At 40.8% G+C, this 143,598-nt stretch overlaps 17 protein-coding genes and 2 pseudogenes across 17 annotated transcripts; 14 read left to right on the top strand and 5 right to left on the bottom strand.

The window, feature by feature from the left end:
• Positions 1-4,963: 4,963 nt before the first annotated feature.
• On the bottom strand, positions 4,964-5,890 carry LOC125899295 (olfactory receptor-like protein OLF4). The gene has a single exon (XM_049593482.1). The coding sequence runs from the start codon at positions 5,888-5,890 to the stop codon at positions 4,964-4,966; it is 927 nt and encodes a 308-aa protein (XP_049449439.1).
• A 3,847-nt stretch (positions 5,891-9,737) lies between these two features.
• Positions 9,738-10,664, bottom strand: LOC125899296 (olfactory receptor-like protein OLF4). Its single transcript, XM_049593483.1, has one exon. The coding sequence runs from the start codon at positions 10,662-10,664 to the stop codon at positions 9,738-9,740; it is 927 nt and encodes a 308-aa protein (XP_049449440.1).
• A 6,489-nt stretch (positions 10,665-17,153) lies between these two features.
• LOC125899297 (olfactory receptor 11A1-like) lies at positions 17,154-18,080 on the bottom strand. The gene has a single exon (XM_049593484.1). It carries the CDS (start codon positions 18,078-18,080, stop codon positions 17,154-17,156), a length of 927 nt encoding a protein of 308 aa, XP_049449441.1.
• Positions 18,081-22,597: 4,517 nt separating this feature from the next.
• Positions 22,598-23,509, top strand: LOC125899301 (olfactory receptor 6N2-like). The gene has a single exon (XM_049593487.1). The coding sequence runs from the start codon at positions 22,598-22,600 to the stop codon at positions 23,507-23,509; it is 912 nt and encodes a 303-aa protein (XP_049449444.1).
• A 2,621-nt stretch (positions 23,510-26,130) lies between these two features.
• Positions 26,131-27,056, top strand: LOC125899509 (olfactory receptor 6N2-like; annotated as a pseudogene).
• A 3,932-nt stretch (positions 27,057-30,988) lies between these two features.
• LOC125899298 (olfactory receptor 6N2-like) lies at positions 30,989-31,909 on the top strand. The gene has a single exon (XM_049593485.1). It carries the CDS (start codon positions 30,989-30,991, stop codon positions 31,907-31,909), a length of 921 nt encoding a protein of 306 aa, XP_049449442.1.
• Positions 31,910-36,611: 4,702 nt separating this feature from the next.
• LOC125899299 (olfactory receptor 6N2-like) lies at positions 36,612-37,532 on the top strand. Its single transcript, XM_049593486.1, has one exon. The coding sequence runs from the start codon at positions 36,612-36,614 to the stop codon at positions 37,530-37,532; it is 921 nt and encodes a 306-aa protein (XP_049449443.1).
• Positions 37,533-44,276: 6,744 nt separating this feature from the next.
• Positions 44,277-45,197, top strand: LOC125899746 (olfactory receptor 6N2-like). Its single transcript, XM_049594250.1, has one exon. It carries the CDS (start codon positions 44,277-44,279, stop codon positions 45,195-45,197), a length of 921 nt encoding a protein of 306 aa, XP_049450207.1.
• A 4,294-nt stretch (positions 45,198-49,491) lies between these two features.
• Positions 49,492-50,411, top strand: LOC125899745 (olfactory receptor 6N2-like; annotated as a pseudogene).
• Positions 50,412-55,037: 4,626 nt separating this feature from the next.
• On the top strand, positions 55,038-55,958 carry LOC125899744 (olfactory receptor 6N2-like). Its single transcript, XM_049594249.1, has one exon. It carries the CDS (start codon positions 55,038-55,040, stop codon positions 55,956-55,958), a length of 921 nt encoding a protein of 306 aa, XP_049450206.1.
• A 4,252-nt stretch (positions 55,959-60,210) lies between these two features.
• Positions 60,211-61,131, top strand: LOC125899747 (olfactory receptor 6N2-like). Its single transcript, XM_049594251.1, has one exon. It carries the CDS (start codon positions 60,211-60,213, stop codon positions 61,129-61,131), a length of 921 nt encoding a protein of 306 aa, XP_049450208.1.
• Positions 61,132-76,091: 14,960 nt separating this feature from the next.
• LOC125899742 (olfactory receptor 11A1-like) lies at positions 76,092-77,009 on the bottom strand. Its single transcript, XM_049594246.1, has one exon. It carries the CDS (start codon positions 77,007-77,009, stop codon positions 76,092-76,094), a length of 918 nt encoding a protein of 305 aa, XP_049450203.1.
• A 6,781-nt stretch (positions 77,010-83,790) lies between these two features.
• LOC125899804 (olfactory receptor 11A1-like) lies at positions 83,791-84,717 on the top strand. The gene has a single exon (XM_049594366.1). The coding sequence runs from the start codon at positions 83,791-83,793 to the stop codon at positions 84,715-84,717; it is 927 nt and encodes a 308-aa protein (XP_049450323.1).
• A 7,808-nt stretch (positions 84,718-92,525) lies between these two features.
• Positions 92,526-93,452, top strand: LOC125899805 (olfactory receptor 11A1-like). The gene has a single exon (XM_049594367.1). It carries the CDS (start codon positions 92,526-92,528, stop codon positions 93,450-93,452), a length of 927 nt encoding a protein of 308 aa, XP_049450324.1.
• A 10,897-nt stretch (positions 93,453-104,349) lies between these two features.
• Positions 104,350-105,438, bottom strand: LOC125899809 (uncharacterized). The gene is made up of 2 exons (XM_049594372.1): positions 105,000-105,438; positions 104,350-104,698 (listed from the first exon to the last, which is right to left on the bottom strand). The coding sequence occupies exons 1-2, from the start codon at positions 105,425-105,427 to the stop codon at positions 104,473-104,475; spliced, it is 654 nt and encodes a 217-aa protein (XP_049450329.1). The 5' UTR covers positions 105,428-105,438; the 3' UTR covers positions 104,350-104,472.
• A 3,261-nt stretch (positions 105,439-108,699) lies between these two features.
• On the top strand, positions 108,700-109,626 carry LOC125899803 (olfactory receptor 6N2-like). The gene has a single exon (XM_049594365.1). It carries the CDS (start codon positions 108,700-108,702, stop codon positions 109,624-109,626), a length of 927 nt encoding a protein of 308 aa, XP_049450322.1.
• A 12,649-nt stretch (positions 109,627-122,275) lies between these two features.
• Positions 122,276-123,202, top strand: LOC125899806 (olfactory receptor 6N2-like). The gene has a single exon (XM_049594368.1). The coding sequence runs from the start codon at positions 122,276-122,278 to the stop codon at positions 123,200-123,202; it is 927 nt and encodes a 308-aa protein (XP_049450325.1).
• A 5,740-nt stretch (positions 123,203-128,942) lies between these two features.
• On the top strand, positions 128,943-129,869 carry LOC125899807 (olfactory receptor 6N2-like). Its single transcript, XM_049594370.1, has one exon. The coding sequence runs from the start codon at positions 128,943-128,945 to the stop codon at positions 129,867-129,869; it is 927 nt and encodes a 308-aa protein (XP_049450327.1).
• A 7,892-nt stretch (positions 129,870-137,761) lies between these two features.
• On the top strand, positions 137,762-138,706 carry LOC125899508 (olfactory receptor 1M1-like). The gene has a single exon (XM_049593902.1). The coding sequence runs from the start codon at positions 137,762-137,764 to the stop codon at positions 138,704-138,706; it is 945 nt and encodes a 314-aa protein (XP_049449859.1).
• Positions 138,707-143,598: the final 4,892 nt, after the last annotated feature.

Genomic DNA, 143,598 nt, shown 5'->3' with positions numbered 1-143,598 from the left:
AACTGAGGAGGGATCCCTCTTCCAGGACGGACAGACGTGCAATAGATGTTGTACAGAACAGATCAGCATAACAAATTAACAGTAATCCACATGACACAATGAGACAGAAAGAGAGAGAGAGAGAGAGAGAGAGACAGAGACAGAGAGAGATGCAGGACAGATGGTAATGAGCCAGCCCTAACTATAAACTTTATCAAAGAGGAAAGTCTTAAGTCTAGTCTTAAATGTGGAGACGGTGTCTGCCTCCCGGACCGTAACAGGAAGATGATTCCACAGGAGAGGAGCCTGATAGCTGAAGGCTCTGGCTCCTGATCTACTTTTGGAGACTTTAGGGACCACGAGTAACCCTGCGTTCTCAGAGCACAGTGTTCTGGTGGGATAATAAGGCACTATGAGCTCTCTAAGATATGATGGAGCTTGACCATTTAGAGCTTTATAAGTTAACAGTAGGATTTTAAATTCAGTTCTGGATTTTACAGGGAGCCAGTGCAGAGAAGCTAAAACAGGAGAATTATGATCACGTTTCTTAGTTCCTGTTAGTACACGTGCTGCTGCATTCTGAATTAGCTGGAGAGTTTTTAAGGACTTACTAGAGCTACCTGATAATAGAGAGTTACAATAATCCAGCCTTGAGGTAACAAAAGCGTGGACCAATTTTTCTGCATCTTTTCGGGTCAGGATAGGCCTAATTTTCACAATATTACGCAGATGAAAAAATGCAGTCCGTGAGGTTTGTTTTAAATGAGAATTAAAAGACAAATCTTGATCAAATGTTACTCCGAGGTTTCTTACGGTAGGGCTAGAGGCCAGAGCAATGCCATCAAGAGAAACTATATCATCAGATAAAGAGTCTCTGAGTTGTTTGGGGCCAAGAACAATAACTTCAGTTTTGTCTGAATTTAACATCAGGAAATTGGTGCTCATCCAGGTTTTTATGTCTTTAAGGCAGTTATGGAGTTTAGTTAATTGATTACTTTCTTCTGGCTTCATCGATAAATACAACTGTGTATCATCCGCATACCAATGGAAATTTATAGAGTGATTTCTAATGATGTTACCTAAAGGAAGCATATATAGAGTAAATAGGATTGGTCTGAGCACAGAACCTTGCGGAACTCCAAAACAAACTTTAGTACGTAAGGATGACTCATTATGAACCTCAACAAACTGAAAACGATCAGATAAATAAGATTTAAACCAGCTTAGCGCAGAACCTTTTAGGCCAAGTAAGTGTTCCAGTCTCTGTAGCAGAATTTGATGGTCGGGGCGTCGGTGGCTTAGTGGTAGAGCAGGCGCCCCATGTACAAGGCTGTTGCCACAGTGGCCCGGGTTCGACTCCAGCCTGTGGCCCTTTGCTGCATATCACTCCCTCTCTCTCTCTCCCCCTTTCACACTTGTCTGTCCTATCCATTAAAGGCTAAAAATGCCCCAAAAAATATCTTTAAAAAAAAAAAAAGAATTTGATGGTCAACTATGTCAAACGCCACACTGAGATCTAATAAAACAAGTACAGAGACGAGTCCTTTGACTGAAGCAATCAGAAGGTCATTTGTAATTTTAACTAGAGCTGTCTCAGTGCTATGATGCACTCTAAATCCTGACTGAAATTCCTCAAATAGATTATTATCATGGAGAAAATCACACAGCTGGTCTGCGACTACTTTCTCAAGGATCTTTGACATAAAGGGAAGATTAGATATTGGTCTATAGTTGGCTAACACCTCTGGATCCAGGGTGGGCTTTTTTTAGGAGAGGTTTAATTACAGCTACCTTAAAAGACTGTGGTACATAGCCTGTTAATAAGGATATATTGATCATATCTAATATATGAGTGTTAACTAAAGGAAAGACCTCCTTAAGTAGCCTAGTTGGGATGGGGTCTGAGAGACACGTTGATGATTTAGATGAAGAAATCAATGCGGTCAATTCTTGAAGAGAAATTGGAGAGAAGCAATCTAAATATATATTAGGTTTTACAGCTGTGTTTGGGGTTAGATAGGTACTATCTGAGGGCAGGAGGTCATGAATTTTGCCTCTAATAGTTAGAATTTTGTCATTAAAAAAGCTCATAAAATTATTACTGCTAAGGGCTAAAGGAATACAAGGCTCAATAGAGCCTTGACTCTCAGTCAGCCTGGCTACAGTGCTGAAAAGAAACCTAGGGTTATTTTTGTTTTCTTCTATTAATGCTGAGTAATAGTTTGCTCTGGCATTGCAGAGGCCCCTCTTACGTTTTGAGACTGTCTGCTCAGATTAAATGAGATTCTTCCAGTTTGGTTAATCGCCAATTCCTTTCGCGATATTTGTTTTAACTTACGGGTTTGACAGTTATACCAAGGAGCGAACTTTCTTTGCTTTGTTAACTTCTTTTTAAGAGGAGCTACAGAGTCGGGTGTTGTTCGCAGCGAGCCTGTGGCGCTATCGACAAGATGATCAATTCAGGAGAGGTTAAAGTCGGCACGGGAAATCTCTGTTACTGAAGGACTTGGTATTGAATTTAACGACGGAGTAATCATTTCCTTAAATTTTGCGACAGCACTATCTGATAAACATCTAGTATAGTAACTGTTGCTGAGTGGCGTGTAATCGAGTAAAAAGAAATCAAAAGTAATCAAATAATGATCCAATAGCGAGGGATTCTGTGGAAAGACTGTTGGGTTATCAGTTTCAATTCCATACGTTTCATTGTAGATTGAGGCCATGGGCAAACCCACCACTGGCTTTTGTTTTGGCTTGCTATATCTGATGTATTTTTCACAGTTTTTTGTGCTTGCCCTTGAAAATGGTGGTGCATTCATCATCGTTATTACCTGAACAGGCCAGTAATTTTTTCAGTCTGTCGACTGAAGCATGTCCAAACTGCTTGTGTAGTTTCAACAGAACTTTCTGTTTTTCCTTTGTTGTCATGTTTTCTGTCATGGTGAGAATGTCATCCTAATTTTGGATCTTGCTTTTATCTGGTTCACTTTTATCTCTCATGTCAACACGATAATGTCCTGAGGTTCAAGTTTCACTGGTTGCTTAAACAATGTGGCTTTGTCAGCTCACCTCTCATCATATTCCAAACAGGCCATGGTTTACCATCACAACCATTCACATAAAATAGAGAGGCCGATTTTTCAAAGCAGCCACAGTTAGCCCAACAACCAGCGATTTGTTTTATTTATTTACACTAGGTCACATTATTCAGAAACATAATATATCTTTTCACTATTATGCAGATGACACACAAATCTACCTCCCCTTAGAGCCAAACAACATCAGCAAACAAACTGACCTTAATAAGTGTCTTTACGACATCAAATCCTGGATGGTTGCAAACTTTCTCCAGCTCAATGACAGTAAAACTGAAGTTATTTTAATTGGACCACAGCACTTAACCAGCCTTATTTCTCCTCATCTTGGCCCTTGGGCCTTCTCTCTTAAATCTTACGTTAAAAATGCTGAAGTCATATTTATTCAGAATTAAAGTTTGACAAACAAATCAATCAATCAAGTAGTAAAATTAAGTTTCATGCAGTTGCACACAATCTCCAAACTCAGATCAATTCTCTGTAGTTCTGACCTGGAGAAAGTCATCCACACCTTCATTTCCTCCTGCCTCTACTATTGCATTTGGTTATATTTTGGTATTACTCAGTCTTGTTTATGTCGTCCAATCTAGTCCATCTAGTCCAAAATTCAGCAGTAAGAGTTTTAACAAGGTCAAAAAAGAAGGAGCACATTACTCTCATTCTTGCCTCCCAAAACTGGCTGCCTGTTAGCTACAGAATACATTTTAAGATTCTGATCTGATCAAAGACTTCTGTTTGTCCCCAGATGCAGGACGAAGGGTTATGGGCACAGGGCTTTCTCAGTCACTGCCCCTGGAATTCTCTGCTCCCACCATCTGATTCTCCCCCACCACTGAGATTTTCAAGAATCATCTTAAAATACACTTTTACTCTATAGCCTTTAATTGTGAATGATGTGACTGTCATTGTTAGTGTTACTGTCACACTGTATAAAAAAATATTGTACTGTCGGTGCCATAATAACAAAAATTATATATCATCATTACCGTTCTTACTATCTTATAATTATTATTTCATTGCTATTGCTATTAGCCAACTTTTTGTGTTCTGAACCAAATTGTTTTTGTTTCAAAATTAGGCGTGGGAACCAGAACAAAAATAGCTCCATAGTGGTGGAAAAGGGGTTCATGTGTGTTGCAGACAAGCTCATGATAACTGACCCTGCATGCATTGTAAGGAAATAACAGCCACATTATCTTTTATTTTAAGGTTGTTTTTTTTATGTTTCTCATCGTATGTTTACAAAATGTTTTGCTGCACACACACAATGTTGATTTCCCCATTGTTCAGGCACATATGGTCAAAAGTCACAGCTTGAAGTGAAAAATAATTATTTTCCTCTGAGTCAGCATGTGCAGAAATAAAAAACAAAAACAGCAAATATAAACTTGAACTTATGAAGCAAATTTCAATCTGTGATATGCAATAAAACAAGAGAACCATTTCTGAAACACATGCATGTACACACTCTCAGTGTTGTGTTAACACATTAGCTGTCTGCATTTATACAATATATATATTATATGCTGAATTTCAATATTTAACTTGACCAATACACCCTGATCCAATGATACAAATATGAATGTTATTACGTGTAAACAGGGTTCAGGTTTGCTTCTTAAATTCATGTACAGTAAAATAAAATACAGAGAACAGTCTAAATGCAAGTTGTGATGATTTGATAATGTAGAATTTTTTTTTAAATTAACCACAGAAATTTGGAGTTGGATTGTTCAAGCTGAGGTCATTGTTTGCCATTTTCATAAAAGGGACTCTTTACTGTTTGTGATGGAAATAAGTGTGTATATAGAAATACCTTTCAAAAACTCACATCTCTGCATCATTATTTCAGAAGAAATGACTGTACGTCAATAATCAGTGATAATACATCAAAACTTTTTGGCTGGACAGAACAACCTTTTGAGGTGTTTAGAAATTTCCTTCATTTTGAGCCCGTATATGAGTGGATTAAGCAAAGGATGATACAAAACTATTTGTAACATCATTATGAAGCGTGCAGTTTTTGGAAAATTAGATTCCAGTCGAGCTATACTGATGTCATACGCACTCAAACAGGAGAAACTGATTAAAACCAGCAGATGAGGTAAACAGGTATCTGCGGCTTTTTTTCTGACTTCTTTACAACTTCGATAGGCTATAACAAATATCTTTGTGTATGTAAAAACTATGAAAAGCAAGGGCAGAATTGCGAGATCAATCAAAGCAATAACACCATATATAGAAATGACTTTTGACTGTACACACTGAAGTCTGTAAATTGCATTGTTACAAAATATTCCTGGTAAAGTAAAGTGACACAGTTTTGCTTGAGCACTCAGTATTGTTGGGAGTGCGATATGACTGGCAGGTATAAGCCAAGCAAAAAACAGGATAATACTCACTGCGGTTTTTGTCATGGTAGTTGGATATTGCAGAGGTTTACATATAGAGACATACCTGTCATAGGCCATGCCTGACAACAGTAAGTACTCTGAACTGCCTAGAGAGTAAAATGCATGAAACTGAAGGAGGCAGGCTGAATAAGATATGATCTGTTTTTCAGATAAAAGGTCAATCAACAGCTTTGGATAGACAACAGTGGTGAAGATGACAGAGTTCAGTAACAACGCAGCAATGAAAACATACATAGGCTCATGTAGGTTTTTTTTTGTCCATATGAGATACACAATAGAAGAATTACAGCATAATACCAGCATATATATTGTGAACATAATCAGAAAATAAAGATATCTGTATTTCTGCACTTCCACATGTCCGTCAAGAGTTATATATGTTACATTTAACTCATCCTCCATTAATGTTATCTAAAACTAAATGCTGAGTAATAAAACAGGCAGATTTTATAACAAGCAAACATGAATTACATTTTTTAAACTTTCACTTACATGAAAATACTAACCCGCTCAGAACAGTCCTGAGTGTCTTACCAATTCACAGATAGCTGACCCTGACATGCACCTGGTGTGTGTTCATCTACAAAATTCAGAAGTGAACTGTTTGAGTCTGTGGAAAGTTTTTATTAAATTGCTTCATCCTCCAAGGATCTCATTAAATTTTCCACCAAAGTAGATACTAAAAAACTCAGTACAGTACAAATCAGTACAGCTTTGTATCTCAATATTTCTGTGTGGTTATATTGTATCGTCACACAGTGCCAAGTATTGTTTTTTTTATTATATTCAAATATTTTCAAGGCAATACTTTTAATATTTTCAAAACATTATCAATTGCTTTTTCAGTCCACTGGATACATTTTGCTGCTTCGAAAAAATGTCTGCAAGATTTCATTGATTGCTTAGTTGCAGAAAAAAAGAAAAACAAAACAAAACAACAACAAACAAACAAATGTGAAAATCTATTAGGACCCTTATTTCCAGGGCTGGTACCTGCGGTTAATCCACAGACTAGTTAATAACATGTCGGGCAGGAAATCCAAAGTGTGGGATCATTTTGAGAAGGTGAAGGACGAACCCAAGGTGATATGTAAACTCATCTTCATTGGTCGACTACAAACATGACGTATCATCTGAAACATGGAAGTAGCTACATGCCCATTAGCCCACAGCGTCATTAACAGGCGGCTCGCTCAGTGTGTGACGTGCACTTGTAAATAAAATATAGGCCTATATTAATGAAGGTTCATTGGCTCATCTGTTTTACTAATGCGGCACCTTCATACAATGTAGATCACATACACATACTACTATAATTTGGCTTTCAACATAACTACACTCAGAGAGGGACCTCATAGTTCCTGCTTCACAAGTTTCTGTTGTTATTCTAACCAACTACATGTGCTCAGAGGACTTCCCTTTGAGGCCATCTTTGATTTGGCTTTCTTCTTTGCAGTCATCTCTGTTGTCAGCCATTATGTTTTGTGTGTTCTTACACACAAAGACAAAAGCCCAGTTCGGACCAAAGATTTGCGATAATAATAATAATAATAATAATAATAATAATAAGTTTATTTGTATAGCACCTTTCAAAACCAAAGTTACAAAGTGATTTACAATAAAAACAAAAACAATTAAACAAATAAAAACAAATAAAAGATCCCCAACATCAAGACATATATTAAAATAGTTTAAAATAACAATACCAAGGAGTTAAGAAAAAGCCATATGATAAAAGTGAGTATTAAGAAGTGATTTAAAAGAGGACAGTGAATAGGGCCCCTATGCTGTGGAACTCCCTGCCTGGAGATCTCAGGCAGGGAGTTCCACAGGGTGGAACAGGGAGGTTCAAACCTCGGTCAACTTTAGTGACAAGTTGAGACTTTGGAACCATGAGTAGGGCCCTGCCAGAGGATCTCAAGCAGCGATCAGGCTCATAAGGAGTTAGCAGGTCACATATATAGGCAGGAGCCTGACCATTCAAGGCTTTAAAAACAAGCATAAAATCTTAAAATCAATTCTAAAACCCACGGGTAACCAGTGAAGGGCAGCAAGGACGGGTGTGATGTAATCACTTCTCTTACTACGAGTTAAAAGCCTGGCAGCAGCGTTCTGTATCAGTTGTAGTCTTTGAATGTTGCGCTTGCTAATTCTGGAATAAAGTGCATTGCAGTAATCAAGTCTGGACATGATAAAAGCATGGCTCACCTTTTCTTAGTCGGTGGGAGAAAGGAATGACCTGATTTTTGTAAGATGTCTCAGTTGTGCAAAGCAGGACTGCATCACTTTAGTCACCTGAGCATCAAAAGATAGTTCAATGTCAAAAATAACTCCTAGGTTGCGGGCCTCATTGAAAACATGATTAGATAGGGCACCCAGACTAGAGAAGAGCTTATGTACACCAGCAGTGCTAGGATCAACAGGAGTAATTATGATCACTTCTGATTTAGAGTCATTCAGCTGTAGAAAAGTTTTGGACATCCAATTTTTGATTTCAGTCAGGCAGGCTAAAATGTGTGAAACATCCGTGGTACCAGGTATCAGAGGGACATACAGTTGGGTGTCATCCACGTAGCAGTGGAAATCAATGTCAAATCTGCAAAGGATTTGCCCCAGGGGTAGCAAAAAGTAAACAAGAGGGGACCCAAGATAGACCTCTGGGGCACACCACAAAAGAGAGGAGCACAGGAGGAGGAAGCATCTCCCAGTATTACTGAAAATGACCTGTTAGACAGATATGAAATAAACCAGTCAAGCGCCACATCACTGATGCACACACTGTTTCTCAGACAGCTGATCAAAACATTGTGATCCACAGTATCAAAGGCTGAGCTAAGGTCAAGAAGAATTAAAATGGAGTACAGTCCAGAGTCTGCTGCAAACAACAAATCATTTGAAATTTTTCAAAAATCTGATTGTCATTCATAAAAGAAATCAGCTGAGTGGAAACAATTTTTTCTAAAACCTTAGATAAAAATGGTATCTTGGAAATAGGCCTAAAATTGCTTAAAACAGAGGGATCAAGAGAGGGCTTCTTCAAAAGAGGGTAAACAATGGCATGTTTGAAATAGGAGGGAAAAGTCCCAGAAGACAGAGAGCAGTTGATAATTGCTAAAATATCTGGAGCAACCTTCGGAAACACAGCTTTTAAAAACCAAGTGGGGATGCAATCTGAAAGGCAGATGGATGATTTAGAAAGTTCAACTGTGCGTTCCAGGGTAGACAGAGAGACTTCGTTAAAATGGTTTAGCATTGACGGGGGGCAGGAATCAACATCAGGCTCTCTGAGTTCAGTGGTAAAATGTTGACAGATCTCCTTAATTTTATTGGTGAAATGATTTAGAAATTGTTCGCATAACTCAGGGGAGGGTTCAACAGGCTGGCAAGGCAGGGGACCAATTGCCGATTTTATTGTTTTAAAAGAGGATTCTGGGATTATAACCTTGATTTGCAATGATTTCAGAAAAATAAGTGTTTCTTGCTTCTTTGACTTGATGCTGATAAAAGAACATTAAATGCTTGAGAGAAGCAAGGAAAGCACTGAGCCACATTATCTTTTATTTTAAGGTTTATTTTTTTATGTTTGTCATCGTATGTTTAGAAAATGTCATGCTGCACACACAATCTTGATTTCTCCATTTATTCAGGCACATATGGTTGAAAGTCACAGCTTGAAGTAAACAATGATTATTTTCCTCTGAGTCAGCATGTGTAGAAATGGAAGACAAAAGAACAGCAAATATAAACGTGAACTTATTAAGCAAATTTCAATTTGTGATGTGCAATAAAACAAGAGAACCATTTCTGAAACACATGCATGTACACACTCTCAGTGTTGTGTTAACACATTAGCTGTCTGCATTTATACAATATATATATTATATGCTGAATTTCAATATTTAACTTGACCAATACACCCTGATCCAATGATACAAATATGAATGTTATTACGTGTAAACAGGGTTCAGGTTTGCTTCTTAAATTCATGTACAGTAAAATAAAATACAGAGAACAGTCTAAATGCAAGTTGTGATGATCTGATAATGTAGAATTTTTTTTTTAAATTAACCACAGAAATTTGGAGTTGGATTGTTCAAGCTGAGGTCATTGTTTGCCATTTTCATAAAAGGGACTCTTTACTGTTTGTGATGGAAATAAGTGTGTATATAGAAATACCTTTCAAAAACTCACATCTCTGCATCATTATTTCAGAAGAAATGACTGTACGTCAATAATCAGTGATAATACATCAAAACTTTTTGGCTGGACAGAACAACCTTTTGAGGTGTTTAGAAATTTCCTTCATTTTGAGCCCGTATATGAGTGGATTAAGCAAAGGATGATACAAAACTATTTGTAACATCATTATGAAGCGTGCAGTTTTTGGAAAATTAGATTCCAGTCGAGCTATACTGATGTCATACGCACTCAAACAGGAGAAACTAATTAAGACCAGCAGATGAGGTAAACAGGTATCTGCAGCTTTTTTTCTGACTTCTTTACAACTTCGATAGGCTATAACAAATATCTTTGTGTATGTAAAAACTATGAAAAGCAAGGGCAGAATTGCGAGATCAATCAAAGCAATAACACCATATATAGAAATTACTTTTGACTGTGCACACTGAAGTCTGTAAATTGCATTGTTACAAAATATTCCTGGTAAAGTAAAGTGACACAGTTTTGCTTGAGCACTCAGTATTGTTGGGAGTGCAATATGACTGGCAGGTATAAGCCAAGCAAAAAACAGGATAATACTCACTGTGGTTTTTGTCATGATAGTTGGATATTGCAGAGGTTTACATATAGAGACATACCTGTCATAGGCCATGCCTGACAACAGTAAGAACTCTGAACTGCCTGGAGAGTAAAATGCATGAAACTGAAGGAGGCAGGCTGAATAAGATATAATCTGTTTTTCAGATAAAAGGTCAACCAACAGCTTTGGATAGACAACAGTGGTGAAAATGACACAGTTTAGTAACAAAGCAGCAATGAAAACGTACATAGGCTCATGCAGGGTTTTTTTTGTCCATATGAGATACACGATAGAAGAATTACAGCATAATATCAGCATATATACCGTGAACATAATCAGAAAATAAAGATATCTGTATTTCTGTAAATCCACATACCCATCAAGAGTTATATATGTTACATTTAACTCATCCTCCATTAATGTTATCTAAAACTAAATGCTGAGTAATAAAACAGGCAGATTTTATAACAAGCAAACATGAATTACATTTTTTAAACTTTCACTTACATGAAAATACTAACCCGCTCAGAACAGTACTGAGTGTCTTACCAATTCACAGATAGCTGACCCTGACATGCACCTGGTGTGTGTTCATCTACAAAATTCAGAAGTGAACTGTTTGAATCTGTGGAAAGTTTTTATTAAATTGCTTCATCCTCCAAGGATCTCATTAAATTTTCCACCAAAGTAGATACTAAAAAACTTCATGAAATTCTGGAGGCCTGAAGCTACAGCATAGTTTGACCTTGTTTTTGAGCCCCATTTCAGTTTTTCATCCTCAAAATATTGGCAGTAATAAATCGGTACAGCTTTGTATCTCAATATTTCTGTGTGGTTATATTGTATCGTCACAGTGCCAAGTATTGTTTTTTTATTATATTCAAATATTTTCAAGGCAATACTTTTAATATTTTCAAAACATTATCGATTGCTTTTTCAGTCCACTGAATACATTTTGCTGCTTCGAAAAAATGTCTGCAAGATTTCATTGATTGCTTAGTTGCAAAAAAAAACAAGAAAAAAAGAAAAACAAAACAAAACAACAACAAACAAACAAATGTGAAATTCTATTAGGACCCTTATTTCCAGGGCTGGTAACTGCGGTTAATCCACAGACTAGTTAATAACATGTCGGGCAGGAAATCCAAAGTGTGGGATCATTTGAGAAGGTGAAGGACGAACCCAAGGTGATATGTAAACTCATCTTCATTGATCAGCTACAAACATGACATATCATCTGAAACATGGAAGTAGCTACATGCCCATTAGCCCACAGCGTCATTAACAGGCGGCTCGCTCAGTGTGTGACGTGCACTTGTAAATAAAATATAGGCCTATATTAATGAAGGTTCATTGGCTCATCTGTTTTACTAATGCAGCACCTTCATATAACGTAGATCACATACACATACTACTATAATTTGGCTTTCAACATAACTACACTCAGAGAGGGACCTCATAGTTCCTGCTTCACAAGTTTCTGTTGTTATTCTAACCAACTACATGTGCTCAGAGGACTTCCCTTCGAGGCCATCTTTGATTTGGCTTTCTTCTTTGCAGTTATCTCTGTTGTCAGCCATTATGTTTTGTGTGTTCTTACACACAAAGACAAAAGCCCAGTTCAGGCTTTGCGATAATAATAATAATAATAATAATAATAATAATAATAATAATGATAATAATAATAAGTTTATTTGTATAGCACCTTTCAAAACCAAAGTTACAAAGTCATTTACAATAAAAACAAAAACAATTAAACAAATAAAAGTGAGTATTAAGAAGTGATTTAAAAGAGGACAGTGAATAGGGCTCCTATGCTGTGGAACTCCCTGCCTGGAGATCTCAGGCAGGGAGTTCCACAGCATAGGGGCCCAAGTGGCAAAACCTCAGTCACCTTTAGTGACAAGTTAAGACTTTGGAACCATGAGTAGGGCCCTGCCGGAGGATCTCAGGCAGCGATCAGGCTCGTAAGGAGTTAGCAGGTCACATATATAGGCAGGAGCCTGACCATTCAAGGCTTTAAAAACAAGCATAAAATCTTAAAATCAATTCTAAAACCCACGGGTAACCAGTGAAGGGCAGCAAGGACGGGTGTGATGTAATCACTTCTCTTACTACGAGTTAAAAGCCTGGCTGCAGCGTTCTGTATCAGTTGTAGTCTTTGAATGTTGCGCTTGCTAATTCCGGAATAAAGTGCATTGCAATAATCAAGTCTGGACATGATAAAAGCATGGCTCACCTTTTCTTAGTCGTGGGAGAAAGGAATGACCTGATTTTTGTAAGATGTCTCAGTTGTGCAAAGCAGGACTGCATCACTTTAGTCACCTGAGCATCGAAAGATAGTTATACCTCCTAGGTTACACCAGCAGTGCTAGGATCAGCAGGAGTAATTATGATCACTTCTGATTTGGAGTCATTCAGCTGTAGAAAAGTTTTGAACATCCAATTTTTGATTTCAGTCAGGCAGGATAAAATGCGTGAAACATCCGTGGTACCAGGTGTCAGAGGGACATACAGTTGGGTGTCATCCACGTAGCAGTGGAAATCAATGTCAAATCTGCAAAGGATTTGCCCCAGGGGTAGCATGTATATAGTAAACAAGAGGGGACCCAAGATAGACCTCTGGGGCACACCACAAAAGAGAGGAGCACAGGAGGAGGAAGCATCTCCCAGTATTACTGAAAATGACCTGTTAGACAGATATGAAATAAACCAGTCAAGCGCCACATCACTGATGCACACACTGTTTCTCAGTCAGCTGATCAAAACATTGTGATCCACAGTATCAAAGGCTGAGCTAAGGTCAAGAAGAATTAAAATGGAGCACAGTCCAGAGTCTGCTGCAAGCAACAAATCATTTGAAACCCTGACCAGAGCCGTCTCATTGCTGCGAAGAGCGCGGAAACCAGATTGGAATTTTTCAAAAATCTGATTGTCATTCATAAAAGAAATCAGCTTTATCTAAAACCTTAGATAAAAATGGTATCTTGGAAATAGGCCGAAAATTGCTTAAAACAGAGGGATCAAGAGAGGGCTTCTTCAAAAGAGGGTAAACAATGGCATGTTTAAAATAGGAGGGAAAAGTCCCAGAAGACAGAGAGCAGTTGATAATTGCTGAAATATCTGGAGCAACCTTCTGAAACACAGCTTTTAAAAACCAAGTGGGGATGCAATCTGAAAGGCAGGTGGATGATTTAGAAAGTTCAACTGTGCGTTCCAGGGTAGACAGAGAGACTTCATTAAAATGGTTTAGCATTGACGGGGGGCAGGAATCAACATCAGGCTCTCTGAGTTCAGTGGTAAAATGTTGACAGATCTCCTTAATTTTATTGGTGAAATGATTTATTTATTGTTCGCATAACTCAGGGGAGGGTTCAACAGGCTGGCAAGGCAGGGGACCAATTGCCGATTTTATTGTTTTAAAAGAGGATTCTGGGATTATATTGATTTGCAATGATTTCAGAAAAATAAGTGTTTCTTGCTTCTTTGATGTTGTGCTGATAAAAGAACATTAAATCCTTGAGAGAAACAAGGGAAGCACTGAGTTTCTCTTCCCCACTTCGTCTCTGCCTTCCTGCATTGCCTCTTGCAGCAAAGGGCCACAGGCTGGATTCGAACCCGGGCCGCTGTGGCAACAGCCTTGTACATGGGGTGCCTGCTCTACCACTAAGCCACCAACGCCCCATGCATTGCCTCTTTTAAATCCTTATATCCTCATTTAGCCAAGGCAGAGAGGAAGGTTTCATCTTCTTGTATCTGACCAGAGCTATGGAGTCCAAGATATTAGTGCAGCAGCTGTTAAAAGCACTGAACAGCATGTCTACCGTGAGGTTATGTCCACTACTGTTGAAAAGTGTGTTTGTGGTAGTGAAGGCTTGACAGAAGGATGAAACAGAAAGTGAGTATAGGGGACGGGAGCGAATAAGAGTGGTCGGTTTGGAGTCGGGACAGAAGAGAGGAATCCCGAAAAGCACAGCACAATGGTCAGAAGCAGCAAAATCAATCAAGTTCACATCATCCACACAGAAACAATGGTAGATCACAAGATCCAGTGTATGCCCTTTGACATGGCTGGGATGCTTTACATGCTGGGTCATTTTAAAAGAATCTAAAAGTTCAGAAGCAAACGAAGAGGAAGAACGGCAACAAACATGGATATTAAAATCACAGAGGAAGAGGACTCTGTCATATTTTATCATAATGACTGATAAAAGATCTGAAAATTCCTGTATAAAACCAGAAGTAAATTTTAACGGTCTATAGATTAAAAAACATAAAAAGGGTAAGATATTCGTCACGAGAAAACTAAGACTTTCACATGTAGAAAAACGGCCAAGCGATACTGGAGAACAGCTAAAATCATTTCTGTTTATAAACCAGGATTCTGTGATGATAAAACAAGTCAATATTATTGGTCATGATAAAATCCTGGCAGATAAAAGACTTATTTGTGAGGGATCTTACAATAAGTAAACAGAATTTAGCTGATTCAACAGTAGGGCTTGAAGACGTGGTTTTAACTGTAAGGAGGTTATTTCTGTGTGGAGTGTGAGAAGCTTTTGGAATTACACACTGCCTTTCAGTGATCCTGACACATACGGATAAATAAGTGAAAGAAACATGACTAGCAACAGCAGGACCCGCGTTGTCAGTGACAGGGCTGTGACATACAGAGTCAGGGAACTGGGCAGGGTCTTGCTGTTGAAAATATCAGTCAAGGCTAAGAGCAATAAAATTAATAAAACTGATGAGGCGTTGAGACTTGCAATTACTTGAAACGTGGTGGTCGGCAATGTTCAGAAAACCTGCCAATTCACACCAGTCTGACTAGACTAGATGAAATATGAATACAAGACGAATCCTCGCTGTATTTCCGTTCTGATTTTCAGCTTTTCAGGCCTTAGCTAAGTGAGACCACCCTGATGACATGAGCTCAATGTTCTGTTTCTGTTTCGTTTCAACTTTCTGAAATGGTTTCATCTCAACACGTGTGAATTAATTACCAACCCCTGTTATATCAAAAACTCCAAAATCCTTTAATCTTTACAATTAATATGGTAATTTTGGTTATAATTCAGATTTATTGGCTATCATATTTTCTTTTTCGGAAATCGTGCTTCACAAGGTGATTTACTGTAAATTAAATCAGATTATTTCATATAATTAACAATTATTCAATTGATAGGCAGAATGAGTTGAGAAGTTATTCTTTTTCTAATATCAAAAGTAAAACACTTGATAGAGCGATATAGGTGGCTGAGACATCCATAGGTTCTCTTAACAACAGAGTCAATATGAAGTTTGAAAGAGAGTTCCGGGTCAAGCCAAAGTCCAAGATATTTGAAGGAGCTGACAGTCAAGAGGTGAACCATCATCAAAATTAATTTGCAAACTGTGGGAATGTGAGTAATTGTAACGTGTGTGAAATAACATGCTGCAAGACTTCTTCATGTTTAGTACAAGTTTGTTGTTGAAAAACCATTTTTGGACCAGGCTGAAATCTGACTGTAGAGTATTCTGGATTTGAGATGTATTAGTGTGAGATGTATAAATGACAGTATCATCAGCATGATGAACAGAACATTGAGAATATATACTTGGTAAATCATTAATAAAAATGGAAAAAAGAAGTGGACCTAAGGTAGAACCTTGCGGAACACCCTTTTCAACAATTAAATAATCAGACTGAGAACCCTGAATAGCAACACATTGACGTCTGTTATGAAGATATGAATTAAACCAAAAGAGAGCGTGTTGTGAAAAACCAATAGAATATAGCTTGTCAAGGAGGAGGTAGTGGTCGACCATATCAAAAGCTTTGGAGAGATCAATAAATATTGCACCGGTGAGTTGGCCTTTATCAAAGGAGGAGAACACATCTCTGGTGAATTTTAAGAGAGCTGTAGTGGTGGAATGCTTGGATCTGAAACCTGATTGGAATGGAGAAAGAATATTAAATAAATGTATGTACTGTGATAGTTGAATGAAGATGAGTTTCTCAAAAATTTGAGCAACAGAACAAATAATAGAAATTGGGCGGTAGTTATTCATGTCAGTTGGATCTCCAACTTTGAAAAGGGGAGTAACTCTGGCACATTTCCATATGGAAGGAATTGAGCAGATAGACAATGAAAGATTAAATAGATCTGCAAGGGGATACATTAATACATCTGCAGCTATTTTAAGAAATTTGCCATCTAAACCATCAGGGCCAGCACTGGAGCAGTGTTTGAGCTCATGTATGGCATGAAAGACATCAATGGGAAGAATTTTGATAAAAGATATATACATATATATATATATATATATATATATATATATATATATATATACACACACACACACACACATACATACATATATATAGAAAAATATAAAAAGCATAATTAGAAGGCTACCAAAACCAAACAAATTTTATTTTATAGCGATTATACACTTATATAAACATTTTAATGGATAGAATATTCAGATTCAGATTCAGATTGACAATAAACCATGCCAAATATTACACACTGGCCCTTTAACACATTAGCTGTCTGCATTTATACAATATATATAATATGCTGAATTTCAATATTTAACTTGACCAATACACCCCTGATCCAATGATACAAATATGAATGTTATTACGTGTAAACAGGGTTCAGGTTTGCTTCTTAAATTCATGTACAGTAAAATAAAATACAGAGAACAGTCTAAATGCAAGTTGTGATGATTTGATAATGTAGAATTTTTTTTTTAATTAACCACAGAAATTTGGAGTTGCATTGTTCAAGCTGAGGTCATTGTTTGCCATTTTCATAAAAGGGACTCTTTACTGTTTGTGATGGAAATAAGTGTGTATATAGAAATATCTTTCAAAAACTCAAAAGAAATGACTGTACGTCAATAATCAGTGATAATACATCAAAACTTTTTGGCTGGACAGAACAACCGTTTGAGGTGTTTAGAAATTTCCTTCATTTTGAGCCCGTATATGAGTGGATTAAACAAAGGATGATACAAAACTATTTGTAACATCATTATGAAGCGTGCAGTTTTTGGAAAATTAGATTCCAGTCGAGCTATACTGATGTCATACACAATCAAACAGGAGAAACTGATTAAAACCAGCAGATGAGGTAAACAGGTATCTGCGGCTTTTTTTCTGACTTCTTTACAACTTCGATAGGCTATAACAAATATCTTTGTGTATGTAAAAACTATGAAAAGGAAAGGCAGAATTGCGAGATCAATCAAAGCAATAACACCATATATAGAAATTACTTTTGACTGTGCACACTGAAGTCTGTAAATTGCATTGTTACAAAATATTCCTGGTAAAGTAAAGTGACACAGTTTTGCTTGAGCACTCAGTATTGTTGGGAGTGCAATATGACTGGCAGGTATAAGCCAAGCAAAAAACAGGATAATACTCACAGCGGTTTTTGTCATGATAGTTGGATATTGCAGAGGTTTACATATAGAGACATACCTGTCATAGGCCATGCCTGACAACAGTAAGTACTCTGAACCGCTTAAAGAGTAAAATGCATGAAACTGAAGGAGGCAGGCTGAATAAGATATGATCTGTTTTTCAGATAGAAGGTCAATCAAAAGCTTTGGATAGACAATAGTGGTGAAAATGACACAGTTTAGTAACAAAGCAGCAATGAAAACGTACATAGGCTCATGGAGGGTTTTTTTTGTCCATATGAGATACACGATAGAAGAATTACAGCATAATATCAGCATATATACCGTGAACATAATCAGAAAATAAAGATATCTGTATTTCTGTAAATCCACATACCCATCAAGAGTTATATATGTTACATTTAACTCATCCTCCATTAATGTTATCTAAAACTAAATGCTGAGTAATAAAACAGGCAGATTTTATAACAAGCAAACATGAATTACATTTTTTAAACTTTCACTTACATGAAAATACTAACCCGCTCAGAACAGTCCTGAGTGTCTTACCAATTCGCAGATAGCTGACCCTGACATGCACCTGGTGTGTGTTCATCTACAAAATTCAGAAGTGAACTGTTTGAGTCTGTGGAACGTTTTTATTAAATTGCTTCATCCTCCAAGGATCTCATTAAATTTTCCACCAAAGTAGATACTAAAAAACTTCATGAAACTCTGGAGGCCTGAAGCTACAGCATAGTTTGACCTTGTTTTTGAGCCCCATTTCAGTTTTTCATCCTCAAAATATTGGCAGTAATAAATCGGTACAGCTTTGTATCCCAATATTTCTGTGTGGTTATATTGTATCGTCACAGTGCCAAGTATTGTTTTTTATTATATTCAAATATTTTCAAGGCAATACTTTTAATATTTTCAAAACATTATCGATTGCTTTTTCAGTCCACTGGATACATTTTGCTGCTTCGAAAATGTCTGCAAGATTTCATTGATTGCTTCGTTGCAGAAAAAAAACAAAACAAAACAAAACAAAACAAAAACAACAACAAATGTGAAACTCTATTAGCACCCTTTTTTCCAGGGCTGGTACCTGCAGTTAATCCACAGGCTAGTTAATAACATGTCGGGCAGGAAATCCAAAGTGTGGGATCATTTTGAGAAGTTGAAGGACAAACCCAAGGTGATATGTAAACTCATCTTCATTGGTCGACTACAAACATGACGTATCATGTGAAACATGGAAGTAGCTACATGCCCATTAGCCCACAGCGTCATTAACAGGCGGCTCGCTCTGTGTGTGACGTGCACTTGTGGATAAAAAGTAGATCAGGAGCCAGAGCCTTCAGCTATCAGGCACCTCTCCTGTGGAATCATCTTCCTGTTGCGGTCCGGGAGGCAGACACCATCTCCACATTTAAGACTAGACTTCAGACTTTCCTCTTTGATAAAGCTTATGTAGCGGGTATAGAGTGAACCCAACTGCAGCACAAATGAACCAGGTTTCTTGTATTAACAGTCTTTATTCAGCAAGTTAAAGCAGGAACACAGCTAACCAGAAGATGCAGCAGAGCAGAGCAGATGAGTATGGCAGGATTCGAACCCAGGTCTCCCGTGTGCCAGGCAAGCAAGTTATGACAGGATCAACGGGGCAGGCAGGGAGTGCGTGGGACTCGTGAGCAGGTAATCCAAAAGTTCTCAACAGGCTCAATGAGTGTGGTGGAGGGGAAATAGCACAAACTCACTGCTGATGGAAGTCTTCTGGGAAAGTGGTTCAGATGAGGGCTGGGTGTGGATCCAGACCTTGAGACAGAGTCGGCGGGGCTGACGGCTCGAGAGGAGGTGAGCTGGTGAGGTGAAGCTGACAAGGTGGGCCTTTTGGCTGAGCAGGAACAGGCTGAGTGCTAACCAGCCACAGGCAGATGAGGAACAGAAAACAGGCAGGCAATACTCGTAGCTGGGGACAGAAGGCTGGTGGATTTACCGGGGCTGAGACGTGAAGCAAAGGTCGGAGGCAAGTCGGGTCGATACCAGGTAAGCAGTCCGGGAACAAGTGCTGGAGAGTCAGGCATGAGAGCGAAGACAATCTGGCAAAGAGTGAGTGGAGTGAAGCTGCATATATACTGGCTTGATTGGAGATGGTGAGCAGGTGACAGCAGTAAAGCTGATGAGGGGTGTGGCTGACCAGCAGAGCAGGAGGGGTGCAGAGCAGACTGTGACAGCTTATAGTTAGGGCTGGCTCAGGCTTGTCCTGTACCAGCCCCTAGTTAGGCTGACTTAGGCCTAGTCTGCTGGGGGACCCCCTGTAATACACCAGGCACCTTCTCTCCCTATCTCTCTCTCTCTCTCTCTCTCTCTCTCTCCCTCTCATGTCCTGTTACTGCATCTTGCTAACTCGGCCATACTGCATGTCACTAACTCGGCTTCTTCTCCGGAGCCTTTGTGCTCCAGTGTCTCTCAGATTAACTCATATCGCAGCGGTGCCTGGACAGCGTGACGTGTGTGGTTGTGCTGCTGCCGTGGTCCTGCCAGATGCCTCCTGCTGCTGCTGCTGCCATCATTAGTCATTAGTCATACTTCTACTGTTATTATACACATATGATTATTGTCACACATGTATACTGCCAGATATTAATACATACTTTCAACATATTGTACCACAGTAGCCAAAACTATAACGATAATATTATTACTTTCAATAATGTTGTTGTAAGCTGTCATTACCTGCATCTCTCTCTCTCTCTCTCTCTCTCTCTCTGTGTCTCATTGTGTCATGCGGATTACTGTTAATTTATTATGTTGATCTGTTCTGTACGACATCTATTGCACGTCTGTCCGTCCTGAAGAGGGATCCCTCTTCAGTTGCTCTTCCTGAGGTTTCTACCGTTTTTTTTCCCCATTAAAGGGTTTTTTTGGGGAGTTTTTCCTTATCCGCTGCGAGGGTCATAAGGACAGAGGGATGTCGTATGCTGTAAAGCCCTGTGAGGCGAATTGTGATTTGTGATATTGGGCTTTATAAATAAAATTGATTGATTGATTGATTGATTGATTGATTGATTGATTATTCCTCAGGAGAAAACAAAGACTTTCAAATGTAGAAAAACGGCCAAGCGATACTGGAGAACAGATAAAATCATTTCTGTTTATAAACCAGGATTCTGTGATGATAAAAAAGTCAATATTATTGGTCATGATAAAATCCTGGCAGATAAAAGACTTATTTGTGAGGCATCTTACAATAAGTAAACAGAATTTAGCTGATTCAACAGTAGGGCTTGGAGAGGTGGTTTTAACTGTAAGGAGGTTATTTCTGTGTGGAGTGTAAGAAACTTTTGGAATTACACACTGCCTTTCAGTGATCCTAACAGGAATGGATAAATAAGTGAAAGAAACATGACTAGCAACAGCAGGACCTGCGTTGTCAGTGACAGGGCTGTGACATACAGAGTCAGGGAACTGGCTGACTGAGTCTTGCTGTTGAAAATATCAGTCAAGGCTAAAAGCAATAAAATTAATAAAATTGATGAGGAGTTGAAACTTGCAGTTACTTGAAATGTGGCGGTCGGCATATTCTGAAAACCTGCCAGTTCATACCCATCTGACTAGACGAGATGAAATATGAATACAAGACGAATCCTCGCTGTATCGTTCTGATTTTCAGCTTTTCAGGCCTTAGCTAAGTGAGACCACCCTGATGACATGAGCTCAATGTTCTGTTTTTTTTTTTTTTTTTTTGGTTTCACACCCTTGCAACTTTTCTCTGCAACTTTCTGAAATGGGTTCATCTTAGCACGTGTGAATTAATTACCAACCCCTGTTATATCAAAAATAACAAAATCCTTGAATCTTTACAATTAATATGGTAATTTTGGTTATAGTTCAAATTTATTGGCTATCATATTTTCTTTTTCGGAAATCGTGCTTCACAAGGTGATTTACTGTAAATTAAATCAGATTATTTCATATAATTAACAATTCAATATTTCTGATCACCATTTTTAACCACGGGATCCTAACACCTATAAAGTGGTCAAAAACTGCTCCAACAATTTATAACAGTGGCTCCCAACTGGTCCAGCCACAGGTTTCAGATTTCTCCTTGTTATTAGTTCAAGGTCCACACAGTTAATATACTCAGCGTCATACTTGTGTTTGGCATGTCATTGAGCTAGTTTGCCATCTCGTTAAGTAGCTGCCTTTTATTTAATCACTCTACAGCAGGAAACAACACTTAAAAATAAAAGCTTTGTGCCTTAATTTTACTGTACTTCAAAATAAAGTGTGTTTTTTACAAACCTGACACATTTGCAGGCCACTTGAGGCCCATTTAGAATGGATTTGCGGCCCACTTTTGGACCATGACCCTCCAGTTGGGAACCACTGGTTTCTAAGACATAGTTGAGCATCATATACTTACATCACAACGTTCAAAGCAACGATGTCGAACCAAAACGCAATCGTTTTGATATATGTATGACTAGAAAAACTTGAAACACAGTGCTGAGCTGCATCTCAAATTAATCTTCAGGTTTCCTGCTTTTGGATTATATAAACCTCCACTATGTGGCACATACTGTTGACCTGCTGTCACCCTCTCAAGATTCCCCCTCCCCCAAAACAAGACAAGGATGGGTCTTTGGTGGGTCATTAAAGGTTAAAGAGGCACCAAACAAAAAACTGTTGAGAGAACAACCACTCATGTTAACAAACTTTAACACCTGTGGGTTTAGGCCTCCAGAGTTTGATGAAGTTCATATGATAACAGCTCTTGGTGGAAGAGTTAATGAGATCCATGGAGGTTGATTATAACATCACAGGTCAGGTATCATAAATGAATGAGACAATCAAAGACATGCTCTATGTCACTCTTCATAGGGGGACTTCTTTTCTCAGTTGATTCATTTATGCTGTGATACAATCTGCCTGTTGTGACATTCTTCATGGATGACGAATTAAATGTAACATATATAACTCTTTATGGGTATGTGGAGATGGGCAAATACAGGTATTTAGTTTTTGTTATTATGTTTACTGCATATATTCTAGCAATCTGCTTTAATATCACCATTGTGACTCTTATTTGGAAACACAAGAACCTCCATGAGCCTATGTACATTTTCATTGCAGCATTATTACTAAACTCTGTTTTTTTCAGCACTGCTTTGTACCCCAAGTTTTTCATTGACATTTTATCTGAAAAACAGGTCATATCATATTCAGCTTGTCTCGTGCAATTCCTTCTGTATTACTCCTTAAGTGCTTCTGAGTTCTTACTGCTGTCAGCCATGGCCTATGACAGGTTTGCATCTATATGTAAACCTCTGCAATATACAACTATCATGAGAAAAGACACAGTCAGTATTTTACTGGTTTTAGCGTGGCTTGTGCCTGCTTGTCTGACTGCAGTTCCAGTAATACTGAGTGCTGACATGAAACTCTGTAACTTCACTTTACAAGGAGTTTTTTGTAACAATGCAGTTTACAATCTCGCTTGTGCAAGTTCAACAGTACGGTCTATATATGGAGTAGTGGCTCTGTTATGCAATGCACTTTTGCCATTGCTTTTTATACTTTTCACGTACACCAGGATACTTATAATATCATATAAAAGTAGTAGAGAAGTCAGGACAAAAGCTGCACAGACATGTTTACCTCATCTGTTGGTTTTAATCAGCTTTTCCTGTTTCTGTGCCTATGATGTCATTATAGTTCGACTGGGGTCTGATTTTCCAAGCAATGTACGTTTAATAATGAGTTTACAAGCTGTTTTGTATCATCCTCTCTTCAATCCAATAATATATGGACTGAAAATGAAAGAAATCTCTAAACAGCTGAAGAGGTTGTTCTGTTAAGGCAAAGTGATTTGATTCGTTAAAGGTGATGTGACAGTAATATTGATGTGAGTGCTGCTGTTGTGCAGTAATTTAATCTTCTGTAACAATAATGCAGAGATGTGAATGTTATAATCTTTGGAAGGTATTTGATATCAGGCTTTTCTTTCACGCTGTAAAATATCCTCTTGAGTATTTGTCATGGAAACAGTATCAGTAAAGAGTATCTTCAGTTTGAACAAGGTAACGACTACTTAATATGCTGCAACAGTGCAGTACGCTTTTTGTTTTTGTCTATTTCATTTTGAATGGCCTCTTCTAAAGTTTCTGCACTTTGTGTTTATTAAGTAAAAGATAACAGAGATATACACAGTTGCACTGACTACAGAGGCCTGAGGTCAATATGGACAATTCACACTGCAAAGAAAAACCAAGAACCAAAAACTAGAAGTACCATCTCATCGTGGTATGCCTCTGTCGTTGAGGTCACAGTTTACATCATTGTCTGTCCACAGTCATATTTAGCCATGATAGTTGACGATGCTTTAACACTGTCCCTGCCAATGTGTTATTTTTAAGTTGCCAGCCACCACCGGCATTTTTGAACGTATTCACCAATGTTTCAAGACCCAGAGAATAATTTGTTCTATGAATATGTAAACAGTATATAAAACTAAAGACACACAGACAAACACAAACACATTTTATTCTGTCCTATCCCATTTCTTTGTTATCAACACTTGACTTTGTCATTTTTGTCAGTCATTTTAATGTATAAAATCAATTTCACATTTACTTTTTCTGTTTTTTTCTCGTGTCCTAATGTCAGTTTGAATTGTATTAATGAAAACTCTAATAATAATAGTGAAAATAATATTCTGTTTGAGGTACAGTGGAACACGTTGCCATGTTCAGTGATCGTTCAGTGTTCTGTTGTCTCTGTCTCCTTTATGGTCGTCTTGTCTGTGTGTCACTGTCACCATCATGGAGATTCAGTTAAGTCCCACCGAACTCGTTTGCTTCTTTGTCCAAGTCAAAGAAGCAAACGAATCCTCGCTGTATTTCCGTTCTGATTTTCAGCTTTTCAGGCCTTAGCTAAGTGAGACCACCCTGATGACATGAGCTCAATGTTCTGTTTTTTTTTTTTTCGTTTCACACCACTGCAACTTTTCTCTGCAACTTTCTGAAATGGGTTCATCTTAGCACGTGTGAATTAATTACCAACCCCTGCTATATCAAAAACTCCAAAATCCTTTAATCTTTACAATTAATATGGTAATTTTTTGGCTATAGTTCAAATTTATTGGCTATCATATTTTCTTTTTCGGAAATCGTGCTTCACAAGGTGATTTACTGTAAATTAAATCAGATTATTTCATATAATTAACAATTCAATATTTCTGATCACCATTTTTAACCACGGGATCCTAACACCTATAAAGTGGCAAAAACTGAGACATTTTGCACCAAATCTGTTTAACAAATGGTATCAAACCAAAAACTGCTCCAACAATTTATAACAGTGGCTCCCAACTGGTCCAGCCACAGGTTTCAGATTTCTCCTTGTTATTAGTTCAAGGTCCACACAGTTTAATATACTCAGCGTCATACTTGTGTTTGGCATGTCACTGAGCTAGTTTGCCGTCTCGTTAAGTAGCTGCCTTTTATTTAATCACTCTACAGCAGGAAACAGCACTTAAAAATAAAAGCTTTGTGCCTTAATTTTACTGTACTTCAAAATAAAGTGTGTTTTTTACAAACCTGACACATTTGCGAGTCCATTGCGGTCCTTTTTGAATGGATTTGCGGCCCACTTTTGGACCATGACCCACCAGTTGGGAACCACTGGTTTCTAAGACATAGTTGAGCATCATATACTTACATCACAACGTTCAAAGCAACAATTTACTCTAAACTTTCAAAATTTGAAGAGATGTCGAACCAAAACGCAATCGTTTTGATATATGTACGACTAGAAAAACTTGAAACACAGTGCTGAGCTGCATCTCAAATTAATCTTCAGGTGGGGCGTCGGTAGCTTAGTGGTAGAGCAGGCGCCCCATATACAAGGCTGTTGCCACAGCGGCCCGGGCTCGAGTCCAGCCTGTGGCCCTTTGCTGCATGTCATCCCCCTCTCTCTCTCTCCCCCTTTCACACTTGGCTGTCCTATACATTAAAGGCAAAAATGCCCAAAAACATATCTTTAAAAAAAAAAAAAATTAATCTTCAGGTTTCCTGCTTTTGGATTATGTAAACCTCCACTATGTGGCACATACTGTTGACCTGCTGTCACCCTCTCAAGATTCCCCCTCCCCCAAAACAAGACAAGGATGGGTCTTTGGTGGGTCATTAAGGGTTAAAGAGGCACCAAACAAAAAACTGTTGAGAGAACAACCACTCATGTTAACAAACTTTAACACCTGTGGGTTTAGGCCTCCAGAGTTTGATGAAGTTCATATGATAACAGCTCTTGGTGGAAGAGTTAATGAGATCCATGGAGGTTGATTATAACATCACAGGTCAGGTATCATAAATGAATGAGACAATCAAAGACATGCTCTATGTCACTCTTCATAGGAGGACTTCTTTTCTCAGTTAATTCATTTATGCTGTGATACAATCTGCCTGTTGTGACATTCTTCATGGATGACGAATTAAATGTAACATATATAACTCTTTATGGGTATGTGGAGATGGGCAAATACAGGTATTTAGTTTTTGTTATTATGTTTACTGCATATATTCTAGCAATCTGCTTTAATATCACCATTGTGACTCTTATTTGGAAACACAAGAACCTCCATGAGCCTATGTACATTTTCATTGCAGCATTATTACTAAACTCTGTTTTTTTCAGCACTGCTTGTACCCCAAGTTTTTCATTGACATTTTATCTGAAAAACAGGTCATATCATATTCAGCTTGTCTCGTGCAATTCCTTCTGTATTACTCCTTAAGTGCTTCTGAGTTCTTACTGCTGTCAGCCATGGCCTATGACAGGTTTGCGTCTATATGTAAACCTCTGCAATATACAACTATCATGAGAAAAGACACAGTCAGTATTTTACTGGTTTTAGCGTGGCTTGTGCCTGCTTGTCTGATTGCAGTTCCAGTAATACTGAGTGCTGACATGAAACTCTGTAACTTCACTTTACAAGGAGTTTTTTGTAACAATGCAGTTTACAATCTCGCTTGTGCAAGTTCAACAGCACGGTCTATATATGGCGTAGTGGCTCTGTTATGCAATGCACTTTTGCCATTGCTTTTTATACTTTTCACGTACACCAGGATACTTATAATATCATATGAAAGTAGTAGAGAAGTCAGGACAAAAGCTGCACAGACATGTTTACCTCATCTGTTGGTTTTAATCAGCTTTTCCTGTTTCTGTGCCTATGATGTCATTATAGTTCGACTGGGGTCTGATTTTCCAAGCAATGTACGTTTAACAATGACTTTACAAGCTGTTTTGTATCATCCTCTCTTCAATCCAATAATATACGGACTGAAAATGAAAGAAATCTCTAAACAGCTGAAGAGGTTGTTCTGTCAAGGCAAAGTGATTTGATTCGTTAAAGGTGATGTGACAGTAATATTGATGTGAGTGCTGCTGTTGTGCAGTAATTTAATCTTCTGTAACAATAATGCAGAGATGTGAATGTTATAATCTTTGGAAGGTATTTGATATCAGGCTTTTCTTTCACGCTGTAAAATATCCTCTTGAGTATTTGTCATGGAAACAGTATCAGTAAAGAGTATCTTCAGTTTGAACAAGGTAGCGACTACTTAATATGCTGCAACAGTGCAGTACGCTTTTTTTTTGTCTATTTCATTTTGAATGGCCTCTTCTAAAGTTTCTGCACTTTGTGTTTATTAAGTAAAAGATAACAGAGATATACACAGTTGCACTGACTACAGAGGCCTGAGGTCAATATGGACAATTCACACTGCAAAGAAAAACCAAGAACCAAAAACTAGAAGTACCATCTCATCGTGGTATGCCTCTGTCGTTGAGGTCACAGTTTACATCATTGTCTGTCCACAGTCATATTTAGCCATGATAGTTGACGATGCTTTAACACTGTCCCTGCCAATGTGTTATTTTTAAGTTGCCAGCCACCACCGGCATTTTTGAACGTATTCACCAATGTTTCAAGACCCAGAGAATAATTTGTTCTATGAATATGTAAACAGTATATAAAACTAAAAGACACACAGACAAACACAAACACATTTTATTCTGTCCTATCCCATTTCTTTGTTATCAACACTTGACATTGTCAGTCATTTTAATGTATAAAATCAATTTCACATTTACTTTTTCTGTTTTTTTTCTCGTGTCCTAATGTCAGTTTGAATTGTATAAATGAAAACTCTAATAATAATAATTATTAAATTGAAAATAATATTCTGTTTGAGGTACAGTGGAACACATTGCCATGTTCAGTGACCGTTCAGTGTTCTGTTGTCTCCGCGTCCTTTATGGTCGTCTTGTCTGTGTGTCACTGTCACCATCATAGAGAGTCAGTTAAGTCCCACCGAACTCGTTTGCTTCTTTGTCCAAATTGGATTCAGAATGTTGATCAAAAACAGGAATTGTCGGAGTCTGTGTCCATCAACATCTCCATAGCTCGCACAACAATAAACCGCTCTATTGGCACCGGCATTTTCGTGCAGTTTACAAGCTGCAACATCTCCTCTGTAAACAACATCTTCTTCCAGTTTACAGTGGATCTTCTTCTTTGTTTTTGTACATGGCAGTGCTGTTCTATTTTCACAAGATGTGTGACAGCACCCCCTATCGTTTAACTGTGAAAACACAGATTGCTGGAATATCTTGTCAATGGTGGGGATTGTTTTAAATATGGATATTGCTGCAAAGAAACTACATATTCTAAAACATGGATGCTTTCTACACATCTCCTCCCCGGCTACACAGAAGATTTATACAATCGGCACAGTTTCAAGGTGGACACCAAAAACAGTGTCACCAATTCTAAATGTTTTCACTTCTGTTCTTGAGATAGGGCGTTGAATAATGGCCAAAAAAAAGTGTTTTTGCAGAAAGTTATGATGTCACAGTGCAGTTGACTTTTTAACTTTTTCTCAAGTTATGGCCAAAAAAGATGTTTTTAAGGTAAAAATGACCTTGACCTTTGACCACCAAAATCTAATCATATAATAAATAAATTAAATAAATTCCCTCAAGCTCTTCTTGAGATATCATGTTCATGAGAATAAGACGGATGCAAGGCCACAGTTACCTATACCTTTGACGACCAAAATCTTTCTAATCAGTTCATCATTGAGTCCAAGTAGAAATTTATGCCCAATCTAAAGAAACACATTTAAGGCGTTCTTAATATATCATGATCAACAAAATGAGACAGATGAAGTCATGGTGAACTTGACCTTTGACCAACAAAATTTAATCAGTTCACCCTTGAGTGCAAGTGGACGTTTGTACTAAATTTGACAAGTTTCCCTCAAGGGCTTCTTGAGACATGGCATTCATGAGAATAAGACAGATGTGAGGCCACAGTCACCTTGACTTTGACGATCAAAATCTAGTCAGTTTATTGTTGTGTCCAAGTGGATACTTGTGCTAAATTTGAAGAAATACCTTCAAGGTGTTCTTGAGATATCACGTTCAAGAGAATAAGACAGACAAACTTATGGTGACCTTGACCTTTGACCACCAAAATGTAATCTGTTCATTGCTGAGTCCAAGTGGACATTTGTGCCAAATTTGAAGAAATTCCCTCAAGGCATTCTCAAGACACTGTGGTCATGAATAGAACAGGAATAGGACGTACGTATATATACGAACAAACAACTGACATAATTACCGATGGATGGGCGACCTGAAAACATAATACCCCCGGCTACAGCTGTCACACAGCATGAAGGTATGGTAACACAACAGGTCAAGGATAAACACGATCCCAAAAGGTGGAGTCTGTGACTCTATAGAAAGGTTAGGCCCAAACTCAGCTCTTCTTTTTCTCCCTACCACTTGATTTCGAGTGCCACCTTGCCCCTCAGAACAGAGTTAAAAAGGGTTGTGGTTTAAAATCTTCCCCTATGAAACCGGACAACCCTTAAGACCCTGATACATCACTGATAGTTGTTGATAATGGCGATTACATAAACAAACGCAACAAGTGTTGGTGGATATTGCAAATACGTCATCTTCTACCTGTGGGTTCAGGCCTTCACAGTTTGATAATGTTGTTCACGTATTTGTAGTTGTAGCTGTTGGAGCAGTCTTATAGTGCCCACACAATATGTTCAGTTAACATTTCTTTCAGTGTGTTCTTTAATATTGTCCGTAGGACATCAGACTGAATGTTTACGAATTTACCCAGTGATGACAGTGTCAACAGCCAAAATCTGGCCAGCTGATTTGGCAAAATTCTGGAGTGTCATTCATACCGAGTCCCAGCTGCGTCGGACAACCGGACCCAGCCTGACTAATTTCACCTAGGATGCTGAGTTCAGGCCGAATCTGCGTCAGGTCATTTTGGCTACCTGGGCAGCCACTGTAACCTCAGTAGGGCTGGACGATATGGAGGAAACCAAATATCACAATATTTTTGACCAAATCCCTTGACATGGATATTGGACGATATTGCTTTCACATAAAAATCTACACAAGATTTTTGAGAAATAATCATCAATAACTTGAAGGCAATTAGAAAACAGCTGGGACAATCTGGCAAATTCAGAAAATGGCATCGTTTACTGTAATCTAGCCTTCAAACCCAGGAAAAAACTTACAATATTACGAAAACCAAAATATATGATGATATCTAGTCTCATATCATGATATCAACATAATATTGATACATATTGTCCACTCCTAACCTAACCTGAACCTAATCTAAAGTATCTGTGTGTGTTGTACTGTGGTTGGTGCACATGCAAGTCAATAGTTGTTTCCCCCCAATGTTTGCATCAAATCAATCCATCTTTGAGTCTGAGTTGACATTTTTGCCAAACTTAAATGAATTCTCTTAATGCATTCTTGAGATATCACATTCACAAGACTTGGAGGAATGCACTGCAAGATGAACAACCCCAAAACATAACATCTCCGTTGGCCATGGCTGTCGCCGGCGCAGAGGCATTAAAAGTTTAAAAACACAAACACACACACACACACACACACATATATCCATGTAAACAAAGTTTAACACCTGTGGGTTCAGGCCTCCAGAGTTTGATAAAGTTGTTGACATGACACCAGCTCTTGGTGGAAGAGTTAATGAGATCCATGGAGGGTGAAGAAATGTAAGAAAATATTTGATCTGATTTAAACACTTCAGTTTCTGATCTGTGAAGATGAACACAAATCAAGTGCAGCTGAAGGTCAGGTATCTGTAAATGAATGAAACCATCAAATACATGATCTATGTTGACCTTCACAGACTTTTCTCGGTTGATTCATTTATGCTGTGATACGATCTGCCTGTGTGGGTTTAAGTTGTGACATTCTTCATGGATGGTGAATTAAATCTAACGTATATAACTCTTTATGGGTTTGTTGAAATGGGCAACTACAGGTATTTAATTTTTCTAAATATGTTTATTGTATATGTTCTATCAGTCTCTTTTAACATCATCATTGTGTACCTTATTTGGATACATCAGAATCTCCATGAGCCTATGTACATTTTCATTGCAGCATTGTTACTGAACTCTGTTGTTACCAGCACTACTGTGTACCCAAAGTTATTGGTTGATATTTTATCTGAAAAACAGGTCATAACATTTTCAGCCTGTCTCTTACAATGTTTTATATATTATTCTGTTAGTGCTTCAGATTTCTTACTGTTGGCGGCCATGGCCTATGACAGGTATGTGTCTATATGTAAACCTCTGCAATACACAACTATCATGACAAAAAACGTGGTGAGTATTATCCTGGGTGTAGCTTGGGTTCTGCCTGCTTGTCAGATTGCAGTCTCAACAATAATGAGTGCTTATATGAAACTCTGTAATTTCACTTTAAAAGCAATTTTTTGTAACAATTCATATTACAATCTCTTCTGTGTGGCATCAGTAGGACGATCTATAAATGATATGGTTACTACGTTTAATCTGGCAGTTTTACCTGTACTCTTCATACTTTTTACATACACCAGAATACTGATAATATCCTATCGAAGAGGTAGAAATGTCAGGAAAAAAGCTGCACAGACTTGTTCACCCCACCTGATAATTCTAATCAGCTTTTCTTCTTTGTGTCTATATGATATCCTTATAATTCGACTGGATGCAGGATCTGATTTACATTTCATAATGACTTTACAAGCGTTTTTGTATTATCCTCTCTTCAATCCAGTTGTATATGGACTCAAAGTGAAAGAAATATTTAAACATCTGAAGAAGTTGATCTGTCCGGCCAAAATGATTTGATGTATTAATGCTGGTTACTTCTCCATTATCACGTCAACACACCTGGAATTTAGCCTCTGTGAGTAACTTTACTGTCATGACTTTAGTTAGCAAACTTGAACCCTGTTCAAGTAATGACATTCATATTCCCATCATAGGCTCAGGGTGTATTGATCACATTTAATATTCAAATTCATCAATATATACTGTATTAATGCAGATGGCTTATGTGTTTACACAACACTGAAAGTATGTACATGCATGGTTCCAGAAATGTTTCTCATTTAATTGCACTTTACAGACTTGTGTGTGTGTGTGTGTGTGTATGTGTGTGTGTGTCTTCCATTTCGGCACATGCCGACTGAGTAGAAAATGTTTTTTTTTTCACATTACCATGTGACTTGTGACCATGTGTGCTTGAACAAACAGGGGAAGAAAAAATGTGTATATATGTGTGTGTGGTGAGGATATACATGTGCATTGTGGTCGTTGCTCTGGAGGCTTCCTTTGTTTCATATCAGAAGCCTTTTGACAAGGCTGAAATGGCAGGTCTGTTTGCAACAAAACATTTTTAAATGTATGATGACAAATAAAAAACAGAATAAAACTAAAGTAAATGATAATGTTGCTATTATTTCCCTGTTATGCACGGGGCTCCCATTGGAGTGACTCTCACAAGGTTTCTCCCACTGGTGTGGCCATTTTGCTTATGAAGATGAATGTCATGGATAGACAGAAAGGTGTATTAACTACAGAGGCCAATGTGGGCAATCCACACTGCAAGCAGGTTCGAATCAAATCAAATAATCAGCAATGATAAGAAATAAGAGCACAGGTATGAATAAACACAATTCCATTCATAGAGAATGAATAATACTAGAAGGAACGTAATGAGCAGCATATTTCTTCACTACCAGAGAGTTCACAACTCTAGTTGGCGAGTCAGATTCATTAAACCTCAGAGCATCATGAGTCAAAACTAGAAATACTGCCTTGCAGTTGTTTGTTTCTGCAAAAGTGAAGTCACAGTTTACATCCATGTCTGTCCAGGTTCATACAAAGCCTTTATTTCATATATATATATATATATATATATATATATATATATATATATATATATATATATATATATATATATATATATATATATATATATATATATATATATATATTTATTTATTTTAACATGTAAATAAAAAAATAATAAAATAAAAATAAGCAATTGATTAAAACAATTAGAAAGAGAAGAAAACAATATATTCACATCTCATTTACATGTTCAAAAGGAGTAGGAAGAAGTATAAACTTATCTGGTCCTACCCCTTGTTCACTCAATATTCACATCAATAATAATAGTAATACTGTAATAACAACAACAATAGTAATGATAATGATAACAACAACACCAAGAAACAACAACAAACAACAACAACAATAACGACTACAATAATCACAATGCCTTAACAGAAGACAATGCCTAAAACATGGATGATTCACAAACAGAGGATCTATACAAACATCACAGTTTCAGTTGGGCAACACACACTGCAAGCACATCAAACCAAATAATCAGCAACAATAACAAAAAAGAACACAGGTATGAATAAACACAATTCCATTAAGAGAATTTATTTAGGTTTGGCACAAATGTCGACTCAGACTCAAAAGTGACTTGATTAGATTTTGGTGGCCAAAGGTCAAGGTCACTGTGACCTTGTGTCTGTCTGATATCTCAACAGGACCTTTGAGTAATTTTCTCCAAATTGGCACAAACGTCCACATGGACTCAAGAAAGATCTAATTAGATTTTGTTGGTCAAAGGTTAGGACCACTGTAACCTCACAAAACATGTGTTTTGACATAACTCAAGAATTTACACTCTAATTATGACAAAACGTCACACAAACGTCTAATAGGGTAAACTGACAAAGTGATGATATTTCATATCCAAAAGGTCAAGGGTGAACTTCACTGTGACATCATAATGTTCTGCAAAAACACTTTTCTGGTCATAATTCAATGTCATATCTCAGGAACAGAAGGGGAGACATTTGGTTATATACTTAATTGGTGTCTAATCTTGAAACTGTGCTGATTGTATAAATCTGTGCTGCCAGGGGGGAGATGTGTACGCAGCATCCACGTTTTAGAATTTGCAGCCTCTTCGCAGCAACATCCATATTTGAAGCACTGTCAACTTTCATGGCTGCACATGAGTATGGACAGACATGGATGTAAAATGTAACTGCAACTTGACTAGTTTCTGCAGACATACAAGAGGTGGTAATTGTTGTTTTTAATGCCTCCGTGAACATTTTTACTCCATTGTAATTAGAGATATTGTAGGGTTGCTGCAAGGCCCTAATCAGTAGGTGTGTCTCAATCCAGCTCTTTTTATGTGCATTTTAATTTGAGCATAACAACACCTGATTGGAAATGCCAATAGCTCTAAAGAATCTTGAAATATCACAGTAATAGTAAAGCATGGTGAAGGTGAACTGGGAACGTCTGGCTGAGGCCCCTGTCGGCAAGGTCTTTAACTCCAACCTCGAGAAGAGTTTTTTCTGCATCCCAGGGTTGGGGACATGGAATGCAAGTGGGCCATGTTGAAAGACTCCACTGCTGAGCCAGTTGCTAAAAGTTGTGGTTAGAGGGCCATTGGTGCCTTTTATGGCAGTAATCTAAGAACCCACTGGTGAACACCAGCTGTGAAGGTTGGGTGTCTGTCTGAAAAAGGAGGCCTTTCAGGCTTGGTTGGCTCAGGGGTCTCCTGAAGCAGCAGACAGATACCATTTGGCCAGTAGGATTGCAGCTGCAATGGTCAGCAAACCAAAAACCCAGGTGTGGGAGGAGTTCAGGAAGGCTATGGAGAATGACTTTCAGTTGGCCTCAAGGAAGTCCTGGCAACCCTTTGGACACCTCAGGAAAGGAGAGCAGGGCTTGTCTCAGGCTGCGTTCAGCAGGGGAGGAGGACGTCTGACCCAGACTGGGGATGTTGTCAAATGGTTGAAAAAACACTTTGTGGAGCTTCTGAACCTGGCCAACATATCCTCAGTGGAGGGCGCAAAGTCTGAAGAGCCAGGGGAACCCTTGCCCATATCCCTGGCAGAGGTTGCTGAGGTAGACAAAAGCTCCCCAGCACGAAGGTGCCAAATGTTGATGAGATTCACCCTGAGATCCTGAATGCTTTGAACATTGTTGGGCTGTCTCAGCAGAAATGAGTTGTCAATGTTGTGTGGAGGTTGAGGACGTTGCCTGTGGAGTTGTTGACCGGGCCAGTGGTTCCCATTTAAAAAAAAAACATAAAAACAGAGACTGGCAAGTGTGCTCCAATTAGAGGGGTATCACACTTCTCAGCCTCCCTGTAAAAAAACCCCAAAAAACTCCAGGGTGCTGGAAGGGAGGCTCTGATTGATTGTTGAACCTTGAATTCAGGAGGAGCAAAGTGGATTCAGCCCTGGCCATGGATCAGTGGACCAGTGGACCAGCTCTTTACCCTTACAGGGCTGCTAGAGGGGTCCTAGGAGTTTGCCCATCCAGTCTACATGTGTTTTCTAGACTAGGAGAAGGCTTACAACCTTTTCCCATTGGGATTCATGTGGGGGGTAATACGTGAATACAGGGTACTTGGGTCATTGCTATCCGGTCCTTGTGTAAGGAAAGTGCAAACTGTGGAACTTTAGGGAACTCATAATTCCATCCTTGCTCTACATAGATATTAAGTTCAGTTGGCTTCATCACACCATGACCTCCAGCATGCACTGGGGTAGTTTGGTAGCCTAGTGTGAAGCTGTTTGGATGAATGTAGTGTGAGATGGACAGGCACCTTGGCGAGGTGTCTGCAGTGAAGTGAGCGCCAGGCCTGACTGTTGTGGGGAAGAGGGAGCTGAGCCACAAGGCAAAGCTTTTGGTTTAAAGGTCCATCTACATCCCAGCCCTCACCTATGGTCATGAGCTTTGGGTAGTGATCAAAAGAATGAGATCATGGATACAGGTGGCCAAAATTAGGTTCCTACGTAGGGTGGTTCTTAGCGCAGAGAGGGGCTAATTTAGGTGGTCTGATCAGGATCCTCCTTGATTTCTCATACTCAAGGTTTTCTGGGCTCGTCCAACTCATAGGAGGCTGCGGGATAGACCCAGAACCTCTGCTGTAGTAATGAAATATGTTGCCCATTACTTTATTTTCTGGTATTATTTATTCTCTATTAATGCATTCTTGAGATATCACATTCACAAGAATGGGAGGAATGCACTGCAAGATGAACAACCCCAAAACATAACACTGCAGTTGTTTGTGGCTGTCGCCAGCGCAGAGGCATTAAAAGTTTAAAAAAACAACAACAACAACAAAACACACACACACACACACACACACACACACACACACACACACACACACACGTCCATATAAACAAAGTTTAACACCTATGGGTTCAGGCCTCCAGAGTTTAATGAAGTTGTTGACATGACATCAGCTCTTGGTGGAAGAGTTAATGAGTTCCATTGAGGGTGATGAAATGTCAGAAAATATTTAGTCTAACTCCAACAGTTCACTTCCTGACTGAAGATGAACACACATTAAGTGCAGCTGAAGGTCAGGTATCTGTAAATGAATGAAACCATCAAATACATGATCTATGTTGACCTTCACAGACTTTTCTCGGTTGATTCATTTATGCTGTGATACAATCTGCCTGTGTGGGTTTAAGTTGTGACATTCTTCATGGATGGTGAATTAAATCTGACGTATATAACTCTTTATGGGTATGCTGAAATGGGCAACTATAGGTATTTAATTTTTCTAAATATGTTTATTGTGTATGTTCTATCAGTCTCTTTTAACATCATCATTGTGTATCTTATTTGGATACATCAGAATCTCCATGAGCCTATGTACATTTTCATTGCAGCATTGTTACTGAACTCTGTTGTTACCAGCACTACTGTGTACCCAAAATTATTGATTGATATTTTATCTGAAAAACAGGTCATAACATTTTCAGCCTGTCTCTTACAATGTTTTATATATTATTCTGTTAGTGCTTCAGATTTCTTACTGTTGGCAGCCATGGCCTATGACAGGTATGTGTCTATATGTAAACCTCTGCAATATACAACTATCATGACAAAAAACATGGTGAGTATTATCCTGGGTGTAGCTTGGGTTCTGCCTGCTTGTCAGATTGCAGTCTCAACAATAATGAGTGCTTATATGAAACTCTGTAATTTCACTTTAAAAGCAATTTTTTGTAACAATTCATATTACAATCTCTTCTGTGTGGTATCAGTAGGACGATCTATAAATGATATGGTTACTCTGTTTAGTGTGGCAGTTTTACCTGTACTCTTCATACTTTTTACATACACCAGAATACTGATAATATCCTATCGAAGTGGTAGAAATGTCAGGAAAAAAGCTGCACAGACTTGTTCACCCCACCTGATAATTCTAATCAGCTTTTCCTCCCTGTGTCTATATGATGTCCTTATAATTCGACTGGATGCAGGATCTGATTTACATTTCATAATGACTTTACAAGCGTTTTTGTATTATCCTCTCTTCAATCCAGTTGTATATGGACTCAAAGTGAAAGAAATATTTAAACATCTGAAGAAGTTGATCTGTCCGGCCAAAATGATTTGATGTATTAATGCTGATTACTTCTCCATTATCACGTCAACACACCTGGAATTTAGCCTCTGTGAGTAACTTTACTGTCATGACTTTAGTTAGCAAACTTGAACCCTGTTCAAGTAATGACATTCATATTCCCATCATAGGCTCAGGTGTATTGATCACATTTAATATTCAAATTCATCAATATATACTGTATTAATGCAGATGGCTTATGTGTTTACACAACACTGAAAGTATGTACATGCATGGTTCCAGAAATGTTTCTCATTTAATTGCACTTTACAGACTTTAATTTTCATGAGATGTTGACTCCAGAGAACTTTGTGTGTGTGTGTGTGTGTGTGTGTGTGTGTGTGTGTGTCTTCCATTTCGGCACATGCCGACTGAGTAGAAAATGTTTTCTTCACATTACCATGTGACTTGTGACCATGTGTGCTTGAACAAACAGGGGAAGAAAAAATGTGTATATATGTGTGTGTGGTGAGGATATACATGTGCATTGTGGTCGTTGCTCTGGAGGCTTCCTTTGTTTCATATCAGAAGCCTTTTGACAAGGCTGAAATGGCAGGTCTGTTTGCAACAAAACATTTTTAAATGTATGATGACAAATAAAAAACAGAATAAAACTAAAGTAAATGATAATGTTGCTATTATTTCCCTGTTATGCACGGGGCTCCCATTGGAGTGACTCTCACAAGGTTTCTCCCACTGGTGTGGCCATTTTGCTTATGAAGTTGAATGTCATGGATAGACAGAAAGGTGTATTAACTACAGAGGCCAATGTGGGCAATCCACACTGCAAGCAGGTTCAAATCAAATCAAATAATCAGCAATGATAAGAAATAAGAGCACAGGTATGAATAAACACAATTCCATTCATAGAGAATGAATAATACTAGAAGGAACGTAATGAGCAGCATATTTCTTCACTACCAGAGAGTTCACAACTCTAGTTGGCCCGAGTCAGATTCATTAAAACCTCAGAGCATCACGAGTCAAAACTAGAAATACTGCCTTGCAGTTGTTTGTTTCTGCAAAAGTGAAGTCACAGTTTACATCCGTGTCTGTCTAGGTTCATACAAAGCCTTTATTTTATATATATATATATATATATATATATATATATATATATATATTTATTTATTTGAACATGTAAAAAAAAAAAAAAAAAAAAAAATAAGCAATTGATTAAAACAATTAGAAAGAGAAGAAAACAATATATTCACATCTCATTTACATGTTCAAAAGGAGTAGGAAGAAGTATAAACTTATCTGGTCCTACCCCTTGTTCACTCAATATTCACATCAATAATAATAGTAATACTGTAATAACAACAACAATAGTAATGATAATGATAACAACAAGACCAAGAAACAACAACAAACAACAACAACAATAACGACTACAATAATGACAATGCCTTAACAGAAGACAATGCCTAAAACATGGATGATTCACAAACAGAGGATCTATACAAACATCACAGTTTCAGTTGGGCAACACACACTGCAAGCACATCAAACCAAATAATCAGCAACAATAACAAAAAAGAACACAGGTATGAATAAACACAATTCCATTAAGAGAATTTATTTAGGTTTGGCACAAATGTCCACTTAAACTCAAAAATGAATTGATTAGATTTTGGTGGCCAAAGGTCAAGGTCACTGTGACCTTGTGTCTGTCTGATATCTCAACAGGACCTTTGAGTAATTTTCTCCAAATTCAATTCAATTCAATTCAATTTTATTTATACAGCCCAATATCACAAATCACAATTTGCCTCAGAGGGCTTTACAGCATATGACATCCCTCTGTCCTTATGACCCTCGCAGCGGATCAGGAAAAACTCCCCAAAAAAACCTTTAACGGGGAAAAAAAACGGTAGAAACCTCAGGAAGAGCAACTGAGGAGGGATCCCTCTTCCAGGACGGACAGACGTGCAATAGATGTCGTACAGAACAGATCAGCATAATAAATTAACAGTAATCCACATGACACAATGAGACAGAGAGAGAGAGAGAGATGCAGGTAATGACAGTAGCTTACAACAACATTATTGAAAGTAATAATATTATAGTTATAGTTCTGGCTACTGCGGTACAATATGTTGAAAGTATATATTAATATCTGGCAGTATACATGTGTGACAATAGTCATATGTGTATAATAACAGAAGAAGTATGACTAATGACTAATGATGGCAGCAGCAGCAGGAGGCATCTGGCGGGACCACGGCAGCAGCACAACCACACACGTCACGCTGTCCAGGCACCGCTGTGATATGAGTTAATCTGAGAGACAGTGGAGCACAAAGGCTCCGGAGAAGAAGCCGAGTTAGTGACATCCAGAATGGCCGAGTTAGCAAGATGCAGTAATAGAATACCAGAGAGAGAGAGAGAGAGAGAGAGAAAGAGAGAGAGAGAAGAAGAAGAGAAGGTGCCTGGTGTATTATAGGGGGGTCCTCCGGCAGACTAGGCCTAAGTCAGCCTAACTAGGGGCTGGTACAGGACAAGCCTGAGCCAGCCCTAACTATAAGCTTTATCAAAGAGGAAAGTCTTAAGTCTAGTCTTAAATGTGGAGATGGTGTCTGCCTCCTGGACCGTAATAGGAAGATGATTCCACAGGAGAGGAGCCTGATAGCTAAAGGCTCTGGCTCCTGATCTACTTTTGGAGACACAAATTGGCACAAACATCCACATGGTGCACATAGCTAAAATGGCTCATGTTTTGAAATTCAACATCATGAACTTCTGTCATATCAGGTCAGGAACTCTTTAACAACTGATGCTGCAAAAATGAACTTCAATGCTATGATACTCCCCTACATGAGATACTGCATGCCATGTTGGACCCAAGCTAACCAGACCACTCTAAATCCAATCAGATCTCTCTACGGGCAAGCATTGAAGGTTCTGGACAGAAAACCAAGACAGCACCACCACTGCAACATTCTCTCCAAATACAATTTACTAAGCTTCGACAATGTAAGTACATTATCAAACATTTGCTTAGTACATAAAATAATCAATAATGCAGCCCCCCCACCCCCTCCCCCAACATAGAAAAAACTCATACTCTCCTACTCTGAACAGAGAACAAGAGCTTTAAGATCTGCGACGAGAGGAGACTGTAAAATCCCACAAAGAAAGTCATCCTTTGGTCAATCTGCTTTCTCCATCAAGGCCATCGGAGAATGGAATAGACTCCCTAGTGATTTGAAAATCAACAGGAATTATCGCAGTTTCTGCCTTGCCACAAAGAAATGGCTCCTGAGTAAGCAATGTTGCCAACACTACGTGCTGCTGTCAGATTCCCTGTCTGATTTTCTATCATTATGTCTCGTTTTGCGTTTCTCTTCTGCTGTTTATCTGAGCTCTGTTACAGATATTTCTGTCATATTACCATCGTTGGTATTTAGGTTTCTTATTGTTGTACTCTAAACTATAATCAACTCTGTAACTTTTTTTTGCTGCTACGAGCACTTTGTCAACTACCAACAACACCAGCACTTTATCTATGCACATTCCTGCCTTGCACTTTATATCAGGAGCTGCTACTTGGACTGCCTTTTAGTGTTTTGTAAGTTGTTCCTCCCTGCACTGGAACAACTTGGTTATTTTAAATGTGGAAATTGTATGTCTGTATTGTCTCTGTGCTGTCCTCTGTTCATCTGTATTTTAGGTTTCTTTGTTTTTTAGATTGTGGTCTGTGTATATTGTAAATTATATGTTGGGACTACAGATGGAAATTAGCAGTTATTGCTAAATCTGGTGCAACCATCTCCTCATTTCTTGTAAAGGATTAATGCTATTGCACACTGTCCCTTGATAAACTAAACTAAACTAAACTAAACTAAACATGGACTCAAGAAAGATCTGATTAGATTTTGGTGGTCAAAGGTCAGGACCACTGGGACCTCACAAAACATGTGTTTTGACATAACTCAAGAATGTAAACTCTAATTATGACGAAACGTCACACAAACGTCTAGTAGGGTAAATTAATAGTGATGATATTTTATATCCAAAAGGTCAAGGGTGAACTTCACTGTGACATCATAATGTTCTGCCAAAACACTTTTCTGGTCATAATTCAATGTCATATCTCATTTGGTTATACATTAATTTGTGTCTAATCTTGAAACTGTGCTGATTGTATAAATCTGTGCTGCCAGGGGGGAGATGTGTACAAAGCATCCATGTTTCAGAATTTGCAGCCTCTTCGTAGCAACATCCATATTTGAAGCACTGTCAACTTTCATGGCTGCATATGAGTATGGACAGACATGGATGTAAAATGTAACTGCAACTTGGCTAGTTTCTGTAGACATACAACTGTGAGGTGGTAATTGCTCTTTTTAATGCCTGAACATTTTTACTCCATTGTAATTAGAGATATTGTAGGGTTGCTGCAAGGCCCTAATCAGTAGGTGTGTCTCAATCCACCTCTTTTTATGCGCATTTTAATTTGAGCATAACAACACCTGATTGGAAATGCCAATAGCTCGAAAGAATCTTGAAATATCACAGAAATAGTAAAGCATAGTGAAGGTGAACTGGGAACATCTGGCTGAGGCCCCTGTCGGCAAGGTCTTGTGCATCCCAGGGGAGGCTGGGGACATGGAATGCAAGTGGGCCATGTTGAAAGACTCCACTGCTGAGCCAGTTGCTAAAGTTGTGGTTAGAGGGCCATTGGTGCCTTTTATGGCAGTAATCTAAGAGCCCACTGGTGAACACCAGCTGTGAAGGTTGGGTGTCTGTCTGAAAAAGGAGGCCTTTCAGGCTTGGTTGGCTCAGGGGTCTCCTGAAGCAGCAGACAGATACCATTTGGCCAGTAGGATTGCAGCTGCAATGGTCAGCAAACCAAAAACCCAGGTGTGGGAGGAGTTCGGGAAGGCTATGGAGAATGACTTTCAGTTGGCCTCAAGGAAGTCCTGGCAAACCTTTGGACACCTCAGGAAGGGAGAGCAGGGCTTGTCTCAGGCTGTGTTCAGCAGAGGAGGAGGACGTCTGACCCAGACTGGGGATGTTGTCAAATGGTTGAAAAAACACTTTGTGGAGCTTCTGAACCTGGCCAACATATCCTCAGTGGAGGCGCAAAGTCTGAAGAGTCGGGGAACCTTGCCCATATCCCTGGCAGAGGTTGCTGAGGTAGACAAAAGCTCCCCAGCACGAAGGTGCCAGGTGTTCATGAGATTTGCCCTGAGATGCTTAATGCTTTGAACATTGTTGGGCTGTCTTAGCAGAAACGAGTTGTCAATGTTGTGTGGAAGTTGAGGACGTTGCCTGTGGAGTTGTTGGCCGGGCCAGTGGTTCCCATTTAAAAAAAAATAAAAACAGAGACTGGCAAGTGTGCTCCAGTTAGAGGGGTATCACACTTCTCAGCCTCCCTGTAAAAAAAAAAACAAAACTCCAGGGTGCTGGAAGGGAGGCTCTGATTGATTGTTGAACCTTGAATTCAGGAGGAGCAAAGTGGATTCAGCCCTGGCCATGGATCAGTGGACCAGTGGACCAGTGGACCAGCTCTTTACCCTTACAGGGCTGCTGGAGGGGTCCTAGGAGTTTGCCCATCCAGTCTACATGTGTTTTCTAGACTAGGTGAAGGCTTACAACCTTTTCCCATTGGGATTCATGTGGGGGGTAATACGTGAATACAGGGTACTTGGGTCATTGCTATCTGGTCCTTGTGTAAGGAAAGTGCAAACTGTGTCCACTTCCTCGGAACAAAGTCAGGGAACTTTAGGGAACTCATAATTGCATCCTTGCTCTTTGTAGATATTAAGTTCAGTTGGCTTCATCACACCATGACCTCCAGCATGCACTGGGGTAGTTTGGTAGCCTAGTGTGAAGCTGTTTGGATGAATGTAGTGTGAGATGGACAGGCACCTTGGCGAGGTGTCTGCAGTGAAGTGAGCGCCAGGCCCGACTGTTGTGGGGAAGAGGGAGCTGAGCCACAAGGCAAAGCTTTTGGTTTAAAGGTCCATCTACATTCCAGCCCTCACCTATGGTCATGAGCTTTGGGTAGTGATCAAAAGAATGAGATCATGGATACAGGTGGCCAAAATTAGGTTCCTACGTAGGGTGGTTCTTAGCGCAGAGAGGGACTAATTTAGGTGGCATCTGATCAGGATCCTCCTTGATTTCTCATACTCAAGGTTTTCTGGGCTCGTCCAACTCATAGGAGGCTGCGGGATAGACCCAGAACCTCTGCTGTAGTAATGAAATATGCTGCCCATTACTTTATTTTCTGGTATTATTTGTCCTCTATTAATGCATTCTTGAGATATCACATTCACAAGAATGGGAGGAATGCACTGCAAGATGAACAACCCCAAAACATAACACTGCAGTTGTTTGTGGCTGTCGCTGGTGCAGAGGCATTAAAAGTTAAAAAAAAAAAAAAAAAAACACACACACACACACACGTCCATATAAACAAAGTTTAACACCTATGGGTTCAGGCCTCCAGAGTTTAATGAAGTTGTTGACATGACATCAGCTCTTGGTGGAAGAGTTAATGAGTTCCATTGAGGGTGATGAAATGTCGTAAAATATTTAGTCTAACTCCAACAGTTCACTTCCTGAATGAAAATGAACACACATTAAGTGCAGCTGAAGGTCAGGTATCTGTAAATGAATGAAACCATCAAATACATGATCTATGTTGACCTTCACAGACTCTTCTCAGTTGATTCATTTATGCTGTGATACGATCTGCCTGTGTGGGTTTAAGTTGTGACATTCTTCATGGATGGTGAATTAAATCTGACGTATATAACTCTTTATGGGTATGCGGAAATGGGCAACTATAGGTATTTAATTTTTCTAAATATGTTTATCGTATATGTTCTATCAGTCTCTTTTAACATCATCATTGTGTACCTTATTTGGATACATCAGAATCTCCATGAGCCTATGTACATTTTCATTGCAGCATTGTTACTGAACTCTGTTGTTACCAACACTACTGTGTACCCAAAATTATTGATTGACATTTTATCTGAAAAACAGGTCATAACATATTCGGCCTGTCTCTTACAATGTTTTATATTTTATTCTGTTAGTGCTTCAGATTTCTTACTGTTGGCGGCCATGGCCTATGACAGGTATGTGTCTATATGTAAACCTCTGCAATATACAACTATCATGACAAAAAACGTGGTGAGTGTTATCCTAGGTTATGCTTGGGTGATGCCTGCTTGTCAGGTTGCAGTCTCAACAATACTGAGTGCTCAAATGAAACTCTGTAATTTCACTTTAAAAGCAATTTTCTGCAATAATTCATATTACGGTCTCTACTGTGGGACATCGACAGTACGATCCATAGTTGATATGTCTAATCTGTTTAATCTGGCAGTTTTACCTATACTCTTCATACTTTTTACATACACCAGAATACTGATAATATCTTATCGAAGAGGTAGAAATGTCAGGAAAAAAGCTGCACAGACTTGTTCACCCCACCTGATAATTCTAATCAGCTTTTCCTCCCTGTGTCTATATGATGTCATTATAATTGAACTGGATAAGGGATCTGATTTACATTTCATAATGACTTCACAAGCGTTTTTGTATTATCCTCTCTTCAATCCAGTGGTATATGGACTCAAAGTGAAAGAAATATTTAAACATCTGAAGAAGTTGATCTGTCCGGCCAAAATGATTTGATGTATTAATACTGATTACTTCTCCATTATCAAGTCAACACACCTGGAATTTAGAATTTAGATTAACTTTACTGTCATGACTTTAGTTAGCAAACTTGAACCCTGTTTACAAGTAATTACATTCATATTCCCATCATAGGCTCAGGGTGTATTGACCACATTTAATATTCAAATTCATCAATATATACTGTATTAATGCAGATGGCTTATGTGTTTACACAACATTGAAAGTGTGTGCATGCATGGTTCCAGAAATGTTTCTCATTTAATTGCACTTTACAGACTTTAATTTTCATGAGATGTTGACTCCAAAGAACCTTTTTTTGTGTGTGTGTGTGTGTGTAAAATTTTCTGTTCCCAGCGGTTTTTTGTCTTCCATTTTGGCACATGCCGACTGAGTAGAAAATCTTTTTTCACATTACCATGTGACTTGTGACCATGTGTGTTTGAACAAACAGGGGAAGAAAAAATGTGTATGTATGTTTGTGTGGTGAGGATATACATGTGCATTGTGGTCGTTGCTCTGGAGGCTTCCTTTGTTCCATATCAGAAGCCTTTTGACAAGGCTGAAATGGCAGGTCTGTTTGCAACAAAACATTTTTAAATGTATGATGACAAATAAAAAACAGAATAAAGCTAAAGTAAATGATAATGTTGCTATTATTTCCCTGTTATGCACGGGCTCCCATTGGAGTGACTCTCACAAGGTTTCTCCCACTGGTGTGGCCATTTTGCTTATGAAGTTGAATGTCATGGATAGACAGAAAGGTGTATTAACTACAGAGGCCAATGTGGGCAATCCACACTGCAAGCAGGTTCAAATCAAATCAAATAATCAGCAATGATAAGAAATAAGAGCACAGGTATGAATAAACACAATTCCATTCATAGAGAATGAATAATACTAGAAGGAACGTAATGAGCAGCATATTTCTTCACTACCAGAGAGTTCACAACTTTAGTTGGCCCGAGTCAGATTCATTAAAACCTCAGAGCATCACGAGTCAAAACTAGAAATACTGCCTTGCAGTTGTTTGTTTCTGCAAAAGTGAAGTCACAGTTAACATCCATGTCTGTCCAGGTTCATACAAAGCCTTAACAGAAGACAATGTCTAAAACATGGATGATTCACAAACAGAGGATCTATACAAACATCACAGTTTCAGTTGGGCAACACACACTGCAAGCACATCAAACCAAATAATCAGCAACAATAACAAAAAAGAACACAGGTATGAATAAACACAATTCCATTAAGAGAATTTATTTATGTTTAGCACAATGTCCACTCAGACTCAAAAGTGACTTGATTAGATTTTGGTGGCCAAAGGTCAAGGTCACTGTGACCTTGTGTCTGTCTGATATCTCAACAGGACCTTTGAGTAATTTTCTCCAAATTGGCACAAACGTCCACATGGACTCAAGAAAGATCTGATTAGATTTTGTTGGTCAAAGGTTAGGACCACTGTAACCTCACAAAACATGTTTTTTGACATAACTCAAGAATTTACGCTCTAATTATGACAAAACGTCACACAAACGTCTAATAGGGTAAACTGACAAAGTGATGATATTTCATATCCAAAAGGTCAAGGGTGAACTTCACTGTGACATCATAATGTTCTGCAAAAACACTGTTCTGGTCGTAATTCAATGTCATATCTCAGGAACAGAAGGGGAGACATTTGGTTATATACTTAAATTGTGTCTAATCTTGAAACTGTGCTGATTGTATAAATCTGTGCTGCCAGGGGGGAGATGTGTACAAAGCATCCATGTTTCAGAATTTGCAGCCTCTTCGTAGCAACATCCATATTTGAAGCACTGTCAACTTTCATGGCTGCATATGAGTATGGACAGACATGGATGTAAAATGTAACTGCAACTTGGGTAGTTTCTGCAGACATACAAGAGGTGGTAATTGTTGTTTTTAATGCCTCCATGAACATTTTTACTCCATTGTAATTAGAGATATTGTAGGGTTGCTGCAAGGCCCTAATCAGTAGGTGTGTCTCAATCCAGCTCTTTTTATGTGCATTTTAATTTGAGCATAACAACACCTGATTGGAAATGCCAATAGCTCTAAAGAATCTTGAAATATCACAGTAATAGTAAAGCATGGTGAAGGTGAACTGGGAACGTCTGGCTGAGGCCCCTGTCGGCAAGGTCTTTAACTCCAACCTCGAGAAGAGTTTTTTCTGCATCCCAGGGTTGGGGACATGGAATGCAAGTGGGCCATGTTGAAAGACTCCACTGCTGAGCCAGTTGCTAAAAGTTGTGGTTAGAGGGCCATTGGTGCCTTTTATGGCAGTAATCTAAGAACCCACTGGTGAACACCAGCTGTGAAGGTTGGCTGTCCGTCTGAAAAAGGAGGCCTTTCAGGCTTGGTTGGCTCAGGGGTCTCCTGAAGCAGCAGACAGATACCATTTGGCCAGTAGGACTGCAGCTGCAATGGTCAGCAAAGCAAAAACCCAGGTGTGGGAGGAGTTCAGGAAGGCTATGGAGAATGACTTTCAGTTGGCCTCAAGGAAGTCCTGGCAAACCTTTGGACACCTCAGGAAGGGAGAGCAGGGCTTGTCTCAGGCTGTGTTCAGCAGAGGAGGAGGACGTCTGACCCAGACTGGGGATGTTGTCAAATGGTTGAAAAAACACTTTGTGGAGCTTCTGAACCTGGCCAACATATCCTCAGTGGAGGGCGCAAAGTCTGAAGAGTCGGGGGAACCCTTGCCCATATCCCTGGCAGAGGTTGCTGAGGTAGACAAAAGCTCCCCAGCACGAAGGTGCCAGGTGTTCATGAGATTTGCCCTGAGATGCTTAATGCTTTGAACATTGTTGGGCTGTCTCAGCAGAAATGAGTTGTCAATGTTGTGTGGAAGTTGAGGACGTTGCCTGTGGAGTTGTTGGCCGGGCCAGTGGTTCCCATTTAAAAAAAAATAAAAACAGAGACTGGCAAGTGTGCTCCAGTTAGAGGGGTATCACACTTCTCAGCCTCCCTGTAAAAAAAAAAAAAAAAATTCCAGGGTGCTGGAAGGGAGGCTCTGATCGATTGTTGAACCTTGAATTCAGGAGGAGCAAAGTGGATTCAGCCCTGGCCATGGATCAGTGGACCAGCTCTTTACCCTTACAGGGCTGCTAGAGGGGTCCTAGGAGTTTGCCCATCCAGTCTACATGTGTTTTCTAGACTAGGTGAAGGCTTACAACCTTTTCCCATTGGGATTCATGTTACGTGAATACAGGGTACTTGGGTCATTGCTATCTGGTCCTTGTGTAAGGAAAGTGCAAACTGTGGAACTTTAGGGAACTCAATTGCATCCTTGCTCTTTGTAGATATTAAGTTCAGTTGGCTTCATCACACCATGACCTCCAGCATGCACTGGGGTAGTTTGGTAGCCTAGTGTGAAGCTGTTTGGATGAATGTAGTGTGAGATGGACAGGTACCTTGGCGAGGTGTCTGCAGTGAAGTGAGCGCCAGGCCCGACTGTTGTGGGGAAGAGGGAGCAGAGCCAGAAGGCAAAGCTTTTGGTTTAAAGGTCCATCTACATCCCAGCCCTCACCTATGGTCATGAGCTTTGGGTAGTGATCAAAAAAATGAGATCATGGATACAGGTGGCCAAAATTAGGTTCCTACGTAGGGTGGTTCTTAGCGCAGAGAGGGGCTAATTTAGGTGGCATCTGATCAGGATCCTCCTTGATTTCTCATACTCAAGGTTTTCTGGGCATGTCCAACTCATAGGAGGCTGCGGGATAGACCCAGAACCTCTGCTGTAGTAATGAAATATGTTGCCCATTACTTTATTTTCTGGTATTATTTGTCCTCTATTAATGCATTCTTGAGATATCACATTCACAAGAATGGGAGGAATGCACTGCAAGATGAACAACCCCAAAACATAAGACCGCAGTTGTTTGTGGCTGTCGCCAGCGCAGAGGCATTAAAAGTTAAAAAAAAAAAACAAAAACACACACACACACACGTCCATATAAACAAAGTTTAACACCTATGGGTTCAGGCCTCCAGAGTTTAATGAAGTTGTTGACATGACATCAGCTCTTGGTGGAAGAGTTAATGAGTTCCATTGAGGGTGATGAAATGTCGTAAAATACTTAGTCTAACTCAACAGTTCACTTCCTGAATGAAAATGAACACACATTAAGTGCAGCTGAAGGTCAGGTATCTGTAAATGAATGAAACCATCAAATACATGATCTATGCTGACCTTCACAGACTCTTCTCGGTTGATTCATTTATGCTGTGATACAATCTGCCTGTGTGGGTTTAAGTTGTGACATTCTTCATGGATGGTGAATTAAATCTGACGTATATAACTCTTTATGGGTATGCGGAAATGGGCAACTACAGGTATTTAATTTTTCTAAATATGTTTATTGTGTATGTTCTATCAGTCTCTTTTAACATCATCATTGTGTACCTTATTTGGATACATCAGAATCTCCATGAGCCTATGTACATTTTCATTGCAGCATTGTTACTGAACTCTGTTGTTACCAACACTACTGTGTACCCAAAATTATTGATTGACATTTTATCTGAAAACAGGTCATAACATATTCAGCCTGTCTCTTACAATGTTTTATATTTTATTCTGTTAGTGCTTCAGATTTCTTACTGTTGGCGGCCATGGCCTATGACAGGTATGTGTCTATATGTAAACCTCTGCAATATACAACTATCATGACAAAAAACGTGGTGAGTATTATCCTGGGTTATGCTTGGGTGATACCTGCTTGTCAGGTTGCAGTCTCAACAATACTGAGTGCTCAAATGAAACTCTGTAATTTCACTTTAAAAGCAATTTTCTGCAATAATTCATATTACGGTCTCTACTGTGGGACATCGACAGTACGATCCATAGTTGATATGTCTAATCTGTTTAATCTGGCAGTTTTACCTATACTCTTCATACTTTTTACATACACCAGAATACTGATAATATCCTATCGAAGAGGTAGAAATGTCAGGAAAAAAGCTGCACAGACTTGTTCACCCCACCTGATAATTCTAATCAGCTTTTCCTCCCTGTGTCTATATGATGTCATTATAATTGAACTGGATAAGGGATCTGATTTACATTTCATAATGACTTTACAAGCGTTTTTGTATTATCCTCTCTTCAATCCAGTGGTATATGGACTCAAAGTGAAAGAAATATTTAAACATCTGAAGAAGTTGATCTGTCCGGCCAAAATGATTTGATGTATTAATGCTGATTACTTCTCCATTATCAAGTCAACACACCTGGAATTTAGAATTTAGATTAACTTTACTGTCATGACTTTAGTTAGCAAACTTGAACCCTGTTTACAAGTAATGACATTCATATTCCCATCATAGGCTCAGGGTGTATTGATCACATTTAATATTCAAATTCATCAATACATACTGTATTAATGCAGATGGCTTATGTGTTTACACAACACTGAAAGTATGTGCATGCATGGTTCCAGAAATGTTTCTCATTTAATTGCACTTTACAGACTTTAATTTTCATGAGATGTTGACTCCAGAGAACTTTGTGTGTGTGTGTGTGTGTGTGTGTGTGTGTGTGTGTGTGTGTGTGTGTGTGTGTGTGTGTCTTCCATTTCGGCACATGCCGACTGAGTAGAAAATGTTTTTTTTTTTCACATTACCATGTGACTTTTGACCATGTGTGCTTAAACAAACAGGGGAAGAAAAAATGTGTATATATGTGTGTGTGGTGAGGATATACATGTGCATTGTGGTCGTTGCTCTGGAGGCTTCCTTTGTTTCATATCAGAAGCCTTTTGACAAGGCTGAAATGGCAGGTCTGTTTGCAACAAAACATTTTTAAATGTATGATGACAAATAAAAAACAGAATAAAAACAAGTAAATAATACTGTTGCTATTATTTCCCTGTTATGCACGGTGCTCCCATTGGAGTGACTCTCACAAGGTTTCTCCCACTGGTGTGGCCATTTTGCTTATGAAGTTGAATGTCATGGACAGACAGAAAGGTGTATTAACTACAAAGGCCAATGTGGGCAATCCACACTGCAAGCAGGTTCAAATCAAATCAAATAATCAGCAATGATAAGAAATAAGAGCACAGGTATGAATAAACACAATTCCATTCATAGAGAATGAATAATACTAGAAGGAACGTAATGAGCAGCATATTTCTTCACTACCAGAGAGTTCACAACTCTAGTTGGCCCGAGTCAGATTCATTAAAACCTCAGAGCATCATGAGTCAAAACTAGAAATACTGCCTTGCAGTTGTTTGTTTCTGCAAAAGTGAAGTCACAGTTTACATCCATGTCTGTCTAGGTTCATACAAAGCCTTTATTTTATTTATTTATTTATTTATTTATTTGAACACGTAAAAAAAATAATAATAATAAAATAAAAATAAGCAATTGATTAAAACAATTAGAAAGAGAAGAAAACAATATATTCACATCTCATTTACATGTTCAAAAGGAGTAGGAAGAAGTATAAACTTATCTGGTCCTACCCCTTGTTCACTCAATATTCATATCAATAATAATAGTAATACTGTAATAACAACAACAATAGTAATGATAATGATAACAACAACACCAAGAAACAACAACAAACAACTCCAACAATAACGACTACAATAATCACAATGCCTTAACAGAAGACAATGCCTAAAACATGGATGATTCACAAACAGAGGATCTATACAAACATCACAGTTTCAGTTGGGCAACACACACTGCAAGCACATCAAACCAAATAATCAGCAACAATAACAAAAAAGAACACAGGTATGAATAAACACAATTCCATTAAGAGAATTTATTTAGGTTTGGCACAATGTCCACTCAGACTCAAAAGAGACTTGATTAGATTTTGGTGGCCCAAGGTCAAGGTCACTGTGACCTTGTGTCTGTCTGATATCTCAACAGGACCTTTGAGTAATTTTCTCCAAATTGGCACAAACGTCCACATGGACTCAAGAAAGATCTAATTAGATTTTGTTGGTCAAAGGTTAGGACCACTGTAACCTCACAAAACATGTGTTTTGACATAACTCAAGAATTTACGCTCTAATTATGACAAAACGTCACACAAACGTCTAATAGGGTAAACTGACAAAGTGATGATATTTCATATCCAAAAGGTCAAGGGTGAACTTCACTGTGACATCATAATGTTCTGCAAAAACACTGTTCTGGTCATAATTCAATGTCATATCTCAGGAACAGAAGGGGAGACATTTGGTTATATACTTAATTGGTGTCTAATCTTGAAACTGTGCTGATTGTATAAATCTGTGCTGCCAGGGGGGAGATGTGTACGCAGCATCCACGTTTTAGAATTTGCAGCCTCTTCGCAGCAACATCCATATTTGAAGCACTGTCAACTTTCATGGCTGCACATGAATATGGACAGACATGGATGTAAAATGTAACTGCAACTTGACTAGTTTCTGCAGACATACAAGAGGTGGTAATTGTTGTTTTTAATGCCTCCGTGAACATTTTTACTCCATTGTAATTAGAGATATTGTAGGGTTGCTGCAAGGCCCTAATCAGTAGGTGTGTCTCAATCCAGCTCTTTTTATGCGCATTTTAATTTGAGCATAACAACACCTGATTGGAAATGCCAATAGCTCTAAAGAATCTTGAAATATCACAGTAATAGTAAAGCATAGTGAAGGTGAACTGGGAACGTCTGGCTGAGGCCCATGTCTGCAAGGTCTTGTGCATCCCAGGGTTGGGGACATGGAATGCAAGTGGGCCATGTTGAAAGACTCCACTGCTGAGCCAGTTGCTAAAAGTTGTGGTTGGAAGGTCATTGGTGCCTTTTATGGCAGTAATCTAAGAACCCACTGGTGAACACCAGCTGTGAAGGTTGGCTGTCCGTCTGAAGAAGGAGGCCTTTCAGGCTTGGTTGGCTCAGGGGTCTCCTGAAGCAGCAGACAGACACCATTTGGCCAGTAGGATTGCAGCTGCAATGGTCAGCAAAGCAAAAACCCAGGTGTGGGAGGAGTTCAGGAAGGCTATGGAGAATGACTTTCAGTTGGCCTCAAGGAAGTCCTGGCAACCCTTTGGACACCTCAGGAAGGGAGAGCAGGGCTTGTCTCAGGCTGTGTTCGGCAGGGGAGGAGGACGTCTGACCCAGACTGGGGATGTTGTCAAATGGTTGAAAAAACACTTTGTGGAGCTCCTGAACCTGGCCAACATATCCTCAGTGGAGGGCGCAAAGTCTGAAGAGCCGGGGGAACCCTTGCCCATATCCCTGGCAGAGGTTGCTGAGGTAGACAAAAGCTCCCCAGCACGAAGGTGCCAGGTGTTCATGAGATTCACCCTGAGATCCTGAATGCTTTGAACATTGTTGGGCTGTCTCAGCAGAAATGAGTTGTCAATGTTGTGTGGAGGTTGAGGACGTTGCCTGTGGAGTTGTTGACCGGGCCAGTGGTTCCCATTTAAAAAAAAAACATAAAAACAGAGACTGGCAAGTGTGCTCCAGTTAGAGGGGTATCACACTGCTCAGCCTCCCAGTAAAAAAACCCCCAAAAAACTCCAGGGTGCTGGAAGGGAGGCTCTGATTGATTGTTGAACCTTGAATTCAGGAGGAGCAAAGTGGATTCAGCCCTGGCCATGGATCAGTGGACCAGCTCTTTACCCTTACAGGGCTGCTGGAGGGGTCCTAGGAGTTTGCCCATCCAGTCTACATGTGTTTTCTAGACTAGGTGAAGGCTTACAACCTTTTCCCATTGGGATTCATGTGGGGGGTAATACGTGAATACAGGGTACTTGGGTCATTGCTATCTGGTCCTTGTGTAAGGAAAGTGCAAACTGTGGAACTTTAGGGAACTCATAATTGCATCCTTGCTCTTTGTAGATATTAAGTTCAGTTGGCTTCATCACACCATGACCTCCAGCATGCACTGGGGTAGTTTGGTAGCCTAGTGTGAAGCTGTTTGGATGAATGTAGTGTGAGATGGACAGGCACCTTGGCGAGGTGTCTGCAGTGAAGTGAGCGCCAGGCCTGACTGTTGTGGGGAAGAGGAGCTGAGCCACAAGGCAAAGCTTTTGGTTTAAAGGTCCATCTACATCCCAGCCCTCACCTATGGTCATGAGCTTTGGGTAGTGATCAAAAGAATGAGATCATGGATACAGGTGGCCAAAATTAGGTTCCTACGTAGGGTGGTTCTTAGCGCAGAGAGGGGCTAATTTAGGTGGCATCTGATCAGGATCCTCCTTGATTTCTCATACTCAAGGTTTTCTGGGCATGTCCAACTCATAGGAGGCTGCGGGATAGACCCAGAACCTCTGCTGTAGTAATGAAATATGCTGTCCATTACTTTATTTTCTGGTATTATTTATTCTCTATTAATACATTCTTGAGATATCACATTCACAAGAATGGGAGGAATGCACTGCAAGATGAACAACCCCAAAACATAAGACCGCAGTTGTTTGTGGCTGTCGCCAGCGCAGAGGCATTAAAAGTTTAAAAAAAACAACAACAACAAAAAAAAACACACACACACACACACACACATGTCCATGTAAACAAAGTTTAACACCTATGGGTTCAGGCCTCCAGAGTTTAATGAAGTTGTTGACATGACATCAGCTCTTGGTGGAAGAGTTAATGAGTTCCATTGAGGGTGATGAAATGTCATAAAATATTTAGTCTAACTCCAACAGTTCACTTCCTGAATGAAGATGAACACAAATCAAGTGCAGCTGAAGGTCAGGTATCTGTAAATGAATGAAACCATCAAATACATGATCTATGTTGACCTTCACAGACTTTTCTCGGTTGATTCATTTATGCTGTGATACAATCTGCCTGTGTGGGTTTAAGTTGTGACATTCTTCATGGATGGTGAATTAAATCTGACGTATATAACTCTTTATGGGTATGCTGAAATGGGCAACTGCAGGTATTTAATTTTTCTAAATATGTTTACTGTATATGTTCTATCAGTCTCTTTTAACATCATCATTGTGTACCTCATTTGGATACATCAGAATCTCCATGAGCCTATGTACATTTTCATTGCAGCATTGTTACTGAACTCTGTTGTTACCAGCACTACTGTGTACCCAAAGTTATTAATTGATATTTTATCTGAAAAACAGGTCATAACATTTTCAGCCTGTGTTTTACAATGTTTTATATATTATTCTGTTAGTGCTTCAGATTTCTTACTGTTGGCGGCCATGGCCTATGACAGGTATGTGTCTATATGTAAACCTCTGCAATATACAACTATCATGACAAAAAACGTGGTGAGTATTATCCTGGGTGTAGCTTGGGTTCTGCCTGCTTGTCAGATTGCAGTCTCAATGATAATGAGTGCAAATAAGAAACTCTGTAATTTCACTTTAAAAGCAATTTTTTGTAACAATTCATATTACAATCTCTTCTGTGTGGCAACACTAGCACAATCTATTGTTGATATGGTTACTCTGTTTAGTGTGGCAGTTTTACCTGTCCTCTTCATACTTTTTACATACACCAGAATACTGATAATATCCTATCGAAGAGGTAGAAATGTCAGGAAAAAAGCTGCACAGACTTGTTCACCCCACCTGATAATTCTAATCAGCTTTTCCTCCCTGTGTCTATATGATGTTCTTATAATTCGACTGGATGCAGGATCTGATTTGCATTTCATAATGACTTTACAAGCGTTTTTGTATTATCCTCTCTTCAATCCAGTTGTATATGGACTCAAAGTGAAAGAAATATTCAAACATCTGAAGAAGTTGATCTGTCCGGCCAAAATGATTTGATGTATTAACACTAATTACTTCTCCATTATCAAGTCAACACACCTGGAATTTAGACTTTGCTAATTAAAATTATGAAACATGAACTTGAAGATTGTTTACAAATAATTACATTCATATTCATATCATTGGCTCTAGGTGTACTGATCAAGTTAAATGTTGAAATTCATCAATACATACTGTATTAATGCAGATGGCTTATGTGTTAACACAGCATTGAAAGTGTGTACATGCATGGCTCCAGAAATGTTTCTTATATCACTGCACTTTACAGACTGTAATTTTTATGTTGTTTTTATGTTAACCGGAGAGCTGTGTTTAAACAAATGGGGAAAGAAAGCCTGTGTGTGTGTGTGTGTGTATGTGTGTGTGTGTGTGTGTGTGTGTGTGTCTTCCATTTCGGCACATGCCGACTGAGTAGAAAATGTTTTCTTCACATTACCATGTGACTTTTGACCATGTGTGCTTGAAGAAACAGGGGAAGAAAAAATGTGTATATATGTGTGTGTGGTGAGGATATACATGTGCATTGTGGTCGTTGCTCTGGAGGCTTCCTTTGTTTCATATCAGAAGCCTTTTGACAAGGCTGAAATGGCAGGTCTGTTTGCAACAAAACATTTTTAAATGTATGATGACAAATAAAAAACAGAATAAAAACAAGTAAATAATAATGTTGCTATTATTTCCCTGTTATGCACGGTGCTCCCATTGGAGTGACTCTCACAAGGTTTCTCCCACTGGTGTGGCCATTTTGCTTATGAAGTTGAATGTCATGGATAGACAGAAAGGTGTATTAACTACAGAGGCCAATGTGGGCAATCCACACTGCAAGCAGGTTCAAATCAAATCAAATAATCAGCAATGATAAGAAATAAGAGCACAGGTATGAATAAACACAATTCCATTCATAGAGAATGAATAATACTAGAAGGAACGTAATGAGCAGCATATTTTTTCACTACCAGAGAGTTCACAACTCTAGTTGGCCCGAGTCAGATTCATTAAAACCTCAGAGCATCACGAGTCAACCAAGAAATACTGTCTTGCAGTTGTTTGTTTCTGCAAAAGTGAAGTCACAGTTTACATCCGTGTCTGTCCAGGTTCATACAAAGCCTTAACAGAAGACAATGCCTAAAACATGGATGATTCACAAACAGAGGATCTATACAAACATCACAGTTTCAGTTGGGCAACACATACTGCAAGCACATCAAACCAAATAATCAGCAACAATAAGAAAAAAGAACACAGGTATGAATAAACACAATTCCATTAATAGAGAATAAATAATACCAGAAAATAAAGTAATAGACAGCATATTTCATTACTACAACAGAGGTTCTGGGTCTATCCTGCAGCCTCCTATGAGTTGGACGTGCCCAGAAGAGCTAAGAACCACCCTACGTAGGAACCTAATTTTGGCCACCTGTATGCATGATCTCATTCTTTTGGTCACTACCCAAAGCTCATGACCATAGGTGAGGGCTGGGATGTAGATGGACCTGTAAACCAAAACTTTGCCTTCTGGCTCAGCTCATTCTTCCCCACAACAGTCAGGCCTGGTGCTCACTTCACTGCAGACACCTCGCCAAGGTGCCTGTCCATCTCACACTACAGTACATTCATCCAAACAGCTTCACACTAGGCTACCAAACTACCCCAGTGCATGCTGGAGGTCGTGGTGTGATGAAGCCAACTGAACTTAATATCTACGTAGAGCAAGGATGCAATTATGAGTTCCCTGAAGTTACCTGACTTTGTTCCGAGGAAGTGGACACAGTTTGCACTTTCCTTACACAAAGACCAGATAGCAATGACCCAAGTACCCTGTATTCACGTATTACCCCCCACATGACTCCCAATGAGAAAAGGTTGTAAGCCTTCTCCTAGTCTAGAAAACACATGTAGACTAGATGGGCAAACTCCTAGGACCCCTCTAGCAGCCCTGTAAGGGTAAAAAGCTGGTCCACTGGTCCACTGATCCATGGCCAGGGCTGAATCCACTTTGCTCCTCCTGAATTCCAGGTTCAACAATTGATCAGAGCCTCCCTTCCAGCACCCTGGAATTTTTTTTTTTACAGGGAGGCTGAGAAGTGTGATACCCCTCTAGTTGGAGCGCACTTGCCAGTCCCTGTTTTTATTTATTTTTTTTAAATGGGAACCACCGGCCCGGTCAACAACACAGGCAATGTCCTCAACCTCCACACAACATTGACAACTCGTTTCTGCTACGACAGCCCAACAATGTTCAAAGCATTCAGGATCTCAGGGTGAATCTCATCAACACTTGGTGCCTTCCCGCTGGGTAACTTTTTGTCTATTTCAGGAACCTCTGCCAGGGATATGGGCAAGGGTTCCCCCAACTCTTCAGACTTTGCCCTCTCCCCTTAGGATGTGAAGGCCGGGTTCAGGAGTTTCTCAAAGTGTTTTTTCAGCCATTTGACAACATCCCCAGTCTGGGTCAGACATTCTCCTCCTCTGCTGAACACAACCTGAGACAAGCCCTGCTCTCCCTTCCTGAGGTGTCCAAAGGTTTGCCAGGACTTCCTTGAGGCCAACTGAAAGTCATTCTCCATAGCCTTCCTGAACTCCTCCCACACCTGGGTTTTTGCTTTGCTGACCATTGCAGCTGCAGTCCTACTGGCCAAATGGTGTCTGTCTGCTGCTTCAGGAGACCCCTGAGCCAACCAAGCCTGAAAGGCCTCCTTTTTCAGACGGACACCCAACCTTCACAGCTGGTGTTCACCAGTGGGTTCTTAGATTACTGCCATAAAAGGCACCAATGGCCCTCTAACCACAACTTTTAGCAACTGGCTCAGCAGTGGAGTCTTTCAACATGGCCCACTTGCATTCCATGTCCCCAACCCTGGGATGCACAAGACCTTGCAGACATGGGCCTCAGCCAGATGTTCCCAGTTCACCTTCACTATGCTTTACTATTTCTGTGATATTTCAAGATTCTTTAGAGCTATTGGCATCTCCAATCAGGTGTTGTTATGCTCAAATTAAAATGCACATAAAAAGAGCTGGATTGAGACACACCTACTGATTAGGGCCTTGCAGCAACCCTACAATATCTCTAATTACAATGGAGTAAAAATGTTCACGGAGGCATTAAAAACAACAATTACCACCTCACAGTTGTATGTCCACACAAACTAGTCAAGTTGCAGTTACATTTTACACCCATGTCTGTCCATATTCATGTGCAGCCATGAAAGTTGACAGTGCTTCAAATATGGATGTTGCTGCGAAGAGGCTGCAAATTCTAAAACGTGGATGCTGCGTACACATCTCCCCCCTGGCAGCACAGATTTATACAGTCAGCACAGTTTCAAGATTAGACACCAATTAAGTATATAACCAAATGTCTCCCCTTCTGTTCCTGAGATATGACATTGAATTACGACCAGAACAGTGTTTTTGCAGAACATTATGATGTCACAGTGAAGTTCACCCTTGACCTTTTGGATATGAAATATCATCACTTTATCAATTTACCCTATTAAACATTTGTGTGACGTTTTGTCATAATTAGAGTGTAAATTCTTGAGTTATGTCAAAAAACATGTTTTGTGAGGTTACAGTGGTCCTAACCTTTGACCAACAAAATCTAATCAGATCTTTCTTGAGTCCATGTGGACGTTTGTGCCAAATTGGAGAAAATTACTCAAAGGTCCTGTTGAGATATCAGACAGACACAAGGTCACAGTGACCTTGACCTTTGGCCAAAATCTAATCAATTCATTTTTGAGTCTGAGTGAAACTGAAATAAATTCTCTTAATGCATTCTTGAGATATCACATTAACAAGAATGGGAGGAATGCACTGCAAGATGAACAACCCCAAAACACATCACCGCAGTTGTCCGTGGCTGTCGCTGGCGCAGAGGCATTAAAAGTTAAAAAAAAAAAAAAAAACCACACACACATACGTCCTGTAAACAAAGTTTAACACCTATGGGTTCAGGCCTCCAGAGTTTAATGAAGTTGTTGACATGACACCAGCTCTTGGTGGAAGAGTTAATGAGTTCCATTGAGGGTGATGAAATGTCGTAAAATACTTAGTCTAACTCCAACAGTTCACTTTCTGACTGAAGATGAACACACATCAAGTGCAGCTGAAGGTCAGGTATCTGTAAATGAATGAAACCATCAAATACATGATCTATGTTGACCTTCACAGACTTTTCTCGGTTGATTCATTTATGCTGTGATACAATCTGCCTGTGTGGGTTTAAGTTGTGACATTCTTCATGGATGGTGAATTAAATCTGACGTATATAACTCTTTATGGGTATGTTGAAATGGGCAACTATAGGTATTTAATTTTTCTAAATATGTTTATCGTATATGTTCTATCAGTCTCTTTTAACATCATCATTGTGTACCTTATTTGGATACATCAGAATCTCCATGAGCCTATGTACATTTTCATTGCAGCATTGTTACTGAACTCTGTTGTTACCAGCACTACTGTGTACCCAAAGTTATTGGTTGACATTTTATCTGAAAAACAGGTCATAACATATTCGGCCTGTCTCTTACAATGTTTTATATATTATTCTGTTAGTGCTTCAGATTTCTTACTGTTGGCGGCCATGGCCTATGACAGGTATGTGTCTATATGTAAACCTCTGCAATATACAACTATCATGACAAAAAACGTGGTGAGTGTTATCCTAGGTTATGCTTGGGTGATGCCTGCTTGTCAGGTTGCAGCCTCAACAATACTGAGTGCTCAAATGAAACTCTGTAATTTCACTTTAAAAGCAATTTTCTGCAATAATTCATATTACGGTCTCTACTGTGGGACATCGACAGTACGATCCATAGTTGATATGTCTAATCTGTTTAATCTGGCAGTTTTACCTATACTCTTCATACTTTTTACATACACCAGAATACTGATAATATCCTATCGAAGAGGTAGAAATGTCAGGAAAAAAGCTGCACAGACTTGTTCACCCCACCTGATAATTCTAATCAGCTTTTCCTCCCTGTGTCTATATGATGTCATTATAATTGAACTGGATAAGGGATCTTATTTACATTTCATAATGACTTTACAAGCGTTTTTGTATTATCCTCTCTTCAATCCAGTTGTATATGGACTCAAAGTGAAAGAAATATTCAAACATCTGAAGAAGTTGATCTGTCCGGCCAAAATGATTTGATGTATTAATGCTGATTACTTCTCCATTATCAAGTCAACACACCTGGAATTTAGCCTCTGTGATTAACTTTACTGTCATGACTTTAGATAGCAAATTTGAACCCTGGGTAAAAATAAATATAAAAAGTAAATGTTGAAGTTCATCTATATATTGTATTATGGCAGATGGCTAATGTGTTACCAGAACATTGAAGGTGTGCTTGTGTTCCAGAAATGTTTCTCATTTTATTGCACTTTACAGGCTGTAAATATCCTAATGTTAAATACAAACATGTTTCTTTTTTCCTTTTTTGCAATAATGATTTTGTTTACATGTGCAGTAATATTACACTATTATTCTAAATATTGTAACACCAGCCTTTTCAATAAGATGATTGAGGGAATGAAAGAGGGAAGCTGTGATTGCTGAAAAATCTGCCACGGTCGTAAACTCTGAAAAAAAAAATCTTATTTCAAAGATGCAAAATGGCACAAGCAGCTCCATCCATTATAATTTTCCATATGACATGATAAACTATGTGTTTAATCAGAGTATGCACGACTGCGTGTAAACAAGAATATCATTGGCATATTCAATTTCATGGAAATAGTTCAGTGTAAATATTGGAGTTTGAAAGAAAGATATGTTTAAATATTTTGTGTATGTAAATGTAGTCAGTGTTAATTACTGTTCTCTGCTTTTTTTTGTCTTCCACATCTGCACATGCTGACCCAGAAAATTATTATGTTTCCCTTGAAGCTGTGAATTTTGATCATGTGTGCTTAAACAAAGAGGGAAAGAAAGATTATGTGTGGGGTGACGGATACATGTGTGTGCCTTTTGATGAGGCTGAAATGGCAGGTCTCTTTGCAACAGAACATTTTTTAAATGTCATTGAGAAGCATAAATACATAATCAACCTAAAAATAAAGGAAGATGTTTCTGATGTTATTTTCTTAATATGTATGCATGGTCAGCTACCATGGGCTCATCTGCAGTACACATAAGCCCTATTTCCACAGAGCAGTCCAGTACGGTACAGCACTGTGGAGAGTTTTATTAGTAAACTGTAACTATAAAATAAAGGATGTTTTGCTGCCTCTCACTGCTAAATGGATCTAGGCTCTAAGAACCATATCTGAAGGGTTATTTTTGGCTCCAAAGGCACTATACCAAAAGCGTTTGGTGGAAACGGGGCTATAGTGAGATACACACATATTAAAACCTGACCCAACAGGTCGATGTCAACTAAAGCTTTGTCAGTCATAGACACCTGAGCTGTCCAAAGAGGCGGTTCTGTCTTTGAATTGCCTCTATCAAGGTTTCTGCCACTAGTGTGGCCATTTTTCTCATTACGGTTAATGTAAAAAGAAAAGGGGATACAGAACACTAAGTAAGTAAGTAAGTAAACTTTTATTTATATAGCACCCTTCATAGTACGCGTACACAGAGTGCTTAACAGTACAAACAATAAGACCACAGCTCAATCAGCCACAATAAACGTGCAACCGAAACATTCTAGAAAACATACACACAGGCATATGGCAATGCAAGGTCAGTGCATGTAGAAGCATGTAATAAAATACATAAATAAATAAAAATAACAATAGAACATGATCACATGGCACTGCAAAGCCAGAGAAAATAAGGTAGACAAGCTGAGAGAACAACAGAAAGCGGCAGATAAAACAGTGGATACAGCCTAACACTCAAAAGCTAGTCTGTACAGGTGAGTCTTTAACTGACCCTTGAAACTATTTACTGACAGGGCAGATCTCAGACCCAGGGGGAGTGCATTCCAAAGCCTAGGGGCCACTGCCCCCAAGGGCCGGTCCCCCTTTGTCTTTAGCCGGGTCCGAGGCACTGACAGGAGGCCCTGGTCAGATGATCTCAAGGACCAGCTGGGGGTGTGGTGGTGAATGAGCACGCAGATGTAACTGGGGGCTTGGCCGTGAATGGCTGTGAAAGTGAGCAGCAGCACCTTGTACTGGATTCTGAACGGGACGGGTAGCCAGTGCAAGGAGGCGAGTATGGGTGTAATATGGCAAGACTTTTTTGACCTAGTAAGTAATCTGGCAGCTGCATTCTGTACAAGTTGAAGGCAGTCGATGGATGACTGATTGAGACATGTGAACAGTGAATTGCAGTAGTCGAGCCTGGATGATATAAAGGCATGGATTGACATTTCTAGTTCTGAGTGAGACACAATGGAGCGGAGTTTAGCAATGTTTCTCAGATGGTAAAAACAATTGTGACACAGAGACTTCACATGTTTCTCTAGGTGCATTGACTGGTCGAATTGAACACCAAGATTCAGTGCAGATACAGTGCTTCGATTACAGAGGCCAATGTGGGCAATCCACACTGCAAGCAAATCAAACCAAAAAATAAGTGTAGCAGCATAGAGGTGTTTATCCTTTGTGATTTGCCACTGTTTATAATGAGCACCGCTGGTGGCCGCTGATGAAGTGGGCCAGTATAAAAGCGGCAGTTCACCCACCAGTTCTTCCTTTGCGCCTCCGTTACCTCTGTCACTACCGGGTCAGCGGTCATTTGATCCAACAGGTATGACTGCACGCTGCTTCACCTCGCTGGTTGTTTGTGTCTCTCAATGTGCTTAAGGCATTGGTGTTGTGTTGTAGGGCGACTGCCTGTGTGCTGCTCCGGCTCCCCCCCCCCCGTATGCACTGCGGCGTGTGTCTGTGGTAGGTGTCCTCTCTCTCTCTGCGGTATGGTTGATGCTGTGCGGTGGCTAATGCTAGTGTGATCACAGGTAAATGCTGGTGGCTGCCAGGGGTCCTCTCTCCCTCCCTCCTCTCGTGAGTGTGTGTGTGCGTGTCCATCCCTGCTAAAAAGGTATGTATGTGTAGCATAACGTGCACCGCGTCATCATCAGTGTACTTAATATTGCTAATAGTATTTTTCTTGATTAGGAATTACTGTAACCAGCTTATTGGGGTGCTGCTGTTTTGTCTCTACAAGACGCTTCTCCGCTGCTGTCTCCACGAGACGTCTCGCTGCTGCTTCCGCTACTGCATGTTCCAAAAAAAAGACATTTTGCTGCTGCTGCTTCTTCTAAAGACGCCTTGCTATTGCTTTGCACTTTGCTGTATCATCTACATTTTGCTGCTGTCTCCTCAATGTATTGCTGTGTATGTCTGCTGCTGGACTGCACACCGTGGACTGAATGATTTTTAAACAGGGCTTATTCCCTATGCTTTAATTGTATATGCGTGGGTTAAACTCCCCTTACTTTTGAGTTAATTGTATAGATTTATTCAGGTATATTCTTTTGTTTATTTAGATTTATTATTAGTTATCATCTTTTGTTTATCTTGGTTTTGGTTTTGTGTCCTCATTCAATTTCCTCTGAGTTAATTAGAGGGGGTTTGTTTCTTTATTGTTTAGGTTCTAAGTTAAAAGGAGTTATTATTTGGTATATTTCCATTCGGTTTCTAAATTTGTAAACCTGCCCATTAGTTATATATTGTTTGTTTTTGATTTTTCTTTGTTTATTGCTGCAACCCCACTAATTTGTTTTCTTTTCCCCTTTTCAGTTGCTGAAGGCCGGTGTGGTGGTGGCGGTGTCTGTGACTGGTGGTGGTGTCCTCCCATTTTGTGTGCTGTGCTTCCCTGGGATTGGTTAACTTCACTGAGTGTCCGTCACGTGTGTGTGGGTGATAAATTGGTTTACTTTCTCATATTTTGAGGATCACGCCCCCTTAACTGGCACTTGTCCACCCAAACGCCTCAGCTCCTGATTAGGTCCCCCTTCCCTTCCTCATTTTAAGACCAAACCCCCATGGGTGCACAGAAGGGCGCAAGTACATACTCGTCTGACACAACATGAACGCTGGCCCTGAAAATTGACAGTACACCATTGTTTGTCCACTGTGTGGTGGTGTTATTGTTTCACAGCAGAGAGAGATTAAAAAAAACATTGCAGTGGTTAGGGTTGAAGCGATATACTGGTTTAAAGGTATACTGTGACAAAAAAATTGACAATTATCACACTGTGTACATTTGCTTATCTACAATATTGGAAAAATTTCAACTGGACGTTTTTCTAAGGGGCGACTTTTTACACAAACTTCCATTAACAAAATGGTTTCAAGTTTCAGTTGTAGAAATAAAACATTTGTTCACCCAACAATAACCCCTCCATTTTCATTCCTTTATGGGTTATTCTGATTGATAATAATATAAATTCTGTAATAACATGATGAAACTGCAAGATTTTCTGAGATGATTATTGCTCCACAAAAGTCTCATACCTTTGCGATACCTTTGCAGTGACTTTTGGTTTGTTTGTTGTCCCAAGCTGTAGTGACTAGCTCTATACTTTCTAATTGGCAGAATTGTTTGGAAGTGTACTCAGAAAATTACTCCCAACCTTTACCAATACTGTATCATCATTTGTTTATCTTCTCACCATTTTTTGTAATGTCTGCATAACTTCCAATAAGTTTCAACACAAACTTCAAATAAATACAGCCATATGAATTTAACTGCAGATACAGTCGAAAAATGTTTGCTTCCTAACATCAGCAACACCTGTGGTTGATGAGATGAACTTATCAAATACCATGTCCTGCCTCAGCCAGTGACATAAGCCACCTAGTGGTGTGGCGGGATAATACATTTCACACAAATCAAACATATGGCCCCAACACAAGCTATATATTCATGATTTGACCCTATAGGGGTTCCATCATATTGTCATTGATATGGACCAATGTCAGCCGTCTCTGGGGGCCCCCTTCCAGCTTGGGGCCCTAGGCAAATGCCTAGTTTGCCTGTCCGGTTGCGACGGCCCTGAACACTGGTACTCACCATTGTAGCTGTGTCGCAGGTGTTTTTAGGTTGAGACTCCGTTGGTGGGAGATGCACTGAAAGAAAATAGAAAATTATCATTTCTTCTTAGTCTGTGCAGCAGTGAAAATGATTCAGACACAGAGTCAAAACTCACAAGGTGATGACGGCAGGAGTGTGTTTGTGAACTGCAAAGTTTGATATAAATTAGTTATTAGGTGCTGTCAAAAAGAGGGGTGTTACATCATGATTGACAGCTGCCAGTTGGTGTGCTTGTGATCAATGGTCCTGCTCGCAATTGATCAGTTGTGTGTATGAACAGAAGTGGAGATGCACTATCCATCTTTATAAACACTCTATGGTAAAAACCCTGAATAAAGCAGTTTTATGTTGGTGAAGATTCTCTGTCATCCAGGTCATGGTACATGGTGGCCAGGTGGGTCAACAACTCACATTGCGACCTTAACGACTGAAACTAATCGCTCACCTGACCCCTATGACTCTGCAAGGGTTCCCATCCACACAGGGTTTATAGCTTGCAACTTCATCCCAGTCATTTAGAGCTGAGGAAGCTTCTTGGATGAAAGGCAAAACGTCTTCAAGAAATGCAAGCAAGTCCAGTTGCCTACGATATTAGCACTTACGAAAGCATGTTTTATGTTTTTCTCGATGTGATGAACCATACTAACTGTACATTCCAGTAGCCATACCACCATACTATATAGCACGCCATAAAAAGATTTAGCATGTCCTAATTCATAGTCAAATGCAGTAACCCAAAAATACCAGGATGTTCCACTAGTTACAGGCCGATTTTGCAGTATGCAAGCCAGCATGCTCTTCTGGCGAAATGCACCCTAAATCTTTTTTTGGCACAGTAAATAATATTGTAGTATGGGTATTTGAACGCACAGTCAATCTTCCTCTGTTCCCTGAAAGATCTGACCTTTCTTACAACATCCAGTCCACCCACACGCACCTCCCCGTGATTTACTGATCACAAAATACACAAGCTAAGCCTCTGGAAAAAGAAGTCAGCAGCTTAGCTCTTTGATAAAAAAATATTTATATTGATTCCTGTTTATGTGCTCATGAATACAGAGTCATTCTGCTGTGCTCAAGTATGAAAAATACAGTAAATTTGAAGGATAAACATATAAGATATTTTAATTAAATATGTTGATGTGACTGTAGGGAGTTGGTGAACATAACTGGCCACAGTAAATTAATGCCACAGAAAAAATACACACTTCTTCACTTTAAAAAGTCCAACTAAAAAATAGTCATTATTGAAAAGAGGAACACTGTGCAGTCATAGTGACAGTGAGGCTGTGCAGCCACAGATGACTTAATGCACTTTTATCTTGTAAATCCTCTTATTTTGTTAAAAATCTAAACTCACCTTGCAGACTCCTGGAGACAAAAATAAACACTGTGCAGAGAAAGTACTGACAGCTGTTGAAAACTGCTCCTGAAAGTGCCGCCTCCTTTTCTGCAGAATGTAGTATTGGATTCAGGGGACACAGGGTGGACGGATCTGTAAAATGATGCAACATAAACAAAATTTCAAATAAAACACAAAATCACAATTAGCCTGTGAGCACTAAGCCTGCATCTTGTTGACTTAATGTTTTTTCTCCTCTGAAAAAAAATATTACAAATTGTATTATATAAGAGGCAAACATTTTGGATTTTTACTGCTCACATGAGACTAAAACTAATTAAATGAACAGGTGTTGTTGTCACTGAGCAGCTAAACCCCCAGAGCTTTTAATTCTTTTTTGGACACAAACAGAAAGAAAACTTTGTAAAACTTACTTGACATCCTTGTTCCTGCAGACCAAGACCAACTCCTTATATCAGCCCTTCACTTCCCTGATCAATCAGTCTAGAAAGAACCACATTTCATCCAAGGCGTCTCAGTCTCTCCCAGCTAAAGACAGGCAGGTGACAGAGGGGTTCTTTCATCAGCAATAACAAAAAGCACAAACAAGACTGAAATATTCCTGCTCACACAAATCTATAAACACCACAGACCAAACAAATACTACATACAAAGCATGCTGAGCTTAGTACAATCCCCCACATTCATGGTTTAACCCATGACATCATTGATGAAATCAGCAAGAGCAAAACATTTATTTATTTTTCTTAATTTTTATTGATCATATTTTCAGTCTAACAGGACATTGTACAGAGGGATATATTTTCAATTTGACAACATTAAAAAAGAAAAGAATGTAAAACAAAGAATGATACAGACAACATTAAATTGTTTAAGATAGATGTAAACCTAGACATAATAGACTTAATTTGTTTTTATTACATAGCAAAGAGCACAAAACATAAAAAAGGAAGTGTTTGACTGCCATCCCTTTTAAACTGTTGGACAGCTTTGTGAGTAGAAGGTTGGAGTCAATAACATTTAAACATTTAAAATGTAAGCTTAAATCAGTTAATACTAACAAAACTTAATATGTATCTGTGTTTTAATTTAAATTCAGTCTGGGAAAAATTACAGGAGTATCAAAACAAGGACCACTCAGCTGTAAAACAGTTTTTTCCCTACAGCAATTAGACTTAAACAAGTTTTGTGGATTAAAAACTATACTGGACTTCTTGTCGGCATGAGGGTCAGTAAGTACTGTTTGTATTTTCATTCTAAAGTGGCCATTTCCTAACGCTGAGGACAGCTATGAGCTGAAACACGTTTGTTCGACTGCTGCTATTCAATCCACTATATTAAAAAGTATTACTTATTAGTGAGCGCTGTCGGGTTTTTCTGCTTTGCTGTAATTTTTTGGACCGGAACCCAATTACACTTTGAGACTTTTGAGTGAGCACGCCGAGTTTGCTGAAGACTTATCTCCATACACAACAGTACTAGCCAGCCGGCAGTGACCTCCCCAAGATGGCTGCGATGTTGACGCACAGTAGCCACAGTAATGAGTCATCTGTGATTATATATATTTATGGTAACAACAACCTCAAACTGGCCAGTTCATGGTTGTCAAATCTTGGCCTAACTGGTTTTTGTAGACTTGGGCCTATTCTACCGGACATTTTACAGTGCTCAACGTGATTTAGTCTTGCGTGACCAGCCTCCCTTACTTCGGAATGGGAGTCTGGGGACATTCGTCTTTCGTTTTGTAATAGAAATGGGCGGGGATATCCAGACCAAGTGATGGCGTTGCTGTAGGTGCGGCATGTGTGTTACATGTAACAGAGACGTTGCAGCTCTGCAATATAGCTGAATCAAATGAAATCATATCCATTTTAATCTCTTCTTGCGATGCACTGAACACTTCCTTTTCTGTTGTACTACGGACAACAATTTGGGGAACAGCAATTTCTGTGCAGGCAGGTGTCAGGCAAAGCTAATCAGCCATTGGTTGAGGAAGTACACAGATTTGGATCCAATCACATCACTGCCGCTGGGAGCCAGTGCTAGTTCTATTACAACTTTCCTATGGGAATGTCCACAGACGACAGAGTCAGCCAGCGTGCTGACGTCATCGGCGTATGTGTAAAAGACTAAACGTGGTTTAGCTCCCAGTTATATAGCTGAGCTTCTGATTACCTACAATCCAAGTCATGACCTGAGATCCTCAAGCCTGCCCTCACTAGTTGTCCCTTGGTCAAGGCTGGTAACCAAGGGTGACCGGGGTTTTGCCATCAAGGCCCAGAGGCTCTGTAATTCTCTGTCTGAGGAGATTAGGCTGGCCAGCACATTACTCGTTACTAAATCTTTGCTTAAAACATAATCTATAGGTAAGCTTTCCCTCTTAATTTCCTTTTGTTCTGTTTTGCCTCTGTGCACACTATTTTTCTTAGCTCATAACATTTCATGTTTTCATGCACATTGTGAAGCACATTGTGACCTTGTTTAAATCAATGCTATGCAGTTAAATATGTTATTATTATAATTTCATAGCCATATTTGTTTATCTGATAGGCATATTTGTTAACTGATGTTTTTAACATTAACTAAAATGTCAATTCTTAGTAATAAACTGAGTTGACAAAAACTGACAAATCAAACATTCATGCTGGCCCTGCACTGAAAGAACTGGACAGAACTAGTTTAAACTGGTTTTACTAACGGCAGAAGTCTCTGCAGCTTCTTGTTGGGGGATCAGTTGAGGGTTTTTTAGTCCCCCAGGAATTAATCTCTACTTTAAACAGGTAGGTTTCTCTTTTACTGTCTTTTAATCCAAGTTTTAGACAAGTTGTAACGTTAGCTAACACCACTGGATTAGCTACACGCTAACTTTAGTTATAGCAGAAGCAGCTAACATTAGCTAAATTATGTTAAAACAGTTGGTGTTAGCGGAGAATTAATGTCCATAATTTCGGGTAACAGAGAGTAATTGACAGTAGGTGTGTTTGCATTGTACCAATTTGATATAGTTTAAAAGTTGTGATGCTAATTGCGATTATGCTAACATGCTAGGGCGCTAATAGCAATTAGCATGCTAGGGACAGTTGTAAAGCTTCCAGTGTGGTAGCTATTGGTATTGTGTTTGGTGTGATTAAAACCTGAAGCTAAAACCACGTCTGTATGGTAAAGTTTACGTGCTTTTGGTTGATTAAAATGACAGAGGAGACATTTTACTCACTAGACAGAGAAGACATTGTACCTCTCCTTGGACCCTGTGAGGAGTAGATGTCTCCGGCCTGCTACAACTTTAACTGCTGACACCAGCTAGATCACAGTGTTGGACTGCTGCAGGGTCCAGCTAACTGCAACATTCCTCGTCTGTCCTCCATCTCTTCTTCCATACCTCAGGTAACATCTCAGAGACTACAAACTAGCTTTGCATGTGTGTGTTTTATAGTTCCCGTCAAGGTAAAAAAAAAAAAAAATGGACACAAGGTGTTGCTTTTCATGACAGGCATTTATTAACATATGCATGCCATTACCATGCCATGAACCATACTGTGAGAGCTAAAACATACACAGTATCATTAAGAAAGAGGGTGAGTTATGTGGACATTGTAAGGTAGTCACTAGACCAAGCAGTTGCCAACAAAACATTAGCAAAAAGGTAGTCCGCCAACATTGTTTCCAGCATTTGCTCGTTGCATAAAGCATCAATAGGCATGTGCGACTTGGGAATACTACATCATTGTTTCCCAAACACTCCGTTTTACACGTCCACACAGATAAATGGTAACGGGAGTTTTGATATATCTGCACCTCAGAAGGTGTTTTGAAAATTCTCAGTTTAGTGACCTAAAACTCTATTAGCATTTGGACAAGGGCCCTAAATATGTACAAAAATATTACAAAAATAATAAAAATTAACAAAAATATCTGTATACCAGGGCTCTCAAGCCTTGGGTATGATAGTTTATAAAGCATTCAAATTTCAAATAAGTTATCAACCATCTATATGTGTTTAAACTAGCTGCAGAAATTAGCAAAGATTCTTTTTTAATGGGGGGGGGGGGGGGGCATTTTAGCCTTTAATTGACAGGACAGTTAAGCGTCCACAGGACAGAGTCGATCCTGGACCACTGCGGCTAAAGCCTTATATAAAAGGCGCCTGCTCTATCCACTAAACCACCAGCACTCTGTTAACAAGGATTCTGTTGGCTAAAATTGACATACGGTCTTGTCAAACTGTTAGGTAAAAGCTGATATTCCCTGAGATAAGCTTTCATTAAGTATTTTTACCCGATTTTGACCAACTGGATCTGGATGGACCATATTTATTTGAACACGGAGTACACGGACGTACACAGATGCAGAGCTCATTGAAATTGAAGAGCAGACGAGGAGAGAGGGAGCAGTGTTACTTTGGTAGCATATATACTAAAATTGCAACAGGTGGAGGAACATGTCCGAATCCAGCTAAAGGTAAACGCAGACGTTCATTTCTCCTTTTCGTTATGTTGTCGGATAATTATACTAACAATCCAAGCCTATCTGTGTTAAAAAAAAAAGCACTTTTAGTGGACGTATTTTGACGTTGTTTGTTGTTTGCTGTCTGAGTGCCATTATTTAATATGGCGCGTGCTCACGGGCTGAGGGCAGGTCAGCCCTAGCTTCGTACTGGAGAAATGTCAAATATTGAACATCCTATCACTCATTTAGACAAAAGTAGGTTGGAAAATAGGGCCCAGGTTGAAAAAAACATTAGTTCCCCTTTAAAGCAGAAGCAGCTAACGTTTGCTAATGTCCATAATTCCATTTAGCAGGGAGTAATCCTAGGTGTGTTTGGATTTTAAATACTGTACCAATTTGATGTAGTTTGTAAAAGTTGTGATGCTAATCATGGTTAGCACATCTGCATGCTAGGGCGCAAATCGCAATCAGCATGCTCGTGATAGTCGCATGCTCTCAGTGTGGTAGCTATTGGTATTGTGTTTGGTGTAATTAAAACCTGAACCTAAAACCACCAATATGTTGCAACGTGAAAATGTTTTTTAAAGAAAATAAAGAGCAGAAAACGATGCCTGGGGTGATTTAGAAATGGTGTCATTACATAGTATATCCAGCAGAGCATGCTCAGACTCCAATGTTTACAGCGCTCACAGCATTGACTTGCAACACATATGGCAAAGTGCTTCACAGCTGATCAGGCGGTGCGTGCAGAGTTTAACGATCTCCTCAGGGTAAGTTGCTAACTAGTTTTTGAAATTTATACTGGAAGTTAATAAACAGTGACCCCATCATTTTCCCTTTTCAATTTAACAATATAATATCAACCCCTTTCCCTGACAACCGTCATGTCACACATGGTTATCAGATCTGTTTACTATTTTAGAGAGGCAATGTTAGCTAGCGTGGTAATAGTTTCGTGTATAGTCATGTAGCAGATTGAAAGGTGACCATTAGAGCATCTTTCCGCAGCTCAGCAGACGACAGTGAGGTGGTGGTTTAAGTGTGTTGAGTGCTATGTTTTTACCTAGTTTGTGAGACGTAATGCTGGAAAGAAAGTCAACAATACCCCCATCCCTTACTTTTTGTGACAATAAGCTTATCATGCTTGTTTGCTACATTAGCTAACTAGCTAACTAGCTAACCACTTAACGTCTTTACCTAGTCTGTGAGTGGAAGCTAATGTGTGACCATGTATTCACACCAGATTGTTTCTTTTTTTCCAGGACTCGCTGTTAGCATTGCATTTACAAAAGTTAAGATTTAAAGGTTCGTTTTCCACTGTTGAAAGTTCCCCTGAATGTGTCAAGCAGAATGCAGTCACAGTATTCTACATCGTATTACAGTGTAACAACACTGCTGCTGTTAATCTCTTCATGGCAGCAGCACAAGGTACTGTCTGTCACCATTAATGTTATGCATTAACAGTGAAATATTGCTAAAGATAGCTTGTTTTAATTAGCAAGAAAAAAAGGAGTTTAATCCATTAAAATACTGGTTCGGTATAGGAACACATTTATCATGAATCTCATAGCTAGCTTGCAGGTTTCGTATAGAGCAGCGATTGAAAGTATCTAGGTACATTAAGTGCATCTAAGTACTGTACTTTAGTACCATTTAGAGGTACTTTTACCTTTACATGTGTATTTCCATTTTCTGCCACTTTACATTTCAGATGGAAATATTGTACATATTATTCCACTACATGTATTTCACAGACAAATTTTATACATGAAATATATGATCAGTTAGAATTATCTCTACATTTTAAATATGCTTAGCTTAAGTAAAATGTTATTTCCTCCATCACCTCTAGATGGCTAAAAAGTGTCATTGAACAGGAAGGAAGGTGTTACACTACTGCTGTCTCAAATCGCGTACTTCTGTACTTACACTTACTATTTTTAGTGCATAAGTGTGTTCACACTGATAAGTATGGAAAAATGCAGTGCACTATGAGTGCCTGGATGGTGCACTCAAAACGGTCAAAAAGCTGAGTGTGGAACTATTGACACTTCTCGCTCTCAATGAAGGGGAGGGACCACTTTTCAAACTGGAAAGAGCGGCTGAGGACTGTGCGACTGTGAACGTCGCTGCATTGTACAAATACATGTGTTTTTGCACTATACGCTAATGCTAGTTTGCTAACTAGCTTATTTGCGGTCGTCATTTCCGGTGAGTGCACAACGACCGTGTTTGGTTTGAGACAACACTACCCTGTCGAAATTTGTGCACTACGTCAATGAGTGCATTGTGCACACAGTATACTACATAGAAATATATATATACTAACGGAAGTATGTAATTTAACACACACCATACCTCTTCAAAGATGGTGATGTAGTTGTGTACAAAACCTGCAAAGCAAAGATAAGCCAGTGATCTAACAAATCTAGGTATTTGTTTATTCTAGAATTGATTGACAGTGACTTAAAATGTTTAACATTCTTTAATTAAAAGTTGCCAGAAAGAGGTCACCTGAGATCTTCTGACCGTCAGGAGGCTGAATCAAACACTCCTGCTTGGAAAGGAACCACCTCCCTTTGTTCATTCTTCTGCACAGTAGCTATGATGTGTTGTAAATTCATTTCCTTAATACTTTAGTTTACCTTATCATTGCATAATATTTTTCGGTCTTGATTTACTGTTAATACGTTTGTTTTCTTGTTGCAGAGCTAAAACCATACACACACTCAACATTAAACTACCCTGTCTAAATAGATCCTACTGACTGCTTGTCCTTCCTTGTTTATGTCACTAACAATATCAATATCAATTAAGTCAACTCCACTGTCTCTCCTTAACATTAATAAAGTTATTTGTTGAACAAATCAGCCCTCTGTGTATCTGTGCAAAGTCATATTGGAGCAAAATCTGTGAGCAATCCACCTAGAAAAGTTCTCTTTTAATTTCCATTAGAATATTCACCAAATCAGCTGCTGATGGATAATCAGTGAATTTCTCCACTCTAGAATTTGTGTAATTTAGCTGTCAAAGCCCATATCGATCGGGCACTATTTTGTTGCATTTTTTTTCCTTTTCCGAATCTGAAGACAGCCTGGCAGAACTTCCACTAATTGGTCCGAAAGTTTGAACCACTCAGTAAAACATTTTCACACTTGAAATGAGCCAGACCATAGTTCAGTTTGATCCAGATCCTGTTTTCAACGGGGGAGGTCTGATTCAGATCAAACTGAAATGTGTGAAAGTCTGGACCAGACAAGGTAAGTTTGATAGGGTCCTTAAATGTTACATAGAACATGATTGAAAGCCAGTAAAGATGCTAGAGTGTTTTGCTGCTATGCTGCTAGGATTTTGTTCTGGAGGTATTGAAGCCTGTGGAAGCCGAGGACAAGTAATTCGGGCAAGTTGTGACAAATGTGTGTGTGAATTTCTCAGCTATTGAGTCAGGAATTGATGGCTGAAACCCCTAGCAGATATGTCCATTTACCGTAATGATCATGCAAATCAAATTTCTTTGTATTTCACACGGTGGTTCTTTGTAGTTCATACTTTGGAGTTATGGGAATCTTTCACCCTTTGCTAGGCCCTGCTCCCTTTGTGTTCGTTTGTCAAGCTGTCGGAGCTAGTATGGAGCCTACACTGTAAGTCACTGCAGTCTGTGAAGAAATAATATCAAATTTTTGAAAAATGAAAAAGCTGTTTCAGAGAGAAGCAGACAAAGGGGCCTACAATATGTGTTTGAGGGAGAGAACCAAGATGTCAAACTCACTCAGCGGTATAAACAGGTTGAAAAGATCAAGATAGATTTTAAAGCACAGATCACAGTGTAAAAGTGATTGAGACAGAAGACAGTGAATATAAAAGGAAACTTTAATATTTAACCAGCTGTGTGTCATCGCAGTGCGTGCAGAGGAATGGTGTTTGGCTTCCCTGTGTGCTGCCAGAACCCACACATCCACAGATCTGCAGATGGGCTGGGAGCTTTCTGCAGTTAATGAAAAACAAACCGGAGAATTCACAGTTGACTTCAAATGTTCTGTTGTTTTGGTGATGATGATGGCCACGACCAAGGTAACTGTCTCACAATAAAGTTCTTTATGTGTTGTAGTTGGAGTGCTGAACTCTTCATGGTTTTTGGAAAATTGTCATCCAATTGCTTAGTCATTAGTTGTTAAATTGTTGAAACTTAAGGTGTTATCAACTGTAAATTAGTGGTGCAGAAACAAATCCTCACATAAAATCACAGAAATCACACTTCTTATCTCTGCATTATTAGTACACAAAACAATGTCTGCACAACAGTAATCACTGTTAATGATTAGACTATTTTACAGAACAGCCTCCTCAGGTGTTTATAAATTTCCTTCATTTTCAGTCCATATATGATTGGATTAAAGAGAGGGTGATACAAAATCACTTGTAAAGACATTATTAAACGCACAGTTTTGGAAAAATCAGTTTCCAGTCGAGCTAGAAGTACATCATATGTACTCAAACAAGAAAAGTTGATTAGAACCAGCAGGTGGGGTAAACAGGTCTGTGCAGCTTTTCTCCTGACTTCTGTACTACTTCGATAGGATATTATAAATATCCTGATGTATGTAAAAAGTATGAAGAGTACAGGGAGAGGTACAACACCTACAAAAACAACCAAGCCATATATATTCAGAATTCTTGACCTTACACAATGAAGTTTGGAAACTGTGCTGTTACAAATTATTCCTTTGAAAGTATAGTTACAGAGTTTTTTGTAAGCACTCAGTACAGCTCCCACTGAACTCTGACAAAGAGGCAGAACCCAAGCTAAAACAAGGAAAATACTGACAGTTTTTTTTCTCATGATAATTGGATATTGCAGAGGTTTACATATAGAAACATACCTGTCATAAGCCATGACTGCCAACAGGAAAAATTCTGCACTGCTTAGAGAGTAATATATAAACCACTGAAAGATACACGCTGAATATGATATGATCTGTTTTTCAGATAAAAAGTCAATTAAAAGCTTTGGGTAGATAGCGGTGCTGAAAAGAACAGAGTTGATTAACAAAGCTGCAATGAAGATGTACATAGGCTCGTGGAAGGATTTGTGAATCACTATGATGCACACAATAGTGGAATTACAACAAATTATCAGAATATAGGCTATAAACATGATCACAAAATAAAGGTATCTATATTTGTGCACTTCCACATGCCCATCAAAAGTTATATATGTGACATTTAATTTTTCCATTATAGCTGTCTAAAAATGTTAATGAATACAACAGTTACATTACAAGAAGTTTCAAATAACCTGCATCAGCTTGTTTTATTCGTTACTTGATCTTGACTTATACTGGTGAAGTTTGACAAACACAGAAATTAGATCTGTGATGTTTTTGAGTCTTCAGGAAGTTTTTATCAGACTGCCTCAACCTCCATGGATCTCATTAAACTCTCCAAAGAAACTTACATATAAACAACTTGATCATACTCTAGAGGCCTGAACTCAAAAATGTTGTTCAACTTTGTTTGCTTAGGTTATGTCATATTTTCTGTGCACAACACCAAAGAAAAAAATGATGCATTGCTTGCACATCTATATTTTTTTTTCTGTGGTACTTTAAGTTAATTTTTTATCGAATGTGTTTTTTGTTCGGGGGCCCTGACCTTTTCAGATGATTACCTGACTGTTCTGATTTGGGAACACAGAAGTCAGCCAGTACTCCTTGAGGACAGTCAGATATGCTCCACTCTCTCTGCTAAAACTCAGTATGAACCTCAGATGCAGCTTTGGGCACAAAATATCACAGAAAGCAATTGGCATGTGGCTCAGTTGTTGCCCACATCTCCCAGTTTCTTCTGACCCAAATACAGTGTGTGATGATAGTGAACACTCCACTAACTCAACAAACTGGTAACCGTGACTCAGCCATAGCAAAATCAAATGAAGAAATGACATGGGCCTCACCTGGGAAAAAATACAGGCTTTGATATCACATTATGCCCCATAATTAGTCCGTCCGTCCGTCTGTCCATCCACCTTTCTTTTGCCATGGTGCTAGCAAGCTCAGCAAGATTTTCCAGACGTCCCTCACCCCAGCAACCTTTTGCAGCTCCATCTGGGGAATCCCCCAGGATGAGAAACAGAACGAGATATATAATCCCTTCAGTGTATCCTGGGTCTACCTGAGGGCCTTCTACCAGTTGGATATGTTCGGAAAACCTTTAAAAGGAACAGGATGTATCCTCATCAGATGCGTGAACAACCTCAACTGGCCTCTTTTTAGGCAAAGGAGCAGCAGCAGCCTGTTTGGTACAGCTTCCTTTTGTTACCTACGAACTCAGGTACAGGAGTCGTGGATCCAACATCAGTTTTCCCTGTAGAAATCAATTGGCCTGTTTCTTCCATGGGGAACAGGAGCTGGGCATCTAGGCCAACAAGAGTGAGGATGAGGGGCAGATGCAGAGGAGTGCTCCAGAGACTTCAAAGACAGGGCCATCAATGGATTCCCCTTTTCTTAATCATCCTTGCTAATGTCCAGTTCCAACGTAGCAAGGTTGATGACCTTCAGGCGAATGTAAAGTTGCTATTGGTAAATAGGAATACCTGTCATATTGCCTTAACAACATACAACAGGTGTGGCAGGGAGTCCAGCACCTCACCCACTACAAGTCCGGCAACGCCATGATGGCTGAGGGAGACGCTGCGCTCGAGGAGGAGCTTAACCACTTCTTTGCCCACTTCGAGGTGAAGGTACCCGAGGCAGCCACAGCTCGAACACCGGACTGCAGTAGCTCCAGCCTCACGGTGCAGGAGCACCAGGTGAGGGCCACACTGAGGTCAGTGAACCCTGGGAAGGCTGCTGGACCAGATGGAGTGACGGGGAACGTCCTCAGGGAGTGTGCAGACCAGCTCGCCAGGGTCTTCACCAAGATCTTCAATGCATCACTGTCCCAGTCCATCATCCCACCATGTTTGAAATCGGCCACAATCGTCTCGCTGCCCAAAAAGACCACCATTAGCACCCTCAATGACTACTGACCAGTTGCTCTGACACCTGTTATAATTAAGTGTTTTGAGAAACTGGTCCGACGTCACATCATGTCCCACCTCCCACCCACTTTTGATTAGTGATGGTGAAATCAAAGCTTCATGAAGCAGTGAACCACTTTCACACAACTGCTTCAAGAATGACACACTGCCTCTAAGCATTTCATACAATTGGAAGAGTGACATCTGCTGGCGTGTGTCAGAACTGCATCTAAGCGGATATAAATATATGTATGAATGTGTATAATATAAATATGCATACATATGGTGTGTATAGAGGTAGCGGGGGAAAGGAATGTGCTTGTGCTGTGATGTAGAAATTAATGCTAGTGCTTCCGCAACTTTGCCATTGTGGTAATATAAACGGGGTGTACTAGTAAACCAGGGAGTGTTTAAATTTTTTTATTCAAAAAGACAAGGATTTCAACAGTGTGAGGTTTCAGTCTGCTCCTTTTGACTACCTCTCCAGCTTTGGAGAAGACCTGCTCACATGGCAATGATGTTGCTGGCATGTGGAGATACTTTTGGGCCATCTTGAAGAGGTTTGGGTAGATACTTTCACGTGATGCCCAGTAAGTGAGCGGGTCTCAGATATCTCTGAACCTCAACTGTAGCATCTGCTGTTGCACTTTGTGATAAGATAAGATAAGATAAGATAAGATAAGATAAGATAAGATACACCTTTATTGATCCCATAATTGAGAAATTCCAGTGTTACAGCAGTCAAGGAGAAAGAGTCAGATTAAAGATTTCAGTTCTTCCTAAACAAAAATAAAAGGGAAATGAGCCATCTTTCATAATAAGAAAATGGTGCTTAGAGTAATAACAGGCCATAATACAAACCAACTCTGCTGTCCAAAAGATCCCACAAGTTGTCTTCTGCTGAAGGCCCATGTTCTTCATTGGCAGCTGACTGATGGAGTTGATAACATTTTAATACGTGTTACTACAGAGGTATGGAAAACACAATAATATGGAATAATAAATAGTACACTACTTGCGATGTTGACGGCATTCCCCTCTCAACCCTCATGGTTCCAGTGCATTCTGCAGTCAGTTTTGACATGGCCTCCTGTGCATGGGTTTCATTGCCAAAGGCTAATGTCTTAAATCTTGGGTCCAAGATGGTAACTAAGGTCAGAACTCTTGACATTTTCAACTGTGCATCATTTGACCAGCTCATACTGCAGTTGTTTTATCAGATGGAGGGCTGTTTGGTTTTTAATGGCTGATGCTTTTACAGCCAGTTTGTGCTGTACCATTCTGATGAGTGGAGTGACTTTTGAAGCAGAAACATGCTTTTCAGCTGACATCTCTGTGGAGGCCAGATGGAAGGGTGCAAGAACATCTAAGCAGTCACTGACTGTCTCATTGTCTACAAATGTGAGAGGAGGAATGTCTGTGGTAAGGGATTACACTGCCGCACCAACTGGTTCTCGATGGTCATACAGTCTTTGTAACATCAAGTATGTGGAGTTCCATCTGGTTTCTACTTCTTTAACCAGTTTGCGAACAGGCTTCTGCAGCTGAGTTTGCATCTCTGTGAGTTTCTCCTTTGCTTTATTGCTTGTCCTAAGAAAAACAATGTCAGCCAGTGGGGGAGTGGAGGAGATCCAGTGCCTTCTTCACAATAAGATTGAAACTGTGGGCTAAACATGGCACATTTCTGACAGCCAACACTTTGGCACAAAGGATCATATTGGATGCATTATCTGTGATTAAACAGTGTACTTTCTCTCTCAAGCCCCACTGATTTATCTGCAGCTCCATGGCATCCCTAAAATTTGCTGCTGTGTGGGACTGTGTGAAATGTCCCACACCAAGCAAAACACTCTCTAGCTCCATTTTGTGATTGATAAAGTGGCAGGTGACCCCAAGATAAGCATCCATGTTCATGGAGGTCCACATGTCTCCAGTTAAGCTTACAGACTGTGCTTTCTCCAGTTCCTGCTTTGCCTTCTCTTTAGCGTCTTCATACCTTTTCTCCACCAAAGCTTGTAAGGCCTGGCGAGTAGGCAGGATGTAGGTTGGGTCCAGCTTCTGTGCGAGGACCCTGAAGCCTTTGTCCTCCACCACTTAAAATGGTTGAGTCTCAAGCACAACCATGTCAACCAGTGCCTTGTCCAACTCAGCTTGCCGACCTTACAATGAAAGTATACAAACATTATTATTTCAAAAAGTATTGATTTCAGTTGAATATAATGTGTTCTGTAGGAATCTATAGGAATTACCTTGTCTGGTCTCCGCCCCCCCAGAAACAGCAGTAGCACCAGCAGCTGTATTGGGTGTCGTTTCTGAGTGTTTGCTGCGCAGCTGTTGCAGCATTGATGATGTGTTGTTGCTGAACGTCAGCTCCTGAGCACAGATAAGACACTTCACCCTCTGGGGGTTGATCAGGTCAAAGTGCTCCCATGCATAAGAGCACGCTCTTTAAGGCACCAGTTGCTCTGCCATATCCCATATCCCACCACACACTCTCACAAACACACCTTGCACTCTCACAACTCACAACACACTCTTTCAACCTCTCAAACAACTCTCTAATGTAACTATCTAATAAGCCTATTCTACACTATATGTCTAGCGTGTTTCTATGAATGAATGTTTGTTGTGTATGTATGAATCTATGTGTATGTAGGCTAACTATGTGTATTATTTAGTGTATGAAATGTAACTAAATCTATCTAAAACTGATTCTAACTACAATAATACTCTCCTTAGCTTCTTTCCAAATAACAAATATAGCAATAGCGTTGAACTCCTCCTCTCAAAAAACCCACAGTTTGAGCAGTGAATCAGACCCCTTTTAAAGCCTTGACATATTGAAATGCCCAACCCCTTCAAATTTCCCGCGAAGCAGCGCAACACGCAATGTGACGTAACGAGGCCTCGCTCATAGCAGTCACGTGATTGTGGACATGAATCAGAGATCGAAACACTGTCTCGGAACTCTTCCGCTTCAAAAGATCAACACTGTGTCGAGCGAACTGGCTCGAGCGTAACATCACTACTTTTGATCCACTTCAATTTGCATACAGAGCTAACAGATCGACAGAGGATGCCATTGTCACAGCGCTTCACCTGGATAGGTGGTCCTTTACTCCTTTGACCTCAGAAGAAAGCTTCATTCTCCAATGAAGGTGATAAACAGCACTACCGGGGCGTCAGTAGCATAGTGGATAGTGCTGGCACCCCATATACAGAGGCGATGCTTCGCTGCAGCGATCACGGGTTCGACTCCGGCTCACAACCATTTGCTGCATGTCATCACCCCACTCTCTCACTCCCCCATTTCACTCTCTCCTGTCAATTAAAGGCAAAACCCCCACAAAAAAATCTTTAAAAAAAAACATCACTACCTGGAATGCAGAATGGATCTTCATCATCCTTAAGACTCTGACACACCAAGCTGACAGTTGGCCAGCAGTGAGCGTCACCCTAGTCTTTGTAGTGTGTCCCACACTGTTGGCTCTTGTAGGCCCTTGTTGACTTTTTTTCAGCTGATTCAGCACCTTGAATTGGTGTCAGAGACGGCAGAGCCCACGGGTGAATGACATCACTCTGATTGGCAGTTCAGCTCAGTGCATGAGAAAAGGAACCGAAATGAGGAAAGTAAGCAAAAAGTTAAAGTCAATAGAGAATTGACCAAAACAAACTTGTTACATGCAGTAGGATTATTCTTCTTTAGCCATTGAGCTCATAAGTAAAAACACTTTGTGATGGTTTGTGTTGTTAACTGGTGCACAGTAAATATGCTTTGTTCTCTCAACAATGGATTGTGTTATTAATGTGCTAATTGGCTAAGAAGGGTCATGGTGATCTCCTGATTTCCCTTTTTGAACAACAGTCACAAAATACTGCCCTGTGCTGTTGTTGAGTTATTTCCTCTCATGCAGGCGCATAACGTATGTGCTGGTAGGCCATTGGCTGTGGTCTGCGCACAGTGTTCAAGTACAGCTTTTTGGTCTGCGTTAGCTCCCTCTCCATCATCTTGCTGAAAGTGGCCAGGGTGTGGCAGAGCCCAGAGCACATCTCATGGAACTGCCAGAGGCTTTGGCCTATGCTGAATGCTGTCCTGGGCTGGGCCTCAAGTGCCAACTGAGGTAGTAGCCAACATCAAGGGTTTTTTCTGGCTCAAAATGAGGAGGAGGTGGTACTATCCTGATCATGCTCAAGAAACACTTTCTGAAAGCACAATACAATAATATGATTGAATAATAGAGCAATTATTAATAAACTGTGGCCAAATTGTTACATAATAATTTAATTGGGATTTTTTTTTTATAGTCCTAGTAATAGTTGTTTGTGTACTGAGGTAGCCGATCACATGACTTGGATGAGGTGTCTGAGACTGGGAACATGTCCACAAATACTGACATACTGAATAAATTGCAAAACAAGTTTATTCTGCCGGCAAAATATTATTTACACAAATGTAGAGCTCCTGTTTTTGAGGAATTTAGAAAATAATTTAAGAAATTTGCATTTTAAATAATCCCCTCTCATATACTTTTACAATACCATTCCACCATTTGGTGACTTTAATTTTCTGCACTGTTGTTGTAACCCCTGCTGAGGTCAATGTCCTCTTCCCAGCTTTGGGTCTCCTGAAGCACATAAAATGCCCTCCACCAAACATTTGACTAATGAAGCAGAGGCTTTGCAATTTCGTTTTCCACCTCTGGGTCTATTTCCTCTAGAGTTCAGGCCTCCAGAGTTTGATGAAGTTGTTTACAAGTGTTCTTGGTGAAGAGTTTTCATGAGATCTATGGAGGGTTAAACAATCTGTTAAAAATGAACATTCCACAGACCCAAACACTTCACTCTGTGACTTCCGTAGATGAATATTCTCTAAGTGTGTTTTCAGGTCAGGTAAATGTAAAAGACACTTCAGTACAGGTTACATGTTTATTCAGTAACGGCTATTTTCACAGTTATTTCCTTGTGTATAATCTGTCTGTTCAGTTTTTTAACAACCTTAATGGATGATGAATTAAATATAACATATATAACTTTTGGTGGGCATGTCGAAGTGGACAAATACAAATATGTTTATTTTGTGATTATGTTCATAGTATATATTCTAATAATATGCAGTAATTCCACTATTGTGTACCTTATCTGGGTTCACAAAAACCTTCATGAGCCTATGTACATATTCATTGCAGCTTTGTTACTGAACTCTGTCCTTCTCAGCACTGCTGTCTACCCAAAGCTTTTGATTGACTTTTTATCTGAAAAACAGATCATATCATATTCTGCGTGTCTCTTTCAGTTTCAGGTGTTTTACTCTTTAGGTGGCTCAGAGTTCTTACTGTTGGCAGTCATGGCTTATGACAGATATGTTTCAATATGTAAACCTCTGAAATATCCAACTATCATGACCAAAACAACTGTCAGTATTTTCCTGGTTTTAGCTTGGGTTCTGCCTGCTTGCCAGGTTGCAGTGCCAGCTGGTTTGAGTGCTAATAAAAAACTTTGTAACTTTATTTTAAAAGGAGTTTTTTGTAACAACACAGTTTATAAACTTCAATGTGTGATCTCAAGAGCACGCCTTGTACGAGATATGATTATAATGGTTAATCTTGCACTTGTTCCTGTGCTTTTCATACTTTCTACATACACTAGGATATTCCTAATAACTTATCAGAATGGTAGAGAAGTCAGAAAAAAGGCTGCACAGACTTGTTTACCGCACTTGATAGTTTTGTTAAGCTTTTCCTGTTTGTGTGTGTATGATGTCATTATAGTTGGACTGGAACCTGTTTTTCCAGAAATTGTGCATTTAATAATGACTTTACAAATTGTTTTGTATCATCCTCTATTTAATCCAATCATGTACGGATTAAAGATGAAAGAAATTTCCAAACACCTTAAGAGGTTGTTCTGTCAAGCCAAAATGAAGTAATGCATAAATATTGATTAGTGTCTTATTTTTCTGCAACCATGCTAAGGATAAGTGACTCACTATGATCATTTGGTTTTGTTTAATGTAAGAATTTGTTAGTATGACTTATACACAGTAAAGCATAACATCAGCCTTGAAAATGTAACGACTGATCAATGAAATTTTAACATTGTATTTTCATTCTGTTGAGTAATCACAAGTTTCATTCTGAATTTGTTGCTCTAAAATAATTGTTTCAGTATCACACCCACATACAAACAAAAGGTTCACTTGCAAAAACAGTTAAGTCCGTCTTTGTTTTTTTCTTTATCGTGTGTTTTTGTGTGCAATTCAGAGAATATCAAAAAAGTGGTGTTACAAATGAATTGTTTAACAAATCCGTCACAGGGCCAGAACTTCCACTGAGATTTTGGGGTCATGTCACCAGTGTTTCTGATTAAAATCATGTTCGGCTACACTGAACTTCTATCACAGTTAACATGACTTTTAAACATCAAGCATCTTTAAATGTGATGGTTTTGGAGGAGATAAACTTTTTAAGCATTGTCATATGTTTACACAACTGTCAGACATAATTTTGAAGAAGAAAGAAATAAGAATGATATGTTATACTAAGCCATGAATAATCAGGAAATTACACTCTTGATGTCAACACATGAAATTCAGGTATAGGAAAAATAAGGTTGATATTGGTTTTTTTTTCTAAATTGTTATGGGTTCATAATAAGCCTGGTATTGGTACAGTCTTGGCAACATTTGCAGTGATTTCCACTTTACTTTGTTCAGTACCTGCTGAGCCATCAGCAGCTCCTGCACTCTCAGTGCATTTTAGAAACGATGTTGGGTGCGTCAAGCTTGCTTTAGCTGTCTCTCTTTCAAGGGTTCCAGATGTGGTGATTGTGAATAGAATTGGTATTCAGAACAGTATGGATAAAACCATTCACTACACATTGTCAGCAGAATGTGTAGACAAATCATATTGACTCATTACAATTTCACTGGACAATGAAGAGCTGATTGACAAAGCAGCGTACGAGAAATTAAGAGGCAGAATTCTGTATCCATATAACAGCAGCAGAAAAGCTGTTCAAAAACTTTTTTTTTTAAAAAAAAGGTAATGCAACATTGAATTTTATAGTTAGAGGAGAATCTCAGCTTTCTGATGATACTGACATTGTTTTGTACTCTAAATATCAAGCAAAATAGGTCACATTACATAATAACCGTCAAAAAGCCAGTAGTTTGAGGAAAAGTTTGTAATAAGGTGCAGGCAAAAATACATAACGGAGCCCACTGACCCTTAAACTGGGAGTGCATGCTGTACTCAAGGGGCTGTCTTTAGGTGAAAAACACCTAGCCAGCAAGGTAACAGAAAAAAGCATACCTAACAACAGCGAAGTAAGATGACAGAATATTGATGTGTGGTCTGTTTGACCAATGAAGTTAGCATACATACACAATTAGACACCCACAGTTATCTCCTCTGGGTGGAGTTGAAGAGCCGCATGATGTATGGGAGGAACGATTTCCTCAGTAGCAGATAGCAGCCTGCCACTGAAACTGCTCCTCTGCCTGTGGATGGTACTGTGCAGTGGATGCAGTGGATTGTCTATGATTGACAGGACTCTGCTCAGCGCCCGTCACTCTGCCACAGATGTCAGGCTGTCCAGCTCTGTGCCCACAACAGAGCCCGCTTTCCTCACCAATTTGTCCAGTTGTGAGGGGTCCCTCTTCTTGATGCTGCCTCCCCAGCACACCACCGCATAGAAGAGGGCGCTCGCCACAACAGTCTGATAGAACATCAGCAACAGTTTTTTGCAGATGTTGTATCAGACTGGGATCAGTGTAGCATGTAGACGATGGCATCCTCCACTCCCACTTTCTCCTGGTACGCGAACTGCAGCGGTAGCAGCAGCCGCTCCATGGTCTTTATCACATCATGTCAGGGTGACCGGCCTGAAGTCATTCAGCTCTGCCGGATGAGGATCTCCCAGCTACGACGTACAGGCCTTCAGCAGTCGAGGGGATACTCCTGGACCTGCTGCTTTGCTGGGGTGAAGCCTCCTCAGCTCTCCGCACACCTGGGCTGCTGTGATTGCAGGTGGGGAGGGAGTCTCCTTTGTGCAGGTGTCTGCTCATAGGGGGAGGGAGAGAGCAGAAGAGGGCGTGGGGGGCGTGGTGATCAGAGGTGGGAGTGGGATGGGGTCATCAAACCTGTTGAAGAAGTTGTTCAACCGGTTCACTCTGCCCACATCCCCCTCGATGGTGGCACCCCGCCTCGAGCTGCAGCTGCAGGGAAGAAGCTGTTTTTAAGTCTTTCTGTCTGTGCCCTCATGACCCTGAGCCTGCCAGAGGGGATTGTGTAAAAAAGACATTGTCCGGGGTGTGTGCAGTCAGACCTGATCTTTTCAGCTCTGTTTCTCAGCCGGGCAGAGTTGATGTATTCCAAGGATGGAAGAGGGGCACCAATGACCCTCAGTGCAGTTTTGATTATCAACTGCAAGTCCTTCCACTCCTCTGAGGTGCAGTTGGAGAACCACACTGTGCATCCATAGCTCAGGACACTTGCTATGGTGCAGTGGTAGAATTTGGTGAAGAGTTTCTGTGGAAACCCAGTTTTTTTTCTCCAGTGATCACCAGACTGGCATGTGTTGTGTCCTTGTGTCTCCTGAAGTCAGTGCGAGCTCCTTTGTATTGTTCACGCTGAGAAGCAAGTTATTGTTCTGACACTAGGATGTGACGGCCTGGATCTCCTCTCTGTAGGCTGTCTCATCATTGTTGGTTATGAACCCCACCACAGCTGTGTCATCTGCGAACTTGTATGTGTAGTTTGTGTTATGGATGGGAGTGCAGTCGTGTGTGAATAGTGAGTATAGGAGTGGACTGAGAACACAGCCTTGGGGGATGCTGGTGTTGAGGATGGTTTTAGAGGAGATGAGATCTCTAAGTCTCACGTGCTGTGGTCTGTTGGAGAGGAAGTCCTTAATCCAGCTGCAGAGGTGATGGTCCAGGCCCAGTGACAGCAGTTTGTTGACCAGCTTGCCCGGGGTTGACAGTGTTAAATGCCAAGCTGAAGTCAACAAACAGAATTCTCACGCAGGTGTCGGGGTTCTCCAGGTGTGTCAGTGCAGTGTGGAGCAGGAGTGAGATGGTGTCCTCATTTCACCTGTTGGCTTTATAGGCAAACTGATACTGGTCGAGGTCAGCAGGGACAGAGGCCTTGATGCAGTGCATTACCAGTCTCTCAAAGCATTTCATGATTATCGGTGTTAGTGCAACAGGCCGATAATCACTCAAGTTTGTAACTGCTGAGCGCTTCAGGATGGGGATAATGGTCGCGGCCTTCAAGCAGGTGGGAACTGTGGCCTCCTTCAGTGACCTATTAAATATGTTGGTGAAGACAGCTGCAAGTTGGTGTGCACATGCCTTTAGGGCACGTCCTGGGACCCTGTCCGCACCAGCTGCCTTCCTGCCATGGATGTTGAGCAGGGCCCCCACTGTTAAGAACCACAAAGGTGCCGTGTGCAGGTTCGCCACTCTGCGCCACCCTGCGCTGCACCAGGAAAATAGAGCCCATAATTTCAGGGAGACAATGAGGGAGATTGGTACTGAGTAGGACCTGAGTGCAACTGACAAGTGTTTTCAAGCTTTTCATCATGTCTTTACAAGCTTCAATATTGTATTGTCTGAATTTGGTGTTAAGAGTTTTATTTCAGTTCGGACCACTTTAGTCAAAGAAAATCTTATTTCCATTGCAATTTGATACTTGGCAGTATGGCTCCGCCTTCCATGCACCGACGTGGAAAGCCGAAGGCAGAGAGAGCACACCCCTCTGCCCTCAACCCACATGCGAGGAAAGCCTCTCTGGCCTTCCGGAGTCTTATATGGAAGAGTCAGCAGAGGAGCAGTTTAACTGAGAGCCAAATTAGATTAGGTAATTGCAATGAGGCTAATTCAATCTAAACAGTGCTAAATTATAAACATACAATTAACAATGAAGAGAACCCAGCAGATATGTTATACATTTATTCTGTCAGCCAGCAATTTTTAAGAGCACTTATGGCTTTTTGAGCATGTAGGATGGCTTAAGTCTCAGGCCGATAGTCACTCTCATAGGCTTGTGATGTCCCTCGGCCCATAGCCTTGATTGTTGAGACAGGAGCTATACATGCAGCGGTTGTTGCTGCTCCTATGCACAGTGAATGGACAGTGTAGTGGTCTGGCGGGAGCCCAAAGGTTTGGCAGAGGAGGCCAAGGCGCGATGCAAACCAAGAGGTTTCACCTTTAGGTGAAGTGGTTTGAGTTAAATAGATTGAATGGTAAATGGACTTGTACTCGTATAGTGCCTTGCTCATCTTCTGACCAATCAAACTCCTCCTCATGATCCTGACAAATGGAGGATGTACCCTGGCTTCTGTGCTCCATCCTGAGCAACTCCATCCATTGGCCCTGTCTTGTGGTTGTCCTCCTAATCATCATCTGCTCTACCTTCTAGTCAGCATGATCTCTGCCACTGGCCAGTCCCCAGGCCGTTTCCCTAAGGTCTACTGCTATGCTGGTGTCCAGTCCCCAGGACACCTACCCAAGCTTTTCTGCCCTGCTGATCTCCATCATCCAGGCCCCATCTTCTCTGATTCCCTTTGGATTTCTACTCCAGACCTCTCACACACCCTGCTTTGTGGTGACTTCTCTATTTTTGTTGTCTGGGCCTTCTTTCTCCAGCATCCCGATCAGCCATTATGATTATACTGTGCTGTGCCATCATCATCTTATCCATCCTGGCAATCCTATCCATGTGCAGCTTCCTCCTTACCAAAATATTTGTTAGGCAGTTCCTTAAATTGTGAATAAAACAACAGGCAGAGATGAATTTACTTGCAAAAGTGATTTGGGTGTGGGTGGGACTTTGCCAAAGGCTCTCTCCAATGTTTGACTATGCAGGCAAGTGAACTGTATCTCTGTTACTCCTTTGACCTCAGAGGAAAGCTTCATTTTCCAAGGAAAGCCATAAACAATACTACCTGGAATACAGAGTGGATCTTCATCATCCTTAAGACTCTGACGCATCAAGCTCATGGTTGGTCAGCAGTGAGCATCACCCCAGTCTTTGTAGTGTGTCCCACACTGTTGACCCTTGTTGACTTTTTTCAGCTGATTCAGCGCCTTGAATTGGTGTCAGGGACGGCGGTCACAAAATACTGCCCTGTGCTGTTGTGGAGTTATTTCCTCTCATGCAGGCGCAGAACGTACAGTGCAGGCCAAAAGTTTGGACACACCTTCTCATTTAATGCGTTTTCTTTATTTTCATGACTATTTACATTGTAGATTCTCACTGAAGGCATCAAAACTATGAATGAACACATGTGGAGTTATGTACTTAACAAAAAAAGGTGAAATAACTGAAAACATGTTTTATATTCTAGTTTCTTCAAAATAGCCACCCTTTGCTCTGATTACTGCTTTGCACACTCTTGGCATTCTCTCCATGAGCTTCAAGAGGTAGTCACCTGAAATGGTTTCCACTTCACGGGTGTGCCTTATCAGGGTTAATTAGTGGAATTTCTTGCTTTATCAATGGGGTTGGGACCATCAGTTGTGTTGTGCAGAAGTCAGGTTAATACACAGCCGACAGCCCTATTGGACAACTGTTAAAATTCATATTATGGCAAGAATCAATCATCTAACTAAAGAAAAACGAGTGGCCGTCATTACTTTAAGAAATGAAGGTCAGTCAGTCCGGAAAATTGCAAAAACTTTAAATGTGTCCCCAAGTGGAGTCGCAAAAACCATCAAGCGCTACAACGAAACTGGCACACATGAGGACCGACCCAGGAAAGGAAGACCAAGAGTCACCTCTGCTTCTGAGGATAAGTTCATCCGAGTCACCAGCCTCAGAAATCGCAAGTTAACAGCAGCTCAGATCAGAGACCAGATGAATGCCACACAGAGTTCTAGCAGCAGACCCATCTCTAGAACAACTGTTAAGAGGAGACTGCGCGAATCAGGCCTTCATGGTCAAATAACTGCTAGGAAACCACTGCTAAGGAGAGGCAACAAGCAGAAGAGATTTGTTTGGGCCAAGAAACACAAGGAATGGACATTAGACCAGTGGAAATCTGTGCTTTGGTCTGATGAGTCCAAATTTGAGATCTTTGGTTCCAACCGCCGTGTCTTTGTGAGAAGAAAAGGTGAACGGATGGATTCCACATGCCTGGTTCCCACTGTGAAGCATGGAGGAGGAGGTGTGATGGTGTGGGGTGTTTTGCTGGTGACACTGTTGGGGATTTATTCAAAATTGAAGGCACACTGAACCAGCATGGCTACCACAGCATCCTGCAGCGACATGCCATCCCATCCGGTTTGCGTTTAGTTGGACGATCATTTATTTTTCAACAGGACAATGACCCCAAACACACCTCCAGGCTGTGTAAGGGATATTTGACCAAGAAGGAGAGTGATGGAGTGCTGCGGCAGATGACCTGGCCTCCACAGTCACCGGACCTGAACCCAATCGAGATGGTTTGGGGTGAGCTGGACCGCAGAGTGAAGGCAAAGGGGCCAACAAGTGCTAAACACCTCTGGGAACTCCTTCAAGACTGTTGGAAAACCATTTCAGGTGACTACCTCTTGAAGCTCATGGAGAGAATGCCAAGAGTGTGCAAAGCAGTAATCAGAGCAAAGGGTGGCTATTTTGAAGAAACTAGAATATAAAACATGTTTTCAGTTATTTCACCTTTTTTGTTAAGTACATAACTCCACATGTGTTCATTCATAGTTTTGATGCCTTCAGTGAGAATCTACAATGTAAATAGTCATGAAAATAAACAAAACGCATTGAATGAGAAGGTGTGTCCAAACTTTTGGCCTGTACTGTATGTGCTGGTAGGCCATCGGCTGTGGTCTTCCCACTGTGCTCAAGTGCAGCTTTTTGGTCTGGGTTAGCTCCCTCTCCATCATCTTTCTGAAAGTGGTCAGGGTGTGGCAGAGCCCAGAGCACATCTCATGGAACTGCCAGAGGCAGAGCAATTATTAATAAACTGTGGCCAAATTGTTACATGATAATTCAATTGGGGTTTTTTGTTTATAGTCCTAGTAATAGTTGTTTGTGTAATGAGGTAGCCGATCACATGACTTGGATGAGGTGTCTGAGACTGGGAACATGTCCACAAATACTGACATGTTGAATATATTGCAAAACAAGTTTATTCTGCCGACAAAATATTATTTACACAAATGTAGAGCTCCTGATTTTGAAGCATTTAGAAAATAAATTAAATTAGAAAATAAATAAATAAATAAAAGAAATAATTGCATTTTAAGATTCCCCTCTCATACACTTTTACAACACCATTTCACCATTTGGTGACTTTAATTTTCTGCACTGTTGTTGTAACCCCTGCTGAGGTCAATGTCCTCTTCCCAGCTTTGGGTATGCTGAAGCACATAAAATGTCCTCCACCAAACATTTGACTAACTAAACAGAGGCTTTGCAATTTCGTCTTCCACCTCTGGGTCTATTTCCTCTAGAGTTCAGGCCTCCAGAGTTTGATGAAGTTGTTTACAAGTGTTCTTGGTGAAGAGTTTCCATGAGATCTATGGAGGGTTAAACAATCTGTTAAAAATGAACATTCCACAGACCCAAACACTTCACTCTGTGAGTTCTGTAGATGAATATTCTCTGAGTGTGTTTTCAGGTCAGGTAAATGTAAAAGACTCTTCAGTACAGGTTACATCTTTATTCAGTAACGGCTATTTTCACAGTTATTTTCTTGTGTATAATCTGTCTGTTCAGTTTTTTAACGACCTTAATGGATGATGAATTCAACGTAACATATATAACTCTTGGTGGGCATGTCGAAGTGGACAAATACAGATATGTGTATTTTGTGATTATGTTCATAGTATATATTCTAATAATATGCAGTAATTCCACTATTGTGTACCTTATCTGGGTTCACAAAAACCTTCATGAGCCTATGTACATATTCATTGCAGCTTTGTTACTGAACTCTGTCCTTCTCAGCACTGCTGTCTACCCAAAGCTTTTGATTGTCTTTTTATCTGAAAAACAGATCATATCATATTCTGCGTGTCTCTTTCAGTTTCAGGTGTTTTACTCTTTAGCTGCTTCAGAGTTCTTACTGTTGGCAGTCATGGCTTATGACAGGTATGTTTCAATATGTAAACCTCTGAAATATCCAACTATCATGACCAAAACAACTGTCAGTATTTTCCTGGTTTTAGCTTGGGTTCTGCCTGCTTGCGAGATGGCAGTGCCAACTGGTGTGAGTGCTAATAAAAAACTTTGTAACTTAATTTTAAAAGGGTTTTTTTGTAACAATACAGTTTATAAACTTCAGTGTGTGATCTCAAGAGCACGCCTTGTACGAGATATGATTATGCTAGTTAATCTTGCACTTGTTCCTGTGCTTTTCATACTTTTTACATACACTAGGATATTTGTAATAACTTATCAAAATGGTAGAGAAGTCAGAAAAAAGGCTGCACAGACTTGTTTACCGCACTTGATCGTTTTGGTAAACTTTTCCTGTTTGTGTGTGTATGATGTCATTATAGTTGGACTGGAACCTGTTTTTCCAGAAATTGTGCATTTAATAATGACTTTACAAATTGTTTTGTATCATCCTCTATTTAATCCAATCATGTATGGATTAAAGATGAAAGAAATTTCCAAACATCTTAAGAGGTTGTTCTGTCAAGCCAAAATGAAGTAATGCATAAATATTGATTATTGTCTTATTTTTCTACAATCATGCTAAGGATAAGTGACTCCCTGTGATCATTTGGTTTTGTTTAATGTAAGAATTTGTTAGTATGACTTATACACAGTAAAGCATAACATCAGCCCTGAAAATGTAATGACTGATCAATGAAATTTTAACATTGTATTTTCATTCTGTTGAGTAATCACAAGTTTCATTCTGAATTTGTTGCTCTAAAATAATTGTTTCAGTATCACACCCACATACAAACAAAAGGTTCACTTGCAAAAACGGTTAAGTCCGTCTTTGTTTTTTTCTTTATCATGTGTTTTTGTGTGCAATTCAGCGAATATCAAAAAAGTGGTGTTACAAATGAATTGTTTAACAAATCCGTCACAGGGCCAGAACTTCCACTGAGATTTTGGGGTCATGTCACCAGTGTTTCTGATTAAAATCATGTTCGGCTACACTGAACTTCTATCACAGTTAACATGACTTTTAAACATCAAGCATCTTTAAATGTGATGGTTTTGGAGGAGATAAACTTTTTAAGCATTGTCATATGTTTACACAACTGTCAGACATAATTTTGAAGAAGAAAGAAATAAGAATGATATGTTATACTAAGCCATGAATAATCAGGAAATTACACTCTTGATGTCAACACATGAAATTCAGGTATAGGAAAAATAAGGTTGATATTGTTTTTTTTTTTTCTAAATTGTTATGGGTTCATAATAAGCCTGGTATTGGTACAGTCTTGGCAACATTTGCAGGGATTTCCACTTTACTTTGTTCAGTACCTGCTGAGCCATCAGCAGCTCCTGCACTCTCAGTGCATTTTAGAAACGATGTTGGGTGCGTCAAGCTTGCTTTAGCTGTCTCTCTTTGAAGGGTTCCAGATGTGGTGATGGTGAATGGAATTTGTATTCAGAACAGTATGGATAAAAACATTCAGTACACATTGTCAGCAGAATATGTAGACAAATCATATTGACTCGTTACAATTTTACTGGACAATGAAGAGCTGATTGACAAAGCAGCGTACTAGGACTAGAAATTAAGAGGCAGAATTCTGTATCCATATAACAGCAGCAGAAAAGCTGCAAACAGCAATGAGTTTTATACAGTTAGAAGTGAATCCCAGCTTTCTGATGATACTGACATTGTTTTGTACTCTAAATATCAAGCAAAATAGGTCACATTACATAATAACCGTCAAAAAGCCAGTAGTTTGAGGAAAAATTTGTAGTAAGGTGCAGGCAAAAATACATAACGGAGCCCACTGACCCTTAAACTGGGAGTGCATGCTGTACTCTAGGGGCTGTCTTTGGGTGAAAAAGACAGAAACCAAAGAAAATGATTTATTTTGTAGCCAGCAAGGTAATGGAAAAAAGCATACCTAACAACAGTGAAGTAAGATGAGAGAATATTGATGTGTGGTCCGTTTGACCAATGAAGTTAGCATACATACACAATTAGACACCCACAGTTATCTCCTCTGGGTGGAGTTAAAGAGCCGCATGACGTATGGGAGGAACGATTTCCTCAGTAGCAGATAGCAGCCTGTCACTGAATCTGCTCCTCTGCCTGTGGATGGTACTGTGCAGTGAATGCAGTGGATTGTCTATGATTGACAGGACTCTGCTCAGCGCTCGTCGCTCTGCCACGGATGTCAGGCTGTCCAGCTCTGTGTCCCCACAACAGAGCCCGCTTTCCTCACCAATTGGTCCAGTTGTGAGGGGTCCCCCTTCTTGATGCTGCCTCCCCAGCACACCACCGTATAGAAGAGGGCGCTTGCCACAACAGTCTGATAGAACATCAGAGTTTTTTGCAGATGTTCAATCAATCAATCATTCATTCATTCATTCATTCATTCATCTTCTAACCACTTCATCCTCTTGAGGGTCGCGGGGGGGGTTGGGGCCTATCCCAGCTGACATCGGGCGAGAGGCAGGGTACACCCTGGACAGGTCGCCAGACTGTTGCAGGGCTGACACATAGAGACAGACAACCATTCACGTTCACATTCACACCTACGGTCAATTTAGAGTTATCAATTAACCTAGACCCCAATCTGCATGTCTTTGGACTGTGGGAGGAAGCCGGAGTGCCCGGAGAGAACCCACACTGACACGGGGAGAACATGCAAACTCCACACAGAAGGGCTCCCACACCCTGGATCAAACCGGCAACCCTCTTGCTGTGAGGCGACAGTGCTAACCACCACACCACTGTGCCACCCATCAATCAATCAATCAATTTTATTTATACAATACAATATCACTAATCACAATTTGCCTCACAGGGCTTTACAGCATACAACATCCCTCTGTCCTTAGAACCCTCACAGCAGATAAGGAAAAACTCCCCCAAAAAAACCCTTTAACGGGGAAAAAAAACGGTAGAAACCTCAGGAAGAGCAACTGAGGAGGGATCCCTCTTCCAGGACGGGCAGACGTGCAATAGATGTCGTACAGAACAGATCAGCATAATAAATTAACAGTAATCCGTATGACACAATGAGACAGAAAGAGAGAGAGAGAGAGAGAGAGATGCAGGACAGACGGTAATGACAGTAGCTTACAACAACATTATTGAAAGTAATAATATTAGAGTTATAGTTCTGGCTACTGTGATACAATATGTTGAAAGTATATATTAATATCTGGCAGTATACATGTGTGACAATAATCATATGTGTATAATAACAGTAGAAGTATGACTAATGACTAATGATGGCAGCAGCAGCAGGAGGCATCTGACAGGACCACGGCAGCAGCACAATCACACACGTCACGCTGTCCAGGCACTGCTGTGATATGAGTTAATCTGAGAGACAGTGGAGCACAAAGGCTCTGGAGAAGAAGCCGAGTTAGTGACATCCAGAATGGCCGAGTCAGCAAGATGCAGTAATAGAATACGAGAGAGAGAGAGAGAGAGAGAGAGAGAGAGAGAGAGAGAAGAAGAAGAAGAGAAGGTGCCCGGTGTATTATAGGGGGGTCCTCCGGCAGACTAGGCCTAAGTCAGCCTAACTAGGGGCTGATACAGGGCAAGCCTGAGCCAGCCCTAACTAGAAGCTTTATCAAAGAGGAAAGTCTTAAGTCTAGTCTTAAATGTGAAGACGGTGTCTGCCTCGCGGACCGTAACAGGAAGATGATTCCACAGGAGAGGAGCCTGATAGCTGAAGGCTCTGGCTCCTGATCTACTTTTGGAGACTTTAGGGACCACGAGTAACCCTGCGTTCTCAGAGCGCAGTGTTCTGGTGGGATAATAAGGCACTATGAGCTCTCTAAGATATGACGGAGCCTGACCATTTAGAGCTTTATAAGTTAACAGTAGGATTTTAAATTCAATTCTGGATTTTACAGGGAGCCAGTGCAGAGAAGCTAAAACAGGAGAAATATGATCTCGTTTCTTAGTTCCTGTTAGTACACGTGCTGCTGCATTCTGAATTAGCTGGAGAGTTTTTAAGGACTTATTAGAGCTACCTGATAATAGAGAGTTACAGTAATCCAGCCTTGAGGTAACAAAAGCGTGGACCAATTTTTCTGCATCTTTTCGGGTCAGGATAGGCCAAATTTTCGCAATATTACGCAAATGAAAAAATGCAGTCAGTGAGGTTTGTTTTAAATGAGAATTAAAAGACAAATCTTGATCAAATGTTACTCCGAGGTTTCTTACGGTAGTGCTAGAGGCCAGAGCAATGCCATCTAGAGAAACTATATCATCAGATAAAGAGTCTCTGAGTTGTCTGGGGCCAAGAACAATAACTTCAGTTTTGTCTGAATTTAACATCAGGAAATTGGTGCTCATCCAGGTTTTTATGTCTTTAAGGCAGTCATGGAGTTTAGTTAATTGATTACTTTCTTCTGGCTTCATTGATAAATACAACTGTGTATCATCCGCATAACAATGGAAATTTATAGAGTGATTTCTAATGATGTTACCTAAAGGAAGCATATATAGAGTAAATAGGATTGGTCCGAGCACAGAACCTTGCGGAACTCCAAAACAAACTTTGGTACGTAAGGATGATTCATTATGAACCTCAACAAACTGAAAACGATCAGACAAATAAGATTTAAACCAGCTTAGTGCAGAACCTTTTAGGTCAATTAAGTGTTCCAGTCTCTGCAGTAGAATTTGATGGTCAATTGTGTCAAACGCTGCACTAAGATCTAATAAAACAAGTACAGAGACAAGTCCTTTGTCTGAAGCAATCAGAAGGTCATTTGTAATTTTAACTAGTGCTGTCTCAGTGCTATGATGCACTCTAAATCCTGACTGAAATTCCTCAAATAGATTATTATCCTGGAGAAAATCACACAGCTGGTCTGTGACTACTTTCTCAAGGATCTTTGACATAAAGAGAAAATTAGATATTGGTCTATAGTTGGCTAACACCTCTGGATCCAGGGTGGGCTTTTTTAGTAGAGGTTTAATTACAGCTACCTCAAAAGACTGTGGTACATAGCCTGTTAATAAGGATATATTGATCATATCTAATATATGAGTGTTAACTAAAGGTAAGACCTCCTTAAGTAGCCCAGTTGGGGTGGGGTCTAAGAGACACGTTGAAGTCACTGCGGTCAATTCTTGACGAGAAATTGGGGAGAAGCAATCTAAATATATATTAGGTTTTACAGCTGTGTTTGAGGTTAGATAGGTACTATCTGAGGACAGGAGGTCGTGAATTTTGCCTCTAATAGTTAGAATTTTGTCATTAAAAAAGCTCATAAAATCATTACTGCTAAGGGCTAAAGGAATACAAGGCTCAATAGAGCTTTGACTCTCAGTCAGCCTGGCTACAGTGCTGAAAAGAAACCTGGGGTTGTTCTTATTGTCTTCTATTAATGCTGAGTAATAGTTTGCTCTGGCATTACGGAGGCCCTTCTTATAAGTTTTGAGACTGTCTGCCCAGATTAAACTAAGGATGCCAGCCTTCTGAGGAAGTACAGTCGGCCCTGTCCACCATCTTATTTCTTGTACTTCTCCTCCTGTCCACTACCAATACAGCCCACAATGGCTGTGTCGTTCGCAAACTTTTGCATGTGACAGGACTCCGAGTTGTATTGGAAGTCCAACGTGTTCAGGGTGAACAGGACAGGAGAAAGCACAGTCCCCTGTGGCGCTCCTGTGCTTCTGACCACAGTGTCAGACCTGCAGTCCCCCAGTTGCACATACTGAGGTCTACCTGACAGGCAGACCTCAGCCATGCCACCAGGTGTAAGCCTACTCCCATATCAGTCAGTTTGTGCCTGAGGAGCTGAGGCTGGATGGTATTGAAGGTGCTGGAGTAGTCCAGAAATGTAGTTCTCACAGCACCGCTGCCTCTGTCCAGGTGAGAGAGAGATCAGTGTAGCATGTAGACAATGGCATCCTCCACTCCCACCTTCTCCTGGTACGCGAACTGCAGCGGGTCGAGGGTGTGGCGAACCTGTGGCCTCAGGTGGTGGAGCAGCAGCCGCTCCCCTGCGGCGCTCCTGTGCTTCTGACCACAGTGTCAGACCTGCAGTCCCCCAGTTGCACATACTGAGGTCTACCTGACAGGCAGACCTTAGCCATGCCACCAGGTGTAAGCCTACTCCCATATCAGTCAGTTTGTGCCTGAGGAGCTGAGGCTGGATGGTATTGAAGGTACTGGAGTAGTCCAGGCACAGCTGCCTCTGTCCAGGTGAGAGAGGGATCAGTGTGGCATGTAGTCGATGGCATCCTCCACTCCCACCTTCTACTGGTACGTGAACTGCAGCGGGTCGAGGGCGTGGCGAACCTGTGGCCTCAGGTGGTGTAGCAGCAGCCGCTCCATGGTCTTTATCACGTCATGTCAGGGTGACCGGCCTGAAGTCATTCAGCTCTGCAGGATGAGGGTCTCCCAGCTCCGACGTGCAGGCCTTCAGCAGTCGAGGGGATACTCCATCTGGACCTGCTGCTTTGCTGGGGTGAAGCCTCCTCAGCTCTCCGCGCACCTGGGCTGCTGTGATTGCAGGTGGGGAGGGAGTCTCCTTAGTGCAGGTGTCTACTCGTAGGGGGAGGGAGAGAGCATGGGGGCGTGGGGAGCGTGGTGATCAGAGGTGAGATTGGGATGGGGTTGTCAAACCTGTTTAAGAAGTTGTTCAACTGGTTCACTCTGCCCACATCCCCCTCGATGGTGGTGCCCCGCCTCGAGCTGCAGCCGCTGATGATCTTCAACTCGTTCCATACGTCCTTCATGCTGTTGTTCTGCAACTTCTGCTCCAACTTTCTCCTGTATTGCTCCTTTGCCTCCCTGAGCTGGACTCTGAGTTCCCACTGCACGCGTCTAAGCTCCTGCTGATCACCATCTTTAAAGGCCTTCTTCTTCTGATTCAGAAGGCCTTTAATGTGACTCGTAATCAAGGGCTTGTTGTTAGCATAGCAGGGCACCGTTCTTAAAGGAACAACAACGTCCATACAGAAGTTAATGTAGTCAGTGGTGCAGTCAACAACCTCCTCGATCCAAAGTAGTAGTAGTAGTTCCAAAGCAGTCTCTCAGAGCATGCTCTGCCCCAGGAGACCACTTCCTGAATGAGTGTGTGGTTGTGGGTAGCCTCCTCACCTTCAGTTTGTAGTGAGGCTGAAGCAGAATAAGATTGTGGTCCACTTTTCCCAGTGCAGGCAGCGGGGTGGCCCTGTATGCATCCTTTACATTTGCATACAGTAGGTCAGTAGTCCTATTTCCCCTGGTGTTACAGTCCACATAGTGGGAAAAAAACAGGTAGTGTAGTGTCTAGAGTCACATGATTAAAGTCCCCAGAGATTAACACAAGTACCTCAGGATGCTGTGTTTGTAGTTTAGCAACAGCAAAGTGGGTGACGTCACACGCTACTTCTGCGTCGATTTGTGGCGGGATGTAAACAATGACAACAATGGCGTGTCCAAACTCTCTAGGCAAGTAATAGGGACGCAAACTTACAGCCAGAAGGTCGATGTCCCTGCAGCAAATGGAGACCTGATGTTTACATGCCCAGGATTACACCACCTTGTGTTCACGTACACAGCAAATCCTCCTCCTTTTCGCTTCCTGCAGACTTTTGTGTCTCTGTCCAACCTGACTGTGCTGAAGCCGAGTAGCTCCACGTTAACATCTGGAATGCTAGTCGTTAGCCATGTTTCAGAGAAGCACAACAAACTGCACTCTCTGTAGGTCTTAACATTTTTCACCAGCGCAGCCAGTTTGTCGATCTTATTAGCTAGTGAGTTCACATTTCCCATGATCACTGAAGGTATCGAAGGTTTATATAACCACTTCTTAACCAGCAGCTTTTCCGCTAGCTTTGCGCCGGCTCTGCAGCCGCAATACGGTCTCCTCACTTTGTCGGGTAAATATGAAACCACACCGGCATGGGACTTAGTCTTCAGAGCGAGGAGTTGATTATTCCAATAAACGAGTTTAGGTGGGTGAAATGCCATGTCCACAGCATAGAGTCAATAAAGCGAGTTTAGGTGGGTGAAATGCCATATCAGCATGTAGAGTAACAAAAGAAGCTGAGAAGAGCAATAACCTGCGGAGCTGCTGGAAAGGCGCATTATGTTTCGCGTAAGCTGATGCGAAAGTCGAATGAGTTCAAATGAATATAGAGAGTGAGGTGCAAAATGGAAGAGGGGCACCAGTGACCCTCAATGCAGTTTTGATTATCCGCTGCAAGTCCTTCCACTCCTCTGAGGTGCAGCTGGAGAACCACACTGTGCATCCATAGCTCAGGACACTTGCTATGGTGCAGTGGTAGAAGTTGGTGAGGAGTTTCTGTGGAAGCCCAGTTTTTCTTCTCCAGTGATCACCAGACTGGCATGTGTTGTGTCCTTGTGTCTCCTGAAGTCAGTAACGAGCTCCTTTGTCTTGTTGGAGCTGAAAAGCAAGTCATTGTTCTGACACCAGGATGTGAGGGCCTGGATCTCCTCTCTGTAGGCTGTCTCATAATTGTTGGTTATGAACCCCACCACAGCTGTGTCATCTGCAAACTTGTATGTGTAGTTTGTGTTATGGATGGGAGTGCAGTCGTCTGTGAATAGTGAGTATAGGAGTGGACTGAGAACACAGCCTTGGGGGGTGCTGGTATTGAGGATGGTGTTAGAGGAGATGAGATCTCCAAGTCTCACGTGCTGTGGTCTGTTGGAGAGGAAGTCCTTAATCCAGCTGCAGAGGTGGTGGTCCAGGCCCAGTGACAGCAGCTTGTTGACCAGCTTGCCCGGGGTTGACAGTGTTAAATGCCGAGCTGAACTCAACAAACAGAATTCTCACGCAGGTGTCGGGGTTCTCCAGGTGTGTCAGTGCAGTGTGTAGGCCTCCCTGTCACCTGACCACCAAGAGACTAAGAGAGCAAGCCTTAACGAGGAGTAAGCTTGGAAGGGCCAGTCTGTGTGGAGCCTGACGTAGTCTGTCAGCCTGCCCTTTTACCTCGCTTCTGTCGTCTGTATCTCCACAGTCTGGGTCTGATGGCAACTCGGATTAATTCCAGGCGCTTCCATGGATGAATAGTCCGTCTTGGAAAGGATTTCATGTCCTCTGGAACAAAGTTCAACCAGTATTTCCGTATTTCCATAAGTTTTAAACCTGAGTACCTTAAAAAATTGTCGTGAATTGGAGAGCTTCCTGCCAATGTCTGGCTCCTTGCGCCGCTATATTGTTGCTGTTGTTGCTGTGATTGACGATGCTAAGCTGCTGAGAACAGCTCAAGCGGTTTGTCAGTGGAGGTTTTACTCTGAAACCCAAGACGTTATTTATATGCCACTGTCCGGGACCCTTCTTGTTACTGTAACGTTAAGCCTTTTATTCATAATTGCAGGGAGACAATGAGGGAGATTGGTACTGTGTAGGACCTGAGTGCAACTGACAAGTGTTTTCAAGCTTTTCATCATATCATCTTTCATCTTATATGGAAGAGTCAGCAGAGGAGCAGTTTAACTGAGAGCCAAATTAGATTAGGTAATTGCAATGAAGCTAATTCAATCTAAACAGTGCTAAATTATAAACGTATAATTAACTTAATGAAGAGAACCCAGCAGATATGTTATACATTTATTCTGTCAGCCAGCAATTTTTAAGAGCACTCATGGTTTTTTGAGCATCTAGGATGGCTTAAAGGCTAAGTTCGGTTTTTTGACACCTGGACCTTATTTCTAGGATTAAATACGCTCGTAGACTCACCCAGACAATTTTGGTGGAGCTCGGAGCCGTTTTCGAGCAATTTAGATCCATCCGACGGCGTTTTCTCTCATGCCATAGAAGCGGACGGGGCCAAAAATCGAAGCCCCTAAATTAGACATTATCTGCTGCGAAACTCGCTCATTTCACCTACATTTTATAAATGAATGGCCAGTGTTATCGCCATGTCAGCTCAACTTCGTTGTTATGGTCATCTGGGGCTTTACAAGGATTGGTAACTTTTGGTGACGTCATAGACGTGCGCCGCAGGAGCGCAGCTGAGTACAGCCGGCGCTAGGCTAGGAGCTACACGGCTACAAACATGGTTCGTCATTGCGTTTTTCCACTTTGTCCAAACAAAATGACTAGTTGGACAAAGTTCACCTTCCACAGGCAAAAGGCCAGGAAGCTCAGCGTCAGTACCTCAGGAGGAATGCCATCCCGATTGTTTCAGAGGGCAAAACAGACGCAGCGGAGGTAATGCATTTCTTTTGAAGATGTAATAATATTGGTCGATAACCAGTGCACGTCGGCCAGCGTATACAGCTCCTTGTATAAAATGAATAGCTATCTTCACGACCTATTTCTGAGCGGCAGTAGCCTACTAAAAATACATTCCTGCAAAAGAATACTGCACTGTAACGCAATATAATTTACTCTAGTCCATGCTAGTTTTTGAAAAACTAACTCGCAATGCATATGATATGGTTATTCTCTGCAGGCAATAAATTGTGACTCGAGCTGCAATCACCATGGGTCTGCATTGTTAGCGCACACTTACAAGTAGTCATATGCTTTCTCCAAAACTAATTGTCAGTTGTTTCGACCGTTTTTGATCAATCTAAAATGTACAAAAACGTAGAATAAAGTGCACTAAAGGACGTGGGTACATTGGCACACTCAGATGAGTAAGGTAAAAGTTGCTGTAGATGACGCTGTGTATAACACTTTTTTTTTTCTTTAGGGAAGTGCCAGTGTTGAATGTCTTCTTGAATCAGAGCTTTAAGCACTCCCACAATCCACTCCAATAAAAAGCCAACACAGAGCAGCTAAGGAGCCTACAGGATTGTCTGGATCTCATTTGGCCTCTGCACTTACTCTTGTGCTCACCAGTCCACCTCAGAAAACAACCAGCACAAAACGATCACTATCAGGGAAATACTTTGCTTTGGCTCCAACATGGCCGGTCTTTTAGAGCTGCCTCATATTAGTTTTTTTTTTTGTGACAGTCATGATGTCTGATTTTTATTTTCTATGCAAGAAAATATAGAAAGGCCAGCAACACTCAAGTGTACATCTTACATACGTTCTTCTATATGTCTCACACGGCAGGCACGGGATCAATAACAGAAACGTGTATTGACTTTAGTCTTCCTCAGTGTGTGTTACAAACACTGACAAAATTTGCAACACGTTTCTGTTGCTGATCCTGTGCCTGCCGTGTGAGACAAATAGAAGAACAAATGTAAGATACACACTTGAGTGCTGCTTGCCTTTCTGTATTTTTGACATTGCCTCTTGGGCCTTGCAACTCTAGTTTTTTTTCTTTTTGTTTGTTTATCTTGTTTTGGAAGTTTTTGAAAAGTTTTCTTTTTTTTCACTATTTTTCTGTTGTGTGCTAAAATATGTTTTTATTTTACACTTGTGTTATGTCTGGACTCTGCTGTTGTTATATTTCGTACTGACTCTTATAATGGGAAAAAATAAAACAAGTTTGTTTTATGACTTTGTATTGAATAGTGGTCATAAATGAATTGTCAAAAAACAAAAGGCAATTATGTACAATAATATAAGTATTTGTGTGTTTACACATATGCATAGAAATAGATACAAAGACAATAGCAAAAACAAAGCAAATGTAACAGCCTTCACACAAACTGTCCAAGAAAAATTGAGTCTTTTGTCTTGCTAATCAGATGCTGATTAGCATCCTGAGCCTCAGTGAATCCCACATAACTGCCTGTGGGAGAGGGGTATTTTCCTCTGATTGCAGAGACAATGCAGCTAGGAATTATCCTCCTGTTCCCAGGTCCAAGGTGTTCCCCTGCAAGTGCCCACTCTATAACAATCCGGTATGCCACCAGTCTGCATTGCCTACAGGACAGAGAATTAGCACAAAGTAAACAGAAGTTAGAAAAGATATTCAGGAGTGATTATCAATGGATTTTTTTTTTAATAAACCACACTGAGCTAAATTTCCTAAATGCCAAACTCATATCTATGAAACTGTCAACCGTGTTTCTACATTATTTTTTCTGTGTAATAGCCTGAGTCTGCTGTCTACATTCCAGATCATACATAACTACAAAGTAAAGACACCATACCCAAGTTATTTACTTATAAAGCAAACACTCATAGAAAATATACCCTTTTTGCATTTGTATGGGCTACTTACTCTATCGAAAGTTGGCCGTTCGGTCCTGCTGGCTTCGGCTGCGTCTGCCAGTTGACTCTCGGGACATGAAAAAAAGTCTCTACCACAGCCCGGTTTGTCATGGCAGAAAAATCTTCGAGTGTAGTGAGACACGTATTTTGGGGGGCATCAATACGTGTTTCCTCTGGTCTCAAGTCCCACTCTGAGCAGCAAAGGCACTCCTCCTCTGTTACCATTGCCGTGCAGTGTCCACAACAACACCACCAGTTAGCCCCCACTCGTGGACGTGCAGTGGTTGCTTGTTCTCTGGCCAGCTGTTCAGCTCTTTCCCTCTGCATCCTCCTTTCAAATAGCTCCTCATCGGTGTATTCTGGCTCAAAACGATACGGACATCCATCATACTCAAAGTCGTCGTCAGACACTTCTACATCGGATAAATATTCCGCCATGTTGCACAAGAAAAGCCGTGTAGCCATGTATCCTAGCAACAACAGCGGCTCTACTCAGCTGCGCTCCTGCGGCGCACGTCTATGACATCACCAAAAGTTATCCATCCTTGTAAAGCCCCGGATGACCATAACAACGAAGTTGAGCTGACATGGCGATAACACTGGCCATTCATTTATAAAATGTAGGTGAAATGAGCGAGTTTTGCAGCAGATAATGTCTAATTTAGGGGCTTCGATTTTTGGCCCCGTCTGCTTCTATGGCATGAGAGAAAACGCCGTCAGATGGATCTAAATTGCTCGAAAACGGCTCTGAGCTCCACCAAAATTGTCTGGGTGAGTCTACGAGCGTATTTAATCCTAGAAATAAGGTCCAGGTGTCAAAAAACCGAACTTAGCCTTTAAGTCTCGGGCCGATAGTCACTCTCATAGGCTTGTGATGTCCCTCGGCCCATAGCCTTGATTGTTGAGACAGGAGCTATACATGCAGCGGTTGTTGCTGCTCCTATGCCCAGTGAATGGACGGTGTAGTGGTCTGGCGGGAGCCCAAAGGTTTGGCAGAGGAGGCCAAGGCGCGATGCAAACCAAGAGGTTTCACCTTTAGGTGAAGTGGTTTGAGTTAAATAGATTGAATGGTAAATGGACTTGTACTCGTATAGTGCCTTGATCATCTTCTGACCAATCAAACTCCTCCTCATGATCCTGACAAATGGAGGATGTACCCTGGCTTCTGTGCTCCATCCTGAGCAACTCCATCCATTGGCCCTGTCTTGTGGTTGTCTCCTAATCATCATCTGCTCTACCTTCTAGTCAGCATGATCTCTGCCACTGGCCAGTCCCCAGGCCGTTTCCCTAAGGTCTCCTGCTATGCTGGTGTCCAGTCCCCAGGACACCTACCCAAGCTTTTCTGCCCTGCTGATCTCCATCATCCAGGCCCCATCTCTGTCGTTCCCTTTGAATTTCTAATCCAGACCTCTCTCACACACCCTGCTTGGTGGTGACTTCTCTATTTTTGTTGTCTGGGCCTTCTATCTCCAGCATCCCGATCAGCCATTATGATTATACTGTGCTGTGCCATCATCATCTTATCCATCCTGGCAATCCTATCCATGTGCAGCTTCCTCCTTACCAAAATATTTGTTAGGCAGTTCCTTAAATTGTGAATAAACCCACAGGCAGAGATTAATTTACTTGCAAAAGTGATTTGGGTGTGGGTGGGACTTTGCCAAAGGCTCTCTCCAATGTTTGACTATGCAGGCGAGTGAACTGTATCTCTGTTACTCCTTTGACCTCAGAGGAAAGCTTCATTTTCCAAGGAAAGCGATAAACAATACTACCTGGAATGCAGACTGGATCTTCATCATCCTCAAGACTCTGATGCATCAGGCTGTTGGTTGGCCAGCAGTGAGCGTCACCCCAGTCTTTGTAGTGTGTCCCACACTGTTGGCTCTTGTTGACCCTTGTTGACATTTTTCAGGTGATTCAGTGCCTTGAATTGGTGTCAGGGACAGCGGAGCCCACGGGTGAACAACATCACTCCGATTGGCAGTTCAGCTCAGTGCATGAGAAAAGAAACCGAAATGAGGAAACAAAACAAATGGTTAAAGTCAAGTGGGAATTTACCAAAATAAACTTGTTACATGAAGTAGGATTATTATTCTTTAGCCAGTCATAAGTAGAAACATTTTGTGATGGTTTGTGTTGTTCACTGATGCACAGTAAATATGCTTTGTTCTCTCAACACTGGATTGTGTTGTTAATGTGCTAATTTAGCGTGGTTCCAGACCATAGACCCCGCCCACTCAACTGAGTAGGCTTGCATCTCTGGTCTGGCATACTGCAGTGAATTTGCGATTTATCTCGTTCAAACGATGGACAGACCAATGAACGCCGGGGGTGGGGGCGGGTCTAGCGATTAGCCAATCAGCGCCACGCTAATGGCGACCGCTACAGATCCTACAGACCACATTAATGATGCTATCGAGGTATTTCGCCATTACTCGCGTTAATGGAGGACCAAATTAAGGGAGCTGCTAAACTGGATTTATCAGCGATGCAGCTGGGCATGCACAATGACAGAGACATTTTAAACGGGCAATCCTCGCTTGTTTTCGGCACCCCCGAGGCATGGATACTAATGGCGTCAGATTCTGGGTGAGTCATTGATCCCCCTTGTAAATCGTCTTCAATGGAGGCGATGTCAGACTGAAGGTTCTGGGAGCTTAAGTCTGACACTCAGGCTAGTGATAATTGGCTAAGTAGGGTCATGATGATCTCCTGATTTCCCTTTTTGAACAACAGTCACAAAATACTGCCTTCTGCCGTTGTGGAGTTATTTCCTCTCATGCAGGTGCATAACGTATGTGCTGGTAGGCCATTGGCTGTGGTCTGCACACAGTGTTCAAGTGCAGCTTTTTGGTCTGGGTTAGCTCCCTCTCCATCATCTTGCTGAAAGTGGCCAGGGTGTGGCAGAGCCCAGAGCACATCTCATGGAACTGCCAGAAGCTTTGGCCTATGCTGAATGCTGTCCTGGGCTGGGCCTCAAGTGCCGAATTGTTGCATGATAATTCAATTGGGATTTTTTTTTATAGTTCTAGTAATAGTTGTTTGTGTACTGATGTAGCCGATCTCATGACTTGGATGAGGTGTCTGAGACTGGGAACATGTCTACAAATACTGACATGTTGAATTTATTGCAAAACAAGTTTATTCTGCCGGCAAAATATTATTTACACAAATGTAGAGCTCCTGATTTTGAAGCATTTAGAAAATAAACTAAGAAATAATTGCATTTTAAGATTCCCCTCTGATACACTTTTACAACACCATTTCACCATTTGGTGACTAATTTTCTGCACTGTTGTTGTAACCCATGCTGAGGTCAATGTCCTCTTCCCAGCTTTGGGTATGCTGAAGCACATAAAATGTCCTCCACCAAACATTTGACTAATTAAACAGAGGCTTTGAAATTTCGTCTTCCACCTCTGGGTCTATTTCCTCTAGAGTTCAGGCCTCCAGAGTTTGATGAAGTTGTTCTTGGTGAAGAGTTTCCATGAGATCTATGGAGGGTTAAACAGTCTGTTAAAAATGAACATTCCACAGACCCAAACACTTCACTGTGTGAGTTCTGTAGATGAATATTCTCTGAGTGTGTTTTCAGGTCAGGTAAATGAAAAAAGACTCTTCAGTACAGGTTACATCTTTATTCAGTAACGGCTATTTTCACAGTTATTTCCTTGTGTATAATCTGTCTGTTCAGTTTTTTAACAACCTTAATGGATGATGAATTAAATGTAACATATATAACTTTTGGTGGGCATGTCGAAGTGGACAAATACAGATATGTGTATTTTGTGATTATGTTCATAGTATATATTCTAATAATATGCAGTAATTCCACTATTGTGTACCTTATCTGGGTTCACAAAAACCTTCATGAGCCTATGTACATATTCATTGCAGCTTTGTTACTGAACTCTGTCCTTCTCAGCACTACTATCTACCCAAAGCTTTTGATTGACTTTTTATCTGAAAAACAGATCATATCATATTCTGCGTGTCTCTTTCAGTTTCAGATGTTTTACTCTTTAGGTTCTTCAGAGTTCTTACTGTTGGCAGCCATGTCTTATGACAGGTATGTTTCAATATGTAAACCTCTGAAATATCCAACTATCATGACCAAAACAACTGTCAGTATTTTCCTGGTTTTAGCTTGGGTTCTGCCTGCTTGCCAGGTTGCAGTGCCAGCTGGTTTGAGTGCTAATGAAAAACTTTGTAACTTTATTTTAAAAGGAGTTTTTTGTAACAATACAGTTTATAAACTTCAGTGTGTGATCTCAAGAGCACGCCTTGTGCGAGATATGATTATAATGGTTAATGTTGTACTTGTTCCTGTGCTTTTCATACTTTTTACATACACTAGGATATTCCTAATAACTTATCAAAATGGTAGAGAAGTCAGAAGAAAGGCTGCACAGACCTGTTTACCGCACTTGATAGTTTTGTTAAACTTTTCCTGTTTGTGTGTGTATGATGTCATTATAATTGGACTTGAACCTGTTTTTCCAGAAATTGTGCATTTAATAATGACTTTACAAATTGTTTTGTATCATCCTCTATTTAATCCAATCATGTACGGATTAAAGATGAAAGAAATTTCCAAACACCTTAAGAGGTTGTTCTGTCAAGCCAAAATGAAGTAATGCATAAACATTGATTGGTGTCTTATTTTTTCTGCAATCATGCTAAGGATAAGTGATTCCCTGTGATCATTTGGTTTTGTTTAATGTAAGAATTTGTTAGTATGATTTATACACAGTAAAACATAACATCAGCCTTGAAAATGTAACGACTGATCAATGAAATTTTAACATTGTATTTTCATTCTGTTGAGTAATCATAGGTTTCATTCTGAATTTGTTGCTCTAAAATAATTGTTTCAATATCACACCCACATACAAACAAAAGGTTCACTTGCAAAAACAGTTAAGTCTTGTTGTTTCAAATGAACTGTTTAACAAATCCGTCACAGGGCCAGAACTTCCACTGAGATTTTGGGGTCATGTCACAAGTGTTTCTGATTAAAATCATGTTCAGCTACACAGTTAACATGACTTTTAAATATCAAGCATGTTTAAATGTGGTGGTTTTGGAGGAGATAAACTTTTTAAGCACTGTCATATGTTTACGCAACTGTCAGAAATAATTTTGAAGAAGAAAGAAATAAGAATGATATGTTAAACTAAGCCATGAATAATCAGGAAATTACACTCTTGATGTCAACACATGAAATTCAGGTATTGGAAAAATAAGGTTGATATAGGGTATTTTTTTCTGAATTGTTATGGGTTCATAATAAGCCTGGTATTGGTACAGTCTTGGCAACATTTGCAGTGATTTCCACTTCACTTTGTTCAGTATGGAATTTGTATTCAGAACAGTATGGATAAAAACATTCAGTACACACTGTCAGCAGAATGTGTAGACAAATCATATTGACTCGTTACAATTTTACTGGACAATGAAGAGCTGATTGACAAAGCAGCATACTAGGACCAGAAATTTGGTAGCCAGCAAGGTAATGGAAAAAAGCATGCCTAACAACAGCGAAGTAAGATGAGAGAATATTGATGTGTGGTCCGTTTGACCAATGAAGTTAGCATACATATACAATTAGACACCCACAGTTATCTCCTCTGGGTGGAGTTGAAGAGCCGCATGACGTATGGGAGGAACGATTTCCTCAGTAGCAGATAGCAGCCTGTCACTGAAACTGCTCCTCTGCCTGTGGATGGTACTGTGCAGTGGATGCAGTGGATTGTCTATGATTGACAGGACTCTGCTCAGCGCCTGTCGCTCTGCCATGGATGTCAGGCTGTCCAGTTCTGTGTCCCCACAACAGAGCCCGCTTTCCTCACCAATTGGTCCAGTTGTGAGGGGTCCCTCTTCTTGATGCTGCCTCCCCAGCACACCACCGCATAGAAGAGGGCGCTCGCCACAACAGTCTGATAGAACATCAGCAACAGTTTTTTGCAGATGTTGAAGGATGCCAGCCTTCTGAGGAAGTACAATCGACCCTGTCCACCATCTTAGTCTTGTCCTTAGTCCTGAATCAGTTTCTTGTACTTCTCCTCCTGTCCACTACCGATACAGCCCACAACGGCTGTGTCGTTCGCAAACTTTTGCATGTGGCAGGACTCCGAGTTGTATTGGAAGTCCGACGTGTACAGGGTGAACAGGACAGGACAAAGCACAGTCCCCTGCGGCGCTCCTGTGCTTCTGACCACAGTGTCAGACCTGCAGTCCCCCAGTTGCACATACTGAGGTCTACCTGACAGGCAGACCTCAGCCATGCCACCAGGTGTAAGCCTACTCCCATATCAGTCAGTTTGTGCCTGAGGAGCTGAGGCTGGATGGTATTGAAGGTACTGGAGTAGTCCAGGCACAGCTGCCTCTGTCCAGGTGAGAGAGGGATCAGTGTGTCTACATGCCACACTGATCCCTCTCTGTCCAGGTGAGAGAGGGATCAGTGTGGCATGTAGACGATGGCATCCTCCACTCCCACCTTCTACTGGTACGCGAACTGCAGCGGGTCGAGGGCGTGGCGAACCTGTGGCCTCAGGTGGTGTAGCAGCAGCCGCTCCATGGTCTTTATCACGTCATGTCAGGGTGACCGGCCTGAAGTCATTCAGCTCTGCAGGATGAGGGTCTCCCAGCTCCAACGTGCAGGCCTTCAGCAGTCGAGGGGATACTCCATCTGGACCTGCTGCTTTGCTGGGGTGAAGCCTCCTCAGCTCTCCGCACACCTGGGCTGCTGTGATTGCAGGTGGAGAGGGAGTCTCCTTAGTGCAGGTGTCTGCTCGTAGTGGGAGGGAGAGAGCAGAAGAGGGCGTGGGGGGCGTGGTGATCAGAGGTGAGATTGGGATGGGGTTGTCAAACCTGTTGAAGAAGTTGTTCAACCGGTTCACTCTGCCCACATCCCCCATGATGGTGGCGCCCTGCCTCGAGCTGCAGCCGGTGATGATCTTCAACCCGCCCCACACCTCCTTCATGCTGTTGTTCTGCAACCTCTGCTCCAACTTTCTCCTATATTGCTCCTTCGCCTCCCTGAGCTGGACTCTGAGTTCCTGCTGCACGCGTCTAAGCTCCTGCTGATCACCGTCTTTAAAGGCCTTCTTCTTCTGATTCAGAAGGCCTTTAATGTAACTCGTAATCAAGGGCTTGTTGTTAGCATAGCAGGGCACCGTTCTTACAGGAACAACAACGTCCATACAGAAGTTAATGTAGTCAGTGGTGCAGTCAACAACCTCCTCCATGTTCCCACTGCGCGACACCTGAAGTACATCCCAGTCCATAGTTCCAAAGCAGTCTCTCAGAGCATGCTCTGCCCCGGGAGACCACTTCCTGAATGAGTGTGCGGTTGTGGGTAGCCTCCTCACCTTCAGTTTGTATTGAGGCTGAAGCAGAATAAGATTGTGGTCCGCTTTTCCCAGTGCAGGCAGCAGGGTGGCCCTGTATGCATCCTTTACATTTGCATACAGTAGGTCAGTAGAAAAAAACAGGTAGTGTGGTGTCTAGAGTCACATGATTAAAGTCCCCAGAGATTAACACAAGTACCTCAGGATGCTGTGTTTGTAGTTTAGCAACAGCAGAGTGGGTGACGTCACATGCTACTTCTGCGTCATTCGTGGCGTGATGTAAACAATGACAACAATGGTGTATCCAAACTCCATAGGCAAGTCATAGGGATGCAAACTTACAGCCAGAAGTTTGTTGTCCCTGCAGCAGATGGAGACCTTGATGTTTACATGCTCAGAATTACACCACCTTGTGTTCACGTACACAGCGAGTCCCCCTCCTTTTCGCTTCCTGCAGGCTTTTGTGTCTCTGTCCAACCTGACTGTGCTGAAGCCGAGTAGCTCCACGTTAGCATCTGGAATGCTAGTCGTTAGCCACGTTTCAGAGAAGCACAACAAACTGCCCTCTCTGTAGGTCTTAACATTTTTCACCAGCGCAGCCAGTTTGTCGATCTTATTAGGTAGTGAGTTCACATTTCCCATGATCACTGAAGGTACCGAAGGTTTATATAACCACTTCTTTACCAGCAGCTTAGCCGCTAGCTTTGCGCCGGCTCTGCAGCCGCAATACGGTCTCCTCACCTTGTCGGGTAAATATGAAACCACACCGGCATGGGACTTAGTCTTCAGAGCGAGGAGTTGATTACTCCAATAAACGAGTTTAGGTGGGTGAAATGCCATGTCCACAGCATAGAGTAACAAAAAAGACGAGAAAGAGCAACAACACACGGAGCTGCTGGAAAGGCTGCTACTCGCGGCAGTGTCGAAAGTCGAATGAGTTCAAATGAATATAGAGAGTGAGGTGCAAAATGTCCAGCTCAGGCTTTCAGAGCTTGTACAGCCTTGGGGAAGAAGCTGTTTTTAAGTCTTTCTGTCTGTGCCCTCATGACCCTGAGCCTTCCAGAGGGGAGTGTGTAAAAAAGATATTGTCTGGGGTGTGTGCAGTCAGACCTGATCTTTTCAGCTCTGTTTCTCAGCCAGGCAGAGTGGATGTAATCCAAGGATGGAAGAGGGGCACCAGTGACCCTCAATGCAGTTTTGATTATCCGCTGCAAGTCCTTCCACTCCTCTGAGGTGCAGCTGGAGAACCACACTGTGCATCCATAGCTCAGGACACTTGCTATGGTGCAGTGGTAGAAGTTGGTGAGGAGTTTCTGTGGAAGCCCAGTTTTTCTTCTCCAGTGATCACCAGACTCGCATGTGTTGTGTCCTTGTGTCTCCTGAAGTCAGTAACGAGCTCCTTTGTCTTGTTGGAGCTGAAAAGCAAGTCATTGTTCTCCTCTCTGTAGGCTGTCTCATAATTGTTGGTTATGAACCCCACCACGGCTGTGTCATCTGCAAACTTGTATGTGTAGTTTGTGTTATGGATGGGAGTGCAGTCGTCTGTGAATAGTGAGTATAGGAGTGGACTGAGAACACAGCCGTGGGGGGTGCTGGTATTGAGGATGGTGTTAGAGGAGATGAGATCTCCAAGTCTCACGTGCTGTGGTCTGTTGGGGAGGAAGTCCTTAATCCAGCTGCAGAGGTGGTGGTCCAGGCCCAGTGACAGCAGCTTGTTGACCAGCTTGCCCGGGGTTGACAGTGTTAAATGCCGAGCTGAACTCAACAAACAGAATTCTCACGCAGGTGTCGGGGTTCTCCAGGTGTGTCAGTGCAGTGTGTAGGCCTCCCTGTCACCTGACCACAGCGCCACATTCCTGGCTTTCAGTAGGGTGTAGGCAGGGCTGTTGAACCAGGGCTTTTGGTTTTGAGACACTCTGATGTGTTTGGTTTTGGTGGAGCTCTCAACACAGAACCTGATGTAATCCAGTACTGTGGAGGTGTATTGCTCTGTGTCTCCCTGATCAAAGAGCTCCCACCTTGTGTCCTCAAAGCAGTCCTACAGTGTTGCCTCAGTCTCAGACCAAATCTGAATGGTCCTGACCTGACTCTTTGTTTTGCTAATGAGAGGTTGGTATGTAGGTCTTTAAGAACAGAGCCAAGTGGTCTGACTGTCCAAAGTGGGGGGCTGGGCAATCTTTGTAGACACCTTTGAAGTTAGTGTAAACCTGGTCCAGTGTTTTTCCATGTTCCCATGTGGATGTTTTTGTGGAATTTGGGTAACACAGACTTCAGGTTTGTGTGATGAAAGTCCCCCGCCACAATGATGAAACTGTCTGGTAGTCTGTCCTGTTGTTTGCTGATTGCTTCATGCAGCCTGCTCATGGCTAACTTTGCATTAGCTCGTGGGTGAGTGTACACAACAAAAACAACAAAAGTGCGCTGTGCTCACGACTGAATGGGATGGCCTGCATTTTAGGGCCAGAATCTCCAAGTCTGTACAACAGTGCCTTTCTATAACAGTGACATCAGTGCAAAAATCGTCTCTCATAAAAACACACACACCTCCTCCTTTTTTCTTCCCAGCCTCTGATGTGCGGTCTGCTCTGTAGATGTTGTGTCCCTGTAGTTCCACAGCTGCATCTGGGATGTTGCCATGCATCCGTGTCTCAGAAATTATTGTTATACAGCTGTCCCACCTGTTATTTACAAATTTAAGTCTCAAATCATCCATTTTGTTGACAAGAGAGCAAGCCTTAACGAGGAGTAAGCTTGGAAGGGCCGGTCTGTGTGGAGCCTGACGTAGTCTGTCAGCCTGCCCCTTTACCTCGCTTCTGTCGCCTGTATCTCCACAGTCTGGGTCTGATGGCAACTCGGATTAATTCCAGGCGCTTCCATGGATGAATAGTCCGTCTTGGAAAGGATTTCATGTCCTCTGGAACAAAGTTCAACCAGTATTTCCGTATTTCCTTAAGTTTTAAACCTGAGTACCTTAAAAAATTGTCGTGAATTGGGGAGCTTCCTGCCAATGTCTGGCTCCTTGCGCTGCTATATTGTTGCTGTTGTTGCTGTGATTGACGATGCTAAGCTGCTGAGAACAGCTCAAGCGGTTTGTCAGTGGAGATTTTACTCTGAAAGCCAAGACGTTATTTATATGCCACTGTCCGGGACCCTTCTTGTTACTGTAACGTTAAGCCTTTTATTCATAATTGCAGGGAGACAATGAGGGAGATTGGTACTGTGTAGGACCTGAGTGCAACTGACAAGTGTTTTCAAGCTTTTCATCATGTCTTTACAAGCTTCAATATTGTATTGTAATTTGGTGTTAAGAGTTTTATTTCAGTTCGGACCACTGTAGTCAAAGAAAATCTTATTTCCATTGCAATTTTGGCAGTATGGCTCCACCTTCCATGCACCGACATGGAAAGCCGAAGGCAGAGAGAGCACACCTCTCTGCCCTCAACCCGCATGCAAGGAAACCATCTCTGGCCTTCCGGAGTCTTATATGGAAGAGTCAGCAGAGGAGCAGTTTAACTGAGAGCCAAATTAGATTAGGTAATTGCAATGAAGCTAATTCAATCTAAACAGTGCTAAATTATAAACATACAATTAACTTAATGAAGAGAACCCAGCAGATATGTTATACATTTATTCTGTCAGCCAGCAATTTTTAAGAGCACTCATGGCTTTTTGAGCATCTAGGATGGCTTAAGTCTCAGGCCGATAGTCACTCTCATAGGCTTGTGATGTCCCTCGGCCCATAGCCTTGATTGTTGAGACAGGAGCTATACATGCAGCGGTTGTTGCTGCTCCTATGCCCAGTGAATGGACGGTGTAGTGGTCTGGCGGGAGCCCAAAGGTTTGGCAGAGGAGGCCAAGGCGCGATGCAAACCAAGATGTTTCACCTTTAGGTGAAGTGGTTTGAGTTAAATAGATTGAATGGTAAATGGACTTGTAATTGTATAGTGCCTTGATCATCTTCTGACCAATCAAACTCCTCCTCATGATCCTGACAAATGGAGGATGTACCCTGGCTTCTGTGCTCCATCCTTAGCAACTCCATCCATTGGCCCTGTCTTGTGGTTGTCCTCCTAATCATCATCTGCTCTACCTTCTAGTCAGCATGATCTCTGCCACTGGCCAGTCCCCAGGCCGTTTCCCTAAGGTCTCCTGCTATGCTGGTGTCCAGTCCCCAGGACACCTACCCAAGCTTTTCTGCCCTGCTGATCTCCATCATCCAGGCCCCATCTCTGTCGTTCCCTTTGAATTTCTAATCCAGACCTCTCACACACTCTGCTTGGTGGTGACTTCTCTATTTTTGTTGTCTGGGCCCTCTATCTCCAGCAGCCATTATGATTATACTGTGTTGTGCCATCATCATCTTATCAATCCTGGCAATTCTATCCATGTGCAGCTTCCTCCTTAGCAAAATATTTGTTAGGCAGTTCCTTAAATTGTGAATAAAACAACAGGCAGAGATGAATTTACTTGCAAAAGTGATTTGGGTGTGTGTGGGACTTTGCCAAAGGCTCTCTCCAATGTTTGACTATGCAGGCGAGTGAACTGTATCTCTGTTACTCCTTTGACCTCAGAGGAAAGCTTCATTTTCCAAGGAAAGCGATAAACAATACTACCTGGAATGCAGAATGGATCTACATCATCCTTAAGACTCTGACGCATCAAGCTGTTGGTTGGCCAGCAGTGAGCATCACCCCAGTCTTTGTAGTGTGTCCCACACTGTTGGCTCTTGTTGACTTTTTTTCAGTTGATTCAGCGCCTTGAATTGGTGTCAGGGATGGTGGAGCACACGGGTGAACAACATCACTCTGACTGGCAGTTCAGCTCATTGCATGAGAAAAGAAACCGAAATGAGGAAACAAAACAAATGGTTAAAGTCAAGTGGGAATTGACCAAAACAAACTTGTTACATGAAGTAGGATTATTATTCTTTAGCCATTGAGCTCATAAGTAAAAACATTTTGCGATGGTTTGTGTTGTTCACTGGTGCACAGTAAATATGCTTTGTTCCCTCGACACTGGATTGTGTTGTTAATGTGCTGCTAATTGGCTAATAGGGTCATGGTGATCTCCTGATTTCCCTTTTTGAACGACAGTCACAAAATACTGCCCTGTGCTGTTGTTGAGTTATTTCCTCTCATGCAGGTGCATAACGTATGTGCTGGTCGGCCATTGGTTGTGGTCTTCACACTGTGCTCAAGTGCAGCTTTTTGGTCTGCGTTAGCTCCCTCTCCTTCATCTTGCTGAAAGTGGCCAGGGTGTAGCAGAGCCCAGAGCACATCTCATGGAACTGCCAGAGGCCCAATGCTAAATGCTGTCCTGGGCTGGGCCTCAAGTGCCAACTGAGGTAGTAGCCAACATCAAAGGTTTTTCCTGGCCCAAAATGAGGCGGAGGTGGTACTATCCTGATCATGTGCACACTTCTGCATGTATACTGTGCCTTCAACTGGCTCAAGAAAACACTTTATGGGGCATCGGTGGCTTAGTGGTACAGCCATGTACAAGGCTGTTGCCGCAGCGGCCTGGGTTCGACTCCAGCCTGTGGCCCTTGGCTGCATGTCTCTCCCTCTCTCTCTCCCCCTTTCACACTTCACCATCCTATCAATTAAAGGCAAAAAATGCCCATAAAAATATCTTTAAAAAAAGAAAGAAAGAAAGAAAGAAAGAAAACACTTTATACAAGCAACACATTTTTGGAGTTGTAATAATAATATGATTGAATAATCGAGCAATTATTAATAAACCGAAGCCAAATTGTTCCATGATAAGTCAATTGGGATTTTTTTATAGTGTTAGTAATAGTTGTTTGTGTACTGAGGTAGCTGATCACATGACTTGCATGAGGTGTCTGAGGTCCTGTTTATGGGTTAATGACATGACGCCTAAATTTTCTGTCCAGCTGCATTTATTTCAGTTAAAAAAAGGTTTAAATGCATAAAAAAAATACCATATATGTAGTACCTCTCCTATATATGCACTCACTTTGAATTTTCAAAAAAACATCACTTATCTGTAATTTATTCTGTTATTTAAAGTGTCAAAATATCATGTGGTGCGACTGTCCAGTCACAACTGCTATTTCAAAAACATCTTTAAAATTACTCTCAATCTATTCAAATTTATTTTCTGCCCTATTTGGCATGATTTCCTAAGTGTTTTGTAGTCCTGCATAAAATTTCAAAGTATTTCTCTTTCTATTTCCATCATAATATTCATGCAAACTTTGTCCGATGATGCCCATTTTATGAAATATCATGCGGTGCGACCATCAAGAAATTACCACTTTGGCACTTCTATTTTTGAAATATGTTCAAGGACAGGAAGTTGCATCATACACAAGATGGTCAAGGACCAATGGGAGCAGCTAACAGGTTTGTTACTCTCTCGCAACTTTGGAAAAAAGGACCCTTTTAACAGTTGGTATGTAGTTTCCATATTTGGACATCATGCGGTATGACCTTAAAAAAACAATGAATATTACGTTTTTTCTACAAATACAGATTTTGATTATAAATTAAACAGTAACCTTTTGTGGGTAGCTAGCTTGTTTTGTTTAGGTGGCTAATTCTTAGCCTCTTAACTTTGATTTAACTTGAAAATGTCATGTGGGGCGACCAAACGTCATGTGGTGCAACCATTGCCGAGAGCTTTCCATGATAGATGTATGTCCTAAATTGGCCATTTATGTGCTTTTATATTCAATTGATGATTTCTATAAGTAATATACTTTATTTTGGTGCTATTTGTAATATTTTTTTGCAAATTGAGTATTTTTTTCCTGGTATTTCAGAAACAATGGTTTGCTTAATTTGTGTACAATACGAGAAAAATGAAAAAATAATAATTTAGAGCATGTAATCTAACTTTGGTAATTATACATTTATTACTAATTTATTACTTATTTATAACTTTTAATCTATTTTTACCAGATGCCGCTGTCAAGCAAAGTCAAAACTGTATTAATTCTGACCCTGCAGCAAGAGCAGAGTACCTTTCAAGGAGAAGACAAAGGTATCTGACAAATGAAAACTATAAATAAAGCAACATGAAGTGTAAATTGCCCTTGTGTGTTTAATTTCCTGAGATAAATTCATTTTTTGTTAACATGTTCATCTGCTGTCATCATTAGTCCAAAATAAAACTGACTCCAGCACCAAATGGCATGATGCTATCATGTTACTTTTTCAGCTACCAGAGAAGAAAACAACAGGCAAAGATTCTATATGTGAAGTCAAGTGAGCTGCCAGAGAGAGAGAAAAAGAAAAAGAGAAATGGAAGGCTGCATCCTGTGCCACAGAGAAAGGAAAACGATGGCAAATGCTGTCTTAGACATCACACCACCATCTATGGAGGACATCCCAGCAGTTCTGGTTGATGTAAATGTAGCACAAGAGCAGCCACAAGAGCAGCCAGAAAATGCAGGTCAAGCTGTGGTAGACCCCATAGCTCTGAATGAGGATTTTATTCCACCAGTGTCCTCCACACCAGACAGAGATCAGAGAAGGAATACAATCTTACAACAATACAATCATACAATACAATCTTCAGCTGAGACGCGTTGCAAAAAACTGCAGGAAGAGAAGTGTCAGCTGAAAAAGCAGGTCTTACTTCTGAGGAACCAGCTAGCAGAGATGAAGAAAGAAAAAGATAAGTTCAGAAAGAATGAGGAGAGGTTAAGGGCAAGACAAAGAGTAGGCCTAAGTGAAAAATTTAAGCAAAGGGGGACATTCACGCGGACATTCCAAATCATCAGCTTGATGATTAGATTTGATTAAAAGTAACTTAAGTTTGCTTAAATGTTTGTTAAGCTTGATTAAATGTTTGACTAAATGTTTGTTTTATTAAAGTGTTCATGAAATGTTTGATTAAATAGCCTATTTGTTTTATTAAAAACGTGTTTATGAAATGTTTGATTAAATGTTTGTTTTATTTAAATTCATATGAATTTATGGGTACAAAACATTCTTCATGTTTGAACAATTGCATGAGATATTCTTATTTTTTCTATTTTGAAATTGGCCTGTTGAAAATCCTTCTACGTCATTGACCCATATACGACAACGATTTCAACTGAAAATGGTAAACTTTAGTTGCACGTTGGCCGATCGTTTACACGACAGTGGTGTTTTGGGTGCCTGAAAACGCAGCGATTCGAAAATGGGTTCCAGAGTACAACATGCAGTTCCTCTGAAAACGGAGACTTTTCGCACATGCGCATTACGGTTCCAGTCACTAGGCAAGCCGACCGTCAGAACAACAATGCCGAGCTCTGTTTATGCTGCTCACCCTGTTGATTTCAAGTGAAGTGTAGATCTGTTACTGTAGCAACTCCACCTCGTCATCCATCCAGACAAAGTTATCTGTGCATGCTTTCGCCATTGTGTCTTGTTTGTTTTGGTTTGTAATCACCGTGTTGTAGAGGAAGGCGCTTCAGCGCAGGCGCATGGCATCATGCCGTGGTGTTGCTTTGCAAATTTACGCTGCCACCCATTGGCCTGGTGTGCATACTACAACATTTCCAGTAGATTTTGCGGCTCTGTATGAACAGAGATCGTTTCAATAACGTCGTCATATAAACGCAGAACTTTTTTAAAACGCAAAGGACAGACTTTTCCGTTTTTAGAGAAACCGTTATCGTCTAAACAGGGCCTGAAACTGGGAACATGTCCACAAATACTGACATGTTGAATATCTTGTAAAACAAATTTATTCTGCCAGCAAAATATAATTTACACAAATGCAGAGCTCCTGTTTTTGAAGCATTTAGAAAATAATTTAAGAAATAATTGCATTTTAAGTAATCCCCTCTCATACACTTTTACAAGACCATTTCACCATTTGGTGACTTTAATTTTCTGCTCTGTTGTTGTAACCCCCGCTGAGGTCAATGTCCTTTTCCCAGCTTTGGGTCTCCTGAAGCACATATAGGTCCTGTTTATACGACAATGATTTCAACTGAAAACGGTGAACTTTAGTTCCGTTGTGGCTGATCGTTTACATGACAGCAGCGTTTTGGGTGCCTGTAAACACAATGTTTTGAAAACAGGTTCCAGAGTGCATTTTTTGGAAACAGCACCATCTCCGTTGTTATGTAAACTTGCAATATGCAGTTCCTCTGAAAACGAAGACTTTTCACACACGCGCATTACGGTTCCAGTCACTAGGCGTGCGCGAGAAAGTCGACCATCACAACAATGGCGGACTCCCGAGCTCTGTTTGTGCTGCTCACCCTGCTGAATTTATCAACGCTTCTCCAGCAAAGTGTAGATTTACCGTAGCAACTCCATCTCGTCGTCCATCCAGACAAATGTTTGTGCAGTTGCCATTTTGTTTGTTTATACATCACCGCTCTGTAGAGGGAAGCGCATGTGCACAGGCGGGTATTGTTTCATTGTGAGGTCAGACCGCCAACTACTGGCCTGGCATGTATACTGCAGCGTTTTTGGTCATTTTTGCAGATCCGTGTGCACAGCAATTATCAAAACATTGTCGTCTGAACGCGGAACTTATTTCAAAATGAAAATGAGAAACAATTCCGTTTTCAGCGGATTGTTTTCATGTAAACATGGCCATATTGTCCTGCCAAACATTTGACTAATTAAGCAGAGGCTTTGCAATTTCGTTTTCCACCTCTAGGTCTCCTTCCTCTAGAGTTCAGGCCTCCAGAGTTTGATGAAGTTGTTTACAAGTAAGTTGGTCTTGCTGAAGAGTTTTAATGAGATCCGTAGAGGGTTAAACAATCTTTTAAAAATGAACATTCCACAGATGCAAACACTTCACTCTGTGAATTCTGTAGATGAATACTCTCTAAGTGTGTTTTCAGGTCAGGTAAATGAAAAAGACTCTCCAGTCAAGGTTACATTTTTATTCAGTGACGGCTCTTTTCACAGCTATTTCCTTGTGTATAATCTGTCTGTTGAGTTGTTTAACAAGCTTAATGGATGATCAATTCAATGTAACATATATAACTCTTGGTGGGCATGTCGAAGTGGACAGGTACAGATATGTTTATTTTGTGACTATGTTCATAGTATATGTTCTAATAATATGCAGTAATTCCACTATTGTGTACCTTATCTGGGTTCACAAAAACCTTCATGAGCCTATGTACATATTCATTGCAGCTTTGTTAATGAACTCTGTCCTTTTCAGCACTGCTGTCTACCCAAAGCTTTTGATTGACTTTTTATCTGAAAAACAGATCATATCATATTCTGCGTGTCTCTTTCAGTTTCACATGTTTTACTCTTTAGGTGGTTCAGAGTTCTTACTGTTGGCAGCCATGTCTTATGACAGGTATGTTTCAATATGTAAACCTCTGAAATATCCAACTATCATGACCAAAACAACTGTCAGTATTTTCCTGGTTTTAGCTTGGGTTCTGCCTGCTTGCCAGGTTGCAGTGCCAGCTGGTTTGAGTGCCAATAAAAAAATCTGTGGCTTTATTTTACAAGGAGTTTTTTGTAACAACACAGTTTATAAACTTCAGTGTGTGATCTCAAGAGTACAAATTATACATGATATGGTAATTTTGCTTAATATTGCACTTGTCCCTGTGCTTTTCATCCTTTTTACATACACCCGAATACTTCTAATAACCTATCGAAGTAGTCAAGCAGTCAGACAGAAAGCTGCACAGACATGTTTACCTCATCTGATAGTTTTAATCAACTTCTCCTGTCTGTGTGCATATGATGTCATTAGGGCTCAGATGGAATCTGACTTTTCCAAAACTGTAAGGTTGATAATGTCTCTCCAAATCATAATGTATCACCCTCTTTTTAATCCAATCATGTATGGGCTAAAGATGAAAGAAATTTCTAAACACCTCAAGACGTTGTTCTTTCAAGCCAAAATTGTCTGATGTATTAACACTTATGTAATTTCAGAATTGAGGATAATTTACGTAGGTTTTAAATCATCTCTACGATGAATGCACAGAAAAGAATATTGCCAACTTTAATTTGTCATCACTCATCAATTTACTGTTATTAAAATCACCCCTTTTTGCTAATCAAGTGATCAAGGTTTCCTCTTCAGATGGCAATTTCTGTCATTTAAACTGTTTCACCTAAATAATGTTTTCTGACATTGTCTGAAAGCTTAGAAACCATGATTAGTTCGTACACAATTTTTTTTTTTAATTTACACTGAAGGATATATGCAAATCAAGCAAAACTTTATATGGTGGAAAAACAGAGACTGGTTCTTGAATGAATTACACCACAAAAGCACTGTCTCACAAGCATATATGCCATTTATAGTGATTTAGTGTATTAATGTCTCTGGGTTTCTTAAATGAGTTTATGGTTGGGTTTATTAAATGAGTTTATGGTTCATGGTTATAAATTGAAGATGGCTATTTTAAGTATTAATTATGTTAACATTATAAAATGCTCTTTTTTATGGGTTAATTTGTGAAGTTTTAACAGCGTTTAACACAAGAACATATTCCTGTGTTGATGAAATCCTTATGTTTTCCTTTATTCTGTTTTTGTTTAGAAATACATCAAAATCATCCCAGTAACATGTTCATTTACATGAGCAGATTTTGTTAATGAACAGGTTGTTATTGTAAATTTGTGCCATCTGAAACAAAACAAAATTAAAATAATGATTACATTAGCATGTATGTATGGTCCCCTGTGAGGTTCATCTGCACTGTGAAGCTGCAGAAAACACAAACATGGAAACAGACACACCATGGAAACCACTGGCCTACAGAAGAGCCATGACACTGAAGGAAACAGAGAGTCTGACAGCCTGATGCAAGCTAATTTGATAATCTGAGGATTTGGAATAAATATCCAATAAGTGGTAGAAGACTTTTAATAAATCTTTAGAAGTCTAATGAATATACACAGTATGTATGTTATATTTGATATTCTTCAGCCAAACATGGCCAAAACGGCTCAACTCTTTGATCTGTGTCTGCCCTCAGGCTGATAAAGGATTTAAAGCACAGTAATATTGGGGCGTTGTTGGCTTAGTGGATAGAGCAGGCGCCCCATGTACAAGGCTGTTGCCGCAGCGGCCCGGGTTCGAATCCAGCCTGTGGCCTTTTGCTGCATGTCATCCTCTCTCTCTCTCCCCTTCACACTTACCTGTCCTGTCCATTAAAGGCAAAATGGCCCAAAAAATATCTTTACAAAAAAAAAAAAAAAAAAAAGCACAGTAATATGAGCACCCACACATGCAACACTTGTCATGAAAATGACCAGCAAAATCTCAGCGCCAAATATAAAATCTTCTCATTGCCAGTGGCGTGAAGTCAACCCATATGTATATGTTTCTTCAACATTTTTAGCCTGGCTGCATTATTTAAAGAACTGTCAGACAATACAAGTATATGACAAGTTCCAATAATTTAGCCAAGAAGGTGTTAGTAGTGGTGTGATAGTGATGAAAAATGTCACCTTATGCCCTGACTATTTTGTGGTCATTTTACAATTCAATTACAAATCCACCATATTCCATATGAAGACTTTATAGTTTGATCTTTATTGTCATTGCACAAGTACAACAAAAATAAAATATGCATACCCTTTTTTTCATCAGATTATTAAAACCTTGATTGGACCTGATTCTGTTTTATAAATGTTGATCATTGTGGTGCTCGGCCCATGTGTAGAACCCTCATTTCCACACCCACAGTTAGCCATAAATAAATGTAGAAACGCCCTTAAACATCTGTTTGCATATCCATACTTGTGTCTCTTCATCTCTCATGAGACCTGTCAGTGAGAAATACAGGATGGTTAGGATAACTGCGATGGAAGTCATCACTCAAGAACTAATCCAGAATATAATCAGGTTTGTAACCCTTCCCAGTGACCAGGTTTTAGAGTCCCCATCCTAGGAATAAATCCCCAGAAGGCACATGACAGTAAAGATGGTCTCTCCATCAACAAACTGGGGGGTGGTGAGGGTTCCAATGAGACCTTTAATTGGTTAAATCTTGGAGACGTGAAAGGATGGATGAATCCTCATAATCCTGAGAAACCAAAGACTCACCACCTTAGTCCCTTCCTTCTGTGCTCCCTCTTTAGCAACTCCATCCATTTGCCCCATCCTCTGTTCGTCCTCCTGACCAACTTCCTTTATCTGCCCTGCCCTGTGGTCAGCATAATCCCTGCCACTGTTTAATATCTGTTCCATTCACCTGAGGTCTCCTGCTCTGCTTCTGTCCAGGACCACGGCCATCTGCCTGAGCTTGTCTACCTTACTGATCTTCATCATCCAGGCCCCATCTCTCTGCTTCCCCCTGAATCCCTAATCCAGACCCTCTGATTTTACTGTGCTGTGGCATCATCACCTTCTCCATCCTTTCCATTCCCTCCATATACACTTCTTTCTTATCAAAATATTTTTTATGCAGTTCCTAAAAAATGTTAGGAAAATAATAGGAAAAGATGAATTTGCTTGCAACATTAATGTGGCTTTGGCTCTAATTGAGTAGACACCAAAACCTGCCCTTGAGTCTGCCGAAGGACCTCTCCACTGTGTCTTTGTGATTCCTTTGACCTCGGAAGAGAGCCTCATTATCCAAGGGAGAAGAGCTTTAAAATACTTAAATTGCTCTGTCCATCCAGGCAACTTAGTGGTGTCCTGGCCACTACAGTGCAATGAGTTGGATCAAAATACTCAGGCATCATGTGTTTTGCCAGATCACCCAAAGTAAATGTCCCAGAACAACATTCTGTGATACACTGGGCTGTCCACTGGAGCATGGTGTCTTATATAGTTATCATCTGTGGCTCCAGCAACCAGTAGCAAACTCTATTTATCTTGAACAGCCTGTTTAATCCTTTTCTTTAACATACACCAACTTGGTGCTCCTTGACACATCTTCAGTGATATAACCTGGGGTCACTGGGTGTTTTGGGTCTTTCAACAATCAGACACCCTCTCCCAGGCGCCCCAGCCAGGGTTGATCAAGCCCCGACTTGTGTCCAGGTAGCTCTACCCCACCCACGACTCTCCTGATCCACAGTCACCTTAATGCCACCTCTGCTGCATCAGTGGCCAACTTGATGGCTCTTCTCCTACTGGCCCTTGTGACGCCCAGCATCTTGTAGACCCTACAGAGGGACTGGCCCACGAACCCTCTGCATCCCACCTCGATGGGCTCACACCTTGCTCGCCACCCATTGCTTCGGCATTCCTCCACCAGCTCGGTATACTTGGCCCTCTTCCTCTCCTTGGCCTCCTCGATGTGGTCCTCCCAAGTCATGGTGAGTTTCAAGAGGATGACCTGCTTGGAGGCTTCAGAGGTCAGCACTATGTCTGGCCTTAGCAATGTTGTGGCGAGTTTCTGGGAACTTCAGCTGCCTCCCCAGATCAACTTTCAGCTCCCAGTCTTGTTTCAACTGTGCAGGACATGGCTTTTTATATAGTTGTTTCATCATATTATTAATGCAGTTTTATAACTAGGTTCGGGAACAAAGACCACGCCTCAAACACATCCCATTTCTGTCCAAAAGTATTTAAGCACACCTGATGCATTCTCTTTCCCTTCGACACATTTCTCACATCGACCGATGTGCACTTCACGTGTAACCACAGGCTTACCTCAATCTAAAATTAATACAAACTCTAGTTTTTATTGTATCAATTAATCAACTCACCACGGATCCAGAGCTGCAGAACAATCCTCCTGATCCAGACAAAATCCACCCGAAGGCGATTATTCTTGAGTCATATAATTCCTGCAGCAGTCGGACTACAGACAAACTTTCAGGCAGAGCCGCAAGCGTTGGCCAGCTCCTCCATTCCACCTGCCCCACAAACTCTCCAACTCCGGATCGATCCTCTAGTCCCAGTTTTTTCTAATGCAACTTCATATTTTCAACTCTCTCATTTTCACTCTCTCGCATCATCGTTTTTGTAACACAACCTCATACTTCCGACTGTCTCTCATTCTCACCCCCCGAGAAGTAAATCAATGCAGCCTCTGTGTCTGGTCACTTCCCGCAGTGCTCTGAATTTGCCCCAAAGCATCTACAACCCTCCACTTTGTCCCAGTTTATCTAACACAACTTTATACTTCCAACTCTCTGTCTTTCTCACTCCTGAGAAGTAAATCAATGCAGCCTCCACCGCTGGCCACCAGATTCTCTCCCATGTTTGCAACAGTCGTAACCATTTCCTCCTCCCAGACCCTTGTATATCCGTTCCAGACAAGCATTAATGGACAACCTCCTGCCCCATGTTTATCCCGTTCTCTCATTCGTTTATCCTTCCGTTATTAATTCCAGAAATTCTGACAATTAGCACCAGCCTCCAACCTTTCGACTGTTTACTTGGGTTGTCTCTTCGCATGGAGCCACTGTAACCATTTATCGGCAGAAAATTCTTGACCACATTAAAATTCCTGGGCGCTGTTGTCATTAGTAAACATCACACATATGCAATATGATTCCAAACTCCCATGCACTCTTGAAGCTCTCTTTGGGGCTCTATCCTGTGTTCCTGCCTTTGACTCAACACATTCATCACCGTGCTCGCCAGCTACCCTCCATCCCTCATCCCTTCGTCCCACATCCCTCAACCCTTCATCCCTCAACCCTTCATCCCTCATCCCTCAACCCTCCATCCCTCATCCCTCATCCATTTGACCCTTCATCCCATAATCCATCATATGCAATAAATCATTCAAAATCTTTATCTTACTGGTGTGGCCTTTGGTAGTGAATTGTCAGTTACCACTTCTTGAGTGTTTAGGTTGATTTATAAACAAAAAAACAAGTGAAAGTCCAGGGTTGTTGGACCCGTCCCACCGACCCCATAAGGGCTTTCAAGCTCCTTCTATTACCTTGTTATGGTAGCATTTCTACCATCCTCCAGCGTATCATACAGCAAGTGCCATCCGTCTGCATATCATACTGCTGTGACAGATGCCATCCAGCCGACCAACTGTATATCATAATACAGTGAAAGGTTCTTTCTGATTGTGTTACAAACTAATGGTGCCCAGCAGCATATCATACCATCGCAAAAGGTGGCTTTTGACATCTGTGTCTGACATTGAATCATTGACAAAGTGGCGGTATTTGACATCTTCGGAATGAGAACAGGCAGGTATTGCAGACACCAAAGTGCATCGCACAGAACTGCCAGAGGAAGAAGGCTTACTTGGGCTCAGCCTTCAGTGCCAGCTGTGGCAGTAGCCAGTATCAGCTTGACAGGTTGATTGAGCTTGAACACGTAGACATGTCTGGATCCAGACGTCCAACTAGCCAGAGGCTTTGCAGTTACATTTTCAACCTCTTGTCCTTTGGGTCTCCTTCCTTTAGAGTTCAGGCCTCCAAAGACTGATGAGGAAAGTGTGATGAAATCGTTTACAATTTACAAGTTTAATTGTTCTTGCTGAAGAGTTTTAATGAGATCCATGGAGAGCAAAGCAATATGATAAACAAAAGAATGTTCCACAGACTCAAACACTTCACAGTGAATTCTGGAGATGAAAACTCTCTCAGTGTGTTTTCAAGTCAGGTAATTGAAAAAAGACTCTCCAGTCAAGGTTACATGTTTATTCAGTAACAGCTCTTTTCACAGTTATTTCCTTGTGTATAATCTGTCTGTTCAGTTTTTTAACAACCTTAATGGATGATGAGTTCAATGTAACATATATAACTTTTGGTGGGCATGTCGAAGTGGACAAGTACAGATATGTGTATTTTGTGATTATGTTCATAGTATATATTCTAATAATATGCAGTAATTCCACTATTGTGTACCTTATCTGGGTTCACAAAAACCTTCATGAGCCTATGTACATTTTCATTGCAGCTTTGTTACTGAACTCTGTCCTTTTCAGCACTGCTGTCTACCCAAAGCTTTTGATTGACTTTTTATCTGAAAAACAGATCATATCATATTCTGCGTGTCTCTTTCAGTTTCATGTATTCTACTCTCTAGGTGGTTCAGAGTTCTTACTGCTGGCAGTCATGGCTTATGACAGATATGTTTCAATATGTAAACCTCTGAAATATCCAACTATCATGACCAAAACAACTGTCAGTATTTTCCTGGTTTTAGCTTGGGTTCTGCCTGCTTGCCAGATGGCAGTGCCAGCTGGTTTGAGTGCTAATGAAAAACTTTGTAACTTTATTTTAAAAGGAGTTTTTTGTAACAACACAGTTTATAAACTTCAATGTGTGATCTCAAAAGCACGTTTTGTACGAGATATGATTATACTGGTTAATGTTGCACTTGTCCCTGTGCTTTTCATACTTTTTACATACACTAGGATATTCCTAATAACTTATCAGAATGGTAGAGAAGTCAGAAAAAAGGCTGCACAGACTTGTTTACCGCACTTGATCGTTTTGGTAAACCTTTCCTGTTTGTGTGTTTATGATGTCATTATAGTTGGACTGGAACCTGTTTTTCCAGAAATTGTTCATCTAATAATGACTTTACAAATTGTTTTGTATCACCCTCTATTTAATCCAATCATGTACGGAGTAAAGATGAAAGAAATTTCCAAACACCTTAAGAGGTTGTTCTGTCAAGCCAAAATGAAGTAATGCATAAACATTCATTAGTGTCTTATTTTTAACTGTAATCATGGATTAATCAAGGATAAGTGACTCACTGTGATCATTTGGTTTTGTTTAACCTCTCTAACTCCGTCCAGACGCTGACGTCCTCGCCCTCGGTATTGCCGGATTCAGGGAGCTCTCGATTTTTCAAAAATGACGTCGTTTTTCTTTTATTTCTTATGGATTTCGCACCAGAGCAGCCTAAACACACAAAGTCCAAAATTGCGATGAGTGGTGACAAGTCATGTCATACCGTTTTTCGATGGGAAAAGTTACAGGATTACTCATGATCTTATGCGGTGCACAAGTAGGGACTTAAATCTTTTATAAAAGGTAAGAGTCTCACTCCTAACACTATTTTTGGCTGAGATATATCGCCTAGAAAGTGGGATCATAACTTTCACGTTTCATATGGCTTTATTTGGTGATATTTTATGGTGTTTCTGTGTCATAAACAACATCAGCTATCATAATCATACCTGATTTCAAAAAGGTACAATGTTTGAAGCTGGCTGTGTTGTTTGAACACTGATAGTACTGTTTTGAAGCAGAATCTTCTTCAAATTTGAAACAAATGTTCATTGACAGTGTGCCTACAGCCCCACAGTGTCATTTACCTGCTCAGATGAAGCCACAGACAGTTATTCATCCTATAATACATTTTTTATTTTATTTTAGGCAAAATCTTCAACTTTTTACTGACTTCAGAGGCCCATTACTCTGTCTCTGTATCACCTAGAGTGTTTCTGACACTTTCAAAAGAAACTTCGGGGAGTTTTCTTTCTGGCAAGACCTCATGCATGCATGTAGTCAGAGCGGTTCAGAGGCTACAGTCATTTTAATTTGGGTATGTCATTTTAGGCGTTTTCGCTACAAAATGGGGGTGGAGTGCAATGTCAGAATTTGTTAGTATGACTTATACACAGTAAAGCAAACATCAGCCTTGAAAATGTAACGACTGATCAATGAATTTTAGAACATAGTATTTTCATTCTGTTATGTGATCACAAGTTTCATTCTGAATTTGTTGCTCTAAAATAAGGGTCCATGTCATTGGTTCAACAGCCCATTGGTTCGACATCCCATTAGTCCAACTGTCCGCGGTGCTGAATGGCTCGCGGCGGGCGTATGGTGCGCTGCGACCGGCTTGAGGCAGAGCAGGCTCACGGCTTATGTGTTTGTCACTTACTTTTTCCTTTTAATCCACGCCATGATCTTTTCCTGACCCTAACCAAGTGGTTTTTGTGCCTAAACCTAACCAGACCTTAACCACAGGGCATCATGATGATTTCGGAATGGACTTCGGAACAATGAGTTTAATATGGTCGGAACAATGAGATGTCGAACCAATGGGCTGTCGAACCAATGGGCAGTTCCCCTAAAATAATTGTTTCAATATCACACACTCACACATGCACATACACACATACAACAAACAAAAGGTTAATTTACAGTAACAGGTTACTCCGTCTTTGTTTTCCTTTATCCTTTATCGTGTGTTTTGTGTGCAATTCAGGGAATATCAATGTTGTTAACTGTTGTTACAAATGAACTGTTTAACACAGCCATCACAGGGCCAGAACTTCCACTGAGATTTTGGGGTCATGTCATCAGTGTTTCTGATTAAAATCATGTTCGATCACACTGAACTTCTATAACAGTTAACATGACTTTTAAACATCTAGCATCTTTAAATGTGGTGTTATGTTTACACAACTGACAGACATATAACTTTGAAGAAAAAAGAGACAAGAATGATACGTTATACTATCTATCTAAACAGAGAAAAAATTCCAACATTCCACTCTCAAAGTCAACACATGAAATTCAGGTATAGGAAAAATAAGGTTGATATTGGGTATTTTTTCTGAATTGTTATGGGTTCATTATAAGCCTGTTATTGGAAGAACAGTGTTCTTTCCACAATCATTTCCTTGTGTATCTGCCTCTTTGAGAATCTTAATGGATGATGAATTAAATGTAACATATATAACTCTTGGTGGGCATGTCGAGGTGGACAAGTGCACGTGTTTTGTTATCATTTTCACAGCATATATTCTAATGATATGCAATAATTCTACTATTGTGTACCTTATCTGGGTTCACAAAAACCTGTCAACTCAAAGTGTTTAATTGACTTTTTATCTGAAAAACAGATCATATCATATTCTGCATGGCTCTCTCAGTTACATATAAGTTAAGTGCAACACACATTGGCAGCGGCGCGCAGCAGTACCATCAACCATGTATTTCCCACCCCAGCCCGCTAGATGGCTGTACCTACACTAGTTGCCAATGGTTGCCAACTGCTAGTAACGGAAGAAGAAGAGGAAAAACCTTGAAGCAACAACAACTTGGATTTCACGGTTAAGTTTCTTATCAAAATCGTCTTATTAAAAATTTTAAAAACTTAAAAACGTTAAGCATCCAGATACCCCTTTGAAAGCTGCAAATGAAAAGGCTTTACTCGCAGCGCCGGCTGCGCTGGAAATAGAGCAGTGGGCTGAAGCAGAGCATTACGCCGGCGCCAGTGTGGGTTTGTTCATAGAATATAATGGAGGCGGGCGTTTTGACGTGTGGCGTATGGCGGCGGTGTGTGTTGCACTTTAGTCTTTTGGTGGTGCAGAGTTTTTACTGTTGGCAACCATAGCCTATGACAAGTATCCAAATATCATGACCAAAACAACTGTCAGTATTTTCCTACTTTTAGCTTGGGTTCTGCCTGCTTGTCAGGTCACAGTGCCAACTGGTTTGAGTGCTAATAAAAAATTCTGTAACTTTATTTTGCAAGGGGTTTTTTGTAATGATACAGTTTATAAACTTCAATGTGTGGTCTGAAGAGCACATAATATACAGAATATGGTAATTTTGCTTGATGTTGCAATTGTCCCTGTGCTTCTGAGCTGCACAGAAATGTTTACCTCATCTGATAGTTTTAATCAACTTCTCCTGTGCATATGACATTATTACCTGATTTCATTACCATTGTTTCCTGGTGCCACCTGCACATGTTAAAGACTATGTGTGTTTGGCACACATAGGTCGGGCAGTAACAGAGTCTTTTGACGTCCTTCATGGCGGGTCAACAGAACTGTTTAAACCCCAGGGTGCAACAAACATCTTGGCGGCAACATATGCAAGGCAAAAGAATTGAGCAGAAGATTGCAGATTTGACTCAGGAAAGAATCCTACTTGACTTCTTTCTTTTACCAACACTGAGTTGCACTGTTTTGGCCCAATTTAATTGACTGACTCCTGCATTCATGGTTCTGCTCCAAGAAATGCAGACATGGATAAAAGTGAGGAAGAACTTTAACATTGGAGACATTGTCCTGGTGGTTGACCTCACCTCTCTTTGGGTGTCATGTTTATTAGCCAGAATACTGGAGACCAAGCCTGATGCAAGAGGTCTTGTCTGCTCAGTGGAGCCCTGGGTTTAATCCCAGGCTCTGTAGGCTGCAAACGTTACGGAGAATAGTGTCTTGCTAATCAGGGGTGTTCTTTTTTATTTGATGACTTTTTTTGATGGATTTAAACTTAAGTTGTGAATGAATCATGAGCGTCCATGCTTTTCCATCTCTATCATATAAATGGTACTGTGATGATACCATTATTTTTATAGTCATGTGTGCTACATAAACATCATTGATGATAATGACATTTCTGATGATGTATTAGGGTCTTGAAATCATTTCATAGGAGAAGATTTCAACCACTTAGGGTTAGGGTTAGGATTAGGGCTGGGGTGGCAACAAGGCACAGGAAAATGAGGGAGCAGGTAAAACGAAGAAATTGGATTGAGCCTAAGACTTTAGTCATTGAAAGCCTATATTCAAGCTGTCCACATCCTAGAGACTGAGGAATGACAGGTCCTCCTTCTGAAGATCACAGACATCAATAAGAGATGTAATGTGTAAATTTGTTATCGTTTTTTTCTTTTTTTCGGAATGCATTGGTTTGTCATTTATTTAGTGGCTCCTTTTTTGTAATTAATTTAAAAAAAAATTGATTCTATAGAGAGCAATTAGGGGCCGGTGTGTAGGAGTGTCATTTAAGTTTATTTCTATTCACATAAATTATTGATTTTTCTACATCTGTGCATGCAAGTGGGCACCCTCAACAGTTGGTGAGGGTACAAGGAAGCAGATACTGTCATTGATCTCAGCCTTAACCACCGCAAATGAATGAAACCTGCAAAATATAAGGGCACTAAAATGACTTCATCTTGTTTTCTCACTTTGTTTTGCAATAAATTCTAAGCAACAGTCAATGTGATCACTCTTTAGAATCATTTTTTGAAAAGAAGGAAGTTGCAGCTATTTAAGACGTACAGGCACTATACTACAGGAAAATACTTTCAGACCACTTGAGGGAACAACAGCTTAGTCCATGCCCCAGGATCACTCCAGTAGCCTCCTCAGAATTTCAACTCAAATTGCAGGGCCCAATGTTGTGATGGTAAGATCAGCTCCAGGTCCAAGTTGACCAATATAACATTTACAAAATATGTCTTTTTGCATGGATTATGGAAACTGATGGAAACAATGTGTAGGAGGGATAAAATGCCAAATTGACTTATGGCTAAGCCGTGCCCCCCTCCACTCACTCGGACAAACTAACCAAAAGGGCCTAAACTACGCATTGGAGGGATATATTCATCATTTTATTGTTGAGAAGGTCGATGAAAAGCTTAAATTACAAGCCAAAATTTACAGGTCACAGTGTACGCTTGTGAACCGCATCTGGTTGCCGTCACCATCAAAGACAACAAGTTAAAGTGCCACTGAAGTTAAGGTTTTTGGCTCAGAATATGAGAAAAGGATAACGGCCTTTTTACCATCTTTACCAAGAGTGTCTCTCCGTTAGTTTGGTGCTACAGTATTTACACGGAATCATTCAGCATAACGTTTGCCAACCTTTGTTATCTCTGCCATTACAGAGAAGTTAATGAAGTTAGGTAAGGTAGTTAACGTTAGCTTAACTAGAGCCCTTTGGACAACAGCTAACAATGATGTACGATCACCAAAGTACAAAACTAGAACAAAATAGGCTAATGAACTCCCAGCAAACAAGGTGACATGATGAACAACGCAGCTAGGAGCTAACGTTAGGCTAACTTTAGCTAACGTTAGCTAGAGATGTTAAAGATAACTTTAGATTTCTTTCCAGCAAAGTGACAATATGTTGCCTCAAACACAATGTTGACTTACCTTAGAACAGATGTAGACATCATTGTTAATCTTTTCACGTTGAGTTGATGTTGTGGTCTAACGTTACCACACAACTTTATCCAAAGGAGACACTTTTCTCGGTTGAGATGTTGTTTAAGAAAGGATAAAAAATACACCCCGTCGCCCAGCCTCTCAGGATACTTTGTGTCAGAGTTGCATGTACCCCATGCACACCGTTTGACCATTTTTAAACTTCAAATTTCTGAAAAAGCTCATAAAACCAAACAGAACTGACTTTCTGTAATGCATTTCAATGAACGTCCAGGCAGAGAATGTCTGAGTGTATGGGAATGGCTATATGCACTGTGATTGGCTCATCGCGTTTGAGGGCGGGGCTTAGACATAGGTCAGTTACTGGCAAAGAACAGGGGTCTTTGCAGTAGCAGATCCTGATATGGGCTGAATGGGCGGCACTTTGTCACGAAGTGTGGGGGAGGCGGCAGGAGTGGCAAGTGCTGGAATTTGTAATCTATGTGACAACGCCTGAACACAACACAGGTAACTGACTGTATGTTCAGTGCTGTGCTGTGCTGCTGTGTGAGCTGCATGTTACACAGTGTCCATAACAATAATTATGTCAGGTAACAAACTGTCGGCACCATGGGGGGGTGCCATTTGGGCTAGAACTGCCACTGGGTCTTTGGTAAAAAAAACCCCAAAACAAACAAACAAAAACCAAGCACCAGTATATCCCAAGTTAGTGCAGAAAGAAACTGGAATCACCACCTCATAGTTGTATGCTTCAAAGAACCGGTCAGGTTGCAGTTACAGTTTACATCCATGTCTGTGAAAACATGGGTGCTTCAAACACCTCTTTACCCTGGCAGCACAGATGATCTATACAATCAGCACAGTTTCAAGGTGGACACCCACGGTTAGTGCTACCAATTCAGTATCTGACCAAATGTCGCCTCTTCTCCTCACAGAGAAGTTGGCATTTGACCTTTTAGATATATAATTAATCATTTTGTCATGTTAGACATTTGTGTGAAATTTTGTCAAAGCTAAAAAATCTTGTTTTGTGATGTAACCTCTGACCACCAAATTCTAATCAGTTAATTGCTGAGTCCAAGTCGACGTTTGGGCCAAATTTGAAGAAATTCCCTCAAGGTGTTCTTGAGATATAGTGTTCACATGAAATGAGACGGCCCCAAGGTCACAGTGAGCTTGACCTTTGACCTATGACCACCGAAATCTAATCAGTTCATCTTTGAGTTCAAGTGGATGTTTTTGCCAAATTCTAAGAAATTCCCTTGAGGCGTTTTTGAGATATCACGTTCATGACAATAGGAGGGATGAATGGACAGATAAAACACCCGGAAACATAATACCTCCGACCAAGGCAATCGCCGGCGCAAAAAATTTAATAGTGTTGTTAATTATTGTGCACTTTCTCTATTGATATAATAGATACGAGAGGAAAATATCAGTGGTTTGAAAGTTGTCTGAAGAGACTTTGCCATTGTGATGTGAACAGATGACTGAAATGCTACAAAAAATCCCTTCGGATTTACTGCTGCTTGCATCCTAGCAGCAGGCAGAGATAAAGTTTCCACTGCCACTTCTGTCTGGAGCATTAGATGTGAGACACTTCATCTGTCAAACCTCTTTTTTATCGAGCTGATCATGTGTTGTTTTGTGAAAGTTTTATTATTACAAATACCTGTGTTGAACCTTAAAACTTAATATTTTGTTGGCTGATGATTGTAGTTTTTAAACTATTATAGGAAACACAACAGACTGAGGATCTTTTCAGTAGATATCTAAATTGTCTGCTTTACTGGTAATGCACATAAAGGATCATCATGCTGTAGGACTACCTAATCTCAATACAAGCATAAAGATGTAACATTTTACTGCTATTATACCAACATTACATCATCAGTTTATTTGTGAAATTGTATTTAAGCTTTCCCCATGCTATGGGAAAACAGTTGACTTTGATCTGTTTATCATATACAAGCTGTGACAAGTAATGATGTAGGATGATAATTCAATAATTAACATGTTTATTAGCTGGTTCTGCAGGTGGTACATTTATATTTGGATGAATGGATTTGTGCACACATTTCTATATAAGTACAACAGGTAAGGAAAACGTGATTCTTATTTTACTTACTTACTAAAATGTAATTGTACTGAATGTTGTCTTGGGCCAGTTTTAGCCTTTATTTAAATTCTCCTTTCTTTTACTTTATCTTCTTTCACTCTCTCCTGTTTGTTCTTTGAATCCATCTTTTATTTTAACTCCATAATGCAGATATGAGGAGCAACAGGAGCCCGAGTGACTGTATGTAATACTGTTTATATCACTGAATGCACTCAAACAGAAATGTCAGCTCGGTGGTGCATGTAGTAAATGTGGGAATGAAGTTTTTCCACCCAGTCTTATTTTTCAAAAATTACTTCTAGTTACTTGAATCTTTCAAGGTAAACTGAATATTGTCAGGTACGGCTGTTATGAGTATCTTAAGCAACTTACATGCATGCATGTGTGTTTTATGTCTGATTAAAGTGTGTGGTAAAATAAGATTGTTTGCTTCAGACAATTTAATCTCATTTACTGCACCTCAGTCTGTTTTTCACCCTCCGTCTTTCCCTCCATCACTCTCACTTCTCTTCATCCAGCTCTGTTGTTGTGCAGACATGGAGAGCAACAGCAGCCTGAATCCTTTATACTTTCAGCTCACTCTGTTTGCAGACTATGGGCCCTTCAGATATCTGTTCTTCAGTCTGTGTCTGTTGGTCTACATGACTATAATCTCTGCTAACATTGTCATTGTTGTCACAGTCTGCCTACACAAGTCCCTGCATCAGCCCATGTTCATTTTCATCTGCAGTCTGTCTTTTAACTCTCTGTATGGCTCAGCTGGCTTCTTCCCCAGGTTTCTGATGGACATTCTGTCTGACACTCATTTGATCTCACGTCCATTGTGTTTCATTCAGATGTATGTTATTTCCACCTATGCAGCATTTGAGTTTACCATCCTCGGTGTCATGGCCTATGACAGATTTGTGGCTATTTGCCAGCCCTTACACTATCACAGTAAAATGACGTTAAGGATGGTGCAACATCTTTTGGTCTTTGCCGTGTTCTACCCTGCACTTGCATGTGGGTTTTGTCTCTATCTTACTGTTCGATTACCGTTGTGTGGAAATAAACTGCACAAGCTTTTCTGTTCAAACTGGCCGGTGGTGCAGCTCTCTTGCATGGACACAACTGTGAACAACATAGCAGGTCAGCTTGTTACGATGTCAACCATCTTCATCCCCCTATTCTACATCCTGTACACTTACCTGCGCATTCTGCTCGTCTGCAGGAGAAGCTCATCTGAAATCAGAGGAAAGGCTGCACAAACGTGCCTTCCTCACATAGTGACATTAATTAACTATACTCTATCTATATTCTGTGACATGTCATTGAGGCGAATTGAGGCTGATAAAATGAATCCAGTGTTGACAGTTGTTTTGTCTTTAGAGTATTTAACCATTCCACCCATCAATAACCCTCTAGTTTACGGCCTGAGTCTGCCTCAAATAAAAGGAGTGATTTTTAGATTTTTTAAGAAAAGTCCTGCTGCCAAAATGTAAAACTCAATATGCACGTAAAGCAAACAATAAAGCTTTAAAGTACAAAACATGCTTCTGGAATATGCTCAGTATATTCATCCTTGGGTTATGTTTGCTATCACATTCATTTTAAGGAGACCTATGAATAGAATAAATGTAATCGTAAATAGATAATCCTGAACCATAACTATGATATTAACATTGCACAAGTTGTAAATGCATGGTTCAACTCACAGTTGCACAGGCTAAAATAAAAAAAGAAATCTCCAACACTCACATTGTGGATTGATTTTTGTCTCAAATGTAATATATTTCTCAAACATTAAATGTAAATGCTGGTTAGACCATGTGCTGCTTTTTCTGACATATTGTAGGTGTTTCAGGATTTTAGGGGTGTTTTGTGGCAGTTTGGATGCTGAATGTCTCACAGTGTTTTTAACTTAGTCTGTTAGTCTGTCTTTATTTTGTGTTTTAATTATTTTTTGTGTTGTGAACTAGTTGCCCTTTGTAATTACAATAACACTACCACTTACGTTTCTGCAAACTCAAACCATATTTTTTCCCTAACCTAAACCAATGTGCTTTTTTGCATAAACCCAACCATTCGCAGGATTCAGGATGTGACCCCTGCTGTCAGCGTAACAGTCCTGTCCACTTTGAATGTCCACTACCCACCTCAAACCCCTCACTATGCATCTTGTGTGCATTTCCCTCACTGAAGACAATAAAAGTGATTGCCTGCATCACAGCCCTGGCAGCAACTATGGTTTTCTTTAGAACGCTTTTTGCATTGGCATACCAACATGTCTTCCAAGCCTTGGCTGGTGAAGTTGCTGTCTGCATTAGCAGAGAATTTTAACTTCACTCCAGCCACCTCTGTATTCCAGTCAGCGAGCATCAGACCTGCTAGCCTCCAGCTTTCACCCTGGCCATAGATGTATAATAATATCTCGATACCAGACCCCAAGATCACGCCATTCAGTCCAGTGGAATCACTCACTTAGAGCATACGCCTGAAAAAGTTTATAGTTTGCGGGTTTACTTCAGGTGTATGTGACCCACTGAATGTGCATTGTTGTGTTTCTCCCTCTGAGCTCATAGACTTTACATTGTGATGACGTCACACATTTTAAAATCGCTTTTCTTGGCTCTTACAAACATAAAACCTCCCTGCATTAAAAATTCATAACAGAGAGAGTCATAACTGACCTTGTTTTCAGTTTGAGGTGTCCTGTCAACAGATCAACAGACATATGTTTTATAATAGTGGTCTATGGGGAAACTGGTTTTTGGGGCCCAAGGGGACTTTTTTTTACTGCAATATTGCAAGTGACCACTGGAAAACTGGAAGCAAGGCTGAGCATCATATTTGGGGGCCTGACCCTGGCCCATGGGCACAGGAATGTTGCAGCTAAGGGTGTTGCCATAACATAAGTGCTTCATAGAGTAACTTGTACGAGTTCTAGTCTTTGAGGTTAATCATCCTGATTGTAATTGTGATCTTGATGTTATGTAGCAGCAATTCTGTCAGAAAACCCACTCTGTTTTCTTTGCAGACTTTTGGGCCTGTAAAGCCTGTAGCTTGTTACATAAACTATCCATACATTTTCAACTACTTATTCTTATCGCCACCTTAACATGGTGGAGGGGTTTGCATGTCCCTGTGAACCTGGGAACTTTGTTGTCTGGGCCTAATAGCCCCTGGAAGGGTCTCCCGGTCCCGGGGAGGGGCTTGCCAGCAAGTGTCTGGTGGCCAGGCCTTAGGCCATGGGGCCCGGTCGGGCTCAGCCCAAAGAGGTAACATGTAGCCATCACTCTGGGGGCCCACCACCCGCAGGGATAGACATCAGGGTCACGTGCATTGTGTGCCAGGTGGCAGGCATGGGCGGGGCCCCAGGCAGGCTGATTTCTGTCATCGTGGACTGGCTTTGGGAATGTGGAATGTCACCTCGCTGGTGGGGAAGGAGCCGGAGCTGATGCAGGAGGTGGAGCGGTACTGACTAGATATAGCTGGGCTCACCTCCATGCACAGCACTGGTTTGGGAACCAAACTCCTGGAGAGGGGCTGGACTCTCACTTTCTCCGGGGTTGCTCAGGGTGAGAGGCACGGGTGTGGATACTCACAAGCCACCGGATGAGCGCCGCTGTGTTGGGGTTCTCCCGGAAAAACGAGAGGGTCGCCTTGATTTAACTGCGGGTCACAAAGAGAGGGTCTTTGACTGTTGTTTGTGCATACGCACCGAACAGCAGTGCAGAGTACCTGGCCTTCTTGGAGTCTCTTGGTGGTGTCCTGCAAGGGGTGCAGGCTGAGAATTCCATAGTTCTCCTGGGGGACTTCAATGTTCATATGGGCAATGACAGAGAAACCCGGAAATGGGTAAGTGGGAGGAATGGCCTGCCTGTGCGAATCATGGACTGACCATAACGAATACCATGTTTGAGCACAGGGAAGTTCATAAGTGCACCTGGTACCAGAACACCCTTGGCCAAAGATCGATGATCAACCTTGTGGTTGTATCATCAGATCTGCGGCCATGTGTCTTGGACACTTAGGTGAAGAGAGAAGCAGAGCTGTCAACTGATCACCACCTGGTGTTGAGTTGGATCAGATGGCAGGGGAAGCTGCCAGACAGACCTGGTAAACCCAAACGTGTAGTGAGGGTGAGCTGGAAACTGGCTGAAACTGGCTGAGGCCCCTGTCCGTGGGGTCTTTATCTCCCACCTCCGGAAGAATTTCTTGTGCATCCATGGAGTCTGAGTGATCCATGTTCAAAGCCTCCATTGTGTAGGCAGGTGCTAGGAGCTGTGGTCAGAAGGTTGTCTGTGCCTGTCGTGGTGGCAACCGAAGAACTCGCTGGTGGACACCAGGGAGGCCTTTCGGGCCTGGCTGGCCCAGGGGTCTCCTGAAGCAGCAGACAGGTAGTGGTTGGCCTGAAGGGCTGCAGCTGTGGCGGTCGCTGAAGCAACAACTTGGGTGTGGGAGGAGTTCAGGATTCTATGAAGAAGGACTTTCGGTTGGCCTCAAGAAAGTTCTGGCAGACTGTTAGACACCTTAGGAAGGGGAAGCAGGGCTTGTCTCAGGCTGTGCTCAGCAGAGAAGGAGAACTGCTGACCCGAACTGGAGACACTGTCGAGCGGAGGAAGGAGCACTTCGAGGAGCTCCTGAACCTGACCATCACGTCCACCGTGAATGAGGCAGAGCCTTAAGGCTCAGGGGAACTCTTGCCCATACCCTATCAGCAGAGCCTGAAGGCTCAGGGGAACTCTTGCCCATATCCAGTCATCAGCAACAAGGCACCAGGTGTGGATGAGATTCACCCTGAGATGCTGAAGGCTCTGGACACTGTTGGGCTGTCTTGGCTGACACGCCTTTTCAATGTTGCGTGGAGGTCAGGTACAGTGCCTGCAGAGTGGTAGACCGGGGTGGTGGTCCCCTTTTTAAAAAAAGAGGACCGGAGGGTGTGCTCCAACTATTCTTGTATCACACTGCTCAGCCACCCGAGTAAAGTTTACTCCAGGGTGCTGGAAAGGAGGCTCCGACCGACTGTCGATCCTTGGATTCAGGAGGAGCAATGCGGATTCCATCCTGGCCGTGGAACAGTGGACCAGCTCTTTACTCTTGCGAGGCTGCTGGAGGGGTCGTGGGAGTTTGCCCATCCAGTCTCCATGTGCTTTGTGGACTTGGAGAAGACTTACGACCACGTCCCTTGGGGGTCTTGTGGGTGGTACTGCGGGTGTACGGGGTACTGGGCTCGCTACTACGAGCCATCTGGTCCCTGTGTGACCAAAGTGAGAGCTGTGTCCACATACTTGGTGTAAAGCCAAACACGTTCTCAGTGGGTGTTGGCTTCCGCTAAGGCTGACCCTTGTCATCGATCCTGTTTGTGATTTTCATGGACAGGATCTTGAGGTGCAGCCAGGGCTCCTTCTCTCTCTCTGTTTTTCTATACTACCATATACTACTATTACTGTCATTCATATTTCTATGATCATTGTTATTGTTACTGTCCAACGACAGAGGGATGCCGTATATTGTGAAGCCCCCTGAGTCAAATTGTTATTTGTGATATTGGGCATTGTAAATAAAATTTAAATGTTTCCATTCACATCCCCTAAAATGGTGGAGCACTGCCAACTCACCATCCTCATCTCATCCTCAACAGTCTTTCTGTTGAAGCTGACTAGGAACCTATGGAGGTATTTGTGTGTCTTTTTGTTGCAATCATATAAAACTGTTTTGAGAACATATTTTTTGAACTGCAATCAAAAATCAAGTTTGAAAGTAAAAACGTGTGATCATTTTGCTTATAAATCAGTCCTCTTTGCCTTCGAGTTAAAAAGTTTTGCTTGCAGATCAGTCCTCTTTGCTTGCAAGTTAAAGTTTTACTTGCAAGTTCAACTGCACTTAATGGGCGGGGCCTACGCTGATGGAGTTTCTATTGGTGGATTTGATGTGGCTCCAGGGCGGGTTACACCCACGATTCCCCACATCAGTGATGTCACCCACTGTAAGCAGCGCAAAACACAGCCATTATAAACTCAGAAAATGTCTGAAAAAAAACATAAAACTTGAACTGCAATTATATTAAAACAGTAAAAGATATCAAAGAGCTGGATGAATGCTTAACAGCTGAAGTTCTTGTGACCTGTTTGAAGACTAAATGTAGCTGAAAGTATGCAGAAGCAGTAGTATTTCAAAGTGGAGTGGGTTGAAGAGGATTTAAAGATTTTCTCCATAAAAATACATTGGGCAAAAAACTGAAAAAAAGTATAAATATGAAAAGTAATAGCAGAAATGTCCTGTAGCTGTAGTTGCTTGTTACTTAAGTATTACAGAAACAGGCAGGAAGTGAAGGAAGTCTGATCAGCCAATCAGAATCACGTGCTGATAAGCAGAGAAGCCTGATAAAGGA

This window comes from Epinephelus fuscoguttatus, linkage group LG13 (genome assembly GCF_011397635.1).
Source record: "Epinephelus fuscoguttatus linkage group LG13, E.fuscoguttatus.final_Chr_v1".
Classification (NCBI taxonomy): Eukaryota; Metazoa; Chordata; class Actinopteri; order Perciformes; family Serranidae; genus Epinephelus; species Epinephelus fuscoguttatus.
Note: the sequence above shows the minus strand (reverse complement) of the source record. Positions and strands in the feature narration are given on the sequence as shown.

What these genes read in the sequence shown, in the direction of transcription:
- LOC125899744 (XM_049594249.1), top strand. Translation starts at nt 55,038, where the DNA reads ATGGATGGTGAATTAAATCTGACGTATATAACTCTTTATGGGTATGCT.
- LOC125899299 (XM_049593486.1), top strand. Translation starts at nt 36,612, where the DNA reads ATGGATGGTGAATTAAATCTGACGTATATAACTCTTTATGGGTATGCT.
- LOC125899508 (XM_049593902.1), top strand. Translation starts at nt 137,762, where the DNA reads ATGGAGAGCAACAGCAGCCTGAATCCTTTATACTTTCAGCTCACTCTG.
- LOC125899296 (XM_049593483.1), bottom strand. Translation starts at nt 10,664, where the DNA reads ATGGAGGATGAGTTAAATGTAACATATATAACTCTTGATGGGTATGTG.
- LOC125899746 (XM_049594250.1), top strand. Translation starts at nt 44,277, where the DNA reads ATGGATGGTGAATTAAATCTGACGTATATAACTCTTTATGGGTATGCG.
- LOC125899804 (XM_049594366.1), top strand. Translation starts at nt 83,791, where the DNA reads ATGGATGATGAATTAAATATAACATATATAACTTTTGGTGGGCATGTC.
- LOC125899747 (XM_049594251.1), top strand. Translation starts at nt 60,211, where the DNA reads ATGGATGGTGAATTAAATCTGACGTATATAACTCTTTATGGGTATGTT.
- LOC125899807 (XM_049594370.1), top strand. Translation starts at nt 128,943, where the DNA reads ATGGATGATGAGTTCAATGTAACATATATAACTTTTGGTGGGCATGTC.
- LOC125899298 (XM_049593485.1), top strand. Translation starts at nt 30,989, where the DNA reads ATGGATGGTGAATTAAATCTAACGTATATAACTCTTTATGGGTTTGTT.
- LOC125899809 (XM_049594372.1), bottom strand. Translation starts at nt 105,427, where the DNA reads ATGGCGGAATATTTATCCGATGTAGAAGTGTCTGACGACGACTTTGAG. An exon ending in AACGGCCAACTTTCGATAGA is followed by an intron (nt 104,699 to 104,999) that starts GTAAGTAGCCCA and finishes TCTGTCCTGTAG; the next exon opens with GCAATGCAGACTGGTGGCAT.
- LOC125899805 (XM_049594367.1), top strand. Translation starts at nt 92,526, where the DNA reads ATGGATGATGAATTCAACGTAACATATATAACTCTTGGTGGGCATGTC.
- LOC125899297 (XM_049593484.1), bottom strand. Translation starts at nt 18,080, where the DNA reads ATGGAGGATGAGTTAAATGTAACATATATAACTCTTGATGGGTATGTG.
- LOC125899742 (XM_049594246.1), bottom strand. Translation starts at nt 77,009, where the DNA reads ATGGAAAAATTAAATGTCACATATATAACTTTTGATGGGCATGTGGAA.
- LOC125899803 (XM_049594365.1), top strand. Translation starts at nt 108,700, where the DNA reads ATGGATGATGAATTAAATGTAACATATATAACTTTTGGTGGGCATGTC.
- LOC125899806 (XM_049594368.1), top strand. Translation starts at nt 122,276, where the DNA reads ATGGATGATCAATTCAATGTAACATATATAACTCTTGGTGGGCATGTC.
- LOC125899295 (XM_049593482.1), bottom strand. Translation starts at nt 5,890, where the DNA reads ATGGAGGATGAGTTAAATGTAACATATATAACTCTTGACGGACATGTG.
- LOC125899301 (XM_049593487.1), top strand. Translation starts at nt 22,598, where the DNA reads ATGGATGACGAATTAAATGTAACATATATAACTCTTTATGGGTATGTG.